Raw genomic sequence first — 139484 nt, 5'->3', positions numbered from 1 at the left:
CTTCCAGTGTTCTTCTTTCTTGGCGCCCATTTCCCCAGTGCTTGTCGACTCGAAACAGTGGTTTTGTTACTTCGTCTTCAACCTGTGGGCTTTGTGGTTGTCGGACGGTTGTAATAGTTGTTCAGCCTGTGCTGCGTGTGGGTTCAATTCGAACCTAATCCTTCTCGGAATGCTCAAATGACGGAGCACCAGTTGAACCTGGACGCTGTTGTCACTTTCCACCATGCAACGGCTCCGACCATTAAATCCCGGCAAAGTGAATTACATTTTACAGATAAATATTACTTCCATTGGGTTGGAGCTTTTGTTCAACTGGGAAATAGGCCACCTGGCGTAAAGCAAGCGTAGCATCATTTTTAATCCAATTATAAGCGTAGTTTTATATCAACACGTCAATGCAATCTGTTAATGGGAAGCTTGAAAACCGTCCTAATGCTGTGCAGAATATTTTTGCAGGCATTGTTTAACTGGTAGAGCAGTTGAATGAGAAACAATTTTATAACAGGAAATGTACACTGCAAATTGCATACATTTCGGCGCTACTTCGTTCTTGTAACATTCAAAAGATAGGCAGTGTGAAAATTTTAATTATTCCTTGATTCACAGGACAGTACGCCCAAAAGTATGCAATCCGCCCAACCACTCTATCGCTTTAACAACTTTGCTAAGTCGTTCATCTATTTATGGAAACTGAGTCCGATACAAACAGTTCCACTTAGCCGGAAATCCTTCGTGGGCTGTTTTGATTTTCTCAATTCAATTGAATAAAAATGTGTCGTTCTGGTAAATCAAACCCAGAACCTTTTGCCACCTCGGCTTCATACTTCTTCGAGTCATTGTTTGCGTGCAGCTGAGTGGAAATGGTAGAAACACAATAAAGAAATGGACTTCTGGCCCTTCCGCAGCTGCCTTCATAATCACACTTTCACAATGGCGATCATAAAAATCAAGCTTCCTTGTGGAAACTGTCCCAAGCTGTACCACCGTGACCGGCACTAGCAGAAGAAGATAGAGAGAGAGCGAGAAAGAAAAAAAACGTACTATTACTGATGATGAAGTCGTACCAGCCATCCGGCCACACAGCACCAGGCTGTGTGCGGTCAGTCACAGATGTGGGTTGGTTTGAACGATGATGGAAAATGTATTTCGATCGCTCGAGTGTGAACGACTACTAGTTTCCAAACCCAAGTCCCAGAGCCCGTAGTCCCAGCACCGTAGCCAACAAACAACAACGGAGCAAAACCATCGACTGTAAAACTACATTTTATTCCTCGCCCCTCCGGGTGCCTGGCCTACTCCTGCGTGAGGGTTTCTCCGTTGCCACAACCACTGCAAAAAGGGCTATTGCGTCGTGGCTTTGGTATGAAAATCGACAACATGCGCTCGATGCTTTGCATCGTTTCTCTTCCAATCTGGCCCATACGTCCATTTGCCTTTCGCTTCCCTGCCCCATGCGAAGGTCCAGCAAGTCGTAGCCCGTTTACCAATTGCCCCCAATGCATGGCGTCACCCGCTTCGGGTCCGTGGTACAATCTCATCGCTGTGACTCTAATCCTCTTTGTGCAATCATCTCCCTTTGGCCGGTGCCTGTCCCGTCCCATCTCAGCCGTCTTGCTGCGGGTGAGGTTCGTTGTCATCCATCTTTGCAGCATGCTGGTCCGGTATTTCTTTAGGCGGACTCTGTGTGTGGTACGACCGAACCGTCCGAAAATTATTTCGCACGAATACATCTTTAGTTGCAGTCGTGGGATAAATTTGATATCACAGTCACACAAAGGATGTACGACTGTGTAGGTACGTGTGTAGGCGTTGGGTAGGTGGTGTTGTTCACCCAACCTTTCCCGTTTCTTCACATTCTGTCGATGGATTGATAAGTTACCAGCCGTAATGTACCGTAAGTTGGAATTTTGGAACGTTACGTATATTGCCATTGTAACATTGGGGTACACACTAAACCTATAAAGTCCAACCAGTCCTAATACCCACCTTGAGTTTAAGTTTAAAATTAAACATATTGAGGTAACGTGTAATCACGTCATAACATCGAAAAGTATGCATTCCTGATACATTAGATCAGTAAAACAGCTTTCAAAAGCATACCTGTAGGCGCTGTGCATTAAAAGATGTTTGTTTCATACCTTTTCCATACCTTTAGGCACGTTGTATTAAAAAAGCAATTCAGAAATGATTTACTGAACAATGAAATCATTGTTGTACACCACATTTTTCTTTTCCCGTAACTTATCCATCCAACCACAAACTTTTTGAATGTGTTTGTACAATCCAAAAACCGCACACATCGAGCGCCATCTACCGGCAAACCAGAAGAAGTGAAACAAAAGAAGAAGAAAAAATGGCGGAGAGAAAAATATAGCGAAATCTATGCCCCGCATACTGACTGAGGAACCCTGCCGGCTCTGTTGAAGATAGCTGGCGTATCCTGGCCGGAGGATGCGCTTGGTGCACACCACTCTACCCACGCACCAAAAACCTTCCCCCCATCCACAATGCAAAAGCACATAAATACATCAACCGTCAGATTATTTTTTTCGCTCGTTGCTTCTTCACCATGCCCCCGTGCCTTGTCCTTCGCGTTGTTATCTTTCTCTTTCGTTAGTAGTACTTTCTCCACTGCGTTGCGTTGGTGCGAGCATTTGCAGCATCCCTGTCGGAAGGGCTAAATAACAGTTACCATGGAAACGCTCGGTAGCTCGCAAGTCGATTTTCCGTTTGTTCCAGCTGTAGCAGTAGCACGTTCTTCATCTTTTCCATGTTCTCTCTCTCTCTCTCTCTCTCTCTCTCTCTCTCTCTCTCTCTCTCTCTCTCTCTCTATCTCTCTCTCTCTCTCTCTATGTCTATCTCTCTTTCTCTCTCACACGCTCATTTATCTTACTACTTGCCATTTCTGTTCAGCACTAGATCTCACGTTTTGGTTGGTCCTGTTTGTGTCGTGGCGAGGGCTGCTTAATAATGCGCCGGTTGGCAGGGTTCGGTCGAACTTGCCATACTCGCGTTTGAAATACGCTCCCTGGTATGATGTCAAAATTAGCCCCCTTTTGTAATACCGTCCTCCGGCGTAAGGTATTCGGTACGTGTTTTCTCGTACTTTGTTTTGCCGTTGTTCTTGCTCTTGTTCAACCGGCTTATGATTACCTGTCTACCTTTAATGAGGTTTGCAGGGAGTTGTGTTTTTCCTTTCTTTTTTTTTTAATTCGTATCTCTTTCTGTTGCCGCTTCAAACCGTTCTACCGTGTGCTGATCCTTTTCAACATTTCTCCTCTCCTTGACCCCCCCCCCTCCTCTTCTTTCCTGGTCACATCCATCACGATATACACCTCCAAAGTTAGTCATTCGATTTGAATTTTCATTTCGCTTTTTTATTCTACATCTCTGCAGCTCTTTGTGTGCCAAAGCAAGGGGTAGAACAAAAACCAATCTTTTGTTAATTTATCTATGAACAGGACTGCTCATTTCACACAAAAAAACGTGCTCAAATCTTCTTCCGTGTTTCTCTCCCCCAATTTTAAAGCTCATCAATGACGCACTGATTGCGTTTATCGCACAATTTAATGCTGGCAAAACTTTTTCTTAATTATTGGCATCCTCCGACCGATGCGATAACTTGGATTTTTTGTCGTCCTGTTTGTACTTTTTCCACAAACCGTTAATTGCGCAGTTCGGTTAAAACCCCGTTCAGAACGTTTCCAGTTGGATTGACTCTAGCTTCCTGCACCCGAGAAAACTTTATAGCAGTGACGCAAAGTTTTAAAAGTGGTTATGCTTGGTTTAGCGTAATTTTAACAAGGCTTCTTGGAGTTCGTTCTACGCTTACGGTTTGAAAAGCGTTCTATATGCTAACGTGCAGTATTTTGTTGTTGTTGCAGTGGGAAAACACTCGATTTCTACTTACAAAAAAGTTCTTCCTTGTTGGCAGCCCAGAAACACACTTGCTTGCTTTCGGCTCGTTGTTACACATGAGCGTAATAAATATTTGCTACCTTGCCATCGTGCCCCGGGCTATGACGGGAATCATCTGCCCGGCAAGCCCAGAGCCGATGCATGTTTAATAATGTGAGATGATTGATTTCCTGTCGGCCCTCCCGAGACCAAGTGCGCTTCTGCCTTTAATCAATCCTGTGGTCATGCTTTCATCTTGATGCACAAACTGGCAAACGGACACTCTACAGTACGTCACGAATAGATTATACAGCAATGAGCAGAAGCCTATTTTTTATGATAAGATGTAAAATAACTTTGGGAGAAGATAGTATTTCAAAAAACTCTATCAACAAGCATGTAATCACAGCAAACCTACTCATGCAAAATATTTAAACCTAGATATGCTGCAAATATTTTAGAATATCTACATTTATCAAGCTTGGCCCACCTATCTTATAGATGAATTTTTCCTTTGCATTGGTCACTTGTAATTATAATCAAGTATAATATAGATCAGTAAATGGCTATTTCTACAATCAATGCTTATTACGCTTCGGATGATATGGATTACATTTTCGTCACGTTCTATAGCAACACCGTAACATGAATTGATGAGTTGAAAATGTTCAAACATTTGCTAATAGGCTAAAACGGTGAGCGGTTTAGAGGACTCCTGCAGCAGGCCATGACCGGCCAAGTACAAACATCAAATCTTTTTGCTTTATAACTCAAACTTTAAACTAAACACTGTGACGTGTGGATAATTTTATCCGCCACTGTACAAAGGGTGCAGCAAAAATTTACATTACCTATGCTCTTTCACCGGACCGAAAATTTGCCGAAAAAGTGACTATCAATATTATAACGGCATTAAATATGTATCCGTTTCGCAGTTTTCTCGCACTTGCAACCGTTGATCTCGTTCTTATTTTTCCCGAGAATGCTGATCGTTCGGTGCGTTCGACTAGCTATAGTTTCTCCATCGGTAAACCATTGCATATCACCGAGCGCGACCAGATGAGTAATTTCATGGTTGCGCGATTCATACCATTTCACCGTTCCCGGGGTCGGTTGTACCATGCTAATAACTCATTCAAAAACTCAATCAACCGTTCACGGGGAGCAGCTCCCGATCCCGAGCACGAATCGATCCATAGTAAAATGAGATCAGCAGTCTCTGCTAGCTTAATGTGTGTGTGTGGGTGATACCGAATATGCGGGAAGCAGGAACATTTTTTGTGGCAGACGGAAACAGATGGAGGCACCAACAACATTCATCCCTTGACCATGGTTCGCGGTTAAATACGGGATGGTTTGATATAAAATTTACACTGAACATAACAAAAAAAGTGTGCTGCCCAACAACTGGCCATAACCGTTGTCGGTGAGTGGGTTTTTGGTCGAGTGGTTTGGGTGAAAATCCTAACGTTGCATTTTCATACATCACATTCGTTGCATGCAGGGGCTATGGGAAAAGCCAAACACACCCTTAATACCGACCACCATCACCACGACCAGTGTAGCCCTTTTTGGGCATGAAATTCTAACGTTTGCTTCTTTTTTATCTTTTTGGTCATGATCATGATCTGGCACGATTGGAGCCACCCCGTCCACCATCGCTGGAAAGCCAACCACCCAGTCAACAACAAACCCACCACCGACAATAATTTTCATTCAGATATTGATCTGTAACTTCTCATCCTACCCTTACTTTGCATCCTTTAACCGAGAAGAGGAGAGAGCAAATGGAAAATAAAGCAGAAAGCATCGTACAGCATCCTTTTCTAGTTACAAACACATCCACTAACACACGCGCACAGCTCGAATAACACACGAGCAACTACAAAACACACCAACACTTTCAACCTGATTCTGCAATTTGAATGTATGCAATCCGCACCACACACTCCTACGCGCTCGTGCAGAGGGCAGTCGGTGGGTCGGTTCAGTACCAGACCATTTTATTGCTCCCGTCCCTACGTTGTTGGTCCTTTCCCGCTTGAGTTTTCCACTACCTCCTAACACTTCCTTGCCACAACACCTCCTTGCATGGTTTGCTGCGATGCAAGAGTGTGAAAGCAAGAAGAGACGCAACGGAAAGAGATAACCAGCGTTGAAAATGTTGCATTTCAGTTTCACATTACCTTTCTCTCTCTCACACACACTTTCAAAATTGATTTCCTCTCTCCTACACACGCACACATGTTGTTTGTCTTTTTCCATGTACGCTTCAGAGGGATGGAAAACGCACACAGCCACACATTCAGCAACAGTTCAGCGCCTGAAACGCAAAACGGAACCTCTTCCCAGCACAATGGCCGAGCCCGGCCATACTCAGGGTAGGGAAATTTTCGACTTTTCCCAAATTGTTCACCCAGGAAGAATGCGAAGGAATTTATGTGTCGTTTGTTTTCTATCTTTATTTGCACATTTCTCTTCTTTTTTAGCAGGTTTTTGCAGGGAATGAGTGTGTGACAGAGGAAGGCCAGTTTTATCCAGTTATGAAAGCGAAAAACTTTCACACTACAATGGGGCTACTTAGGGCCATTTGACTTTCTATTATTCTTCTCAAATTGTTTTACTCGCCGCCATGGAGTGCAAATACAAGTTTTTTTTATTTGAAGAAAAATGGATTGCGTTTATCACTCGTTCGACATTTGGATGAAATATCTTATCTGCGTTTGATGTTGGTACATTGGGAAAAGTGCATAATAAATCCTACACGGTGGGCAACTTATATCTTATTGAGCTTCATATTTCCGAAATCATTCGAGCGGGTGAATTGTAATGAAAAATGCATGCTCAGATTTAAATTTAATATGTTGCATGTTTGCAATAATTGTTTAACGTGATTTGCTAGTCTTACACCCTACAAAATTATATATACACCTTAACATGTGTTCATCGGCACCGAAGTTCGCCTAAATATAGGCAATTTAAAGATATTGTTTCATTTATTAAGTTTTGCACTGTATACGTTGCATGTCGTTTTACTATTATTTTACATGACTAAATGATTTGAGATTTGAGGAATTTAATACTGCTCGAACTTATCGAATAGTGCAAATCAATTGATTAGCAACCATACCATTCCAATACCAGTTCATTATCACTTAAATGTTGCTAATTTAATATCGCCTAACCAGTGCACTGCACAGTGAATACCATAAAACACTTAACCGCTTGCGCATATTAGAAGATTATGCTTCAATAACGATTAGAGGGCTTTATAAATCAATGTTAACTCAACTGGCCCATAGCAAACTTCTACTGGCATCTATTGCAAATTTCCACCCCTTGCCGGAAGCTATGAAATGAAATAATTTTCACTCAACGTTTTAAATGCCCTGCACTCCAACGTGCGTCGGGGGCGCTCTCGTCTCAAATCTGATGTACGTGATCTTTCGACACATGCCATTAGCAGTGTAGGGAGGCGTATGGAATCGATACAATCTGGTATTTCCGGCATCCGGTGGGTATTATGATGGAACATGGCACCGTTCGCCAGTGCTTCCAGGCTATGACGTGCATGATGATGCACCTTGATGACTTTTCCGAACCGATAAATGAACGATCCACGGTTGCAACATCCCTTTGCTATTCTTATGATTATTTATACAGCTTCTAACACTCGCTATCCCTCTTTCTCTCTATCTCTCTCTCTCTCTCTGTATCTCCCTTGCTCTATATCTATTTCTATATATCTATTCTCTTTTCCTCGCTTTCTCTAGCATGTTTCTATCGGTTCAAGTGTATATTTTATTGATTTATAATCATGAGCTCGAAACGTGAACCGCATAAGCGCTGTGTGCATATAAATGAGTAATGCGATCTCATGCATAACTGTACTGTGTTGATTTCTGTGAAACATAACCCTTGGAAGGTTTGTCCAGTTTGCGATGTACCGCTATCCTCAGAGCAAACTTACCAGGAAGTTTGTACGGTGTTCGTTGTAGAAATAATTTCACGAAGGATGTTCATTCTAAATGTGAACCAGCTTTCAAGAACAACTTCAGTAGTATTATCTACATCAATCCAGGGAGTTTCCTGAGCACTCCCGTTCCTATTTTTGTTATCTACTAGAATTGTGCACATATGGGTAGAGTTAAAAAAATAAACAAAACTACACTTCCAAAGAAAGAGTCATCAAGGGTTCACTTTCTATTCTAGCCAAGATATTATTTGCAGGAATATGTGATCCATTTTCCATCGAATATGGCCCGAAACCCTTCTAGGCGTATCTGTTCAGATCTATGTCCCCCTTACCAGGAGAGAGGAATGTATTAAGCATGTATCGTAACAGTCATTTGAATCAAACAGTCAAAGAAAGTTCAATATTCGCAGAAGCATTTTGGTTTGACTGACTTTTGGAAGGTAACATAAAAGAAAAGGTCAAATGCTTAGTATTGATGAAAAAACTGGCTTCAAAGGAACTATTGCCATTTTAATATACATGCTTAGTTCCATTTATTATCATTGAAGCGCTTTAAAGCACAATAAATATAAAATGTTATCATAATTTTAAATTGTTCCACTGGAAGTCTGGTTTTATCGTTATATACAACGATTAACAAACACTTTACGTATTTTTATGGTGTTTGGTTTTTAATGAACATTTGACATTATAATTACACTCTCATCGTTTCGCTTCTCTGCACTATTTTCGCATCACGATTGTTCGAAACTTTTCGCGGTAATAACGGTTATACATCAAACCGCGCGTTCTACCCACCCGTTCGGATGGTTTGATAAATTATTTAATGACTAACCACAACATCACGGTCCAATGAATGTGTTGCATAGCACAGCAAAGCATCAACAACAAAAATACCGAAACAACCCACACCAAATACCGTCAACCGAAACAAATGCCCAGCCAACCAACGTAAAGCGTGCATAAAATGCATGCAACCAAATCATCAACAGCACCTAACTGACCACCATCATGTACTATCGGTGCGAGAGCGGTACCAGCGCCACCATCAGAAGTCACCGTTTTGTGATCCTGGCCGCGATCACCCACACACACACACAAACTCCCCCTAGCAAATGGTAACATCAAACAAGAATTGGTAGCCAAAAGCAACAACAACGAAAACTCCCTTCAATGTTTCACCATCAATTGGTTAGAAATGTACGGCACACCCACCATCCACCATGGTCCCCCATGGGCAGGAACGTAGCCGTGAGGATAGCAACAGTGACAAACACCCACAAAAAACCCAATCTGTCCTTTCTCCCACTCTCTCTCTTTCTCCCTTCATCCATGTTGCCGAAGGGAATAATGGTGTAAGCATCGTAAATATTTTTCGTTGGTATCATCATAACTTTGCTCATCGAGTGTAATGAGATAGGTGTGGGTAGATAAAATGTGAAAACGGCTACGGAGAAATGTGCAGTTCCCAAAAACCAAAACAACAGCATCATCATCAAACCCCAAATCACCATCGCTGGGTGCAGAAAGAAGCAGCGGACGAAGAAATGTCCAACATATAAAAAAAACACTGCGTCGGAAAACTATATTTGTGCACTCCCCATCCCCCCTAAAAAAACCCATCAACGAGTACTGAAACATACGTACACACACACACACACAAACATTCGCGTAGATAGCACTGTGGAGCGGGTCCCAAGTACGCCATGGTATGGAAGCAATCTGTACTATTTTTCGATGGAGACGCCTGGTCTCTCACCCTCACTAGCACTTGCATGGAGACGCCTGGTAGCTCACTTCATGCCGGTGGCTGCGTACGTGAAATAGATGTAGTCCGTTGCTATTTTAGCCTTTATGAGCAATACATCCACACACACTCACACACACACACACATACATATACATATAAACCAAAACACCTACTCCTCACGCTGTCGATCGGTACATCGTTCGGCTAGGGCAGAAAGTTATTCTTGCTGCATCAGCTTGATGAAACGAAATTTATGAATGTTTTTCTTTACCTTCACCATTTACCGGCCTCGTATCGTCGGTATGCTCGGCCCGGGGAGCCCACAGCCTTACTGCTCCGTCGTTCGGATGCTTGAACGGTGCAGTCGAGTTTTGCTAAATGTCGTTTCCTCCCGTTTTTGCCAACACCGTGCACCAACCGCCGGGTTCTTCTGCTACCATGAACCAACAAAACGTTAACCGGTCGTTAGCGCATTGTCTAAATTCAGTGGAAAACTTTCCGAGAATGCTTCTATATGTTTTATGTATTCGACAAATAGCGTCGATGGTGAATACCTGAGAGTATTCGATTCGGGCACCAGTTCGGTAGCAGCCATTAGCGTTTGGTTGGGTTAGTTTTCGCTGGTACTCGAATGGGTAGGAGGGAAAGGGCGAAGGCAGGCTTTTGATGACAAATTTTGTTGAAACCGCCCTGTGAAAGGTACCACCCGTGCGAAGGTTTCCGTCGATCGTGCGAGGGCGGTATTTGGGTCAGACTTTTTTGTTTAGCAGTGCATGGTTTTGAAAGCGTTTGCTGCTGCCACTGCTGATGATGATGAAGTGCAAAAATACTTTGAAATGCCGTGTGGGGCATTCTCGCAATGCATATGATACACATTATCTAGAGGGAAATAAATCAAGACGAGTTTTAGGTGCACATTAAGCTAACTCTTCGAAGTGTAATCAACATTTTACAATCAATTTAGAACAGTTTTTCATAAGCAACAATCGTTCGTTGGTATAAGTGAATAATCGGAGAAAAAATCCATATGAGATTTCTCACATAGGTAAGCAAACCTATTTTCTTCTCACAAAAGGTTTGTTTCTCAAATTCAGTTATCATGCAGATAACAACAGACTCCTTTTAAATCAATGACCAAGCACGCTCCGCTACGCTTCGTCGGGCGTTACTCGTGCACCTTCATCATTGTGATGCGAATTGTCCTTCCTTCCTTCCGGTGGTGGATCACAGAAAATGGCATGATTCACCAAAACCCTCCCAAGCAACTCGTGCAAGTGCAAGGAACACCGTGTGCAACCAGCCGGTAATGTACATACCGAAATTTCTCACACAACAACACAACCATCCATGCATTCGCAACCGAATGGGTTTACCATTTTTTGACGGTCAGTGCCAAAAAAAAAAAGCCAACCATTTCGTCGAAAGCAACGCTTTGCATTGTTTTGCGCTACGGCATCGTTGCCGTGTTGAGCACAGGAAAAGTGGGATACCCCCATTCCGCTGGAGCTACTGCTAAGAAGTAGCAAATAGGAGCAACAGAGACAGATTGCTGAAGAAACTCGACAACGGCTAGCACGCGAACAATGACGACAGGTGGTGAAAAAGTTGAAAGATAAAATACATCCGGATGGATTTGCATTTCATTTTTCGAAGCTCAGCGAAAAAGCTTGGAAGCACACTTGGATTATTCATGATTCGCCGAATCGCACCACATCGCACGGCCGGATTGTGCTTTCAGTCGAATAATATATACAGCGCAACGGTTCCGTCCACAAACACTCACCGGAGAAAACGCATGGGAAGCGTGAAGTAACAGCAACAAAAAATTATATAAATCCCTTTTCCCCCACCGATCGTTTCACATCTTGCGGGTTCGGGTGGAGATTTTCCGTTTTACTCCGATTGGCAACAATTCTTTTTGCCACGAAATCATTCAAATGTTTCATTAAAGCTTTTGCAACTCTCAAACGGTCGGTATCGAAGAAAAACGAACATGATACGATGAACGATGGTTCTGTCAGGTTCGCACTTTTATTGGTTTTTCGCGAGAACAATCGCAAAAAAAAAACACACACACATAAAACAAAACTCGACGTGACGTGGTTTCGTAAATGGGATACGCTGTAAATTCAATGCCATCATAAACAAACGAGCAGCTCAGCGTACGTACCGGGCTGATCAGAGTCCGTGTGTTTGCAATGCTTCATACAAAATTGCTACATTTGTTTCAAAAGGCGCACTGGCAGCCTGTCAAACTGTGCAAAATGGAACGTTTGAAATGCCGGTTTATTAAAAAATGTTAAAAAGAACTGTATACCAACACAATGTTTCGGGATAGTAATGAGTTTTTATTAACTACCATATGAAAGTAAACTCATGTTAAATAATGTTGATAAATATCTTAACCGTACTCAACGCCGTATTTAATCAACGGCGTTTATCAACGGCGTATTTAATGCCAAGGAAAAAACAGTTTCCTTCAAAACTTCGCAAAAATACTGCGGCAAACGACATCACTGATTGCCTACCTTTAGGCGCTTATTTTATACTCCTTGTGGATGTCACTATCAAACGAGTCTATTTGTCAAACTGTCCTGTAATAATAACAAAACAATCGACTTTAAAACATTATGAAAGGCGCGGTCCGTTGCTGTGTTTGGTAACGGACAACGGAAAGAACGAGATAAAATCCCATCCGGACCTTTTCCCCGTAGCATGGATTGACCGTCCGGCACTGTAGTAAAATAACTTGATACTTGAAAGCTTATATCTTTCAAAATATACTTAATTTAAGCCGAAACATAAAACTAAAAACACAAAGTCAAAAAAGAAAACTGCTGGTGACGAGAAATAAATACAATTCTATATCTCATCAGTCGTTCGTTTCAAGGTCTGCTCGGTGCCCAATGGTGCCTACCCCATCTTGAGCTGTAGATTAATTTGGTGCCCCTTTCGGAGCGTTCCTTCAAAGTATTCGGCAACGATTCGCAGGGAAAACACTGTATTTCGGGTGTGAAAGAAGGGTGGAAAATATGGACCCTCTCAAAGTGGCCCAAAGATACGACGCCCAAACTAACACCGCGTGCGGGAAGAAACATTCGGCTAGAGAAAATGTTTTTTAAAAAAATAATCCACCCACACACAAAACCGAGCTGTGTTGCGAATACCCATCTGATATGGAACGGAGTAACAAGAAATGCTTAGAATTGTGAGAAATATGGCACGGGTGGGTCGTTTTACTGTTTCGTTTCAACATTTCTTAGATCGTTTATTTCCCAGCGTATTGCTTTCTTTGCTTCCTTCCCGTCAACCATTTTTTTATGTTGCTTCTTTTTGCCATTCGGCGCAAAAGTTCGGTGCACGTTTCGCAACGAACTTAGCAGCGAGCATCCCGCTCTTTGACCGAGCCCTTTTGCGACCGTGCCGTTTTGGGAGGGCGCACACGAATTGCAAAAGAAAAGCAATTTAACTTTTCTTCCTCTCCACCGGGCAACCGGAGTCGTGCTTGTTGAGTACGAGGGTGAACAGTTTCTGACGAAAACCAGCGGAAAAGCTAGAGAGAAAGAGAAAAAAGACAATCCTTGCACAGAACAGAACAAAAACCATTTTTAACCCAACCACTGGTGCTGCGTGGTGGTGATGTGGGTGTGGGCGCACCAAACGAAAGCTTCCATTTTTCCCATTATGTGTGTGCCTTTTTCTTTCTGCATCACCATTTTTCGAACCAAAGTCGTTGGCCAGACCTATCGGTGCATGTTTCAGCTTTTCGGATAGGGGTGCCCGTTTCTTTTTCGGGCATTTCTCTCCTATTTGCGAAAAAGGCGTTGTAGCTTTCCTTCCATTTGTATTTCAGTTTCAGTTTGCACTACACAACTCCCTGGGCAATCCGGGGCAACTCACACTCGTCGAGCTTATGGGTTTAATCTGTAGTCCCGGATGGAAGGATTTCTTTTCCTTCGCTTTGCAGAAGGATATTTTTAAGGAGCAACGCTGTGTGTGTGTGTGTGTGCCTTTTGCTCGTTTCTTTCTTTCTGAGCCCCAAGTATCCCGAGCTGGCAACTCGGAAATAGGAAACAGATGTTAAACGGTATGTTTTATGCTAGCGTTGAATTGAAGAATTTATTTTTGATAGAGTTTGATAGCAGCAAAGGCAGAGAATTGGTCTACGCGGGTAGAATGGTGTTTTATGATGCGGGGAAATTTATTAATTTTCCAACTCAAACGATGAGTAGAATGTAATTTCCAACGAGAATGGAATGAATGTGCAATTGAAACTAACTCAAAGATGAAGTGCTTTTATTGAGGAAATGATAGCGCAAGAATGTATTATACTGAACGATTGCTTAACACCTACGAGGTATGTTGCTTTACAACAAAAGCAATAGTGACGTAAGACCAAAACAGGATTTTTAAATTGATTTCAATTGTGCAACACTCTTCAAGTTGAGAAATAAAAACCTTTAAATAAAAAAAACAATTAATAAGTAAATTATTTAATGAACAATCCAACATAAACAATAAGGAAACAACAACTGAAGTGCTTAATAAAAAGCAATATAGAAAAAGGTATAATTTTATAATCATAAAAAAGTAGCTACTGTGCTATACTATTCGAAACTAAGTCGATTTGGATTATGCAGCAGAAATAAAACGATTTGATTAGTTTCCCTTTGTTTTTAAACTAAACTTAAACCCACACACGGAACGTGCCGGTAAGAGCTTTGCAAGCTCCATCCATCCATCCATAAAAGCTCCATTCATCAACTGGCGTTAAAACAATGGTAACACACAATGCAATCCATTAGAAAGGAGAGACATTTGAAGCCGAATGAACCCGAATATCTATCGGCAGAACTTGGGCACGCAATGTGTGGCCAAACCGTACCAGAGGAAAATGTTACTTGCAGCGTTGCAGCACGGCTTTTGAGAGGAAAATTTATCACTCACCAGGTCGTTCAACTATCGCTAGCTTGAACACAGTCCGTAATCGGACATAAGCTTCCACTCGGGGTAGAAGCAGTTATTTATTGTAAGACTAATGGTTTGATCTTTTCCTTTAAAGGTAAGAGTTATTATTTTCTATCTAGATGATGCATTTGTAATGTAAATCGGCACTGTGGTACACTCTTGCTGATGTTGACTGAAGCTGTATGTATTGCTTGTAATGTGACTTATTTCTTCACAAATTCACTGACATATTCGGTGTACTAAGTCCGGTCATTGCTAAAGAAACTGTAGTTGTTTTTTTGGACTTTGTACATTCTATCTGATAAAATTGGACCTTTCGTTTCTTGCGTCAACGTGGTTACAAGGAATATGTATTTATTTTTTCCTTTTGAACACCTGGTTAAATGGCACCGGGAAAATCGTCATTCGACTGTATTTACTTTCAAAACTAATTGAGAGCGATACACACATTTAAGTTTGAAAGAAACATATTCAGTCGTATTTGATGATGCCCTTGCACTTGGTGAGAATTAATGTTAATCGAAATCAATGAATTCCCAACAGTTGGCGCATTAGAAGTATAAGTATGAATTGAAGATGTGATAATATCAATTAATTATTCTGCTTCCTGGGCAGGAATAAGATTCTTCTTATTTTATATATTATTATTATTTTATAATATTAGTTTTACGAACATCTCACATGATTGTAATGGCTTACTCCATATGACGGAGTCCAGTGGTCTTCTTAGCAGAGTTCTGGAAATTTCTTAGCAAGAATTGCTAACTGTTTTCTTAAACAAAAAAGACCAGCAACCTGCACTTTGCAAGCAAACAAAATGAAACATTTTAAACCATCCAACTCACATACATAGCCTCGAGAAATATTCACCTGCAATCGAAAGAACCAATAAAACCAGACACAGAATGATCCATGCGATTACGAACTGCCCAGAAGGAAAAAATCGAACAAACAAACCAAAAATGCTGATTAAAATAAAATGCCTTGTAACGAATAAATCAACACCCCGAAGCATGATGCACAGCGGCCGAAAAAGTGCATTCATTCACGCTTCGGTTCTCTGCACGCGCGCACAAATGAATAATGGGATTCAGCCGTTTATCATTCCAAGCTGGACAGTGCTGGCAGCGTCCGAAACGCGTGGACCGGATCGGAAACGAAACAGCCCCGGCCCGGCGGGTGAAACAGTTGTCCGGCCGAAAAATGTTCGTGTACGCGTGAGCAGTTTACCAAATCCCACCGCCGAAAGGAATTACACGCACGCAAAGGAATAAATTTTCCGCTCCGATGACATGTTTCAATGCGCCCATCTTGTGGGGTTTTCCATTAACCGATCGAATGCAAACACGACCATCGCAGGACGAGCAGGTTGGGAATGACAAAAAAAAGGTCTGCATACACGCGCACATAAAAAAAACATAGCTTCATAAAATATGCTCCCATAGCAAAACGCACAAATCCGTTTGTTATTGTGCCAGGCTCTATGATTTAAATTGTGATGCTATCGGTAGGCAGTGACGGTGGATTAGATCCCTTTTCGGGGCATGTTAAAGAATGGTGCGGCCAGTGTACAGAAAAGATGGACCCAGCGAGTCCAGACCAAATCTAATTTTGTCTCATAAGCCACCACTGGAAGATGGCAGTGGCCACCCCCGGGGATGGAAAGCAAACATATCCGTCCCAGCAGCGCACAACACTGACGGACTAACTTGTGCACCCCATTCAATTGTGAAGGGGACCACCAAAATGGCGGAGGAGAGAACGAGCAAGACAGGTTTTGCGCTGTTTGTTGTCGCTTCCGATTTGCAACTGCTGGTTATGTGCCGGTTTCTGCTGACTTTGCGTACGAACAACCCGAAACGGGTTGCGGTAGTGTAGGAGCAGTGCTCGGCGGTAGTACTGACGCCATTACGCTGTGCACGCGCATGAATAAAATCGCAAATTCAACCCGAATGCAAATTTTGAAATAAATTTACAAAAATGTGTACCTTCCTGAAGGTTTTGGCCGTTCGGGATGACCGGAGGGAAACCCAAACCCAAGCGCAAAAGTATGCAGGAACAAACACCAAAAAACCATTCCCAAATTTACCCCACTGATGCTGATTTGTTTATCCTTTTAAACCACACTGAGCTAGGCACTGATCAAAAACCCTTTTTTCATGGCCACGAGCACTACAAATATTTAAATCAAGAACAATAAAGAAGCATAAATGACATGAGTTGCACCGGTCAATGCGTGATGGAACTAAATTTGAGGAGTTAACAAAAAAACAAAGCAAATAAAATACATAGGAATTGAAATGTTACTTGAATGTTTTATGCTGATTTTATAGCTTAAGGCCCAAGCTTACCTACACAGAGATGGGCAAATGTAATTGATCCATTAAATGTTATGATATTTGAATTTATTATGATTTATCTAACGGGGAACGGAATAAACTGACTTTATACGCCTGAAAGTATGCAATCTGATCAAATTTCAAGGAATTTAAAATCGAATCGAACCCTAAAAGACTGCGCCTAAACATATGCAATGTTGTGTTTTATAAACGATCTTTACCTAATCAGTTTGTAATACGTTTTCTCTTTTTATACAAAAATATATTTTTGTAGCAACGCTTGAAAAACTCTTTCGCATGTATCTACATCACTTCACTTTAAAGATTTTGCCATAGCCACCTTTAACAACGAGCCATGGCCAGAGTACCATCTCGGAAGGCAACTACCAACGGACATTCATTTCGGCAAAACCGGTTGTCCATTCACCATCAGCATCAATCCATGTTCCAACCGATGCTGAACATAACCGATGCAAAGTGACTGGACAGCCCAAGTGATTGGTCCAGTGCACGAAACAGGACCAGTCAACCGTAGCAGTTGTTACCAACGGGATACTTCCGGTGCAGTGTGCCGTTGTGCTTTCCGTCTGCCTACCACGAACCATGGATGTTTCTTGCCGCGTGTAGCATTATTGGGTTCGAAATTCCCGTGTTCCGGGATGCACCGCGACATCGGTTTTTCTGATTGTTGACAGATAGGCCGGACGGCAGTATCGTTGTGAAGAAGGAGATGGAAAAAACCCGTTCCAGTTCTCGCTTCTTGGTCATACAATTGCGACCGTCATTCAGATGGCATCGGGAAGAAATTTATGAGCTAGCCGAGGAATGCTAGAAACGGGTAAAAAGACGACACAACATAAACGGATGGAGGAAGAAACACCGAACTACGGATGCTGCGGATAGCACATCCACCAGGGGGGGACTTTTGGTGTGACTCCATCGTATGCTGTGTGTACCGCTTTTCCAAGCATTCTATTTTCCAACCGAACCAATTCCCTTTAGTCGGTTTTTGCGCTTGTTGGAATGTTTCCACATCCATTCTACGCGCAACGGAGAAATGAAGGAAAAACTATTTCTGAATCTGATTGTATGTAAATTTTTGCTTTCACAGAAAGACTCACGAAAGTTCCGGCACACTGGACAGGGTGTGTGTGCGCGCGTTCGGTGGCGGACCGAACCTCATCAAATGCACTTGGAATCGGTCGGATCGTTCATCCCATCCGTTCGGTTCGGTGGAAATCCTTTGCGCCTCTTGAGCGGTAGACGAACTTTATACCGCGTCTGCTCCGAAGAAGAAGGTGACTGATTTTGTGTCTGATTGCAGAAGCTCAAGTTTGATATTTCCATACGGATGAGCCGGTGACTGATTGTGCAAGCTGTCACAGCTGCCCGACGATGGGCGGAAGTATGAGAAGAAGAAAAAAAGCACACACCACACTTTCGATGGAAAAAGTTATGGAGTTCGTTCGCCACAGTGCATGATGTGTTGAAAATTGAGTTTTCATAGGATACTTCCACTATCGTAAATGTATCTTTTATGACAGTCGAATATAGACGGACGATTCTTATTTGGTTACCGATTGGAAAGTCAATCTTTCATAACAATTCAATTGGAACAGCTTGATTCCGAGTATAAATTAGGGATAAGTTGTTTAGATAACTTGCTTTTTTCCTCGTCTTTTCTGTCTTTATCATGGATTTCACAATAATATAGTGCTGCGGGAAACGACATATTTCGAGTTCAGAGTTCATAGGACTTAATCAAAGATTATGAACCAAAATCATTAAATGCGAACATATTTTTGACATTCTTTGTAGGATTCATAAGAAAAATAACATTTCATTGTCTACATTTAGGCGACGAAGATGTATTACACTATATTCATTTGAGCCTTTGACTATTTGTGCTAAATTTTAGCACTCGCTTCAAAAACTGGCACCCATTTATTTGGGAGACTTGAACTTATTTTAAATGTTGATAAATCATAATCATAATAATCTTCTTTAAAATCTTTTTTAAAAATAACAAAAGGTTCTATAAGCTTAACATAAATCAAGTAAAAAAGGGGAACTTCTTTGAACTAGTAACACAAATCAACTAACGCGCTCATCTTCTCACGCTACACTGCACGTCTGTACACAAGTACTGCTTATGCACAGCAATTCAAATAAAATAGCTTAATGCATAACTTAAGGCACCCTTAACGGAGGTAGTGTTGAAACAAAGCGGCAGAATATGCTCATATTTCTCATTTTCCTTCCTAATGCTTAATTTCAAGAACCATTAACAAAACCTTAAATAGAACGATGGAATGCATAAATGGAATCTTTGCCGATTCTCTAACTTTCACTAGATTCCGATATCTAATGTTATCAAAAATGCATTTCAAGTGATGCGATTCCTTTTTTATCCCTCCAAACAGCCTGCACATCGCCCTCATTAGTAGCGATGCTAAAGTACTTTGAACGCTTTTCCTCGATTCTCGATCCATAGCGGTTCCGAAACCAATGACGACATGCAATTAGATTTTAGCACAAGCAATTCCCACTGTCAGCCCGAAATCTATCTCGAAATCTGGTGCCTAAAATTACGATTACTTCCTTCCGTTCGCATTCCTCCAACAAAAACGACATCTCCTACCTGAGCTTTGCCGGTTTGCTTAATTCGATAATCAAACTTCCATTCATTTACGTCGAACGGTGGCATCCCAACCGTACCCAGTCGGAGTGGAGATTGTGGACGAGCTGGCTGGATCATGTGCGGGCGCTCGGTAGCGTCCCGGAACAAAGCACGCGCAACACGTCGCCTAATCGCATAAGCCTTTCGCCCTGCTCGCCCTCTCACATTCGATAATCCTTTCGGGCAAGAAATCAGAAACCTCCGAATCCACCAAACACACACAACGGCTTCCCGTAGAGCTTCCCAACTGGATGTGCATAATTTGGTAGCAAATGAGATGTAACGGGTGGCTCCACCCACGGTACCGCTGGTTTATGGTAATGGGTGCATAATTGGGCCCAGGCGTTCATCCAACCGTGCACGCTAACATTGGTATTTGATGGATGGAAATGAAACATTTCCAATTTCGGTCGCCGGATTCAAAAAAAGAGAGTGCTTTCCACGTGTGCAGATATGGGTGTACGCGAATTTAAAACACGAACACGAACAACCATTCTGTGTGAAATTCCAATTCTGTGAAATTTTCAAAATATTAGTACCAAAACAAATCTCGTCAACTTAAATCACAGTATGAAACAAAATTGAACAATCATAAAATGTTACGTTATTAAATCTTCTTTTGTCAATGCCTGAATAACATGTTTCAATAAATTACATTTGTTATATAAATTTCGTCTCTTTTAATACAAATTTTGGTGCATTTAAATAACATCAGAGGAAGTTGTGTGCGATATTTAAATACGGCGCCTATTTGTACAAAAGCGATAATAGTTTCGTCGCCTGGGAACTGGTACAGCAATAGCAGCGCCATCTGTTGCGCGATCACAACAACTATTTAAGCACAGTGGGTAATTTGCGTTAATGCTCTTCAAAATATTATACTTCCCTTTTTTCGACTATTTGTAGTTAGGTAAATTATTTCCTTTTAGTTGTTAAATGGTTTTGTTAAAGAAAATCAGCTTTTTATTTAAATATTAGGTTAGTAGGTTAAACTATGCTTTGAAAAGGTTAATATTTTTAATATACGGTTGCAAGTTATCGTATACCAGTGATGAATGATTGGGTTAGGTGCTTTAAAATGAAAATTCATATCAAAAATGAAATGGCTTATTATATTTTTATATTATACCATTTCGAAATTCAGCAGGGCCAACTTGTCCTGATAGAATAAGTGACTAACAGGTAGAATTCAAAAGAGCAAAAATACAAGACAAATTCTCTTCAAACCGCTGGGAACTTTGCGATACAATGAGTTCCCCTCAAGTGCCAACCAAGCTTATCAGGCTAATTAGAGTGACTATGGCTATCGCCAAATGCCAAATTAATGGAATATTGACTATAAAAACATATGTACTCACAATTTGTAAATGTGTCGTATAGGGTAAACATGTACGAAATCAATCATCGGACACCAAACGACCTGCAGAAAACTTCATCTGAGTTCGTGATGACCTTGTCCTTTCAATTGTTTTACTCTGATACATCCAGCACATGACTCAGTATGTCCTCGATCAGTTCGTTCGCCATTCGAGAAATTTCTTCTTCCTCCTCCAGTACCCCTTCACCCTCCACCAATCCTTCGTAGTCAAGGGCCGAGAAATCGCTTTCAGCCATCTCCTCTTCATCTTCTGGCAGTTCTTCAACCTCATTCTCCGAATATGCAGAATCTACGGCTGGTGGGTGCAATACGGCTCTGTCGATTATACCATCGAGCAACCCATTTACCACCCGCCTTTCCTCTGGCAAACACTCCTCTTCACCCTGTAACGGTTTCACTTTCCTTTCGCCGTCAGTCTTCCCTCCCGGTCCCTCGTCATCCTTCCGGTTGTAGATTAACTCGTGAACATTGGCCAACGCGGTTCGCTGTTTGAACTTAATGTTTTCTCTTGCGGCCCGACGGAAAAGATCGGGCAGAAGCATCTCGTCGGCGAGCGATCCTACGATGCTGCCGAGTATCTCACGGTTTCCTGCCAAGATTTCCTCACCAGTCACCGTTAGCAAACTGCCATCACTGCGGCGATCCGCTTCCTCGTCAAACTTGCGCGCCATATGGTGAATCTTTTCACGCATCTCGTCCACATTTTCCGCCTGCTCCAACAATGCGTTTTCTAAGTAAATCGCCATCTCATCACCACTGGCTTGCTGCTTGCGATCTCCATTCGGTGGTGGATTCTCGGTTTCGGACGACTCCCTCAGTTGACGTTCCCGTTCCGCCAGCAGATAGAATGCTTGCGTGTTACGCTCGTTTTGAAGGCGTGTCAGCTCCCGCTCGAGCGTACTCATCAAAGAACTCATCTGCGCGTGTGTACTATTCTCAATGAATTCGTCCAACAGCTGCTCGTTCTTCAGAATTTGCAGATAACGCTCCCGAACACTACCGCCAGTTCTTTCCGTGCCGGCCAGATGCTGACCGTCTAATGGGAAGAATTCCTCCACAACCGGCAAACGATGGGACGCTATCAGATCATCCATCAGGTCGTGCTCACTGGCGTAATCGCGGTGAATCATCTCTTGAGTCGCTCTACCCTTAATCAGCTTTTGCAACAGAACCGCTTGCTGGTACAGGTTGTCGTTTTCTTTCTCTGGTGTTGGGGCAATTGGTGAAACGACAAGGCTTTCCGTTGGAGATGAAACAACGATCAAACATTGCGGGATCGCACGCTCACTGTCCTTGCGATTGCGGAATTGCTAAAATAAGGTCAATTGTTAAATATTTATACATTTCCCATGTCCACTAGTGACGAATATAGCCGGATGTCCCAGAATTCACGTACCTTTAGCGATTCGTAAAGCTTACGCAAAAAGTTATCGGACCAGAAACCTTTCTGGAACTCACGGCATACCTCCTTCGGTTTCCATAGCTCAGGACGCTGGTCGCGTGGGTTTACAAACTTCTGGGGTACTGCTGTCTTCTTATCCAACTTGGCCAATCTATCAAGAGAAACGTGTAGTAATGTTCCGTTAAATGAATCTTTTACAAAGAGTCATTCATACGAATCTTTAGCGAGGAGTCAAATCAGAAGTTGACTCTTAAATATTCAGAATCATGAGCCTCCAAAAATCAATCTCAAAGATTCATGAACGTCCAAGAATCATGAATCGTCAACATTCAGGAATCCTCGTAGATTCAAGAATCTCTCGGGAAACCTGATTTGCTGGAGGATTAAAGAATCGATGAGAATTTATGAAACTTTGAGGATTCATTAATCTTTAGAATTGAGATTCAGACTCATTGATACGGTTCAAAAATTCGTTCAGATTCATGATATATTAAATTCTAATGTTATTTACAGTTGCCAGCAATACATACCCAACTTCAATAAGATTTGGATCATAATCGTACGACTGTTTCGAGTATTTCTTCCTCGATCCAGCCAACGCCTCCAGTGCCAGCGACTCCATTGCATCCTGTCCACGATGCTTCCCACCGTATCGTACACTCATCTCATAGCGCTTTCGCTCCAACTTACGCAAGTTCCGCTCGAAAGTTGCCTCCAATTTATGCATTGCCTGATTCCTAACCTGATTGATGCGCCGCTTGGTGTTCTCCATCTTGCCTTCCGTCGCCTGATGTGTGTCCCGTTCACGCTTCTCCATAATCTTGGCCACCAGCTGTAAACGCAGCATCTGGTACCGATCGATCTGACGCTCCCGGGCGACCCATTCTTCCCATTCGAATATCTGCAGTACCAGCTTTTGCTGGCGCCATTCGTCCACTGAGTCGCAGCTGCCCAAGGCATACTCCCAGGTTCGTTTTCGCCGTGCCCGTTCCACTATTTCCACCTCATTTACACCAGGGAAGCGCGTGTGTTGCAACATCTCGGCCACGTACACAATTTCCGCCGCGGGCATCGCGTTATCCTTGAGGACGGCCGTCGGCATCCAGGGCTGCGTCTGAGCGGACGATTCCCGGTACATCGTTTGGGAGGCCACCTCCCGGAAACGGGGCTGTTGTTGACCGTCCAGGCCCTCCTCATACTCATCGCACGCGCAGTACTCGTCTGTTCCTTCTGCCGGCCCGGACACATAATCCGGCGCGTACCGTACATTGCATCCCGTCTCACCCGCATTCGGGTGGCAGAAGAACTTTGCCCGTTCGGCACCGAGTACCTTCGACCTGTCCGGGTGTTGCTGGTAACCGTACGAACGGATCGGATTTACCTGCAGCTCCGGATAGTACGGTAGCGGATTGCGATGCATCACATAGTGGTTCCGCGTCAACCGTGGCAGCTCACTAAACATCGACTGGTACACGGGAAATATACCGATCGGGGCCGATTTGGCGAGCGCTGCATTATTCGCCCGGCAGACGTCCTTCCGGTCTGAGGCCACATACAGCGGATCGTAAATATGATCGAAGGCACGCGACGGTCCCACGTTGTGGCTGCGGTACGTCATCTCGTTCGGAATGCCGGTACACGTGCACTTGTTCCGCTACTAATTACTAAAAGAAATTAATAAATTCCACTGCAAGAAATGAACGATGGTCCGACCTTATTGTGGCGATGAATTCCGATGCACTGGAATACACCTTCAGACGGGATGGCTAAGGGTTGTTGTACTGCCTTTTTCCCGTTCCAAAACTTCATTCCAGTGCTTCATTTGATCGATAAATAAACAAACACCTTGGCCTTTGCATTACCATAGCAACACACGATATGGTTTGAAGGGTTTAAAACAGTTTTCTATTTAATGCGGCACAGTTGTGCGCAACACGTGGATTATGATGCAACAGGTGGTGATTATTCGAAGTAAATTAGTTTTCATAAGGAATAATAAAGCGAATTATTTTTAAAAGATTAGGGCAAACAACAAAATCAGTTTAATGTGTTACATGAAATTAATTACTTCTTCTATTTCTTTATCGGCACAACCTCAAGAGGTCTAGAGGCCTGCCATTTATGGCTTTTTTCGACTTTATTAACTCGTAGTTGGATAATCAGTCCCGTGCAAGGGACTCGTCTCGTGGCATATTATTTAATTTGATTCGTCCTACCTGGCATATGATTTAAGTTGAAAAATTTCCTCACACTGTAGAAAGACCGGTTGGTAGCCAGCACCCAAGCGCGTATCTGAACATCAATGTTATTGTCGGAACTTTGAACTAAGGAAAGTGAAATTTTGGACGACATCAAAGATGCCATCAACCTGGATTTTGTCTCGTTAATCTGTAACCTAAAAGTATTGAGAATTTAGGTCACGCCGTTGCTAAAATCTTTCTAAAACTGTAAGCAGAAAATTCTATTTAGACGAAATGAGACAGATGGAACCAAGTAATTTAATTCATATGAAAAATTTAATATTTTTTTTACATTAGTTTGGGCTTGGTAATGACCCTCAAATATCAACGTAAAAGACTTGTTATATGTACAACTCACAAAAAAGTGAATTTTCTTAGCACAACCAGCATTGGAGCAATTTGAAAGTAACAAGCAAGAGCTAAGAGCTTATGTACATTTAAATGATCAAGATTACTTATTAACACAATGATTCACATTGCAACTCCCAACCCCGTGCAATAATGCTGTAACCGTAACCCGTTATAAAACAATGCCAACACGCCAGCATTATTGCACGTGTTCCGTTGCGCTGGTTGGAATCGATCAATGACGTCAGTACGGGGTAAGCATCGTGCGTATAAAATACCCAACAATCGTTCTTCCCTGACGAGAACAAACCTCAACCATGGCCATCACAGTCGCTCTTCTTTGCACCAAGATACGCATTGTTTCATATACTGCATCAAGCTGCTGATTGCATGCTGAAAATCCCACCCAGATGCTTTTCCATCTCGTACAGCCCAGACCGACGTCCGATGATGAAACGCTCCATGCTTTATCGGGGAATCACTTTTTTGCTCTACTTTCGTGCGTTTGTGCGAAGTTGACTATCATCTTGCGCCGTTCAGTTGCTGTTCAGATACTGTGCGTGCAAGGAACCTTTCCCAAGTTTTCGCCGGTTGGCGTTCTAACACTACTACTATTATCCGCTACTACTCGCTGATGCCAGTACTCGCTACTACTAGTGCTACAAACAATATTGTAAATGTCACATATCATACGCAATCATCGTTACAATCAAACTAAGAGTGATGGAATTAACGAAATTGTGTAATCTCTCCCTGACCGCAACCGCACCGTACACTACACGAAAGCCAATGTTGATAATCGTTGCGTTAGAATCCGTATAAGAAAACATGTAGTATATAGCGCGTTAATTGCAATAAACAAAACCCTAAACAGTTCGTTATCACGGTCGTCTAGAATTGATTCGAAATGGGTGAGCCATTTTTTTTGCTGCCACGATGCGGTGCTCCAGTGCGACAGTTTCACTTTCCCACTGCACAGTCGTAACATTGCTGTGTCGCGGATCGGAAGTTGCGTAGAATACGGGTCTCGTGGAAGTGCAATGCTGATAATCGGTTGAATAGAATGTGCTGTGCTATTTCTTAACCGTGCAACCCTATAACCATTGTGTGAGATTACTGTTAGTGAGAAAGAAACAGAAAAAGCTATAAATAATCGGTGTGTTTGTGTGAAAGTGTGATCTTTACGCAAAATAATAGCGATCGTTCGATCAACGGTTGGATCGATTGTTGTCGATGAGTATGACAGAACCTACCCGTACCACCGCACCACTTACCCCGATCGATGAAACGCCAGCGGAGAACACAAGCAATAGCTTGATCCAGATGTCGTCTATCGATCAGCCGGAAGAACACGCCAACGATCACATCGAAATGCGTTCGATTAACAATCTCGAGGATGGTGCGAACAGTTTGACGGAGGTGGACGGTAGACGGAAGACACGCTCGAGCCAGACACAATCGTACGACATACACAAGGGAATCGCTGAAAGTGCCATGGACATTTCACTGCTGACCGCAAACGCTAACCAGCTGCGTTTGCTGATGACGTACAACGAGAAGTCACACACGTACGTTGCCTGCATAGCGTTGGTCATTACCTCGCTTGTGTTGCAGATTTTTGTGGCCAGCGGTGTTATCATTGTGAAGGTATGGACACCCCAGCCAGAGCCTGACGATTCCTTTGCTAAAACGTTCTGTGAATTCTCTCTTCCAGAGCTACCCATCATCCAAAAAGAACCATCGGATTTATCAGCTTAAAGTGTGCATCTCCATCTTGGTGTCGATCGTAACGGTGATAAACATCCTAGTGGCTTCGTTGGTTATCACCGATAAATAGTGTAGCTCAACGTCCAGCAACGCACCAAGCGTGGTTTGACCATTGTATATTACTTAACTAGAGGCACTAAGCCTAGTTTGCATCGTAACGCCATTGGTGCTATTTTGCTTTGTGTGCTTCATTTCCACCCTTAGCGTTAAGGCCACTTCCTTGCGATAATTAATAGTTCATTTGCACGCAGTGTATGGTTTTACGATTCCACCACAACACCAAACCTCAACATGCTTTGGTTGATTCATTCCACAACAAGCACCTCGTCCAGAAACAGCGATGACCAGCGCCACGGTATACAGAATGAAGCATAGCGATAACACTGCTAACCATCATCCTGAAGATGGTACTGCTCCGGTAGTACACGGCCCACCCAGAGCACCATCGGAAGAGTCAACGTACGATAGTGCGGAATCCGAATACTATCTTGCCCTCAGCTACAATGGGTATGACTTCTTCCGGTGCGTAGTAGAGATTGCGCTCAGTGTGTCCTTCCTGGCAGCGAACAGCAATCTACTCCGTCTGCTGATTAGCTTTAAGGAGACGGAATCGTTCATCGTGAGCGAGGTGCTGGTGACCGTTTCGATCGTACTGCAGATTCTGGTGGCCATTTCCATCGTAACGATTACGGTACGTACTGGATATAGCGTGATAAAGATAGCTTGTCGAAACGTTACTAACATTTGTTTACCTTTACCTCCAAACAGCAAGTGAATGACCCAAGTCGATACGCAAAGATGAAAGCATGTGCTGTGACGGGTGCGATTATCATTTCTCTCGTAAATCTGTTGATCCCGTTCATGATCAACGTAGAACACTCGCGGATTGATTTGGGCGAGATCTATCGAAGTTTCGCTGAACATCCAGGACAATAGTGTAGCTAAAAGCGATAGAAGGAAAACTTATTTTAATAAAGCTTCAAGCATAACATGTAAATTCTTTTTAATCTTACCTGTACGCTGTATGTGATACGTGTTCATGCTGATGTACCTATCCGAATGCCAGCACTTCCAACCGGAAACGATGTTAGGCTAAGTAACGCATGGTTAACCAGCAGTGCTAGAACATCATACCGACCGTGTGCAGTATCCCCAACCTTCACATTGGTACACAACGCAACAGCTGCACCTTCTGCACAGTTGCACTTGCCCTTGGCTTACCGCACTATAATAGCACTCTGCATGTTTGGTTCGGGTTTCAGACGTTCCTCGACCACCGGTTCGTTATCACGGTGCGTACGGCAATCGGGCCTCTTGCAGAACCGTTAATTAGTCCGCTAGCGATAAGTGTTTACCATGACCAGACCCGAACCGTCCAGCCGCAGCAGCCCCACGCGCGGTGAGCGTATAACGCGGTTCGATAAACCACACCATCACGTCGAACATGCCGGAAATCGGGGCGTGCGGATCTTCACCGGCAGTGAGAAACAGTCGAAAGTGTTCTGCAATCCGGTGATCTTCAATCAAGACGCTACCCGAATCCAACCGTACCAGGAGAACGATTGGGACAACAATGAAACGACACCGAACTATGTGGCCGATCGCATTGCAAACGGTTCGGATCGAAATAGAGACGGCGGTGGTTACGATGTGAGACGATCGGTGTTGGAAAATGCTCTTAACATTGCGTTTCTGGCGGCCAACTCGAATCAGCTACGTCTGCTCAGTACGTCCAACTCGGACCGGCAGCTAACGACCACCTATCTAGCCATCTTCGCCCTGCTGGTAGTGTCGCTGATACTTCAAATTCTCAACTGTGTCGCCATGCTGATGATGTCGGTTAGTAGTAATCTCGCATTCCACGGCACCAATCATCAATACCAATGCACATAAAACTAAACCATCCGTATCGTTATCCACTTGCAGACGTACACCAGTCAGCGTTGGCCACTGCTACGAACCCTGGCCTGCATTGTTGCCACCGTAATTGCGCTGTTAAATCTGGCCGTCGTAACCATGCTGAATGTTTTACTTGAAACGGACTAACATGAATTCGCACTTTCAGCGCACAAAATTCCATAATAATTGATCATATTTTGTTGTTTAAAATTTTGTTAATTAAATGATCTCTTTTTGAATGTTATGTTTGTTAATTTATTTAAATAAAGACTCGTTTGGACGTTGATATATCTTGCTTTGCTTTATCGCTTATGGTCAAATAAATGTTTTAACAAATTAAATCTGTTTCAATCAATTTGTGTACAATTATACAAACATTCGAAATGTGTAAGAAGTAATTCAATTGTATTAAGAAACATTATTGTACATTGTATACGAGGAAACGAGGTGTTCGAAAACATCTCTTTGAATAAGGTAATAAACATGATAATCAGCTGTATCACGATTTCGTCTCTTCAGATCTAATCAATGTCTATAATATTCGATCAAATCCACCTAATTTTGTCTGTCCAAGAAATTGATAATAATTATTATTGCTGTATTTCAAGAAGATAGACACAGAGGCCATACATATATACAAATATATATGTATATAAATTGACCTCACATATTTTAAAACCATCCTTTACCGGCCATTGTAACATATCCTAAGAACGATACACCTGATTAATTTTTATTGCGTAAGACTTCCGTGTTCGATCGATGCATACATTAATTGCGTGAATTGCATCTTCATTCTGTTCTGATACACTTCCGAACGATGCGGTTATCATAACACGAGTTCTGCCCTCGTGGAAGTGCAGTACGTTCCGAAACAGCGTACAGTAAGGATCGGAACGGATCAGCTTTGTTAAGTAAGGGTGTACAAAAAGGTTTGTTTTCTTTATGGAACTACACCCCAGCACAATTTTCCGGTTGATCAACGGTATTTAAATTTTGGCTTTCCTCTCCATCGCTCGCAGTTTTGAACAAGTTTTTGTGTCTCTTTCCCCAATCAGGTTACAGTCTCGGTACGATTCCATTTCTAATCCGTGCAATGAACATTCGTGACAAAGAGCAACCTATTGATTTCCCCGTTGTGTACCGACACAACGCAGCGTTAGCCAATGGAGCTGGTGAACAGTACCGGAACAACATTGCTCGTGCAAATCCATTGTTTGGACGAAGCAAAAGTGATCTTGATATAGCCAGTGGCAAATTTGAGCTCAATCCGGATGGAGTTGATTCCTCCACGAGCTCCAATACGGATGCTTCGTCATCTTTAATTGCTCGTTCTTCGCGAAGCTCGACGACAGCTGTTCCACCAACTCCACCGCCACTCCCACCGAAACCGATAGCCATCACCGGCATCTATCAGACGGACAGTGGCCGTCGTCAGTCTTCTATCACTCCTTCGTACGATATTTCAAAAAGTATCGCGGAAAGCGCAATGGACATTTCACTTTTAACGGCCAATGCCAACCAGCTGCGACTTCTCATTACCTACAACCAGGGTTCGAAGACGTACGTCGCGTGCATCACGTTCGTTATCATGTCGCTGGTACTACAAATGATGGTAGCTGTTACAATGATCGTTGTTTCGGTAAGTAAAAGTAATCCTTCACGCACGTTGCGACATTGAAGAATAATACATATTTCTACATCACTAGCTCACCAAACCACAACGAGACGATCCTAGGCGGCAACGGGTGAAGATCGTAACGTCGATCGGTGTAGCGATAATCACGATGATAAACATCCTTGTAGCATCGCTGGTAGTTGCCGAACAACCTCCCAATGCTATCATCGCTTCTTCCGGTAGCGTGGTGGGTCTACTTACCAATGTTAACATAACAGACACGGCACTTGGCGGAACGTAGAACTGCACTGCACGGCATGGCCTTCACGATGCAATTGAAAAACAAACGCTATGTAATTGCTATCTGTATTTCCGTACAATATTACTGAACATGTTGCTTTAAATAAAATAGTTTGCAGTACCTTAACTCCAACTACATATTCCTATCGTAAGAAGGACGAAAATACAATTCCTGCTCCTTACAAATCTGTTGTTTACCTGAACTGTGTTTTCAAAGCAACAATTCCGCGTAGAACTCTACAAATGTTCTCCGCTGCACGAGAAAAACAAGAAGCGTCAAACGAAACGTCAAACTTGACACTTTCAGCAGATACCAAAAAAGAACAAAACTGGAACCAACATTTCATAAACATTCAACACATTTCCTAATTTTTCACGAAATTAACTAAAAGGTAAGCAACACATTTACAATATTCAAAAACAGTGTAAAGTCTGTTAGCATTGTGTCATCGCGTGGCATCATGTATTACTGTGAACAACCAGCAAACTCAACCCTAAGCTTGGCATGATGTAATCCAACGTGAACTTCATGCGGTAAATACACGCAGGTCAACGTGCCCAAGAGCTAGCTTACGAAGTGTATAATTTGCGCAACTGGCTGCAAATGATAACTATATGCAACGTATCACAAAGCGTTCGAGATCACTAATTCCGGTCCGATCTGTTTCAGATTGCTTGGACAGTGTTAAGAGCACGGAACCGAATGTAAACAGGCGCAGAATTTTCCATTGACTCACTCTTGATAAAAGAGAACATAAACAAAAACATGGGTGGTGAACCAATAGTGCTAATCCTATCGACGGATGAATCTGTTAAGCCAGAAACTATTATCGAAAGGATCCGTAAGCTGCCGAACAGTGAGGATCAAATCAAACTCAGTAAGGATCCACCGGAATGTATCGGTTATGCGTATCAGATACACACCAAGTATTATGATACAAAGGTGATCCTGTATGCACATGGTTCTGTCGAGCTAACCACAGTGCCGAATGCAATACTGAAACGGACGGAAGGAATATTGATCTACTTCAACGCAAAGGATCGTTCTTTCCTCGAGCGCCTTCCGGTGTACAGCACCTTTGTCCAGCAGAAGGAGATTGAGTTCGGCATACTGCTGTGCTCTACGCTACAGGATAGCAATACCGACGGTATTACTTATAGCGAAGCTAAAAGCCAATGTACTGTACTGGATGTAATAGAGCTCGAACCGAATGCGGAAGATGCGGATGAAGAAGTAGCCGGTGTGGGCGAAGCAACGGGTGTGGATGAATTGATCCAAGCGATGCATAATTACATCTGGTCCAATGTAAATATTCACCGGGGGAACAGAAACACGGCTACTACCGATGACGAAAGTCCTCCTCCGCTTTCCCCGAATCCAGTTGACGACGTAATACCTCCGATAACGGAGGAAGAGGAAAGAATCATCGAAGCCGAACTGAACGGATTCGAACGACTGTTGACGGAAGTGATGAACTTCCAGCCAAACACCAGCAGCTGGACGCGTAACGAACGGCTAATGTATGCGGAAGAGCTGGCCGAAATGTTCGACAACCTGGTAGAGGAAGACGATACTATCGGGCACACTTAAGAGTATTTAATTTCATCCCTACTGAATTGTGCATTCCGCAATACCGGGAGCTTTTACGTTCTTTAAAGTATTGCCTAAGCTTTTCTGTGACATTTAGTTCTCCTTATTAAGATTCACTCATTGTATTCTCAATCGAATTCGAATGATTTTCGTTTAAATTATGATTTTCTTTAACCGATAACTATGTCTGTGTTACTATCAGGAATAAATAGTTGTGGGTCTGTTAAAACAGTATAACAACAATATTCATAGAGCTCTGAACAACATCCGGCGATTATAGAATAAAATCCGATCATTATCCCGTCTTTCAGCGCTACAAATCTCCTTCAAGATGTTATTCAAACACTTGCCCCGGTTTTTCAACACAACCGGCATTCGGTTCTATGCAACAGCCGAAAAGAGTGCCCTTGCTGCCTTACGCAAAAAGACCGGCTATACATTTGCCAACTGCAAGAAGGCACTCGAGCTACACAACAACGATCTGGCAAAGGCGGAACATTGGCTTAAAGAGCAGGCTCAAGCAATGGGCTGGTCGAAGGCGACAAAGCTCGAAGGACGCAACACGGCCCAAGGACTGATCGGAGTGTTGGTACAGCGGAACGTCGGTGCCATGGTCGAGGTAAACTGTGAGACCGATTTCGTCGCAAGAAATGCCAGCTTCCAGCGCTTCGTACAGATAGCGTCCGCTGCGTGCGTTCGTCATTTGGACCATGTTGAAGCGGATGCCAACCTTACCAAGGTGGGACTGAACAGTGAGGCGCTGAAGCAAATTGTACTGGAGGATGGCAAATCGTTGGGTGATCATCTCGCGCTGATGATCGGTACGGTGGGTGAAAATGCTTCGCTTAACCGGGCTATTTGTTATAAAGCTCCCGACAGCATACAACTTACGGGTAAGAGTGAATCTCTTCGTAATCGTAATGTAAATACTTATATCCGATTTTTCTTGTAACCTATTTTTAGGTTATGTCCATCCTGCACCTAGCGAGGAGATCCCACAAGATGTGCCACTGCTTGGAAAGTATGGAAGCTTGGTAGCATTTAAATCAGACCATTCCACGGTACAGGATGTCGATGGTTTTGACCTGAGCCCGGCCCAGGTCGCTAGAAAGGTGTGCCAGCATATTGTAGGAATGAAGCCGGAGCGTATCGGTGAACCGGGCAAGGATGAACCGGCAGCCGACAAAGACGATGAAACGTGTTTGATTCACCAAGAGTATCTGGTCGATCCGAGTTATACCGTCGGGGAAGTGCTCGAAGCCAATCGGCTGCATATTGTCGATTTCCAGCGCTTCGAATGTGGCGATAAGAGTAAGTCCGAAGAGCAAAACGTTCGCGCCGCTTCGAACTAATGTGCAAGGGACGTGTTACATCCGCCTAGTCGCTAATAAAATCAAATATGGAATTCCACGTTAACTTTACCATGTTGGCAATGGTGTGAAAGCCGTTTCACTTGTTTATGTCGATGACATAATTTGATTTCCTTAGTTGTGGGTTAGCAACCGACCTTGCAATATTGTAATGGAAATTTTCTCCTGCACTACGTTTTGTAAAACAGCGGCGATGTTAAAAAGGCAACAATTAACACTCATCATCATGCAAATCCTGACAAGCTAGCTAAATATCTGTCGTAACAAAAACCCTTCTACATGGCAATAGTTTTCTTGTCGAGTGAATCACGGTGAAACGATCATACATACATTCAACGGACTTCAAATGAAACATCAAAATTAACCCCTCGTTGTGTATGATGATAAAGACCCATACACACACTGAATGAGAGCAAAAAAATCCCACCCATTCGCGGATATTCGGATACGCAAATAGCACCGGAGCCATGGTCCGGTAAACACGCGTATGCCAATTTACAGACGGACTCCCCGCTCGTATAGAAGTGAAGCATAGAGGAAGACGAAACCGCCTAACGCATGCCATGATATACATATGGAATGTGATAAATGTATGCATGAAGGCGTATAGGGTGGAAAACTGCAGTTTTTTTTACGATAGTTCGGTGATAAAAACGAGCTATACTGATAGGCGAAGGAATCGCCAACTGGACACCCATCGAAGCGCGTAAATGTTTAAGGAGAAAAAAGAAATGATCATTGGTTTTTTTTCCTTAGCCCAGAGGGGTGGTTGAGTTAAAAAAAATCAGAACTAAATGCTCTCTTTTCTACTTCACTTACGAGCTTTCCGCGTAGGATTTGTTTTTTTACTTCTTCGTACCAATCCACGGTTTCTCGCGAACCCCAGTCCTCGCTAATCATATTATCATGCATTTCAGTTCCCAGTCAGGTGTCGACGATATCGCGCGTGTTTTGATCGCAGTTCGTGCAGCTCTCGAATTATTGTTTTTTTTTTACAAAGTTTTTAATTTTCTGGTTCCTATCTAGTGCAATAATCGTTAAAAGATCGTTTGATCGACAGGTAAAACTGCTTGTCACACGTTAATCGGTTATTGGATGATCGATCCAATTCGATTCGATCTTCTCCATGATCCATGTGATGTGCAAAGGACTATAGTTACGGGTGTCAATTAAATGGAACGATCGCTTGTTTGCCGAACAAATACTTTACACTGGAGGAAATAAATATAAAATCCTTTTCTGTTTTGACCGTTAATTTTTCGTATGTACTAAAGCGCTAGAAAGTGCACGGTTCGTGAAATTACGCAAGTTCATTATATTTATAAAACGTTTCTTATCACTTTTGCATGGAAACTAAGTGAAATAATAATATAAAAAAATGAACTCTTTTAAAGCAATCAGCATAAGAAGAATCGTTTCTAATTGATGTTAAAAAAGTCGGTCACTACTCAACTCTTCAATAACTACACAATATAGAAAATAAAACCAACATGATCGTCTATCTATTATTGATCGATAGGAGCATAACGGCTACAAAATTGAAATATTTAGTTTGTCTGTAATTATTACCGGCAGTGTATTGTTTGGAAACCACTTTTTTGGGATGCTTGTTAAGTGACAAATGAAAAGTGTTTGACAAAAATAATGTAACAGTATACTATTTGGTGTTTCTACTGCAATGTTGGTACAATAAACACACAACAAAATTAGACCAACATTAACCACGGCCAAGCCCGGGAAGTGTCGGATGTGAGTGCGCTTTTCCGAATCCACCACGGTCACCTACTATTGTTCCGTTGAGCTGTTGTCATCTAGCTGCACCGTCGCACCACGCCAGATCACGGCAAGCATGCCCGTGCCCACTCCCTTGCGGCCAAGCCCAGTTACTTTTGGGTACGGAAAATAAAGAACATTTCCCCATACGCTTACCTCCAACCCGGCAGTCTGCCCTCGGTGGCTTCCCTGGTGACGGATGGAATGCAAACCCAACAATAACTTCCCTTCCCAGGTGATGTTCTCCACCAACTTCACGGTTTAAGCGGGGCATTTACGTACTCCCGGTGTGGGTAAAGCGGCTAATTTGCCTTGAAGGTAACAACCCTCGCCACAAAGCACAAACACTCTTGCGCACCAATAGAACGGTTCCCGTGCTCGCGTCGCCAGTTACTGCTCGTGGCCAGTTTTCCATGCACCACGAACGCGTCGGATCGTGCGTGACAGTTTTCAGGCGATTAGTTGAAAGTGAAATTCGCTCCCCGACAGTCGACGACGTTGTGACGCTCGTGCTTGGGAAGCACAAGATTAGCTAAACACAAGCGCATCACGGTGTTGTGATTTCTACCATCGATTAACGATCGTTGTGCTGATTGGCAAAGCGGAATAGTGCTTTTATTTTTTGTGGCTCGATAAGTGATTAAGTTTTCGTCCGGAAACACAAATCTAGCAGCGGAATTTAGCGGAATCGCTAGCGAAAAAAAACAATCCGAAGGGAAATCGGTGTGATTATGTGGATGAAAGTGGATTATAATTCAGAGGGAATACAGTGAGTTAAAAGCAAAAAAAATCTTCTATGTACCGCGAACCAAAAATGATAAACAGCACTACATTTCAGGTAAGTCCAGATAGTAAATAACTATGTTTACTGTTCTACGCCACGATGATAAGCGATGATAGCGAACCATGAAAGATTTTATAATTTTTAGGTTGTCTACAAGTAAGTTTAAGTTGATGAAACTGTTCTGAAGTTGATGAACTGTTGTGAAAGGATTATCTAAAATTTCTGTTGTGGAAGATTACTATGCCATACGTTAAAAGAGTTAAACTTATGGCAAAAGTATTTACTCAGCATGACATTAAATGTTTATATTAACATACTGAACGTCCAGATGTACATGTAAAACTACTCAGTAGTTGTAAAATGTTTTGTATAGAAATTGTATAATCTGTGACATTTTGGACATATTTTTAATAACAATCATAACGCCTCGAAATAACACAGAAATCTACTCAATCGCTAACGTTTGCGGGTATTTTTTAAACATTTGCCCAAACAAAACAGGTGTTCTGCACCACAATATGTAAACCTGCTTATTGTGAATGTTTAACCCGGTTGAGAAAACGAACTTAGCGCACTACACGCAACCAGCACGAACAGGCCCGGGCTCAGTCAGCGCCAGCTGAACCATAAATTACCATTATTTAGACGCCTATTCATCACAAAACCCCACCAGCAGGCTGGTCCGCTATCGCGACTTTACTGCACAAACTTCCGGTGACATCGTTCTACTTCCACCCGTTACTTTCATTTCGCCAAACGGTGGAGCCACGGCAGAGAACAAACAAAAACCGGAATGCTCCACCACAGAGAATTCGTTGACCAAAAAAAAGTGAGAGAGCAAAAAACAAGAACGTAATCATCCCCCGAGCTCATTGTGCCCAGCGTGGGGAGGTTTTTTTTGAGTGGAAATAGCGATTGGTAGGTAAAACATTCACGTGTAACCGATGGATGGTGATGGGAACCAAATACTATTCCTCCCAGAACGCATTCAAAAGTCAACCGCCACGACGGGAACAGCCCATCATAATAGTGAACGGATGGGGTTCGTTTTTTGGGGCTTTGGGCGACAACGTGGGGCGGTTTCAAAATGATGAAAGAACGAACGGCCGTAACAAATGAATGATTCATATCCATCGTTGGGATTTACTGTTCATGGTGGTACATGAGTTATAATGTGCAGAACGCGGATGCTTAGGTGGTACATTGTTTTTAGAAGTACTCCAAAAGTGAATGAATTCAATAGAATGTTTATTAATATGTCTTTATCTATTGGACATACCATCGGAATAACGGAATGGTATGATCTATTGTTGATTAAATTTGATTCTGGTTCATGAATCTGAAAGAATCTTTGCACTGATTGATTAAAGCTGAATCTCTATTAAATCTATATCTCTACATCAAGCAAATTGATGTGCCATTGCTCTGATGATACATGAATCGTTTTTGGGTCGATTCATGATTAAGTTGACTCCTTACTTACGATTGATATGAATGACTCTTCTCAAAAGATGCATTAAGCACAACACGAGTATGATCGCTTCGAGTGATGTTATCCTTAAATTTTTCAAACTACTCCGGGAGAGCAGTCTGCCCAAGTTGTTGCCCAAGAAGACTCTATTTTAAGGTCTCATCTGATCGCTTCTTCAATTTAGCTTGAATGCCAAATATAATGCAATAATGCCAAACCTTGCGGAAAGGCACGATCATACCCTTCGCCCTTCTTGGCGTTTACCCCATAATCTCCTGACGATCATTAGCCGAAGAACGGGGGAAACTTCTTTAGCCATCGACGATCGTTGCGCAAACATGATCGAAGCTCATCTAACGCAGATGCTTTTCTCCCATGTCGATGAAGCATGTACCAAACACCCCGCACAGCAGGGCAAACAATCTCACGAAACCATTGGGTTTGTCGCAATGGAAGAAAAGCTTCACGAGTGACTACTCCCCTTCTATTACAATACGCTCAGGGTTCCTTCGCGCGCACATTGAAGGGTGCTTATGTTTATCGTTTGCAGTCACATACAACAACGTGCACTAAGGTATTCGTGCTTGTTGTGGGTACGGTTGTGCGCTCACCACCTCTCCCGGCCGGCCCATCGAAGGGGGAGGCGGTGAACCACGGAACGCTTGGGAAAATCTGCACCAACGAAAGTCAAACGAAACCGAAAGGTCAAAGCCGGTACGCTAAAACCATAATAAGAAGTTTTGGCTTGCAAACCGCGGACCGTACAGCGCACAAGCTGGGGCTTTGGGCGTGTGTGATATACCGAAAGGAACACCATCATCCCTAAATCGTGTATATTAAACGCATCACACTTCGTCCATAAAGGGTGATGAACCGTGAACCGCGCACGAACACGAGGTGTTGACAGGCGGAATGCCTAAATCGAATCGTGAACACATTCCTTTTTTCCCTTGTGACTAACGACCGGGCAACAAAAACCGGTGGAAATTCGTCTGAGAAGAAAACAGCCGCGCTTTGGTTTCACGTGTTTTTGAATTTTTGCCTTCTTGCAAGACAAAAGCGAAACAACAAAATAGATGGGATGATTACAAATTTCTAGCCTAACAACCAACCGGTGGCCTTTTTCCTTCTCGGAAACTACCATCAAAAACGTTTGCAACCCGGGGAGGGTTTGTCCTCTGTTTCCAGCGCTAGAAGCTGTCGAAGAACGTTCACACGATTCGTCATACGATAATTGGTGGTGGAAGTGGTGATGAACAGCGTCAATTCGTTGGTCGGCTAATGCTACCGTTTCGTGGTTTGGTCCCGTGAAACAAAAATATACCGACGAAAATTTTCTTGGAACACCGTGGTTAATGTTAATAATTAAATTCGAGCGCTATTATTTATGCTTTTTGAAAAGCTGGAGCAGCTGGTTAGGTGAGAAACCTGCAAATGATTTGAAAGTCCCTATTGAGTTTATACTTGGAGTATGTATGTATCTGTTAACATTTGAATTGATGTATAAATAATGGAAAAATACTGCTAATGCCTAATGCAACAAAAAAACGATAATATTTTTTAATTAAAATAACAGTTTATTGTAACTTTTCCCAGAGTTTCAGCGGATCCAAGTGGAATTCCTTCCATTGCAATTGCAACCCTCGGGGATTTATGGAACTTTTATTATTTATAAATCTTTGATGAGTCATAGAATGTTGAAGGTTTATGAATCTTTTAGGATTTACAAATCTTTGACCGATCATGAATATGAATATAACCTACGAATGAATCAATAATTGTGTCCAACCAAAACAAAAACACATTACAACACACACGGTGTGATCACGTTGTTATTAATAATCGATTTGTTCTCCTTTTAGGAAAAAAAATATTGTTGCAACATTGTTTCGGTTCAGCCTTTTCCTACAACAATCATTAAAAATACCCAGTTGTTTTTGCTTTCCACGTGCATAGAAACCATTTTCTATTCCATTTCAAGCGATCATCTGAAGAAAGTGCTAAAGTAAATGAGCTTTCACACTCAGCGGGTAAACTAAATTTGCCTCTCTTTTGTCGCATTCGCTACACATTGCCAATCGTAATTACTTTGAACTTATTCCATTGCTAGGTTTATAACCGCCCTAAACAAACAAAGAAATACACACACACATGGAGTATTCCCCCCCCAACCCCTTTAGGGGCCAGCAATAGGGGATGAATTATCTTATGGTTCTTTTTATTTTATTGTCCGTAAATATCCTGCTAGATAGGAAAGACAGGAGCAGTGGAAAATGGGAGGTAGAATAGGGGGGACCTTTATAAGGGTGACTCCGAGGTGTGTACAAACAATCGCAGGCAAAATTGCGGACAAAATTCAAAAGAAAAGTTCCACAGCGCCGCTAAACAAACGACACGCGCCGTTGACACGCATCGGCACGATGGGGATTGCCCCTCCACACATTGGTTCTTGCGGATGCCACGATCCAGGAAGCAGAAAATGCATACTGGAGTGAAACGTTTTCCTTCGTTCAACTTCCACTCGATGCGCCCGTGTCGTGTAATTTACCGGTTCAATGAACTGGTAAAACAGAATGATCGACTTTAGGTCGCTATTGTTGGTTGCTTGCTTTCGTGCGGCGCTTCTTGAGGGTGTTCTGAGGCGACGTTTTTCTCCCCGTCTGCAAGGGAGACTTTTCCTCGGTTTGCGGAGAAAACGAAAGATGGAAGAAACAGCTCTGCAATTGTTTGTGCGTGAGTGGAGCGTTTTGTGTTTCGCTTGTCGCGATTAAACTATCATTTCTTTTCTTTGCGATGCTCGAGCAAACCGATCGAACTTCCTCGTGAACACGTGATCACGAAGCGTAGAATGAAGAAATCACGATGGTAATAGCCCGCCTGGCAAAAAGAAACCCTCCGGATAGGCCAAACGCGACTTAACGTCACACCGAAAAGGTACCGGACCGAAACGATCAAATCGAATTATGTACGGTTCATTACTCAATCAATTTCGACAAACAGCATTGAATCGGAGGGTAGGATAGATTAAACCCACAACGTGCGAGAAAAGCCATCGGAAGGATGTGCCCCAAAAGAAAGGGCCCAGAAATGCACACCCGTAACACCTTCCCGGGTGTGCGGGAGCATATTTACGTCTACCAAGTAAAGGCGACTCTTTACATAAGAGGATTGTGTCATGTCGTGCAAAAGCGATCAAGCATAAGATTGATTTATTTTAAACTATCCTCACATTCTGGTAATAATTAACAAAGTTTTTAACTCGTTTAATCGTCTTTATGCTTTTAAAATATATCGCAAACTGATACCATTGTATTGAAACATATCCTGCTTGAAATGAATATGCCCTTGAACAAAGAGAAGAAACAACCTTTAGGTTGTATGAGCCATAATTGGACCTATGAAATAAAAGTAATTCAATCACGTACAGGGGATTTCAACCCAACGGCATGCAGGCAGAATAGTAGAGAAACCCCCATCATTATCATAATAAACCCTTATCATTACATTTGTCTCCCTTATCGGAGTACATCAAAGTAAAATTTCTGCCCAACGCTATAACTTACTGGCCTTTCCCCACAAACCACCCTCGGGGGGATGCCCCTTCGCTTCCGAGCGATGCGATATTTATGAATCTAAATACTCCCGGAGGGTTGAATACCAACGCTAATCCAACGCCGGACAAATCTGACGACCGAAAACGGATACGGCCAGTTTGTATGTCCGCTAGCAACGGAAATCTGCAACCGAATCGCCGATCTCTTTCATCATTTCCCCATCACACAAATTGGCCTAAAGCTGTGGCACCGAAGAACTTCCAGCGAACGCCATGGGATTAAACGCAAAAGACCGAGAAAGAAGGCTTAGCAGTGAGTAAAAGAGTTAGATAGATAGAGAGGGAGAAAGACAGAAAGAGAGAGAAACATCTAACAAATTTCTCGAACTCGAACCCGTTCTTCGGGGCCACAGCTCTATAACCGTAACACCATCATCAACTCCATCATACCGGTGGAACCGTGTTTCGGTGTTCATTCCGGTACCGTCGCTCGATGCGCAACGTTCGTCGCTTGCAGCAGCGCGCAAGTCTTTCGTTTTAGTTTCGCATTTGGTGCACGTTAGTTGTTGATTTTTGTTTTGTTTTTGGCTTTATTTTTTTTTCCTCGGGGAGGTTCTTTCCTTTGCAGTCGCTGCAATTAGACTAATCGGTTTGTGTCGTGCAGTTAGTGTGGCGTGTGGCCCGAATGGTGGAGAAAGATAAAGGAAAATTGTTTTCCGCACAGCATTGAAGCATTGTCGTTGTTAAGCAGTCCTGTTGTATGAAAAAGCCAAAGGAGAGCCGGTAGAGACGTGGAATGTTTCTAGTGATTTAGAGAATTGAAAAGAAAAACACACAGACACACACAGCGTTAGACCAATTCGCTGTGATTTGTGATAGTTTGACGATAATATTCTCCGACCAGTCCGCGGTGCTGTGGTGTGCTTTTGTGTGAAATCCCTGCGGAAACGAAGGTTCCATCTACATCCACGGACGACAATACGACAAAGGCAAACGTGCAGTCGGTGGAAACTCGTCAGCATTATCGTGATAATTATTCGTTTAGCAAGTGTGGTGTGCCTCTCGTGCAAAACGCTTTAGGTTAATTGGGTTGCGCTAGACCGTTTTTTATTAGTTTAAGCGTGAGAAACAAAGAGAAAAGCGTCTCCACCAGCGTCAAGATGCAGATACTGGATATTAATCAGAAAGATTTTGTACGTATTTCCTATTGCATTTATTTAACTTTCATTGAACATTTTGTTCACATATAGAAGAACAACATATAAAAACATTTAAACCAGTCTTTATATTCTTCTTCCTTAGTGGTACAACAACCTCAAGAGATCTAACAGCCTATAATTTTTAACTTTAGCTTTATTTATCCGTAACTGGATAGTCAGACTTTTATACGAGAGATTGCTCTATGTGGGATTTTACATCACTGGGTCACCCCAATGAACTTTAATAAAAATGTACTAAATTCTATTTTTATTGATTTGGAAAGCAAATTAAAACCATTATTACTCAAATAATTTTTATTATCTTTGATTATTAACACATTCATTGGTTCTAAATTTAACGCAAAAGTTATAAAATAATTAACTCCCAATTTGGTTCTACTTCTTGATTTATCCTTGAAATAGTTGTTTCTGGTACTAGTTCTATGTATGGGATGTAAGAACTAGTCTCTCCTATTTCCCATGTTCCTAATTCCCATGTTCATTAAATCCTTCCTAAATAACAACCGATTTTATTTGTATCTGTTACCTTTCATCTTTCCTTTTAATACAAAACAAAAAATATCGTTGTTCTCATTACGCATGTAAAACCAGATCATCAAATTATGTACAGAATTGATGGGCACGGAAACACGTCCACATCAAAATCATTTACCCCATCATTCACGTACGGTTTTCTTAAAGGGCATTTCCATTCAACACCAGTAAAACCCTTCGCTGCCACTGTTGCTGCAAGCCAAATCGGTGTAATGAGCCAAGTTACAGCATTTTTCTTTGCTCCCTTTCGTCCCTTTCTTGTTGCCGGCCCTTTTCCTTTTCCCTTTTCTTTCAAGGTGGACAAACCACCATACGGTGCGCAACACTTCCTTCTTTCTATTTTCTTGTGCCATCACGCCAATTCCGCACGTCCGCCTACAACGACGGAACGAACGGTCGGTCGGTTGGGCTGGAATAGGAAATCATAAAACTTTAATCCTAAAACCAAGAGCGGCTTACGCCGGTTCATGGGGGATTTTTATCGAAATACCACAAAGTACTCCCTGGTTTTTTTACGACAAGGTAACATTATTTATATGTGTTTGCTACGGAAACTTGTCCGGAGGCGCACTGATGGATGGATGGTCGCATTTGCAGTTTTACCGGCAAATTGTAGCTCACTTTTATGAATATCTATTGTACGAGCATGCTTCACCTTGGATCCAATTTCTTTGGCCAACAATGAAGGGAGAGAGAGTAATGGATTTTTTATTATTGTAATTTATTTTTTTGTACCCCGCCAAGGTCAAGGTACTTTTAGAAATGTTTTCTCGAAGTTCATTATTACTTATACACTTATATTCCAATGGAACGTCGTATCCATCGTAAAGTTTATTTAATAAGAATTTTTTTATATTAACCCTCATAAGCATTTTATGCTTATTTTTAAAACTATTGTTAATTTCATTGTTTTGTTTTTATACGCCTTAAAAACTCCTTTGGTAACCATCGAAATCATTTATAAGCTTTAGAACAAGCACAAAAAAGATTCATTCCTTCCACCTGATTTGCGTCAGTAAGAGTTGACAAAGAAAAAAACGACTATTTAACATTATGATGATCTATTGCTTTTTAACGTACTTCTTCGCGTACCATACCCAACCTAATGCCATTTTTTTTATTCCATTTCTCCATATTTCAATCGTGCTTCGTGTACAACAAATTCTTCGTCCACGGTTATCTTTAGCTCGGTCGTAGTTTGCAAACTAAATACGATTTTCATTACGGGGTAGAATGGCAACAAAAAAGGAGACATGAAGGAATTAAATATCTGGCAATTATCTGCCAAGTTGAAAGGGATCCACCAAGCTTGGCGCTATCAAGATTAGACTTTTTGTAGACGTTTTCTGCAATCACGCATAGTCAGTTTTGTATAATACTGATCGCGCAAAAAAAATGGGCCAAAAATGATCGATAAGATCGAGAGTGATCGAGAAAAATGGCACTTTTGTTTAAGAAAAAATAGAAAAAAATAGCAGAATGTAATTCCTAAACGTTTAAAGTACTTTCCTAAGTTCCCTTTACAAAACTCACATCAAGCTCCGTCGCATCGCCTCATTTTCCGTGAAGCAAATGTACTTTCTTCTAAACTATCTTCTCGGTAGAAATGCAACTGCAAGAAGAGCCCACCGCAGCCCATCGTTTAGCATTCGAAACGTAGAAAACTCACCGAATAAATTAAATTAAAAACACCCTGCGGTGGTTCGGGAAATGGTCGGCACGCGTAACTAGACGCATCCATTGGCGCATTTTCTCCTCTTCCGTTTTACGGCCAAATTAATTAATGCCCCCGAAGCGTCTATCTCTTCAGGCAAACGATTTGCTTGCTCTCGATTGCGCTAACTTCCACCGAAATTGAAAAAAAAACCGCCACAATAATTTTGAATAAAAGGTACGGCGCAGGAAAAACGGAAAAGTTACTTCCCTCCAATCAGTGGGCAATGTTGTAGCTGAAGATAGACGAGAGAAAGAGGAAAAAAACCAGACCACACCGGAAAAATATGTATATTTGCTATTCGTTTCGCTTCATCCCTGTTCCGATTTGGCGTGTATCTTGTAAAATCACCCGACAAATTGACGTTGATGATGGTTTACACAAACCGAACCATCGTATTTATGCACACGAGATATACACCCTGCCCGAGGTTTGTCGAATCGTTTCACATCTTACTTTCGTTGCGAGTTTCATAGTGAGCCGGTAGTTTTCCGGTCCGACGGGCTAGTCGATACGAAGGCAACAACAACGAAAAAAAACCCGTCCTTTACGATCGATCATAATTTAGCGCATGTTTTGCGCGTCTTTTCAACACCCTTGTGCGGTGGCAGCTGTTGCTGTTAAGTGCGTTCATTTTGCGAGGATTAGTCCGATGGAAATGCACACATGATGCATGAAATGAACGCATTACTGTGCGTCATTGCAATGCTTGCCCCGGTGCATGTGTGGATTAGTACACGCTGAGCTGCCAACGTGACAGGTTGCGATCGAATGCAAACTGGAACACATTGACAAGTAGGAAACTGATAGGGGAAAGTAAAAATATACGTATTAATCAAAAACATTGACGTGTGGAAGGACAGCGTGACAGAACAGGTGTGAAACATGTGGAATGTTTCAATAATCATGTATTGATCTTCCGGCACGGATTCAATATACCTTTTCCAATATTATTTTCCTTGTTTTACATTATAATCATTACATAACTAAATGTTAATAGACACATCGTCGCGTTTCAAAAAATTTGCATGGCCTATACAGGGTTGTTATTCAAATTACAATTATATTATTGTTTGCACGAATTTTGACCTTTATCTAAACTATAAATTTAGCTAATGAGCTTAATTTGTGTTTAGTTTTGATTTATAAGTTTGATTCTGTTTCTGTTTGTGCTTTGAATCTATTATCTTCAATATGTTAAACGCTTGAAACAGTAGATCCACGGAGTAGATCATACATCAGTTAATCACTTCAATCGAAAGTGGAAAACGGCTCGTCATGACGATTTCTCGAAGCGTAAAATTACACTTCTTTTATTGCTTGCCGCACGTTTTACCGTACCTCGATGAGAAATCGGCTGTAAAACAACGGAACAACACACTCGTCAACACCCACACCCCCGCTCTGCCAACAACAATCCGGAAGCCAGACAACTGGCTAGCGGACATGTTCGATGCAGATCGAGCGGCACGAGTACAGCAACCATTGCAGTGCACTTGCACCGCTGCACTTTTGTACGCGGCACTGGCATGCAAATGTACAGATCGCACCTCCGAACGGTCAATGATCGCACCCGGCATGCCCTGCTCGAATGGTTGCAACTTTTTTTTCTGTTCCCTCCTTACCCCACAATTTGCATAACCTCCCCTGCTCGCGCCAAGTTGGACATAAAGATAATGCGCTCCGTGTAACGGTTGACTGATGGAAAAGCAAACGTTAAAACTAAAACCCCCAGCACTCAACGTCACTATGCAAAGCGGTGGGATTTGAAACCGTCATTCGCATGAAGGAAACGTTAGAAAACATCAGGCACCCCTCCGTGTGCGTGTGCAATCGGATCGGTCACCGAATGGAAATGACAGCTTCCATCATTTTCCCTTCGGTAAACCACAAGCCCAGCGGGGCAAACCTTCGGTGAACGGTTTTCACAGTTACAAGGTCCCACCGCTGCGCCACACGCTCACCTCCCTCCCCGGCAACAGAACCGAAACGAATTGAATAAATGAGCATGGTACATGGCAGGCCCACATTTTTTTTGTTCTCCACTCCCTTGTTGAGTGCACGGCCCCAACAGTCAACATCAAATACCGTCTTGGCAGCAGGTGTAAATGCATCATAATTACCGCCGGCGAAGGTCATTAATACGCGTTTAAAAGGGGCCGGATAGGAAGACGAATCGTTAATGCGCTTGGCATGTACCAACAAAGAGTGAAAAACCCATCCATTAGAGGTGAAAGAAGGTTTGCTAAAAGATTGTGTGTATGAGACGCTAGTGTGCACGTTTAAATATAACTCTTTCTTAGCACTAATAGCAGCGTAACGTACCAATAGCAGGTGCTATCTAATTAAAACCGAAAACATAGGGTATCAGTTATCCCAAAACGGCCCAATCCACACGAGAAACAAAGCGCTTTTAATCGGACCGAATGAAAGTGACCAATTTACATAAAGTGGAATGGCCCTGTCCACTTGAATTGTACCCCCAGTTAAGGTCGGTTTTATGATAGAAAAGAGGTAAGCAATGAAAGGCTAAACCATCAATTATAAGGTGCTTTCTGCTTGCGATGAAAGACAAAGATGATTTATCCGTTTGAAATGGCCCATAAGATGCGGACCTATAAAGGAAAACAGTCTATTATTGGAACTGGGATTATTTATAAGCTGATTTTCATGCGATTCCATGCGATTACAATAAAGACACGTTGACTGGCATGTCACCCACTTTTTGGGTGACAGCAACATCAAAAGATGATCCGAGCCCGAAGAATTCTGTTTAACAAGGCTTCGTAGTTAACGAATCGATACGACGATCGTTTAAATTGGTGAAATCTTTCTACGCCATTATTTCTTAGGTTCGTCGCTCCCAAATGTATGCAAATTACTTCTTTGTTAATCGCTTTTAATTATGTACAGGATTTTAAAGAAGTAGTTTCGATATTTTGAAGACCCAGAGCAGCCAATAAATCTGGCAGTCGATTGGTGTCTTATTGTGCAACATTGTTTCCCAATATAAACTAATTTACTGAGCATACATTGTCATAACAATGGGTAGATCAATAGCCATTGGTGTGTTAACAAGACAAAGGAACCCTTGGGTGTAGGTTATGTCAAACAATACCATTCTATTATTTCAATCCCCATAACCAACAGTGGGAACGTTCTCTACTCCAATTCCTCAACCAACACACATTTTCAGTTCGGACATTACATCATCTGGAGTAGAGTGATCATATTCCGATCCTTCAAGCTAAAAGCAGATCAAACGGTAGGCGGAGTAGGAGGCCCCTTCTTACTGCGCTTTGTCTCATTTCAAGGGCCTCAAGGGCCCCCTCTCCCCTTCATCGTTTTTTTTAAATTAGAGGCCCCAACTATAATTCCGCCCTGGACCTTCAAGGGGATTGATCCTCCACTGCTTCCAGCACAATAGACTCGCCCAGCATGCAAGCGAATCTTAAACAATCCTTTAGTAGCACACGCAAATGTCTCAAAATGGTTTCCCATAATGCATTTCAAACTGAAGCATCCAAACGAGAGACACACCTTTGCTAAAGCCATCCATCAAAGTTATGTTCATCATTCAAATGGAATGATCATGCTGCCAGTGTTGGGCCACATCCCACCAACGGGAACAGCCACCGTAAACAATCACGGTATTTTTTTATTGTGTTCTGGTGTGGTATAGAATTTCAACCTTCCCCGATCGTACGTATTTTGCCCAAGAACAACGTCATCAACATCAACCGTTCTCTCCCCAGTCATTAACCTCAAATCATGGTACATTGGTTCGGGGTTTTAAGGCTTTTCCTTCTCTAAGTACTGCATGTATGTGGTTCAAATTGATGGATTTTCTCTGCGGTTCTGTTCTGTTCCGCCCGTGTCGATCAGCACATTGCGGTAATATTTGGTGTATCTCTACAAGCGGTTGCGACAACGATTCACCGAAAATCCACCCCAAGGCATTCTGATTTTCCTCTCCAGCGAGCCGTAACATCATCTGCTTCACGCGCATGGTGAACTGGCGTTGGGGCTTGTTGTAGAACTGAGGACTTTTTTTTCTAACGCCATGCTCCCAAAAACACCCAGCACTCGGTCCCATTCTAGCATGCACGAGTACCGCATATACGACGGAAATTATAGTAATTGTTGCATTGTTGTCAACTGGAAATGGTGTGACCTACCTATTTTTCGCTATATTCTAACGCTGTACAACATCTTCCCTTTACAGGATCAAAAGCGTCCGGTGTACGAGGACATCAAAATTGATACCGCATTTCGGAAGATAAGCCCGCGCTCGATCGGCTTCCACATATGGCGCATCCAGCACGATCATGTGGAAACGCTACCGAAGGAACAGTACGGCACATTTTACGATGAGTGTGCGTACGTTATCTATGCAGCTTCACTGACCGGAACCGGCTGCGATAAGAACACCATCGTTAGTACCCGTCAACTGTTGTTACTGTTTGCCAAACACACATGAAAACATGGCGTTCGTTTTGTGCTTCTTCTTCTCCATAGAGTCGCGAAATTAAAACAGCTGGTGCGGCCATAGAGCGCAACATACACTTCTGGCTCGGGACGAACATTAGCGCGGAGCGATCGAAATCGGCGGCGTACAAAATTATTGAGCTGGATCTCCATCTCGATCACAAAACGACACAATTTCGTGAGTCACAAGGACACGAAGGCATACGTTTTCTTTCCTACTTCAAGGACGATGGTATCGTGTAAGTGGAGAAAACAAACACTCAACCATGCTACAAAACAATAACGTGTCTAGAGTTGGATCGGTTTAGGTTTATGAATCTGAATAAATGGCTGAATTTAATGAATCACTCTGGATCTCTATTTTGAAGATTCATGACTCCTCACTGATGCATTAATCCTCATAAATTCATGAACCTTCAGAGAGTAATGAATAAGATCCAAGAATTCCAGAAGATTCATGAATCCGTAAAGATTCATGAATCTCTGAACATTCATAAATCCCTGATCATTCACAAATCCTGAAAGATTCATGTTAGTGACACAAAATCTAATATAATGACCGTTTGTTTTCAAGTGTACATTCCGGGACTGATGCATCGTCAACGCCAACCGAACCGCGGCTGTATCAAATCTCCGGTACAGCTCCAAAGCGTTGCATCCAGCAGAAAACGATCAGCTGGCAGTGTTTCAACAGTGGACAGGTGATGATCCTCCAAACGACAACGATCGTGTTCGTTTGGATCGGTCGATCAACCGGCTCGACAGAACGTATCTTTGGCATTCGGATGGGTGAACGGTTGAAGAAGCTGCACAACATTGCCGAGATCGCCATCGTCGACGATGGGTACGAACAGTCGATGAGTATCGCCCGGAAGGATGTTTGGAATGGGTACCTAAACCTAGCAAAGCGTTTCGTAAAGCCAATGCCACTCACACCGGCCGCGGGTGGTGATACGCTGCTGAAACTGTACCAATGCGACACCGTCAATGGAGTGTTCCGAGTGGAGCTGGTTAAAACGGGAACGCTAGAGCAGGCAGATCTGTACGGTCGGGACAGTATCTACATAGTGGACTACTTCCCGAGCGCGATCTGGATCTGGATAGGGCGCAGCTCGGCCAAACAAAACCGCGCCGAAGCGATGCGCCACGTTCGGGGTTATGTGATCAAGAAGGGCTACCCGGCAAGCACGCCCGTAGCACGCGTGATCGATGGTTTGGAACCGGCGGAATTTGTTAGCCTGTTTCCCACCTGGATCAGTGCCGATATCAACGGGAACACGGTGAAAGGCCTGTCGGAAAAGTTTGACGCACTTACATTGATACAGCGTCCCCGAATGGCGGCAAAGATTCAGCTGATGGATGACGGGTCCGGTGACATGACCGTGTACCAGATTGGGATCGATGAGGTGAAGGAGATTCCGCTCAAGTACGCCAAAACGTTCTACTCCGGTAATTGTTACGCGGTCCATTACGAGGTCGCATGCAGTACGGAGAATGCGAACGGTTCGCTCCCCAACTCCATTCGCAATGTGGTGTATCTGTGGTGTGGTTTGAACGCACCGCCCGAACATCGTTCCCTGGGCGAAGCGTTCTTGAACGAGCTGTGCGATCATTTGAAAAAGAACGTTGTACAGGTGCGCATTACCGAGGGCATGGAACCGCCCCACTTTTTGCAGATCTTCAAGGGTGCTCTTATAGTGCTGAATGCACAAGATCCAAGTCTCGAGCAAGGCGGAGGCGTGGTGAATCTGCGCAAATACCCGACCAGCTTCGTGCTAAAGGTGGTCGGCAATACGACGTACACCTGCAAAGCGGTACAGGTGTCCAGCAAAACGCTCTACTACCCGGAAGATTGCTACATCCTGAAGGCACCGGATAACGAGGTGTGGATCTGGTGCGGTCAGTACTCGACGGGCGATTCACGCGAAATGGCCAAATCGATCGCGTCCCAGCTGGGCGAGTATAATCTGGTCATGGAGGGCAATGAGACGGACGAGTTCTTCAACTCGGTCGGCGAGAAGTTCCTAAAGCAGTTGAAGAAAACGACAGCGGCTGGTAACATCATCATGCCGGCGGTCCAGATGAATGTGGCCCAAACGTGGGACCATTCGGTGATCGGGCTGTATCGGTGCCAGCTGCTGGAGGAAGGCAAGCCAACGCTGAGACAGATCTTTGGATTTACACAGCAAGATTTAAGGCCGGACAGTGTCTTCCTGCTCGATGCCGGTAACATCGTGTACGCGTGGGTTGGCGAACAAACGTTACCCGACGAGCGTGCCCAGAGCTGGGATTTGGCCAGGCAGTTGATCGCTTCACATCCGGTGCAGCGCGATACGGCCATGCCGATCGCGACGGTTCGCCAGGGCGAAGAACCGATCACGTTCGTTGGCTTCTTTGCCAGCTGGGACAAGAAGTATTACGAGGTGTGGGATAAGAAATCGATCGTGCGATCCTGTTTGAGGTTAAGTACACGTTTACTAATGAGGGCCTCTTTTCCATTTCCCAGACATGCGTGCTGTACGAAAATCTTCGCACAGCGATCGAATATCCTAATGGTGTCGGTGCAGGTGGACGGATTCCCGGTGCCCCGGTACCAGTGCCCCGCTCGTCCGTACGAAGCGACGATGGCAGCAGTGATGATTTCGATCGATACCAAAAGTACCCGCTGGATATGCTGCGCGGTGATCCGGCCAACTTACCGGCCAGTGTCAATCCGACGCGAAAGGAGATACATCTGACGCACGATGATTTCGTCACCGTGTTCAGCATGACGTACCACGAGTTCGAGGAACTGCCCAAATGGAAGCAGGTCGAACTGAAGAAGCAAAAGAAACTGTTTTAGGGTGTTAGCACGTTAGCAGCAGTATTCCGGCTTAGGAAAAATCCACTTACAAAGGTCTTGCGCGCTCTAGTGCATTTTATTTATCCTGTGTCGTTATGTTTACCTTTTTTTCTTTATCTGAAATTTTTAATCATGGCTAAATAAACGTTTACGTTACACGTTTTCTAAAAAATAATGTAAATTGCAACTGTTATTAACTGCAACCGTGTACATACATCTAAACATTGAAAGAAATAGTCGTAACTTTCGCTTTTGCACTTAAGAATATCACGATTTTTTCGTGATATCCAATACCATTCAACCACTGAGTCGAAGCTGAAGCATACAGTAATTCAAAATCGAAAGGAAACATGTTAAACATTTAATACGTAAAAATCATTATTAGTAGTAATTTTTACAAAATATTAATTTTTGTTTTAACTTCTTTTTATTTTGATATAAAAAAGTGTATATACTTTTATTACCGTATCCGATGGAAGTTTGCCTCACATTGCTTTTCTTGTCAGAGCATTTCCCTTGTTGGATAAGTCTAGATAATTTTGGCTATTTGCTTATAAAGTTTGTCTTACGCTATCCGCCGACCTCTGCACTTGCCATGCACCCCTCGTCAATAGTTGATGTGTTTCACAACGTAAATGCAAAAGAACCAAGCGATGCTCGAATAGAACTTTTTCAATAAAATTATTAAAATAGCTCGTTCGCACTACAATACATGTATAGATATTGATAGGGTAAAAGTACGGAAAATGATTACCGAAAAATATTGCATGGAATATTTGGTTTTTATGCTATATGATACCGTTGATACACTTAGGCTGACTAATTTGCTCGAATCGAATCAATTTCCTCTATACGTAAAAAAAACATTCGCACAGATTCCTTATAACACTATCTTATCGTACGATATACGATGGAAGATATGGAGGAGAAAGAAAATGTATTACAAATTGAAAGCAAACCGCGTGGGTACTGGTCGAAATTTCTAGCCTGATAAATTTAGTTTTGTTTTGTGCCACAAGAACTTTGGTTTAATTATATAGTAACGCATTTGCACACCGCTTAACTGTCGAAGCAAAAGTCATAGTTTTCCGGCTCCGCCGGAATCGCTGGCGGATCCTTCGAAATGTCCACTCCTTCCGTATCCAACAGCCGGAGCTTTATTTCCATCGAAAGCAACGTTTCAAAGTCTTCTTCCTGCTGCTTGCTCGTCATCGGCTGTCCGAGCAGTGCGTTGATACCGTCCGTCCAGTAGTTGAACGTGGCCTCATCCGGGGCGATAAAGTCCAGCGTCGGTTGCTCACTACTCTCCGGCACGAGTGAAAATCCGAGTGGTGTCGACGCTTTCTTAGAGCGCATCTCCTTCATGTGGGGACACTCCTTCCCCACCAACATCTGGCGGATGTCGATTACGGGCAGCTTGTTCGAGAGCTCCTCCAGCGTTGGGACCGTTTTCTCATCACAATCTCCATAGTGGATGACTTTGTGGTTGGGCGAAAGCCGCACGTACCAATACTTATCCCGTTCGCGCTTGCCGCCAGAGTATTTGCAAAAGCGTGTTCCCACGATGAGATATCCCAAGCGCTGCTCCTTAATTAGTGCCCGTATCTCTGGCGTAATTTTCTTCTTCAAGCTCACGATTGCCGACGCGGTCGATTCGCACTCCTCGCGTGAAGTACGCTCCTGCTGTCGCAGTGTTGTGATGGTGTTGTACGTGAAGGTATGGATCTTCGCCTTGAAGTCTTCCAGACTGGCCGGACGCCCGACGATGCTGCGTACGATCTGTTCCCGTACTACCGAGAACACCTTCACGAAATCTTCCGTCGTGGCACGCATGTCTTTCCACGTCTTGTTCAGCACTACGATGCAGATGCAGAAAAACTCCTCGAACGGGTGATCATGCGTGAAAAACATAGGATAAAACTCTTGCCCCTGCTCGGAAGGAGATTCACCGATACGGAAAATATCACACAGCATCTTCACCAACTCAATGCTGGTGCGCCCGAACGGACACTCGTGCTCGTCCGCCCGGCAACTGTTTTCGTGCACCACCTTTGTGTAGCTTTGCGTGTAGTTACGAGCGAAATAGATCATACAGTCTAGAGCCAGCGTTCCGGGAGGTGTTTCAAAAAAGTCCTGCGCCGGATTGATGTCACACTTAAAGCCGAGCTTTTTGTAGTGGCTCGAGTAGGACGAACCATGCTGACGTCGTGCGGTCACATCCGGCATTGGATCAACACCGTCCGCCTCGAATGCTATACGTCGTAGTTCCTTTATTTTCTCCTGCGCGTCCTGGTCCTGTACGTCCATTGCGGTTTTCATGCGTTGCTCCAACAATCCCAGCGTGAGCGTTTGCAGCACATACAGCTGGTGTGCCATTTCAGCACCCATTGACGGTGTTATGACGCTATTGATAACGCTTCGATACTGTTTTGAGCCGAGTGTTGCCGCCAACAAACGTCGCTTCGTGTCATCCGCCTTGATGAACAGCGCATTCAGCAGTGCGATTGCATTCTGCTGCACCTGCGTCCGGGATGCGTCACGCAACAGCTTCAGCAACGTTTCAAGCGTTATTTCCTTCTCCACCAGCGCATACTTGTTGCTGCTCTGCACAATATTCTCGAGGATGGAAAGAGCCGATTGAATGATTTCCGGCTTCGACGGCCCATTTATGAACGCCACATTGCGCATAATGAACGATGGTTCGAGAATGTCCCAAGAGATAGTACCGTGCTCCATCAGCTGTACGAAGGAGCAGAGCGCTAAATCTAGGATACGTTCTTCACAATCAGTGTCCTCAATCAGCGCAATGATTAGACGCAACCCTTGCTCCTTGATGAACTCCAGCGCAAACGTGTTATCCGCACTCAGCACCTGCAGCTCCTTCAGTTCCGACACCTTCTCATCATCGGTGCCGCTTCGCAACTTCTCCAAAATATCGTTGGTCGTTTTCGAAGGAGAAAAACGCAACTTGAGAACCGTCCCATTTTTCACCTCGTTCCGGTTCTTTTCCGTCACGTAGTTGATGCCATCGAACTGAAGGGCGTAACTTTCCGCATCCGGTATGCCCCACGAGCTGCAAAGGTTTTGAATAATCGCACTGAGCGGTTGCCGCTGGTCGAACTCGATCAGTTGCGGGAACATCTGTGGCGTATTGTCCACGTACTCGACCGCAATCTTCACGATGTGACTATCCTTAATAGCTGGCATTTTGCTGTGTTTCGGCAACATCTACGCTACTGCTGGCACACCCCTTTCCTTACTGGCACACTGTACCTGAGAGGGTGTGCTGGCCCCCGTTACAAGTGGGTCGGTAAAAGCTAAACGAAACGGATAGACGAGTTATTCAATTGTGATACCACTTTCATCGACTTGTTACAACGGAAACCAAAGGTTACCAAATGCAGAGGAAAACCTTCGGGAGCAAGAGCCTTGATGCCAATACTTTATCTGCGGAGCAAAACTAACATGAATTCGTTTTCTTTGGTGTCACTTTTTGAAGCCAAAAGCCTTTGCTAATCACAACAGTTCACTTTGGGTCACCAGCACACCATTTCATTTGACATCGCAAACCAGTTATATTTGAGTTCAAATAGCTATATTTGATTGGTCTGGCAGGTTGTATGGTTCATCATTTAGACATTTTTTTATAGAATTTGTATAATTATATTGATACAGAAAACTCTTACCCCATTAGTTTGTAAATAAATAGCTCGAATTAGGCCAAAACTAAATTCTAAGCAAATCCGCACACTGGGCTTGAACGAGTTTACCGGACAACACTTTCCCTCATTTCCGACACTTCTGACGGCTGTCAATGCTGTTAGAAGGACGCGAATAAAAAAAGAACTCATCTTTTGTGTGCGGCATTGAATTTCAATTGTTATTACAATAAAAAGACAAATTGTTGCTAGTTTGTCCTACTTTTTCGATACAAGTGATATTCGGATAGTTCCCGCAGCGTTCAAAATAACAGTATAGCTGGTAATATTTCCTGGCGTTCGTCGAAACTTTTCACTGTTCCAACTCTTCACTATGGCCGCCGGTGTTGCTTTTGTACCCCCTGCAAAAATCAACAACGTTTGGCTTCACTCGTGTGTTTGACGCCGTTATAAACCGTGCTATTTTCTTTCAGCAATGCGCCGTAAAGCAAGCGGCGGTGTAAGTACACCGGAAAAATCGACACCACGCCGTTCCACCCGTGGTCGCGTCCGACGCTCACCGTCGAAATCCCCCGAACCGGAACCAGACACCGACGACCGAGAGTACGGTGCTAGTGCCAGTACGCAGGATGAGGAGAAAAACAGCAGCTCGGAGGAGGAAACTACTAGTCGCAAAACAGGTGCGAGAGGTCGCGGAGGTCGCGGCAGAAGTGCTTCTTCACGCCGTAAGACGGAAGAAGCGACACCGTCCCGCACTCGGCGTAATAGTCGCCGTGAGAAAGAAGTGCAAGAAGAATTGCCTCCCGAACCAGTGCAAGCAGAAGAAAACGGAGCAGAAAATAAAATAGAACAAGTCGTCGACCAACCGGATGCGGTCGACACTGTTACGACCGAAGAGGTGATGGATCCTATTCCGGAAGAGACTGTTGAAGAGCTACAATCTTCAGACACGGTCGAACCGAATGTGGTGCAAGACGAACAAGATGGATGCGAGAGCACAGCTTCTGTACGTCACGATGAGCGAGAGCACGAGGAAAGGAATGAAAGTCCCCTTGCAAAGGCAGAAGATTCGGAACCAGAGGCGAAGGCATCAGAAGCAACCGTAGAAAAGGTAAGTCATACAAATGGTGATGAAGAGGAGAAGGAAGAAGAAGAGACAGATGAAGGCAACGGCAGGTCAAGAGTAAATGAACCGGAAGATGCTCGCGATGATAGCAAAACGGTCGTTAACAATCGTTCTCGAACAAGGCAAGAAAGCGATTCCAACGAAAGTGGACCAGAAGAAGAGCGAAGGGATGAAGATGAGGATCCGAGAGCAGCAAAACGAAATGAAAGGGAAGCAGCAGAACAAGAACGCGTTGTAACTCCGGAAGAATCGATGGACGCGGACGCTGTCACATCTGGTACGGAGGAGGAAGCAAAAGTTACTGATCGTTCCGATAAATCACGACACCGTGGTGATCAGCATGCTGCTGAGACGGATCGCTCAAGGAAAGCTTCAGTCACGGTATCAGACTCTCCTGAGAGTAATGTGACGCATGTTGCTCCTCCTAGCAAAGAGGAACCGAAGGAGGAGGAAGAATTGGAAGCGGGCGAAATAAAGGACACCGATCAGAATATGTCGGAATCGAACGCCAAGGAGGAAATCAACGTAAAGGAAGCACCTCGTATCCGACCCCTCCAACGTAAGCGTCGTTGGTTAACGTCGAAGAATACCGATAGCAAACCGGCAGTCATTACCATTTCAACGGATTCGTTAAAGAATATTATTTCCGACGTGAAACCAGTTCCGTTGTCAGATGTAAAGCTGGAATCCTCATCGGAACCAGAAGGTGCAGACGAAGCAGCAAGTGCCGAAGAAAACGACAAAGATCGTGTGAGACGCAAGCTTCGTGAATCGAATGAATCGTTCACACAGTTGCAACAGCAACCATTACCACAACGACAACGCTTATCGAAGTCGGCAGAAAAAGAAAATATTGCTATCGAAGGAACCGAAGCTGATACTAATGGTGATGCTTCGGTGGTGTTAGCTGGTAAACAAAAGGTAACTACAGAAAAGATCGCTCTGTCCCGCAAGATCAGTATCGTAAGCGACGACGGAAGTACGGTCGGTACTACGGCACCGGTCGTTCGACCGCCAAGTCCCGCAAAGCATCTTACGAGCAATATATTGTATATTACGAACCTGGTGCGACCTTTCACTGTGCTGCAACTAAAGGGGTTACTTGCAAGGACGGGCAAGATAGTAGAGAACGGGTTCTGGATTGATAAGATCAAATCGAAGTGCTATGTTAAATACGAAACGGAAGAGTAAGTAGCGCTTTTGTTGTGAAAATGTGTTCGACGAAATTAGATACATATATCTCATGATTTTTATTTACAAAACAGTGAAGCAACGGAAACACGTCACGCTCTTCACGGTATCCGTTGGCCGACTTCGAATCCAAAGTGTTTGGTAGTGGATTTTGGTAGTGAAGAAGCGATGGATAAAGCTATCCTTTCGACTCTCGAAGATGGTGCCCTTCGTGCTACCATGGAAGGTGCAAAGGAGGGAAAAGAATTCGGTTGGTCACGTGATGCATCTAAGAAAGAGGAGGTATGAATCTTATCTTTGCTCAAACGTGCGTCAAAGGTACAGTGTGAATAATACGATTTCGGTCCGTTATGTTCCACAGACTGTACGTCGCGTCCGTGAATGGGATCTTGGCAAGAAGGATGCTTTTGATCAGGAACGAGACGGTAGGGGAGGACGTGATCGAGAGCGTGAAGGCGTTGGATTGACAGATAAAGACAAGGGAGCAGATCGGACGGGGCGTGATCGGGAACGTGGACGCGAAATGGAGGAAGGGCAACGTGATGGACGAGGCAATCGGCCCGATGGTGCTCCTGGTGACCGAAGTTTAGAACGAAAGCGTTCTGCTGAACGTGAATTTGGTCGAGAAAGAAGACGCAGTACTAGTGTATCACCAGGTAAGGATAAATAGAATTCGAGACGGTGATCGTTTTTGTACAGTATTTTTAGTTGATGAAATATTTCATGGTCTCCTAAGACACGAACCATATAATATCAATTTATTTCTCAACAAATTCGCAAAAGAAGTACAATATTCGTCATCTGGTTTGCAATTTCCACGTTTTCCCTCTTTTGCAGCGAGAAAATTCAAGAAGAAGGAAAATGAACCTCCAATAAGGCTGCTAGATGATTTGTTCAGAAAAACGAAAACGACACCATGCATATATTGGTTACCGCTCACCACGGAACAGGTAAGATTTGTGCTGTGTAAAAATTAGAATTATGAATTATACTTATTTATTGTATTGCACTCGGATGCAGATTGCCGTAAAGGAAGAGCAACGGCGTAAAAACATGGCTGAACATCAACGCCGTGTCGAGGAACAGCGCAAGCAGGAGGAAGAGCGTGAACGTGAACGGAAGCGCGAACGGGAACGTCGTGACCGGGAACGTGAGCGAGAGCGCGAACGGGACCGCGAGCGTGATCGCGAACGTGATCGCGACCGCGATCGCCGTCGGTCACGCTCCCGCGAACGCAGCCGTGACGATGGTGGCCGACGCAGGCACAGATAAGAACATTTTTAACAAATTTAGCTTCATTTTTCAAAAATCATTTACCCTACCGGCTTTGAGCATAAAACCCAGCGGAGGAGAAGAGGAAGAACATGGGAAAGACACAGCTTGGGAGAGTTTTAAATGTTGTATAGCAAATTTCTAGGAGTAATCATATGCCTAGGAATGGCCTTAATTCGAAAGGCTTCGAAACAGATCCAAAAACATTGATCGATGTATGAATCCATTAATTGATGCACATTAAGGAAGGCATATTTGGATAGTGACTAGAATAAGCACATGAATATTATGCTTTCTGCATCCTATATGCGCGCGCTTGTCACTGTACGTGTGTGTCATAATCACTTTCCTATGGGTATTTTCTCCCATTAGGACAATATGTTTGATAGTCAGCTAGCAAAAAAGGAATTCGAATATTTCTATGCATAGATGATCTCTTTCCTCTGTACCTTAAAATACTATTTCACGTACAGGTTCGTTTTTACGAAACAAGATAGCCTATTACCGTCGATCACTTGCTTGTTCGCAATCGTTCATGTATCGATTTACATGTTTGTCAATGTTTTCGTATGCATTGATACTTAATCGAAATCGTACTATCCATTTTATTAGTCATAATACATCAGTTGGTAATACTGTGCACGATTTCTTACAAATGGAAACTATTCATTTGATAGTGTTACATTCAACATCCACCTGTACGTCGGCATGTTCTTTCGTATATCTTCTCCTCCCTTTTACTTGAACTCGTTATATGATAAGAACAGTCTCTAGATGATAGCAATGATTGAACTCTGGATTTTTTCGTATTTTCATCCATCGCTTGGGAAGTTATTCGCTTCGCCACGCGATTATGACAACTATACTCTAACAAAACAAAACAACACAAGACATTGGAAAAGGGGTATTTAAGATAGGTCCTAACCGTGGCAGGATGATCCGATTGACTATTGAATCATCCGGTACGCGATGATGGTTGATTGCAAATGCTCCACAATATTTTAGAGATATAGACACCTCCGCCACAGCCAGGTTTCGTAAACGCTTACGAAGGAGCAGGGTCAATCAGCCAATATCCCTTCATCGATAATACACCGTTCATGCAACATCCCGTGCAGCTATAGTTCGGTGCTGTCTCCAGTTTCGTCACTAGCGTAAGGATCAAGGTGGTAAGTCACGGTTAAACCCATACCATTCGACACTGTACTGATTATGTTTGCATGTTGTACTTTCGCTATCAGAGACGTCGGAATGCTAAATAGACAACCGTTAGGCTATTGCTTTGCTGCTCGGTCGTACTGCTGAGACATCTGTTCGAATTGAGGATACATGACTGAGGGAGTTCACCGTGCAGTATGGGCATCCAAGTGGAGTACCCCAAAAAATAAAAGAAAACAATATGCTGAATAAGTATATGTTTACCATTTTTCGTCCTGACGGGTTCAACTGCTGCGGAAACATGCACACACACCACATTGAGCTCTAGTTTGGGTTGTAAGACTACGAGAGTGAATCTAAAGAAATTCACTCCCCTAACCAAACTGTTTAGCTGCAAAACAGCATTACACTGTCTACTGTTGCTGTCTAGGGCTACCGCCATGGTAAGATTATCCATCGGTCCTTGCCGCGTAACTACCAACAAACCAAGCGAAAGCTCCCAACTCTATCTTAGATCGGTAACAGCATGCACCAACCCGCAATTGTGTAAGTGTGTCAAAGCATCCCGATGTGGTACATGTGTCCTTTCGGAAAAAAAGAATTTAACAACTATGAAATGTAAAATAGCATGAAATATACCTTTTACTTGTCAAGAAATTTTATTTCTTCTATTGCGCACAAAGAAAGAATCATTCTAAAGTAAAGAGGAAATTCCATACAGATCTGTAAGATGCTCTCTCCGAATAACGGATATCCTCGCTGTAGGATTAAATCTTCTGACAAATGTGTTCATTTGGAATTCCGATCATGTTCGCTATCTACTTTACGTAATAAGTTCGTGTAACTTCAACTCGCACATGCTTTGCCAACTATAAGACACGTTTGTTGAGTTAGGTCGTTTAACATGTTTTACCGTTCTTTGTCTGCTTTTAAGTTCATGGTTAAAAAATACATTTGGTTCTATTTCCCTACAGTAGTATTGTCGATCAAACTGATCATCAGATTCTGAGTTTACACACCTTTCCATAATATTGTGCAACATCACTGATTGGATAGTCTTGTTAGCTCTTAGGTCAATGGCAGTAGTTACACTTTGGATGGCACTTGATTCCATTTATACCGCACCGACAGCCACCAGTCGTGTCACCTTTCCCGGCCGGTCCCCAGCGATGACCGCGCGTTACCCAGCAGATCTCCGTTTTGCACATGGAACACTTGAGCCAATCGCAGCCCCACTTCTTCATCACTATCACCTGCAGTGGAATGATTTGCAAGAGCAGCATTGGTTACAGAATGTACTATTTCTTTTTGTGCAAACGGAGACCTCAAAACTTACCTGACAGGTGGGACAGTTAAGCGCTTCACCCTTTTCGATCATCTCCTGCAGCATTGCTTTGGTGCGTCGCGCGTCTATGTTAGTATCACAGTCACTGTTCATGCGGTCCTGGTACTGCTTACAATCGAGCCCGTCATGTATAACCTGTGTAATGATGCAATTGTTACACTGTTCATATGCATCCTGACCTACTGAGTCACACTAAGCAAAAGACCTACCCGACAGGTAAGACAGTTAACGATCCTACAGACGGGACATTTGAACTGATTTACATTATCCTCGTAGATGCACCAACCGCGACAGTTCGGCGTTCGACAGTGAAACGTGTTGTCGATAGTGCTTTCCGCCTGCTGGATCGATTTGGCAAGATGTGCCTCGTACAGTTCTTTGCTGACAAGAGCTTTAATTTCGCGTTGCTGCAAATACCAAATTGGAATTTTTTGTAGTAAAGCATGACATCCAAATAATCACTCATCCGCCGCCACCTTTTGCCACCTACCTGTATAACACTTTCACAGCTGTAGACGGCGTCACTGTACGGGCAGCGTATCGCCGCATCCTCACTGTACTGGATCGTGCTGATCAGACACTGTTTGCAGAACGAATGCAGACAATCCCGCAGCACGATGCCTTCGTACGGTTGAAACGCACCGAAACAGATCGGACACTCGAACGGTTCAATGTTCGCTATCAGATCCGCATTATCGAGGTTGACTAGCTCCGTGTAGTGATTGGGCGTTACCTCCGTCCCGTCTTCAGGCAGCGCGAGCCCATTACGACCGAACCGTACTGCTGGTGCTTTGTCTCCGGAGGAACCTTTCAACAGTACCGCCCGCACGATCGGACTAGCCGTCGTTATAATGGGCCGCTCCGGTTTAACCATACCACTCGAGTTGGGATTGAAGTTGTCCACGCCACGGTATTGACTGCGAGTAATGTTGGGACTCCGGTGCGTTGCCAACGCTGTCATCACGATACGGTTCTGTTCCGGCACTTGAATGTGTTCCGGTCGTATGAGATCACTGGTACGTGGCTTTGGAACTGGAGGAGACGCTGACTGTGGCGCCATTGCCGGATGCTTGCCCACCGTTACAGCCGCACTCGTAGTGTTCGCTTTGGTTTCTTCGTGCAAAATGTTAAATATGTCAGAGGATTTCCGATTCGAAGAGATCCGGTTCAGATCGTTGCGTGTCTCTAATGGAGGATTTCTGAGCTGGACGTGCATTGTCGGTTCTTTCGTCTTTCGTCCCGGAGCGAGCGGCGGTTGCTGATCTAAGAAGTGCGTCAAATCTTCAGGAGTGATAGTGATCTGTTCGGGCGGAGAGGGAGCTTTATGACGGACGGGCCGTGCCTCGGAACATGCCGCACATCCGGGTCGGTCGAGTGGGTTAATTAATGTGCACATAGGACAGGCCCATCCAGCATCACTATTGGAGGTAGTACATTCCTTCACAATAGGTTCGCTGTTGGGTTTGATAACCGATCCTCTGGGTGCAGCCGTAGGTAATGCTGTTGCACCTGTGTAAGAAATGAAAGTCAGGACAATGTTAGCTACTCTACAGGCACATCAGACGTCACCCAAGGATGCTCTTACCAAGAACGGTTTCATCGTTCTGTGTATCGGAATGCTCACCATCCGATTCGGAAGACACGGACAGAACCTTTATCTCGGCACTGCTGAAGCTTTGCTGCAGTAATAAAGGTGGCTTGTGATCTCTAGTCGGAACAGGTGGTTGCACTATGTAGACGAACAGTGTACGATCGCTCGTTTGTATACCGTAATCGTAGAGCGTCCTAGCGTCTTCTTCAAGCGGCTGATCATCACAACGCCAGCGTTGCACTGCCACCGGAATCTGGTACTCGTTGCATAGCTTTGCTTTCAGCTGGGCTAGTGTTGCAAACCCAGCCAACGTCATCCGGATTGGTCCCTTGTGTGACACCTTATCATCGATGTACACATTCAAACTACAAAGAAAGAGCACACAATAACCTCAATTTAGTGATATCTCTTGCTCCAATCCCACATTACAACCATCTACCTTATATCAGTCAAACTTCCAGACGTTGTGGAAGTTGGTCGTGTAGGGCTTTGCCTCGTCACCGACAGGGATACTTTCATCTTGGCCAGATCCATTGCCAATTCGGCCGCCCGATCATGGGATCCCTCACCGATCGCTTGTTCCAGATTGCGCAGCAGCTTATTTAACGCTAACGTGCCAGTGCGACTAATATTATTCGGCGAGTAGAGTAAGGTGTTCCGGAAGCGATCAACACCCTGCTGCGAACGTAACTGGACGGATAATTGTTTCAACTTCTCATCGTGTTGCTGCTGTTTTTCCATCAAGGACTTTCTGTGGCGATCTTGCAGCCGGGGCGAGAGTGGAACACCGGAAGGTCTGGGAATGGAACTCGTCTCGCTACTTTGAGCATGGCGCTGTCCACCACTAGCTGCACGGGCAAACTGTTGCTCATCCATCGGTTCGTAGTGGATACCCTGTACGTCGTTGGTGAGTACTAGCGTGGATCCGGTGGCAGGTGGTTGTTGATTCATCTCAACCACCGTCTCCGGAATCGTGCCTCGCAAACTATCCTGATTGATAATTTTACCCTCTATCGGTGGTGGCAACTTCACATCCGAGACATCACTCGTACGCCTCGGGAAGGATGTCTTCCTGATAGCCCCAGTGTTGGGTGAAGATGTAGGTGTTAACTCCGTAGTCGGTGTAAAACTTATCACAACCTGTTCCTTTTTCGTGACATCCTCGGATATAGGGAGAGGGACCGGAGATTTCCGAGCAAGTAGAGGACTTCCCATTTTTCTCGGCGGAACAGGACTGAGACTCTTGGTGCTGATGGGAATTCCCGAGGTAAGCCCATTTTTTCGTTGTACCAAGGGAGAATCCCGCTTAAGGCTATTGTTGTTACCACTGTTACTGGGTGGCTTTTGTATCACGGGGTACTTCTCCGCCAGGGCCTTTGCGTTCATCGCACGGATCATCTCTCGCAGGCGTTCCTTTTCTTTTTCGAGAGCTTCCTGATCTTGCTGTTCTTTGGTTTTTGGCACAATGACTTCCTTCACCACCAGTACCGGTTCGTGGTTGGGTTCAGGTTCCACCATTGCCCCGAAGCGTGCGATGCGTGCATTACGTATTTCTTCAATATTAACTCGATCTTTCGGCGAGTATGGTTTATTTAACACTCCGTACACCGCATCTTCCTTGTCCGTCATAGGTTCTGGTGAAGCAAGCGGAGCGACGTTGCCAACAGCGTGGCTTTCTTTAAGCTTTTGATCGTCAAACTTATTGGTGTTCTCGTTACCAGCGGCGGCACCATTATGGTAGCTCTCGGGAATGGCATTAAAGTTGCGATACAACGCACTGGTGCCGCCATCATGATGTGGGGCACGATTCAGTAGACTTTTAACGCCCATCTTCGGTGAGGCGAGTGGTTTCGTTTGACCATAGCTAGGCTTTCGCTGCACCATTGAGGCCCGATCGTCACCGTTTCCACTTACCAATAGCGTACCGTTAGTGACCGGTGCTGGTTTTGGCATAACGTATTTCAGCACTCGCTCCGGTTTCTTGTCCATATCATCGCCGCCATTTTGAACCATACCGGATGGCGTCTGATTCGCTGTCAGCTGCAGTCGTTTAGCGTCGGGAATAGGACGCTTCAATGGATGGTTCGGTCTGAGCGGGGGTTCCTCGAGAATGCTGAGCTTGCTGTCGTAAGGTTTAATGCGCTCACACGCCTCACAAATGATGCGCCAGTTCGGATTCTCCAGCGTACAGTACGGACAGGTCCACAAGCCCAGCAAATTCTTGTCGCTTCCCGTTTTCGCTAGCCCGTTTGTGGCCACCGACTGACCATGGATGTCTGGACCATTCGTAGTCGGCGGATGCGTTGTGAGAGGTTTCTCACTAACCGGTGCGTTAATGGGAACTGCTTGACTCGTCGAGGAACTTTTTGAAGACACCGTGGAAGTATCCACGCCGAAATAATCTCTTCTCGCGACGAACGTACTGCTCACGGTTACCTTCCCTGCCACCGGCACGCTCGTCGCTTCAAACTTTGATATCAATTCTTTGGCTGATTTCTGCTTATCACTCGATTGTTGGCCTTCCAGGGACTGGGTCCTGGAGTCGGTTCCATTGCACCGATACTCGTTGTGCACGATTTCAGCCGCCTCCCGATCTAGCTCACTGATGCTAGGAATTCCGATAGCCGATCGTCGCTTTTCCGCATCCCGTTCGCGCCTCTTCGTATCGTCCGACTTTTCCGTAATTTTTGCAAACAGGTTAAACTTTCCAACGCCGCCGGTAAGGGAAGATGATGGGCTGCTGGTGGAGTTTGCAGCTGCGTCTGGGTGTAACATTGAGTTCCTACAATATCCCACCTCGGGCAGATCGTCAGCGGCCTCTTTCGCGTGCTTCACGCTGCCTGTTTTCCGTTTGTCGATCGTTTTCAATATAATGTCCCGCTTAAAGGGTAGCGAGCTTTCCTGCTGCCGGATGCCCGATATTGGCCGTTTGTACCATGGGCGCGGGGAGATTGGCGATGTTGGTGGTTGGAGCTGTGCCGGAGCCGTCTGTCCACTGCTTGATTTAGCACTGGCAATAGCTTCCGCGTACAGATAGTCATGGATTGGGGACCGGGTTCCATTCGCCCGGTTAAACTGTTCCTCCATCTTCATCACATCGCAAGGATCGTCCACGTTGGTATGTGTTGTTGGTATATCCGGTGCTTTCGGTGCAGATTGTACCTTGCGGATGTTATCGATCAGCTGTTGCTTTTGCTCCTCCGTCAATCCACCGGGCGGTGCACGTTCTTCCGCAATATTGGGCAGCGGCGAAAGTGGTCTAATGAACGGTAGCGGCATAATGATGGCGGACGGTTCCGGTACGGTGGTTGGCTCTTTTGCCAGCAGCGACAGTGGTCGACCTTCAATGATCGCTTTGATCTCTCGATCCTCCAGAAGGCTCGTGCTGGAAGATGCTTCGTTAAGGGTGGATGTCGTTGGAGATACTGGTGGGGCCGGTGCAGGCCGTTTCTTGCGCGATAGTGTCGATCCGGGTGAGAGTGTCCGGTAGTTGGGCGTACAGGAGCGGGTGAGTGTGCTCGTTGTCGAGGATGCCGTATCGGATCGATCGAGTGAGAGTGGTGGCGGCGGTGGAGCACGTCTTTTACCTTTCACGTGCAGATACGCCCCAGCACGCCGATCTTTCGAGCTGTCACTCACCGTTCGTCGATGTCGTCGAGCGGAAGGATCGCCGATCTTATAATATTCTCCAACGGAAGAGAATTCTTGAAGATCAACTCCGTTCTCTAGGGTGGAGGATGTGCTGGACTTAGTTGCACTCGTCGCCGGTAAACTAAGGTCCGTGTATACCGTACGCTGGTTGTCTCGCGTTAGAGTTGCGTCCCGCTGATCTCTAACCGGACTATCCCGGAGGCTTGCAAACAGTCGATACTTTTTGCGCAACGTTAGCTCGTATTTACGATCGAGCTCTCGGGCACGGTCTCGCTCGGAGCACCGCCGCTTGTAACTATCTGTGTACGGGCCCGGTTGTATCGTGCGACGAATCTCGGAATTACCTTTCGCGAGTACCGCTTCGTAGCAGTTCGGTGGCACAAAGGCGAACCCGTTGGTAGCTGTGCTGAGAATACTGTCACAGCTCGAACTCTTCGAAAGATTGTTACAATCAATCACCGGTCCGGGGCTCGGCGATGAACTGTGCGTACCATTGCTTGCCGACTGACTAACACTATCCCCCGCCGTAGTGGTTGAGTTCTTGCTGCTCGTACTGTCTACGGTGCGGCGGCTCACAATCGTACCACTTCCGGGCGCTGTATCCGCGGTTGTTGAGGAACTCCGTCCTATACTACCACCAGCATTAGTCTGTTGCACTGTAGACCGCTGGGTACGTTGTTGGCGTGGCTGAGCACTTCTGTCATGCAGTTCCGGCGTAACCGCTGAACCGCTGGCGCTGCGTGCGAGCGCACGTGACTCATCCCGACGGAACCAGCGGAAGAATGACTGAAAGCCGCCACCACCCGTAGACGATGTGGTCGAAGCAGCACTGCTAATGCCGTTGGCTCCGTTGTTACTACCCGCCGCTGCCGAACCGCGGGAGTCAGGAACATTTTTGGACTAAAAATAACAAAACGAATGTGCACGTGAAATTAGAGAAGAGGAAGTCGCATAAAGTGGCGTGGTAGAGCGATTCTGTAGGGGCAGAAGATACTGCACAGAGGTTACATTATGGAACGTGTGTTATAGGAATCTGAAGGAAGCAAATGGGATACAAATAGAAAATCTCCAGGGTACAAATTTCCCGCTTGCATCCAGTGAGTGTAAATTGAAAAGATTCGTTGTAATGTTGTTGTAATAATTCGACCTACCTGCACCGACGACTTCTTCGACTTGGCCCGTCCAGCTTCTGCCTTACTGCTGCTGCTGCTGCACCCGACGTACGCGTTCACAAGCACTTTGGCACCACCATCGGATTGGCGGTTCATATTACACGCGAATCCGTCGTTCTCTCGGGTTCCCCTTCGACGAATCAAAGAGGTGCATTATTCTATTAAACCACACACCGGCAGCCACTTGAGACAGGGTGCCCGGGATGCGCTGGGTGGTGCGTGTGTGTACGATCTGGCTGATATGGGGGTACTGTGTGATATGCGCGGTCGATTACGTCAATTTGGGTTGCTGCTTCGGGAGCATCAATCAGCCGCTCGAGTGTCCCTTAGTCCCGTGGAGTTCTGCCATGAAAAGAATATAAAAACTGCCATCAATTTATGAGCTCCTTTGTGACAAAAGAAGGCTAAAGAAGCAAAAACGCGGTATGATGTATACACTACGCGAAATAAAAATAGCAATACTATGCTTTTATGGGAATATATTTTAAATTACTAGTTACATTGTTCATTTCACGGTTGAGAATCGTCGTAGATCGTCAAGGTTAAGCTTCTTTTCGTCCAAAAAAAAGCACATTTACCATTCGTCCGCCCAAGAAAAAAGATTTCCGCAAAAATGGAAGCGATGTACTTGACATCCGATTCCGACCGATTTCTCAGTAAATACTGCATCTTTTTATATTTTCTTCAAAGGTGCGTTATCAAAACCAATTGCTTCCAAGCAATGCCAATTTTCGAAAAACAAACTCTTTTCACTATCAGTTGGAGTTAGTTTCGATTGACTCAACGCCATATCGAACATCTGTATCTGTGTACTATAGTATAAATTAGTAGTATAAATTATACTAAAAAGTAGTAAAAAAAAGTTGAATAGTACTTACATTCAGAACATTTTTTCTGGTAATTTAAAATATATTCCCAAAAAAGGGGGTGTTATTTTTATTTCGCACAGTGTATGTTTGGACTAATAACTTAACCTTCGTAAACCCCAGTGGAATCATCTGCATGACCTCGCGTTCGTTCGCTCTGCTGTGTTGAAATGGCGACATGTGCTATATTTGCATCTAATTTTGCGAATCGCTTCTGTCTTATGAGTAATATTTGTACCACTTACAAAGCGATCAAAATGTACAAAAAATGGAAGCTGCAACAAAACGATCCTCATCTGTCTCAACAGGGTTCGATGTACTACAAGCAAAGCGTTTTGCAGGGATTGATTTATGACCCGACGGTTTCCAGCATCAAGAAACCCGGTTATCCCAGACCAGATCGGTATGTGGCATAACAGTTTCATATCCTGAATTATCCTCATCATCATCATGCACGTCAGCACATGCAAGAATCCGGGATGTATAGCGTAAAAATGATGGTGCATACCTAAAGCGTCGTAAACGCATAGTGCGTAGCACACATGGCCGGTAACTCCTCATATATCTACTGCCAGAGCACCGGTAAGAAGACGAAGATGCAAAGACATTGCATTTGCGGGTGTACGCACGGCCATCATGATCATGGGAAAACTCTGCCGTGCAATGAGTTGTAGCAAAGGGGACACGAAAAAACCCCACCCCGACGAACAGAAGGCGGTTTCGTATAACATCACCGGTAGATCGGCTGACAAGAGAGACAAACGACGGTGTCGACGCGCAAAAGAGGGCGACAATGTTTAATTATAAATTTCTAAATGCAGGGATTTTAGCTTATGCTGCGAGTTAACTTTTTCCATTTAATCTCTCCCTGCGCCTTTCAATTTGCTGAGAAATGCCGGTTTTGTTAAGGCGCTTGTTTTGGTTTGCTCGACGAAGGAAGACAAACAACAAAACAGCACAAAATGCATTTCCTTTTCGCTTCGAGCGAACATCCGTCATATGGTAGTGAGGCGCATGTGGACCGAGATTTTAAATGCATCATTTATGAAAATTAATTTAGATATCTTTCATTCTCTTTATAACGTAATAAATTCACAGTTTAACGATTTTACAACTAATAAATGGTTCCAATTTGTGAGTACACAATTGAATGTGTGTCGGAGGGACGGTACGTGTAGATCACCCAAGTTTAAGAAGACCGTCCCATTTATTTATTCAATGATTTGCCCAAATCTTCGTGGTTTGGCCGTGTACCGAAACACGGCTCAATCGTTTGCCAGATAAACAAACAAAGTTGGACTACCACAATCCATTAAACTGATCGCCATTTTCCACAAACACGCGCAAACTTGATGAGTTCTTCTGCTGCTCCCCACCTGTGAAGGCCACGAATCTTTCAATCACGCTTAGCCGATGATGATTCGATGTCCTTCAAGTAAACCAAACTATTCGTGCATTACAGGAAATTTACGGCTTTAGCATCCAGTGGTTGGCAAATTCTCCAGCGAAATAAAAAAAATTATGCGGAAGAGGGGTTGCAATCAACAAACGATTTTACTTTACCCTAAAAATTGGTTAGCTTCACAAATGTAACGGCTTATAATGTGAAAGACGTTGCAACTCCATCAATAGCCCAGCTATGCGATGAGACTTTCGGGATTTGATAGCTATCAGACCATTCAGATAAGGTAAATCGAAAACTGTGTAGAACTTTCAAGGCTCTTCACTGGAAGTTACAAGAACCAACTACTAAAATGGTAGTTTGACAACCGATGAATCGGGGGTTGAGGGTGCATGCTCTTTCATGAGTCTGAATCAGATTTACCTCCCACTAGTTCTTTGATTTTGCCCCTTTTTTAAATGTAGTAAATAAGACCATAAGGTCGTATTAAAATTTAATAATTTTATCCTGGTTTATTGGATATTGGTTTATTGGTTAACCCTCCTGCAATGATCACCGCGATCATGCTCTAGAGCTACTCTCAAAAACCCATCGTTATTTGCTAAACCCTGGGTTAGCTCATTGCGCACATGTAAACAGTGATCTAGTCGTGATCTTTACCCCAACACTCGACACACCAAACCGCAATGCGGTACAACCGAGGTTTTGGAATTACCGACGTGCAAATGGATAGATTACAACTGTGTCTGGTGTAGGTTTCAACCCTGCACAAATTATGCATTCCTCGGGTAGTAACCAAGGTCCGATGAGAATTGGTGCTATTATTCTAAAATAGTTCGATTGGAATTTCTCAATTGGTCTAGTGATGGCACACAGTTTGTTGCGTTGCACGTATTTTCAGCTGACTCTTACGAGCGAAGGGATGGTGCAATTTCGACATACTTCAATGTGCCGGATGTAGACGGAAGATATAAATAATATTTCTCCCAACCAGATAAATGTATGCAGTTGTGAAAGAGAAACATTGCAATCATCTGATGATTTAGGATAATATTTCCTTTAACGAATAACTATCTAGGGCCATTGGTTCCTAACTCCAACATTTGTAACCTTGCGGCACATGAATCTTGTTGGACCTGGTTTTTCACCTTATGGATCGTGCAACTCATCCCGATACCGTACGTAACATGAGGTTCCTTTCGACTGTCGCATACCGAAATTAGCTGGCAAACATACAAGGAATGCACGTGAGAATGAAACGAAAACTCATCAAATCGTGCGAGCAAAACCCAGCGTTTGAAGGGGGACCCACCTCCATGGGGCTACTACACTTTATTGTATCTGCACCTTGTTAGTTAGCCCGCCTGTCCAGGGGGGACACTGCACGTGGTCGTTCGAGGGCAATTAAAATCACATCATTAAACCGTGAGTTGGATCGTCTGGATGCATTAGAACGGCATGTGAGACGTGGCAAATGAAAAGTGAACGCCATAAAACTGAAACGCATCGTGTTCGTTCCTGGATGTTCCGGGTAGGCAAGGCGTACTGCGCGTTGACAGTTTCACATTCATTTCCCGGTATCTGGCATGGGAGATTTTTTTTTTCGGAGATGTTCGAATGTGTGATGGGCATCAGGTTTTACGATAGTTGTATCTAAAAGTAGTAAATAACAGCACAAGAGTGCGTTGGGTGTGTCGAGTTTCCTCGTATACGACATTTTGTTATAACCTGTTACAATTAGGCGACAAGAAGAGAAGAAAAACTTTAATAGATACTTAATATGTTGTTGTAAAAGCAAACTACTTGCGCCAAGGAATTTATCATCGATACATGGACATGGATCCTGTCCAGTAGAGTTGGGTCACAACGAACTGGAGCGACCTGGAACGGCAGGATGAGCGAACTACCTGTCGAATGTTGGATCATTTAGTGACCGAACTGGAACTATAACAACAGAATAGCTTCTTCCTTACTGAAAAAGGATTCTGTAGTCTCCTATATTAGCTGTATAGAGTATATTAAACAGTTTCTATAGAGTATCTATAGTGGACTGATCACGTCATGGGAATGACACAGTAGCTCCATAATGAGTTGACTTTATGGTCAACGAATAGGCAATACTACAGATATTACAAACTATTCCCCTCAAACACCACATTGTGTCCAAGGGCCAACAAATCTCAAGCACAGCGTTACCGATACTTGAGACGTTCCTACGCAAATCCACAGTCTTATGCAGTTCATCCACATCCTCCCATGCTAGAAAGAGGTTAATAGCCATCCAAGAGTAAACATCCACACTGCTCCCCGGCAACTTTCTTCGGCCCGAACTTGCTAAACACAGACGCAGAGCTCCACCATACGCACCCGACAGATTCTTCCCGGTTTTGCAAACGCAATCGACTTTGATTTACACGCGTCTCGTGGGATTTCAGACGACGCATCGAGCAATTACTCAAACCCCAAGCGTGACGGGCTACCGTTTCCGTTCAATATATTAATATAATTTGATGTCATGACGCTCGGGTCGACAGGCAGGGCTTGCAGACATGCAGGTCCAGGGAATTGGAAAACCGTACCGAACGCACTGCGCTGCCAGCGAGGAAGAGGAAGGGATAAGGGGGATTTGCAGATGAAAGGCGACGTGGAATTTGCAGCAAAACATGCATCACCAACAAGCCGTTGCATCCGGTGTGTTGCGCGTTTGTTGGAGAAAAGGAACGTCCCAACGTGCCGGCTCACGGTGAGCGGAGATAAATGACGCTTAAATTACCATGCGGAACACTGGAATCCGATGGCGGAAGCCGGGAAAGTCGATCAGCAGCGAGCGCATTTGTGGTTTTTGGTGTTAGGTTCGCCTGTCCGATCGCTCTGTGCACACCAGACGAGCATGGTGCATTTAAAAATAATTTTGCCTATCCACGAAGGCGCCTGCCATTGCGGATGAATTAGCCAAGCCAATGCGGTGGCAAATCGGTTGAATTCGCATGGTTAGGTGTATGTACAACAACAAGTACGCAAAAAATCTGACTTTGAAAACAACCATTCACAGTCTCTGGCAGCAACAGTGACTAAGATGCTATTTATCACTTCCACCCAAACACACAACCGGTTGCCGGTTAAACGTTGGACGTGAAAATGGATGATTCAAAAGCGATCGTGACCGTGTTGCGAATAGTTCATGGTACCCGCGGTAGCGAGCTTGCCTTTGATATTTGAGCCTCCCTTGCCTTGTTGTTGTTCGTTGTTCGAGAAGAGCAATTCAAACGCTGCGCCTATCGTTTGATACGTCACAATTAATAAACACTCACTTGCCAAAGGAACAGTTTCTTGCCGTCTCGCACACCAAACCAACGACAAAGAGTCGCGCAAGGAAAAGTGTATATTACGCAGAGAAGAAATAAAAACTGTCACTTCCAACACGGCACGATGACGGTTCTGCCCACACGCAGGGATCCTCGAGACGGAAGCACTTATCCGACACGGCGCGAACGATGATGAGATTAAATATTAAATCCGTCCGTTTATTGCACTGCTGTGTTGTTTCCCACAACTGACCGGGAACCGTCGCACGTCACTCGCGAAACAGAGTTTTCGTTTACTTTGTCATCGTGAAGATCTGGCGTTGTCGATGGCGGACCTCGTTTTCCTTCGCCCGGTGTGATGCGAGTTGGGAAGAAAATTTACGCCACTTTTGACGCACATAGTGGCGTTTTTCACTCACTTGCACAACCAACACGGACGAAAATACGAGCTATCCGGAGCTCTGGTCAGCGATATGATGTCCCGGGATTGAAGAACGCCACCTTGACGGTTTACTATGGGGGAAAGTGTATTCACCTTGGATTTTTAGTACAACGACCACTAGCACACACTGGCATGATGTTGTTTTAAGCGCGAGTATGTTGGACACTTTCTATTAATTACACTACGTGCATTACGTTTAGTACAAATGTCCGATCGTGGAGAGGATCGTCGAAAGTTTCATGGAACAAACACACACCCAGTATCAGCCAGAAGAGACACGCCGGTTTTTTTTTTGTTCTCGGACCAGACCAGGATCGTTCCGGTAGTGTGGTCGAATCGCGACTGCCGGCTACAGCACAGCGCGTAAGTGTGTCCCTAAAACCGCCAGCCGCAAGCCGACGTGTGTTTGCGAGGAAAAATTATAAATACTACAACCGAACCGAAAACCGACGAAACGTTCGGTGCCCCGGTTCTAGCACGAACAGACAAATGCAAACGTGGAGCAAGCAAATAAAAAATTGGCCACTAACAGGGTAAGCTATAGCGGGGACGGGGTAAGCTACGCATACTCTTCTATATACTTCGCGGTGAATGGGACGCCATGGTAAACCCGAAACGTGGTCCATCAACGTGGGGCCGGTTTGGGGTGTCGTTGAGTTTGCAAATTTTGTGCATAGTTTCTTCCCAGTAATAGTATCGTTTGAGTTTATGTTTATGGTTTTTTTGTTGTTGTTGGGCTGAAAATGTAAGCAAAAAAACGCAACAGCGATCGTATGAGCCGGTCGTGAAAGATCGCTTTGAAAGAACGATTCAGGGTGTGGTATTAGTGATGAGAATTTCATTCCGAACCTACCAGGTTCGTGCCGTTCCTTTTGGGAAACGATCGAACCTTTTTTTTCTATCGGCACAACAACCTCAAGAAGTTGTACAAAGATCATGGTTCAGTTCCATTCAAAAAAAAATATCTTTCCCATCACTAGTGTGGATGGGTTTTCTACAATTAGCATGGGTTGGGGTTTTTATTTCCTGAGACGGATTTGAGTTATGAAAATCCACAATCCATCGTCAGCGGAATTGAATCCACTGGTTGGTTTGGAGCTGGGAGTCACTTTGGAAGGTCAGCAGTAAGTGCTAGAAATGGCAGAATGTGTATCTCCATCGCTGCACAAATGTGGTGTGACCTCATAGAACGCCATCGATCAAATATTCAACACTTGATGACTCACTGGTGAACTAATCAGCACGACATCCAGATTCCATGTTCAAACTTTGGAAGAATTTTTCTGTGTCTGCCCAAGAGAGAACCGTAGTCTTTTATCACGTTGAGTGATGTGCACAAAGTCTGCCTATAAATCGAAGCTCTTTATGTTGCAGAACGAACGAAGCTCCAAAGTTCATTAATAACATCTTTAGTAAGCAATAAAATCAATCACACGAGGAGAAGGGAACGTCCCTGGATGCAGTCTATCCGTTCCGCCCGACTGCACAGTGCATCGTCCATTTCGCAAATTGGTCACCATTAATAACAATAAAGGTAATGATTTCATAACTTTCGTGCAGTCACGAAGCCACGAGGTCCACCTAGTCGACTGTAACGTCTTCATGTCGGACATCACCAGGCACCAGCGTGGACCTAGTGTAGGAGTTAAATGATTGGCCATCTTGGAAGACCGAGCGGAAAGATGCGCGAGCTGTTTGGTTATGTGTCTTCCGTCACTCCATTCTATTTCTCGACGATCGTTAGTTTCACCATTTCGCCACTGTAAGAATGTTGTAAGCAGCTTAAGTTTTCCGCCGAGAAAATGTAGTAACCCCGCTCACAGACGTCCCCCTGTGCAGACGTCCATCAGCGGGTTGACGCGGCGATGGCAACTTCGCGCTGATGATTTGTTTTCTGTCGTTCGTTGCCAAAAAATGAACAGCTTTAGAAGAACCCTAAATTCCGGTTGGATGGAGAAATTTTGTTGAGACAAAAATAGGAATCCCGCAACATGCTTCGTGAAGGATTCTCTCTTTGACCGTCGGATATAGATTAAGCTTAGATAAAACGATACACAAATTGGAATCACTTGTTGAGGTCAGTAATTCGGGAAGAATCAATGAAGATCACTGATCTTCCATCTCTGCTTCAATCTATCTAAAAGAATAGCGAACCATTCTGAACCTTGTGCCATGACGGTGACATATGGTCAATTAACGATACGACATGGCGATCAAAATAGCAACAACTGAAAAAAAAAACTGTGCAAGAGAAACCGTATATCCCATATGGCACCGGGGGTGTAGACCATCACACCGTTCTGTTTAATGTGTGTTTTCGTTTCTTCCCAAGGCAACAGCACAATAAAGCCACAAGTGAGCGTCGATCGTAAAAGACCATGCGTCGCCATTGCCAAACCGGTTCGACATTTGCGGGAAATCCCAGTGTGTGTTTTAATGGTGGTTTCGTATTTTCGTAATGCGTGAATGATTAACCATGCTCAATTAATCTGTTCTGACAGAAGAATGCCCAAACCGAAACCGATCGAAAGGAAAAATGTCACCATACCCGTATGGGTTTGGTTGAACCAACTCCACCCAACGTCACCACAATTGCTATTGGAAATAAATGGGAAATTCATGCGGACGATCGAATAGTGGAAAATTTAAAAATAAACAACACTAACCCCCCAGAAAAAAACGAGAATGCGAAAAACATAGGAAAGGGAAAAAGGTCGGATTGGGGCTAATGGAATGTGGAATGTTAATATCCAAAAGACCACATGCGAAGGGGCCCATTCTAGTTTTGTGCCTTTGCCCAACAGATCAACAGGGGATGAATGGGACCACTTCAGTGTACCACCAGCAAAAACATCACCAGATAGGTTGCAAATGGTGATCGAGACACGCGGTGCACGTGTGTATGCGTACGCGACATTAATTGTCCGTAACCGATACACAAGAGATTCAATCGTGATGTGCAGCTCCCATTGCAACTACTCAATTGCACACGTCGTTCATGTATTACGCACTTCGCGCCGTTGTTGATCGGTGTCAAATGGCGGAGACACGAGTTCGAATCTAATAAAAAAGGGACGTCCGTAGAAGATACACACATTTTCCTTCCTGTTGACAGGGCGAAAGTAGCCAATCCGATGGGTTTTGGGTGAACAGACCGTGGGTCACGTTGCACACCGCACTACGAAAAATTTAGGCAGGGTGAATTTTCCGTTACATTAGGCACTTCGTTGCCCCATTTCCATCTCTTCGTCGTATCGTCTAAACTCTCGTATCGTCGTATGTCCAGACCGTTGCGGGTGGTCGCCAAATTGTAAACAGTTCGTTAAAGCGGTACACGATGTGCGAAAAAATAGTCCCGTGGGCAAAGAATATAAATTTAGCGATCGAGAGACAAAACCTTTCAACGCCCAGACGCGCCAGTGCACCTCTTATCGACGGCAAGGATCATTGCGGCTTCCGAAAAAATCACCTTCCAGAATTGAACTATCACCTACCATCCGATCTTTCGAACGAACCTGGGACACCACGCACACACACACACACACACTCGAATGATACCGCGTAATAATGCGCTCGTCAGCGAAACGACGCGATCCTACACCGTTGGATGCTGCAGAAAAACTAACAGCGAGCGCGTCAATGATTGCCGGTGTTTGAGACGGTTTAGCGCGCGGAAGTGTGTGTGCGTGCGTGGTGTTTCACAAAGGCAAGCGCCACCATCGCTGAAAGTGTGGATGTACGAACGCAATCGTGGTTTCGATCGGCGGTTTTCTTTTTTTTTTTTTGATTTCCACGTCCCGCTTTTCCGTGTTCCAGCCTCCGCGCGATCGTGTGCCGCATTGCAATAGAAGAGGTCTAGTTGAGTTAATTGTGATCTGGGAAGGGAGTGTATACCGAGGTATTATTCTTTGTGCGGTGTGGAATTGGGTATTGGCAAAAGTATGGATTGTAAAAAAAACATGTTTGATATGACATTGCACATTAAAAGTGCTTAATAATGCAAAACAAACGGCACTGTCGTGTTCGATAGAGAAAATACGTTGAGCAAAACATGATTTTGTATTTAAAAACATTTGAAACATCATGGATTCAGACGAATAACAACAAGCATACATATTGTTTGATACATTCTAATTTAGATTTAATGCTGCGCTTTTACAGCGCTAATGTAGCGCCTCTGCAACATAAATGCTGCGGTTTCGCAGCATTGCAACTGATGCAACTGTAATACAGCGCTAATAAAGCGCTCCTGCAGCACTAATCCAGCTCTATTGCAGTGCTTATGCAGAGTTAATACAGTACTCCCGATGCGCTAATATAGCATGCTTGCAGTGCTAATCCAGCGCTAATGCAGCGCTCTTACAGAAAAAATAATAGTAGAATATTGGGCGTAGCGCTGAATTGACCGATTGTTACATGATTTATGATGAGAAAAAAATAACGATAAATTAAAACACTTTCCTCTAGAAAAAGAAATCCGTATAATCCACTTGATACGGCATATTCACTGTTGCTAATTCTACAGTAATCCAAGTAATCCAATGATCCTGAATTGAACGATTGTTACATGATTTATGATGAGAAAAAAATTAACGATAAATTAAAACACTTTCCTCTAGAAAAAGAAATCCGTGTAATCCACTTGATACGGCATATTCACTGTTGCTAATTCTACAGTAATCCAATGATCCAAGTGCCCATCACTATACAACCATAACCAGCTGCTGACCATCTGCACAGAACCCACAACAATTACACTCATTTACAATTTTCATTCGAATCCAAAAGAATTTCTTTACTACAAATTATTATTTCGCCTTCACTTTCCACTACGATTTACCACATTTAGATGCTATTATACCCGTAACGAAGCGCATTATTTTCACAGTTTACAGCACAGTACGCATCGTTTCAACGCAGCCCTTAGCAGTCGTCAACCGTGGGATATAAACGTTCTGACATCAAATACAAATAAACCTTCAACACAGTTCCTTGGCAAATGGAACTTTATTCCACACTGATCGTAAACGAGTTTCAATCGACAAGTGTAACTGATATAGCACAAGAGAAACTTATATTTTTCATTTTTTAAACATATATGTACTTAATTTTATACTTATAATAGGAACGAAATGTGTATTGGAACGCATGAAATTCATGAATTATGCTGTACAATTGTTTGTTCATTATAAACCGTTCGTTTCGGAAATCGTTCAATTCTCTCGAACGGTCCGAAATAAGCTTTTCCTGCTGGTTGCCCAGCCGTAGCAATTGGTAACCTGCCTGACATACACTTTGCGAAGAACTTGCCAGCGAGAAAATTCGTGTGCGATCAAACAACAGTGAAAGCTAATCATTAGATCACGAGTGTTTCGAAATCGTTTCAATTAGCAAAATTTGTGTGTGTGCTTATAGGAAAATCGCGTCTCCCAAACAACCGAAAACCCCCCATAACCCGACGTCGATCGATTCGATCGAAAACAACCGAATAGTGCGTTTAGCAACAAGCGCGCGTCCCTCGACCAGCGTTGTCTCTTCCGACCCGTCCCCGGTGACCCAGTAAAGAAGCGAAAATGATGGAAAAATACAAGTCCTCTTTAGGCAGTTATTTGTAGCCTGGTGTGTGCGGTTGCAGAAAGGTTACAATTGTCCTCATCTTGTTGTGAGCGCACTCGAGTAGAAGAAAACTGAACCGAAAGTGTAGAAGCGCTACGGCAAATGGTGCGTATTTTAAGTTCAATTACATTAAGAAACTAGCGAATACAGCGTCAGCGACAAGTTAGCAAGTGAAAACATAAAGAAAATCTGTCCTGTGTGCATGTGTGTCTCCGTGTGTGCATTGTGTAGTTGCGAGTGCGTAAAGTTTCGTTTCGTGGGACTGTGATTTACGTGAGCCGGAGTAGTCCGCTTGCTTTCGAAGCGGATCGAAAAAAATGCGTTAAAGTTTGTTCAGAGCTAGTGAAACGTATGTTGCTGTGTGTCACACGACACCAAATATCCTGTCCCCCGTTTGGGAGCGTAAGTGAGTACGTGATTTATCAACCGACTCTGGAGGGCAGCAGCAACCTTGATTCTATCAAGTGCTGAAGGTCAAAACAAGGATTTCATCCTTGAAAGGGCTTCAAAAAGCAAGTTAGTGTGTGTGTTCTGTGTACAAAAGTAAAGGCGTCTTCAGCGGATTGTGTGGAATTGATAATTTGACCGTAAACAAAGAGAGGTTCAACGGATACGGAGAAAAACTTCCGACCCTTCCAAGAAGAAGAAGCCCTCTTGTGTACAAACGAAACGGGTCGAAACCGTTTCTACAATATAAGTGTGCGTGAAACGTGTGCGTCATCAACGTTCCCACCAACACACAGACGCAGCTTGACGCAGTGCTGTTTAGAAGTGTGTTGTCCTTTTAGGTCTCCATCTGCCCTTCGACACTATTTTGGTGTGCGGAAGGTATCTTTACGTTCGAAGCGGACTCTCCCTGAACTCTCGTACGTTCTGTTGCAAGAAAGCAATTAAGCATCAAGCTTTTCCTAGGTGTACCACACACCACCGTCCTGCAAAACTTTTGAGATACACTGCTTGCCCCCACAATAGCCGGCAAGGGCAAGACACGCTTTCTCCGTGCTTAAATGTGCCCGCAACCGGTTGCTTTCGTCGTCGTCGCCGTCGCCCCCGTCACCAGCAACAGCAACCATAACAGTAGCCGTATTCATCGCCACCACCACCAGCATCAGCAGCAGGTCGCCAGCACGAAACTGTTCAAGAAGAAGCTCTGCGTTCACCCGACCACCATGTTCAGAATCGCCGTCAAGATCAACCACGGCCTGATAAGATCGCCCAAGATGGTCAAATACTCAGCCGCCCCGTGCCGGAGTTGTTACGCAGTGAGCCCGCTGCCGCTGGTGCACCTGTACTAAGAAGGGGTGGACATTCTGACCCTTTTTCTAGCGCTGTCCAATTTGGTCAGATTTTAAGGAAAAAGCCGTAGCTTTTAAGCAACCATAAATAAGGCATCGTTTAATAATTGGTTTGGTGAAACTACAACAACAACGAGTAAAGCAAACAACAGAAGCCAGTGCACGCTTATTTAGCAACGCTTAGCAGAGTGAAAAACAAAGCGAGAACAAAACATCATTCTCTCTTAGCATCGAAGTGTGCTGTGGATTAATCACAAGCAACAAATATCGAAGGAAATATTGTTCAACAACAACAGAAGAAAACAGCATTCAAGCAACCTGCGTATACACGGGAGGAAGACGACGAACAAGTCTGATCATCTTCTTTTTTAGCACTTATTAAAACCCCTTATTCGGACAAGATGAAGCTGCTCGAAAGTACACGGTTCGAGGCGGTCAACAACAAGCTGCACATCCAGACCGGGGACAGCACGATATATGGCCGTATTGAGTCATACTCGTGCAAGATGGCTGGAAACGATAAGGCACTGTATAAACGATTCACCTCGGAACAGTCGCCGACCGATCTGCAGGCCCTATCGCCACCACAAACGCTGCAGGACATGTCGCCGCAAATCCTTCGCAGCAGCCTGTCGGGCGATGAGGGTGTCACGCTGTGCGATACTATTTCACGCAAGACACTCTTCTATCTGATTGCAACGCTCAACGCAGCGTTCGAGCCGGATTATGACTTCAGCGAGGCTAGGGTAAGCGAATGATGGACAGAAGAGCAATGCGCCTTTCTTAGGATAAAAATTGCCTTCACGGTATCGTTAATGCGCAATTACGAATTTCCACCACATAGAAAATATCACCAGTCTGACAGAACCTTAAACGTATGGGATGGAAATTTCTCTTTAACCTCTCTCTTGGTCGATGAATAAGAAACATGTTTTTAGTTTTGCATCTCCCTGGCAAAAGGATAAACTCACATTTGACCTTGAGCGTAGGTCGGAAAAGTCTTCATATATCAGCACAATATGTCATATAGAGATAATGACAAGGAAAAGGGAGCACAGAGACTTTCGGCTTGTTTTCAGCTGCGTACACAATATTATCATACACAAACTCGCGCAACGGCCAGAACCTCTCTGAGGGAGGAAATCTTCTCAACCACCTTTTGTCGAGATGTTTTGTATTGGTAAACATTTTGGTTGGTGCCGCTTTCGGGCGGGAAAACGTTTGCCACGGTATCCTTGATGGTGGGATGGAAAATCGTGTACTGCATTGATGATGCTGCCTGATGGTCATGCTGCTATATTTATAGTGTATTTTTCGTACGAGAAGAGCGGAATACACCGTATCGTGTATTTGCGTCATATTATTTGCTAGGTCGATATAATTTTGTTTTGGTAGTTTTACTTGACCGAATGCTTTCTTTGCGACGCTTGTAAAAGATTTTTTTGCAAAGAAAAATCAATGATATTTTTAGTCTAATTTTAATGTTTCTCCCAAGAGAGTTTCAACATTTTTACTTATTTCCATTGCAAATGCCTAATAAGAGACATATTTTGCCGCCGCTTTTATGTTTACCTTTATGAAGCACACCACAAACTGGTTATTGACCCTATTGGCTATTGCTACGACTTGAACGATACCTTAAAACGGGAAGTGACGAAGTTACAGACCACGTACATACCTTATGCTACAATTGGTCATCGCAATGGACAACATTTACTACGATCAAGTTACCGAAGATTCTACAACGCCAAGCGTTAATGCGCTGATGTAATCAACCACGACGACCATTAGTGGTTTGTTCACTTTCCACCACAGCACAGTGTGTCAAAAGAGAGCTTGTTGTTAATGGGATGAACCGGATTCGGCTGCGAAAAGAAGAATATATGAATACGTTCGTTTTTGCGGTGCTAGGAAGCAGTATGTATGCGAAACCATCGCTTATCTCGAAGGAATTCCTTTATCTTACATCTTACACAGTTCCTTAACAAAAATCCATAGTTAATATAAGAGTTTTTCACAGCTGAGAAGTAACAGTGACATGGTTCAGTAAAGAAAAAAAAAACTCATTCAACGAACAAAATCTTGGCAAAATCAGAACATTTGAGCTGTTGGAACATTCTTTACTTTTTAGTGTCAAAGTTGAAGTCATTGAGGAAATATTTGAGAAATAACTTTTTACAGAAATGAAATGTTCAGAAACTGTTTAGATCAATGTCACCAGATAATTAATGTCTTTTGACGTTGGCCGCAAGTTCAGGTTTGGCAAATTAAAACAAAACATTGAAGAGCAATTACCAGAGTACAAATCGAAGCATTTGATTGCATCCACTCGAAGAAGATTTAGCAGTTATTAATGTAAAAGAAGAATATTTTTGCGACAAAAGATAGAATAAGTGAGTGAATGAAATGAATTTTAAAGCAACGAAAACAATTAATTTTTTTCAGGTTCATGCTTGTTATCGGCATTTTTATTGAACATTGTTTAGCCGTGGAACGTATTATATAAAGTCTCATACAAATTGTTGGTCTTAAAAATACTTCAAGCCTCGTGCATAATATTCCAAATACGATAAAAATTCTAATACTTTACCAGTTGTTAGTAAAACAACTGGAAAACTCAGTAATTTGAGGTCAAAATTAGACCAACGTCGATTAAGTTTTTTATGTTTCAAATAGTACAACGAAAATAAGTATTATCCATTTGGGTGTGTTTATTCACTGTGATCGTACATCTAGTTTGAATGAAAAGCAAGACACAGAGTAGCAATGAAACGAAGATCTATTAATTCCTTCTATCCACATACACTTTTACGTACATTGAGCGTTTGAAATCTTGTGTTGCGTGTGCAATTGTTTTCCCATGGAAAATGTTGTTGCACAGCTTCTCAACTTTGCATAAATTTCTCACTTCCCCCATGCGTTGTCTTGCCTCGCCGTGAGATCTTTTCGTTCGATCCCTTTCAAATCCCATCGTTGATCGCCGCCCCATATACATGCATCATGCTAAATAATCTTTTCTTCGCATACTTTCAGAGTCATGAATTCAGCAAGGAACCATCGCTGCAATGGGTGCTGAACTCTATCGAGGGCAATCTGGGTCCAGTGGCTGGCGAACAGTACAGCAAGATCCGTCACGCCCTCTGGACGACGATCGAGGACGAGATTTCGCTGAAGGACTGCGACATTTACAGCTACAATCCGGATCTGAACTCGGACCCGTTTGGTGAACCGGGCTGCCTCTGGTCGTTCAACTACTTTTTCTACAACAAAAAGCTGAAGCGCATCGTTTTCTTCACTTGCCGTGCGATCAAGTAAGTTTTCTCTCGTCATGCGCGCCTTTTTTCAACGCGGTTTTGTTGATATTTTTATTAAATAGCTTCTTGCTTTAGTCTATTTTGATTTCAACGCTTGCAAACACACGCTAAAGAGTTCATTTGGTCCGGTTGAAAGATTTTGTTGTTTTTGCGGATGGATATGGTCTAGTAATGCAAGGTGGAAATACCGCGAAAACTCATACCCTCTCTCATTTTGACTTTGTTGTGGTCTTTTGAACAGTTTGGTCCATGCGATACGATTGGATGAAAATAGTTAAACGCGAGTGTAATTTTTCGCCGGTATATTTTTGTCAATGTAGTTCACGGTATGTTATTGTCTTTTTGCAATGTAATTAGCTAAAACTGAACGAAGGGAAACTCTGCTAGAAACATTATTTGCCATCGAATGAATTTTTAATCCTAAAATAACAACGCAGTTTCACTCACAGCTGGCATAAAATTATGGTTTCAAAACAAAACAAATAACCATGAAAAAATATTTCATAAGGAAGAAAGGTATGTATCGAACGGTTTACGTTGAAGCCACCGACCCGAGGACGGCGGTGGCAATAGCGCCGAAGTGCTTTCGTTACGTGCAAAAAGAAGATGATTTGCGCAAAAATAATACCATTTGAGCTTGTTATTAGATGACGCTTAGGCGAGGAACGTGTAATAGCAGCGATTAGTCTGACAAGCGGTATGCAATTTTTGTGTTTTTATCTTTTGACCCGTGAAAAGCAACAATTTCTTGCCTTAAATGTTAAACGCGCGTGTTCGTTTGCTTCGGGCGTAGGTTTGCGAAGCGTTTGTTATTTATAGACAGCATTGATTTAACAAAATTCTTCCCAGCCGCGCTCTCTTGGCGCAGCCAATTTTAGAAGGTCTAGGTGGCTTCTTCTACGTGGTATGGGATGATGGGAATAGTAACTAACGTTGATGATTGACATCATTTATTGAAAACTGAGCTTTAATTCATGTAGTTTACAATAAAAACATTAAACGTAGCCTGCGAACCGTGCAATAGGATTCGTTTCTCCTAGAGCGTAATGGTAACCGAGCAAACAACATCAAAGCAATCTTGCTACACTGAAAGCTATCTGCGAATCGAAGAAGGTTAACCAAGCCTAGCGAAAAGTTCATTCTCCTCTTTCTAGTACAAGATCGCTTTTCGACCAGTGATTCAACAGGCCGAATGCACGCATCAAAATACGCTTTACGTTGTTTCCTTTATATATGCAATGAGTTCTAATAAAATACGCTAGGTTTATACCTGGTTTCCTTTGTATAAGTTAAACTTTCTCACGTTTGTTTACACGCGTTCGACGATGACGGCCGAAGTTCATGCGTTTAAACAAACAAAACGTGCCTAAATAAGTCCACAAACACTGTCCCCAGCGGGAGGCGCTGGATTGCCAATGTAAGCAGAAATTTGTCTTTTGCGATCGATTTTCTGTGCGTTGTACTATAGCTTGCTATAAATAAATGCACAACCATAGAGGCGTGTATATACAAAGGCATTAGAGACTATTCTATACAGCCAGCCTTGCGTTTTAGCGGCACAAGTGACATTTTCACTCGATTACCATCTCCGCATAAGTATATTTCCCAGTAAAAACTGTTTCTTCAATCAGCAATTTTTAATTTACTCCTCTCCCTGTCTTTTTCTCTTCTTTTCAGTTCGGTTTATGTGGATTCTGGATTTTCGAGCGATTTCGCTATGGAGGACGAAGAATGTTACTAAAACATAAAATTCTTCAAAAGCACGGACAATTGATTGGAACATCAATTGGATGGCGGATAATTTGCAGGCCATCTACAAAATTTTTCGTTTCTTCCGTAGGTCTTTAGTTATAACAATTTCTACATCATTTGATAATTTTTCATGTATTCGCGACATTCGTCTGACGTTTTGTGTTTTTTTATTTTGGATTTTCAACCAAATCAGACTTTGCAGAATGTTTTGTGTTTTCAATTTAAAGGTTAGAATTTCTTGTCAATATACAAGAGCAGACAAGCATAAATAGTGCACACAAACTAGTCTGCCATGCTAGGATCGACAATTTATTTGTTATAGTGGTAGATTCGATTTTTTGATTACATTCAATTTTCTTGATATCATCTTTTCATCAAACTTTACAATTTTTTTTTAACCGTTTTAACTTCATAGTTGAACGATGAGTGTATTTGTGTGCGTGTTTCTTTTTTTGTTCTTCTTTAAACATACTACGATCGATCTTAAGTTAACATTTTGTTTGTTGTTTGTCAGAGCAAGATTGGAAACCACAACTGTATGAACAATATTTCTTCTCGATATATACAATGTAACGCTGGTGAAGTACGCCGAAATATGCAAAGTGCAGAGCACCGTGCTATTGCTGAACGCATCATGCTAAGTAAAACATAAATGGCAAAAAGTAATAATAACACAGTTTAATGCAGGAATGAAACAAACCAACCAAGAACAAGACACGGCACCGTTACGTGAGGGCAGGTGAGAGCTGCGGCGTGAGAACTCGCGTAACGGTGAGTGCGCGATGCTGGCAACGTGTAGCCAACTGGAGCAGCTGGAAGAGCTCATAAATAGATTAGTATAGGAGTATATAGGCGTTGGTAATAGCGATGTAATGTGTTTGTGGCTATCATAACCCGGGCCAGTTTATGTGAACGTCGAAAGGAAAAGAGAACGATGGAAATGGAAGGGTGAACCGGCTATGGAAGTTGACCGTCGATTTACATGGTGTGAGAATGTTGAGCTTTTCACAAGCCAAGCACAAGCAGATGAGGAGCAGCAAATAAAAAGAAGCAGAACACCTTCCATATAGCAAGGTAACAACACGCCGTGACACGGCAGCAAATTAGTAGATTTATTTAATATAAGCATACGGAGTAATCCTCCATCAAAGCGGTGTGACTCTTCCGGTTCACTACTAGAGCCGATAGGTAACGTTAGCATAGAGCTCTTCCGCGAGACCTCCAGCCATTGTGCGTCACGCGTGACAATCATGGGACTGTAGTCTCCCAGTTGGTGAAATTGCCCCTGTTTCCTGTTTGCGAACGATGCGAACGGATTTTCACCACTGAACCCTGGAGGCACTGGTGAACCGAGCAAAAAGGGGGAAGGAAAATCCGTACCATACGTACCATCTTACAAGCCTCGTCCGCAAACAGTTGACAGTGACCAGGTACACTGAGAGGGATAGGGCGGTTCCCGGCGCTACAACGACGGGGCGGGAAAATTAAACATAACAAAATGTCCGGCTTTTGCTTACCGCTACATCCTACCATCCCATCATGCATTCCATCCGCATGGCCACGATTGTGTGTAGGGTGGGTAAGAAGTGATCTAGAGATTGCCGGAATTTTAATGGAGGAATGATTTTTACCACCTTTAGAACACCGCCGACAATGTTAAGGTGTTTTATCATTCTGAGCGTAGCGTAGTTCATTCCCGTCCACCATCGACGGTCCTGTTGTCCGATGGTGGGACCGCACGTGAGAACTATTTCACTGACTGTACCAATTTTGTGATATTAGTAACGTAAGTTTTATCAGTTCGCCCTCGGCCGGCTTCTACATTCTTTAACAGCTCCTTCATTGAACTTTTTTTCTCTTTTTTATACTGTTCCATTGCAAGTTAGAAGTTTTGACAAATTTGAATAGCAGCATTCAATTCTCGTACGCAAATGTTTGATATTTCTTTATGGTTTGTGAGGGATGGGCGGCCCAGTGGCATGATGATAGCGGCGTCGGTTTTCATCCGAACGGAGCGAACCAAAATCCCATCCGTTCCAATCCTAGACTAGGCCAGACCTCTTGAGGTTATTGTGCTGATAAAGAAGAAGATGTGAAGGAACATCTCTGGAACTCAGTTTTTCTGCTGCACCGAAAACGCGCACGCCTAGAAAGTAGCACACCATGAACTGTGTGTTATTGTCCTTTATCTTATCTATCTAATCACAAGCAAAGGTAGAAACAAAGATCAAAAATAAAAAAAAACGTCTTCGTGATCATCATTACAAGCTGAAGTACAAACTACACGAAATGTGATAAGTAGCTTTTAGACCACGGGGGGACATAAAATCAACCAGCCAGCGGACGTATGAACCACGCACGGACGATAACACACATGGAGGTGTATGCAAAAACAAAAGAGTTAAAAAAAAGCAATGTTGCATGGTAGATATCTCGCGTCACTTTAACACAAGCGCATAATTTGATCTCGTTTAAGTGAAGTGAACCTACCAAAGCAAAACGCTAAGCAAAGGATCACGGGAAAATCAGAGGACGGGAGTGCACATGCGTGTTTGAGCGTTTGAACGAACATTTATCAAGAACGAGAGCAGAGCTCCCAAAAGAGTGGCTCAATTTCGGGGCTGATATAAACATCAGCGTATCGTGAACTTTTACACTTGTCGCTTGTTATCGTTCGCGTTACATACATGCTGTGATAAGAATCATTATCACTGTTGCATCTTCAAGCTTTGGTTAATGTAATCTTGCCCGGGAAGATGGGAATGGTTTGCAGGACCGGTACAGGTTTAAAGTGGAATGTCAGGCTCAGGAGGTACATTTGTCTTAATCCTCATTAATGCGAGCTACAGAAACCTGTTCAAAGCGGTAGTTTTCAATATTTTGTTTTCCTAATCACTTCGTGATCTATACTACAATGAAAGCTCCAATTTTTTTCTTCACAACTAGAGGATAGTTTGTATGAGATCGACTTGTGGAAGTAGATAAACTCTAATAATAAATGTTTTGCATTTCCCTTTTTTAATAGAAGAAGAGCTGTTACATTGGGCAGGATCCGAGATGGCGAATATAAAATTTAAACTACAAATATATATACATATATACACACACACGCAAACAAGTAAAGATTCACTTAAAATAATTTAAATCACGTTTGCGTAGAGAGCGGTGCAACGAACAAGCTAATGTTGTTGCGCATAATCTACTTTTTGCCCTTGCAAACAATCTCCCTGTTTCAAGTTCAATATCTTTGTTAAGGGTAATTGCTATTACTTGTGCACTGTTCAAAGGTGATGATGGATTCGAGAAGACGCGGTCACGAAGTATGTGGATTTACAACACAACTGTGTGGAACTGCATCCTCAATAGATGCTAAAGAGAGGCGAGAACCGTATCATAAATAGGTAGAAGCGACAAAAGAGTATCGCAAGCGTGCACTACTTTATCATTATTTTAAATGTATTCTCTTTAGACAATGAAAGATTGAAGATAACAGCGTAATGGTTAAGGAAAATAAAATATGAAAACAAAAAAAAGATTAAAACTGTAAAAAAGAATATTGCTAGTTCGGAAATAGAACTGTTATTAGAAGAGCAAAAGTAGTTACGAAAGAAAACATTAACGCTTCTATAAAGAGTTATGGGTATTTTTCTTTAGGTCTAAACTCTCTTTTTAGCTACCGAACACCAGTGATGCTTGGCTCTTTACTAGAATGCACGCTAGGAATTTTGCAGCAGATCTGCTCAAGGCTGCGATATACGAAGTGGTGATACAGCAAAGCTGAGCTAAGGCTACAGATTTTCAGGTGAGTATGGCAAAGGAACCGGACTATTTACAGTTGCATATTTTTCAGTGGCGCAACAATTCTTTCATGTTACGAAGCTCATTCGAGAGGAAAATGATCCGAAGGATTTTCGGTCCCGTATGCGTGGATAGACATTGGAGGAGCTCTTGGAGCTGTTCGAGGAACTCATTATCGCACAGCGAATTAGACTCATTAAAAGGGCAAGAACTAAACAATGTGTAGACTACAGTAGGCAAGTTAATATTTATACAGTTAACACTAATGAGCCTGAAAGGAAAAGAATGAGCGAAAAGTTGAAGAAAATAAGGAACACTGTACGGCAAGAACAATAAGATGAAGAACACAGCGGAAATGAGTGAAAGTCTAAAAAACCTTGTCAAAACATAAAACAAATACTGAGGTATAATGTTAGTCCTAGTTCAGTCACTTGTTGAGGAAGAATCCTTCTCAGAATATGTACGATGTAGAGATCCTCGCTGGAAGACTGTTGGGAAATTTGACCACTAACTATGCAACTATGTCGGATGATAAAGAATAACGAGCTGGAAGTTGTTTTTAACGCAGTCTATCTTGTGATAACACATTATAGACGATCAAATAAAATTCACCATCCTATACCATCTCCTTTGCTGGTTACAAATTAAAACTACGGACCAATTTTACATGTCAGCGTTTATTGATTTTTTTTTCTCTGGTTTGGCCATTAGTTGTTTTCCGATCTCGATCGATTACCAACGTAGATTTCACTACACACTCGTTTTTTTTATTTTGCACTATGGAAAGCGGCTCTTCCATCTGCTGCTACTATAGTAAGAGAACATCATAAATAGTTGTGTAGCTGCTTCTACATTTATATCACCACCTGCTACAGGACACACACAGTAGGGTTGAAGGGGTTGTCATCCTATTTTCCAGGTTCCGCCAAGAGCTGCCCCTGGTATGGTTGCTTTGTAAGCGTTTTGTGTGTGAGTGTCTGTTTTTAGATGAACGTTACTATTTTAGTTAGGACATTATCCCCCAACAAAAAAAATTCTCCAACAACTTCCTGCGCTTGCCCTGCCAGCACTCTCCGTGTGGTTAGATTTGTATTAATGCGGGTGAACTGTTTTGTTCGTTTTGTTTCTTCTCAGTTTGTCAGGTATCCAAAGGGGAGTAGCAATAAGAAAAAATGGATCTAGTAAGGAGTGATTAGTGTGTAATTATATAGCGCATATGTATAATTAGATACTACTATCGCCATCGGTATAAGGGGGAAAGATGGAGTACTATGTACGAGAGTGTACCAACCAGCTGTTGCATTTTTGTTGTACTTGTTTGTTCGTAGATGCTATTTGTTTCGCCCTTCTTCTTCATCCACGATATCATAAGCGCATAAGAGTTGACCCTTCGTTCGATTGCCCCTCGTTTATTTTAGCTCCACAAATCTTGCTCGCACATCGCACTCCACTGCGCACAAACAGGTGTCTACTAGGTACTAGAAAGTAACTGCATCGCTTGAAACATCTTCTCCTCTAAACAAGACACTTTTCTTCACAACACCAGCTTCTCTGTTTCCGGTCGTATTTGGATTTGAAAACCACGAGAAACCAAATCGTTGGCTAAATTGTTGTTGCCGTTTTTAGGCTGTAGAGATATAAGATGCAGCGTAGAAGAAGGGAAGTTTAGTGTGTGTGTGTGTTTTTTTTTCTTCTAACATTATTAAGTGGTTTGTGGCTGTTTCTTTTGTCCTTCCAATATGCTACTTGTCAGGTATCGAAGGTGTTTTCATTACAACATGAAACACGAACATTGAAGAAACAAACTCCTCTTTACGGCAATCACACCACTACGGTACGATTGTTTTCCCACAATTTATATAATGTATGCATTTTTAAATACTTGCAACCGCTAATGCTCATTCTACGCTTGATTTACTTTCCACAAACCGGTGACACTTGTTTGTTCACATTTAACTGCTGCTACTGTGTTTGTGAAACTCGGTTCATAAACATCCAAAGCTTCCTGCTGTTACCATTTTCCTTTAGTAAATTGGTTACTTTTGCCTTCGCTTCAAAGGACAACCCAACACTACTGTACTACCATCGTGCAACACGACTACTTTAGTAACGCCACAAACGCATTCCCGCATTATTAACGATTTCAAGAAACAATTAAGCAGCGCCTCAAATGGTATGGCAAACTTTGCAACATTAATCTACAGTTTTGCTCTTCTATATTTGTTTTTGTTCGAGATAAAAACACTACAAAACACACAACCCATTCAAGTGTTTGCAGGGAAGCGAAAGCTGGAATACGTACATGGTGGTGGCAAAGAATTTAAATCCAGTTAGCAACGGGTGTTAGGCAAAACTAGTCCAATGTTTAGGAAATTGGTCGAAAAAACTATAGGAGGGAAATTTCTTCCCCTTCATTTATATCAATAGTTCGATGTCTTTATAATTGTGCTTCTTCTAGTGGAATACTAGGATGACATAACAGACAGACCTGCAAAGGTTTAACTCTTGATTGAACTGTGCTTGTGGGTAGTAACTATTCAACTAGGGGTATTTCAAATCACAGATAGCCCACGCAGACCAAAACCAATCAAATAAAAAAATAACTTTAGATGAGCTGAAGAATCGTTTCCATTTTAGACATTGCAATGGATCATCAACCAGGCACACGTCTCCATTGTATCAATGTTTGCTAATGGTTGTTTATCAAGCACGAGTAACATAATGTAAGCAACTCCATCCATCGTTCTCCTTATATTTTGCTGATTTACTTCAAATGCTGCCGCCTTCTAAATCATGCTAAACTATTGCCGACATAGTTGTACTTGAATATTTTAAGTGTTCCGACATGTTTAAGGCTCCTACAGCTCAAGGATTACATCGCCATTCAAAGCGTCAAATTTTAAGCATCCAAAACACATGCAGGTAAATGTTATAAGCTGTTAAACAAATATTATGTCCTGTTTTGTGGCAAATGTGTAACGCCACTAATAAAATTGAAAGGCTCTTCCTAGGCGTCCGTTTTTTTCTCGCTGCTCACGAGCAAGAAGCATGTTCGGTCGCTTACCCCCGGGTACACAATGTAAATCTCCAAGACAGTCCAGCTGTCATGCGCATAATCCTTACGCTTAGAGTTAGTGTTCAGCTTAACATGATGTTTAAACTGCTAAGAATCTACCATTACACAGTTGTTCATACTACTGCCAACTATCCGTAACCATGAATGAATGCTTCTTGGACTCACAGTTAATTCCTTTTTTCTGCTTGATCTCTTATTTAAATTCCATCATTTTTCTTTCGTTTTATTTTATGCCAAAAATCCGTAACCACACCTACGTTCAGTAGCGACCCTTTAAACACCATAGGAAAACAGATAACCACGGAACATAATTTCGTTAGTTGCTCATACCACATGTTGCTCTCCAAATGACCTATTAAATCTCTATTATTGCAAATATTTTCACAGACTTCTTTCCGGTTTTGGATGCAGACGATGTTGCATCTTCGTCCTAGGTTTGTGTGTGTGTTTAGTTGTTCTCCGTCGCATTTACGTTCAGCTCTATTTGTCATCGTTTTTTTATTCTTTAAATTAAATCGCGGAATCATATAACGCTAAACTGTATCCCGGCCATTTTGCTTTTCTGCATAGTAGAGATAGGTTTGTCCCAGTTTGTCTAGTTCTTCTTCGATTCTTCTTCTGAAGTATAGAGTTTGCTCTGAAGCCGTTCATAACATCGTTCGATTGCCAATTTTTGTTTTGTTTTCCTACATGTATAATGTATAAATATATATATATATATATATAATATAGTATACATATATTATTTCATTTCTTCCTTTTTTATATAAGTATAGATGTATAAGTGTATTCTTTTTAGATTCTTGCTTTGTTTTCATCTAATCGGGGTATTTTTGTTTTGCTTTTCCGCTGCGTTTAGTTTTACGCACTTTGTTCTATTTTCTAAATATTGAAGAACTTTTAACCAGGCCTTTCTCACTAGCGTATATCGGCTTAACTCTAAAGCATATTCACCCTTTCTTCAACCGTTACTAGCAGAAAAAGTAGTACATTTTAGATAAGTTGATGGAAATATGTAACATTTTGCAAGTGTGTGTATGTTTCCAGTTAGTGCATTTTCAACAAAACAAAAATAACTCCAATAACAACGAATCCCTCGGCGGTGTTAACTCACTTCCTTTTCCTTTTCTCTTTTTTACTTTCATCTCCATCCCATAGAGGTTTTGGTCCAAAATTTTTGGCTCAACGGTACTTGCATTTGTTCTACCTTTGATGTACAACATTGATAAAATGTGTATTTGAGCCTGTGCATGTTTTGTGAAATTCCACTGGACATTAAGTGAGCCATTGACACCGTTTTCAACATTGACTGTGTGCACCTGTCAACACCACCGATTCAATCAGGGATTGCAACAACGTGTTTGGATTTTTGTTTTGTTATAAAATGTTTGACCATTGACACAGAACTGGACCCAAATTGCCATTTATCGGTACATCATGACGTCGGTGCTTTGGTACATGCACATATAAGCATCGCACAGCAATCGCTTGGCATGCTCAGGTAACATTTTATCGTTGACTGCCTCCTCGTTTAACGCCCGTGAACCTTCCTCTGTTAGCCAACGGGGTAGATCCGGTACCGGAACCATTTTTGGAATATTGTAGCCATTTTGCTCACCTGTTCGAGGGAAAGAAAACCAAGGTTAAAAAAATAGAGGAAAGTCGAACCACGATAAGGATCCACCATATCATTACCATTACGATCAGCCATGGAATCGAAGAAACACCAGGGAGCATCCTGACCGGAGGCAGCCTTCACGAACGCTACGTAATGGGACGTTTCAATGCAAACAACCGCGAAGAGCTCCATGTACAATCGAGGCACTTCGCAGTGTGGAGCCATCGGGATGAAATCTTGCGGCACCGACAATGGTACCGGTTTATGGTTCAACCGCTTGCTATGGTGATGAACGCTGTCGATGCAGCTCTTGCAGATTGCCGTACCCTCCAAACCTTCGCATTGCATTTTGCCGAAACACTCGCGACATTCGTATTCCGCTAGTTTTCCGCATACCCAGCACTGACGAGGAGCTGTAAATCAATAGGAGAAGCAATAGAGAATCCCTATTTGGCATGGGCTTTAACTGGAGCAATTACACTTACAATCCTCTATGATGTCCGTCACGTCGAGTACCTGAGAAGGAAGGATACGGGGATACATCTTGAAGTTTTTCCCGAACCGAGGCATCTGGATGATCAAACAGGACGGTACTTCTTTCAGCTTTATGTTGGACGCTAAAAAACTCTGCTCGAACAGTTGCTGTACCGAGGGCAAGTTTAAACGTTCGTCCTTTTCCACAAATAACTGATAGTAGAACGTGTCTAGACCGGAACTTAGCTATAATACCGAGATATGCATTACTAACCAGAAGCTGCCTCATTTCCTTTCTATTTACGTGCTCTTTACCTTCAAAAACGGATCAGCACGAAGGATCTGCGCGAGCAAACTGTTAAGAAACTCTTCCGGATCTTTCTCTTCACTCATCAGCCCCGTAACGGAGCTTAGTCGATCGAGCAGCTGGCGCAGCTTAAGTACTCGATCTGCCCGCACGAAGTGATTCTTCCGCAGTGGATTAACTATCTCTTCCAAGAGAACTCTTTGCACCTCTTCGTATTGTGGATTGTCCTGGAATGAAAACGAAGACAACAATTAGAACCAACGCTTTTGAAAATCAATCTATGGACATACGCACCTCTGGCTCTTTAGGCCGAAATAGCAACGAATCGAATACACTGGTGAAGGTAAACATCGCAAAGAGGGTTGCATCTAGATAGCAGGAATTATGGTGTCCCTGTATACCCTTAAACTTGCCACAAATTTCTTCCAGTTCCTCCAGTTTTAGAATTTCTGTAAAAAATGAGTCGGACGTCAAGGTGACCCGCTGTTGCGAAGCTATATTGTTGTCAACACACTTACTCAATGGTGGCATCCTTCCCTTCACGACAGGGCAATCGACCTTCCCAAACATGGTGGTGTCGGTTTTACTGCCCGCGGACGACAATTGAGTTGTTCGCGAGGTGCACGGTGACATAGGCGGTATGTCCTGGAACCTCCGGTCCCGGCTACACTGACTCGTATGCACAAATATTGCACGATTGGCAGGACATTTGAATAACCTACGGAAGAAGACAGGTTAGAAACATGTACGTTGTACTGACCGCAACAGAAATGTATGTCCCTTTATGCAAGTTCGCTGATTTTCAAAGTCGTTCCGCATTGCGGGTGCACTATTTGCATTACAAATTACCTCACACCGTTGTGCGTTCCGTTGGTTGTTTCAAGCGTAGGATCGATTGGTTCATCTTCCAGCTCGACACCGACCATCACCTTACGATGGTTACTACCACTGCCCGCTGTTGGCAGTGGTCCAATCCAGCGTATAACACCGTACAGCAGCGGATCCGTCGTTGCCGTCGTTGAGCCGGGTGTCTCGAACGCGTCGAGCGTAACCTCCACCATCGAACCGACGCCAAGCGACGGATCGTTCGGAAGCTCTTGCAGTGGTGATACGGCTGGTGGTCCACCGTTGTCCGATTCTGGCGATATGGAACCGATGCGAGGAAGTAGACCGTTGGTCGTGATCGTCCCGTTGTTATCATTGCCATTCGATACTACGGCCGGTCCGATACCGTTCGATGTGATGTAGCCTCCGGTCATAACACCGTCGTTCTGTTCTGTGTGAGGAAATGCAACATCAGTAATGCTATGTAACACTTTGCAAAGCAGCGACCAAACGAACAACACTATCAACCAGAGTGGGTTAATACGTCCGGTAGTGACGACTATTTTTTGCGCGCTCATCGAAACGTTTGTAAAATTGACATCTGAAAGCTCTTAAAACAAAAATCACCAAATGTGATTGATGTCAGTCAACGAACACTAGATTGGTTAGTCAATGTTAGTGGCCTATCACATAAAAAACCTGGTTAGTAAATGTCATTTCAGTAGAAAACTTGGAATTACAGTGTAGCGTCGGCTATCCGTGCTCATCGAAACTCGACGGTTATCGGATAATACAGATAATAAGCACATATATGACAAAAATTGATGTAGAGGTATTATGACAAAAATTGGTGTAGAGGTATAGGGGTGTTTTTAGATGAATAATTAATTTTTTTCTGTGTGATTTATTGTTGCAAAATAAATTTTACTTGTTTTTTAGAATTTGCGCTCTTTTTTTTCTTATAAAGTTTCGTCTTTCAATCTTCTGCCATCGATATTGCCCCGAGTATGTCAAATTTCCTTTGGTACTGAAAATTCCGAGTTGCACGGATAATCAGACGCTCGGTTATATCATACCTCGGTAATCGGATAATCGGTGCTACACTGTTTTTAAAATTTTTACTTTAGATCAGCAAAAACTACTGAGAAGCTAAAGAAGGAAGGCTAACCATTGAAGGATTTTACAGGTCAGAATTACACGTCGCCGTAGCACCTCTACATCCTACATTTTTATTAAGGACGCTGATATCTGAAGAATTTTGAGAAATGAAATAATAAAAATTCGAGGATCTTCTTCGGTGCTTTTGTGTTGGGTTCAACACATTAAGGGTTCCACAAAACTGGGTTTAACTAATCTGCCTAGGTGCAGACGCACACAAGAAGCATTCTTTCTAAAAAATCCGCCATCAAACTGTAGCCAAAATGGGTGAAACTTGAAGTTGAAGAAGTTAGGGATTGACATTAAAATTCTGACTTGTAACTCCCGTATAAAGCATTCCGCACACTCGCCGTAACACAACATATGTACACCACAAACCTTCCTCCGCGTCGCTTGTCACTCGTCGATCCGTTTCCGGCTCATCTTCCCAATCGAAATGTTCCAACACGGTCAGTGGAATGCCATCGAACGAATCCTTATCGTACGTGTCTGGTAACATTTTTGTAACTTTCCCGCTACTGGACTCAAATTACCAAACGATTAACTACAATATCTTTACTTTTCCACTCCGCGGAGGGCTTCCTTCAAGCAGTACGGCGCAAAAACGGTGCCGTATGACACAACAAAGGCAGCGATCAAGTGATCGTTACAATTCGCTTCACATTACGTCGCTCAGCAGCATGATTGTGGCAATCACAAGTATACTACACCGAGCTGCTATTTGCCTTGGCAGAGATGAGCGCATTTGGTGGAGCTATTTTAGAGTGAAGGATTGCACGCTGTGGAACGGTTCAACGGGATGCATGATGTCAAAGGAATTGTACACATGTACACGACACAAACAATGGGTTCCAATAATGTCTCGTTTCTTTGTCTACTATTAAGCACTATATTAGGCAATAGCTAATCACGCGGCACTAAGAATTCTTTCTAAATGCCACCAATTCACGAACGAATCGTTTTCTTAGCCAAGTTTAGCCACATAAACAGACATTAACCGAACAAAACATAATATGGTGAACGCATTAAACACAATAAAGAACACGTGAACCTGCAGTCGGTTGCATGATTTAACGTCTGAGGACACCCGTGAGCGTTGAATCGAAAGAAGCTGACAACACCGAACGTGACGGTTTCGACGAGGAAATTCTATATGCCTGCACTTGATCAAATCGGAACGCAAACCGTTCGCACGCTGGCCAGGATAAGGATAATTCTGGTGGTATCTTACGCGAATCTTTAACCGAACTGCGACAGACGGCGGCTGCTGTTGCGATTACCGAAATTATAAGTGGAACAACGCAACGGATCGACAAGGCAACCAAACGAACGGTAGCAGTACCAGCAACAACAACAGGGACGGTGCGGTATGATGATGAGTTCTATTTTTAAGAAGACATCGTGCCGGCGATATTCTTCTGCTGAAGCGCGTTCTGTTTACGGTTGTGAAAACGGATTACCCTTCCCCAGTTTGTTTCCAACAGTGGTTTGGGGGAGAAATTTTCGCCCGAGACCGGTAAAGTATGTAAGTGCAGCTATGTTTGTGAGTAATACGCTTTGACAGGGTGTAGACGATACATTCGACGATCGACTGGGAAAGTAATGTACAGATTTGAAAATTCGAGTACTTTTTATCGTTGAACTTTCATGGGAGTCTTACCTACAAGAAATCAGAGAGTTAATTGCCACAGGAACTCTCGAAGAATTTCAGAAGTAGAAAATACTATAACAATCCTCAATTCTACCAAACTGAACTTGAACGACTCTGGGCCATTTTAAAATAGAGTAGAACGTCGATTATCTGGGTAACTGCTGACCGACAGGGAATCACACCCAGGGAAGAACTGTCAGATTCATCAAATCGCATATGGACTTATCCAGCCTTAGAACTTATGGCTCCCAACTAGGGTAGTTTCAACCAATGCTGCCTGTGGATTGAACAGTTTGGAACCTCTGTTCTACTGTATTCAAAAATGTGTCCATTTTTCGACATTTTAATAATAGAACTATGAAATTACTAAACCTGTCTAATAACCAATTCCCACTCGAATTTACAATCTACTGGAATAATGAACAAGTTTTATTGCGTAATAATAATACTTACTCGTCATTGTTGCTACATCCACCGTGGCGGGTTTAATATCGCCCGTCCGAACCTTTCGTGAACCAGATGCAAGCGTTTCAACAGGTTTCGGGCTCCCGATGTGTGCAAGAGGATTAAGCGATTTATTCCGTTCATAACGGGCGGCTGCGGTAGACCCATTGTGACTATGATAGCTGTGATTGCTGTTGGCCGTACTATTGCTACTAGTACTCCCGCTGGTGTTGTATCCCGTCCCCGTTGCCAAACCATTCCCGTATGCCAACGCAGTCGTCGGTGGAGTTTGCGTCTTCTTATCGCTGCTGTTCCCTGAAAGTATCGCGGCCACTTCACCAGCTTCTGCTGGCCAGCTGCCGCTGCCCAACAGATCCATCAGCTCTACCTCGCGATTATCGGTTGGGCTGAGAACTGGCGGTGGATCGACCACGATCACGTCACTCGCGCTCTTGATCGCTTCATCGATCTCGTTCGAATCGATTACCACCACATCACGATCGGGTAAGCTCAGTATGGTGCTCTGCTTGCTAACAGAATGATATCCACCCCCGCCAGCACTATTTACGGACGAGTTGGATCCGGACGAACGGGCCACCTTTCCCGACCTCGTCTTGGAATGCTTTAGCGTGCTACTGTTCGAGCTATTCTGCGAGCTACGCCCTGAGCTACGGCACGCTTCGTCCGTGAGATGGTGATGGTGGTGATGCTGATGCTGCTGACTATGCTCGACAAATCGGTGATACTCATCCCCGTAGCTATCCATTGGATGGCTGTTTACGTACCGACCAGAGCTTCCCGTACTGCTGCTGCTATCTTGCTTCGACAGATTCGGGCTGGAAATGGATGCAGCAATTTTCTTATGGTGCATTGCCTTTGTACCGGCCGGGTCCATCTGCAGACAGCTGAAACTATCGTACAGTGTACCGATGTCGGTAGACTTTCGGTTCGATCCACCCGTACCGTTGCTCGTTAGATCCGGCGTATACGATCGTGCGTACGGTGGGTATTCACCGTTGATGACCTTCCCACTGCGGATCGCTCCACCTTTACCCGACGAGTCGTCTGTGGAATGTTTGCTGCTGCTGCCCGTCCTTCGCGACAAGCGATTGTTAAGATCTCTTGCACCGCACACTAAACTGTCCAGCAGGTTGCGCTTATGATGATGCTGCTTGCCGGCAGCTTCGTGTTCCGGAAATTTGATCCAATTCGCTGCTACAATTAATGCTAACCGTGGCTCACAGTTCATGTAGTCGGACACAAAATCGATGTCATCTTTTTGAGGCGATTCACCATTTTCTAAATTCTGTGCTCAGCCGGAAATGGCCAGCCAAAAGAAATAATAGACAAAGATAAATTAAAATCATATTATGAAGATAGATAGAAGATAAATTTAATGTTCAATTAAAAATTAATTACACACAAGTGTGTATGTTTAAATTTCAGATTAAAAACTTCCATATTCACACACTTTAGCAAATACAACTGGTCCAACGTCAAATCAAGCCAATTCCATGCCAATTCAAACCAATCAACATTGCTAAAGTAATATTAAAAGAATATTAACAAATTAATACTACGGTGCTAATGCTATTTACAAGAAAACAAACGATATTTAGTAAAACGATAATATTACAGGGCTTCACAGGTCGGAATCAATTACTCATGTTACAACTCTTTAATTAAGTTTTTCACTACTTTACGTATGTGTACTTATTAGTACTAGCTAATAAGTTCATCTAAAGATAACTTTTACCTTAATCGCTATTACATTTGTAATAGAGGTTAAATTCTCGAACTTGACAAATGGAATTTTATGAACATGTAGGAATAATATATTGATTCTTTATTAGTGACTTACGAAACCCTATAATAAAGAAAAAAAAGCATAATAGGATAAAAGCGTTCAAATGAAATATTAATCTACCAAAAGGGTTTGCTAATTTCACGCAGTTATCTCGGATGTCTGTGTTACCTGTTATGCCGATGGTAAATAGTTGGGATGTGGATTGGTTTGTAAGGGGTGATACGGTTTTGTACTAAATTTTTACAATTTCCTTTCTCTTGCACTTGCTGTTGTAGCGCTTTCTAACACAATTTTGCCATATCGTATTTTTGGAGTTTGTTTGCAACGGGAGTACATCCTTCAAATTTTGCGGTGCAATATAGAAACATGGTAGTGTGCGTCTGTGTGGTTGTGTATGTGTGTGTATTCAATGTGTGTAAGTGGGTAGAAAATGCGAGCGATACGATTTGGTGGAGGTGGGTTAGTAAATTAGGTAGTGGTGTGTGTTTATAAACCGTGTATCATTAAACAATAAACATAAACATGAATGGAAGGAGAAACGCTTTACCAGTAGCTCGAGTCCAAAGTAGTAACCGGGTCCGATTTTCGGCACCGGTCCCACGTAACGTATAATGCAATCGTAAGTCACGTGCCGATTTTTGGCCAGCCACGAAACCATCACAATGTCGCCGGTGCGGAGCTGTTTCACCGAACCGAACACTTTCGGTCGTTTCGCGAACTCGCACCGTTCTTGTGGATCCAGTATTGCTATGATGTACGGCCATATATCGGAGGGGATCCGTTGCAGGTTTGCCGCCTGGCATTGAAATATTCGATTCTCGTACGTGTTAGTCTGTACATTGTTCACTGTGCCCGGTGTTCCGGTGCCACGGCTGTTCGCTGTTGTCGTCATGCCGTAAAAATCTTTAATCTTGATCAGCGCAATCTTGCTCGACGGTTGTTCGACGATCTGCAGTGTCATACCGGGTTCGATATCGATCCTATCATCGATCGCCAGGGGATCGGCCGGTGCTGCGGCAATTGGCGTACCGGTTGCGGTCGCATCACTGCCCGACATAAGGCTGCTACTGCTACTTCCACTTCCACCGCCTCCCGCATTTATGCCGCCCAACGAAAGCGGAACGTTTACCACCTTCGCACGGAACCGTTCTGTGCTGATGGCGTATATGTTTCCACCTGACGACATTTCGCGTCGTTACCTTCTCGCACGCGCAAACAATCCGTACCGTTGTATCACAGACGATTAGTGGCGATCGATAAGATCATTCGCTTTTTGGCAAGGAAAATTCGCGCGTAACGGTGTATATTTTTGCCGGGAATGTTAGATTTCACATACGCGCATTTAAACCCGTTTCCGATGCCTTTTGGTATTGCAAATACTGACTGTAGTGCCTCATCGCTACAATTGACATTAAATTATAGCTGCTCGTGTTCCATCGCCAAGCCACACTATTGCTGACCACAGTAACGACATCAATTAAATTATCTTCGCAAAGAAAAACACCAGGATATACAGCTGGTTGGATGAGAAGTGTATAACAACCTAAAAATAATGATAAACTCAAATTAAGTAAAAGATGAATATGTCAACAACAAAAAGGAAACCAAATGCAGAACGTTTAGGAGAGGCAATTCAAATCAATAAGTAATGAGACCGTAATGAGTTATCTTCTTTTCAAGCGAGAAACGATGCATCAGGGGGGCAATACCCACATGCCAGATGTTAACGATTCAATGAATAACTTTTCGCGGCAAAATGGATCCCACCATTAATGAAAATCGGAAAATATCCCAGGGATAATCTTTCATGTATCCTTGCGATTAGCTGTGGAATTTCTAAGTAGCCTTGCTAAATCTGATCTGCCAACCCTGCAATTGGTCACGTTGTAGCAGCAATGTGTTGAGGGCATTACCAAAGGAGCAGTTGGCACAGCTTAAACTACTCATGTTACCTTTCCTTTTACCACTATTTCTATCCGTTGTAAACAGCATTACAGCAATTAATTAGATCATGACTTAAGCCCTGCGTTACGTTTCACTGTGTCTGGTAAAGCCGTTAATTATTGGTTAATTTTTAAACAACTACCAATGAAACTATTTGAAACTAAACAAATGTGTCCTAATAACAATCCATAAAACACGGGTAGATAACTAAACTGAGCAGTACAAAATTAACCAACGCGTTGCCCTTTTTTTCTCGCTCGCACGGTACTTTGCTCGCTTTGGATAAGATTACCCTGGCTTTGTTTGGTAAGTTCTTGTCACTGGTTTCCGAGATTTTACACGCTAGTCGTTTACGTTATCGTGTACTCGCATCTCGCGCACACTGCCTGCGCCCTCCGTTTGGAGGGGTTTTTTTGCCTCCATACACAAGATGACTCACGCAAAACAAGACGACTCAACTGGACCATCCCAGAGCAGGGAGTGGAAAAAGGTAGACAACGGGGGAAGGGCCAGAGAACTTGACACAGATGTGTGACAATGCGCGTGTATTGCAACATCAACGGATTGAATAAACGCGCCGCGGTCATGAAGGTCATTTGGACCTTGTCGACGAGAGTCGTTTTCCGCATCGATAAATGGGAAAAATATCGAAATTTGTTCTGAGAAAATTAACGTTCAGCTTTAGCATGAGATGTGCACAATCAGAAACAAATTATTGCATTAGCACCCCGTTATACACTGCAAACCAAGAACCTTGCACCGAGAATACAGAAAAAATTACATTAGAAATGACTAAACAACAACAAAAAACAAGGAGCTCAACACAAAACTCTAGCACGTGCAATCAAAACACGACACCCGTATACACATACTGCCTCTCATTCCACGGCAGCTGAGCTTTTGGAAATGGAGTTGAAAGTGTGACCACTAGAAACAAGCTAACTTCGATACTTAACATGCAACAAAGCAACACTATTTGCCGTAGTTTTACTGCCGACTTTCACCAGTTTGCGATGTATAATGCGCATCCAATCTTTGCTCCTTTTCGAAATCTTTTTACTTGGTGGATGACACACTCTAATGCTTTATATGAGCTATAAATAAGGAATCGATACGTGTTGTCTTCTACCATTATTTTGGCACCTTTCCCTTATTGTGCGCCCTGCAGTACGACGATTATCGAGCAGACTACCTCGTACGTTATTGCAGGTCCATTTCTTCTACCGACCGAACTTCTCCAGCTAAAAAAAAAACAAAACAAACATAGCTAACTAGTATCGATCGTCATCGAGGGTAAGGGTAAATGTGGCATGCAATAAAGAGAGAATCAAGTTGGACAAATATACATCACCAAACAATACTACAAATTTAGGACATTTCTAATTCGTGGAGGAAAACATTTGTCGTGTGCGCGTGTGGTGGGTATTACGGCAGCCACCGGAACTCGCGGTTCACGGGGCTAGTATTGCTGCATGACTCATGAAGATTGTAAATACAACACAGGAAGTACACCTGGTGCCTAGCACTGGGGTACTTTCGCGCAGGAATGCATTCCATTGTTATAGCTTGTGTTTGCAAGGGTTTGCACCTCTAACTAATCGATGCACACCTTCTCTTCCACCGTGTTGTGTTGAACTGTTTATCCATTCATTTCGTTCGTTTCACTACTTAATTCACGGTTGAAAGTTGCACGTAACTTCGTTTAAGGTGTGCAGAAGCTCTCTGCCTAATTGATTTTGCTGTACGCGTAGCCCCACTCACAGTGCTGCACACGGAGGTGGATTGGACTGTACCGCAGGATTTTAACCTCGAACCACTAGCACAGCCCGAACGTACCGATGTTACTTTCGTTTTCTGCTAAACATACCCGTCCGGCACAACTACGGATACCGCGTTGCACTATTTTCCCTGCAGATTGTTATTGGTTTGTGGCAAAGAAAACATCATCACAACTTTTGCTCTCTCTCGATGCGCTGTGTCGTTGCTGTTGCGCGTAATGACAACCGAATGACATTTACCGTTTCGCTGCGCTCTGGCTGAGGTTGTTTTTCATTTGCCCGTACGCTTTCTGTGTCACACGCGTACAGTGAAGGTGCTGATGCTGGTCTGCTAACGCAGTGATGTTTTTTGCTTAAGCTTCATTGTTCATTACAGTTGAGGAAGATAACAGTTAACTTTGCAATGTAAAATATCACTATTTTTAGGTTAAACACTTCACAAGGCCAAAAATACCAAACTTTTGCGCTACGCGATGATTCCGTTCGCAGAAAGAGCCGTTTGTTATTCTTCGAACTGTCAAAAGGAGTTCCACAGTGTGCGTGTGTTGTTGTTTCAAAACAATAAACATACCGCTGTGAAACAGAAGTCCCTTTTTGTGCAGCTTGAAATATTTCAATATTTAGATTGATTTTATATTGTTCAAACAAAACGACTTGGTAGTACATACCGTACATAAAGAATATTGTTAATCGAAGTTCAACATATTATCAAGAAACTAATAAGTATGCTCCTGGAGGAAACTTCTTCATCCCTCAATTCCAGATCCTCCCGAAAAGTGTGATTCGTTGGACGTTGTAGATTCAAAATTGCTCAATGATACCGATCCAGTCACTGGTAGTCGTTGGTAGGCATTGTTGTCCTGGACTGTGAACAGTTCTACGCAGCGTCCTTTACTAAGTAAGAAATTTATCTGAAGAACATTGGAATCGCTATCGCTATACAAATTTTAGTTGAAGGCGACGCATAACGTTTTCATGGTAACATAATTTCCCACACCCTTGGAGCATTTTTGATTTCACATCTCTTCTTTAAACTTCTTTCTTTCGCTATGCCTTCCATGAACCCATCGCTAACAGCTTATTTTCCTATGTATACTATGGTTTTACCAAATGGAAGTTACACGTATCGACGTTCACAAATACACAATTTGAGAATTTGAGAAAGGAAGACCCGAAATGATAGAAATAAAATAAATATATACTAATTTGGTTTACTAGGAATATACTATATTAGTTTACGGGGTATACTATATTAGTATGCGGGGATATACTATATTAGTTTACTGTAAACTATTTTAGAATACCGTATGCTATTTCCGTATACGAGGAATACTATTTTAGTATACGATGTTTACTATTTTAATATAAGTGGTATACTATTTTCGTATGCGGGGCATACTATTTTAGTATACTTTATACTATTTTAGCGTACTTAGTATACTATTTTAGTATACGGGGTATACTAGTTTGCTCTATTGCTCTATTGTATAGGCTCTTTTTATATAAGGCAAATTTTATCAAACCAGACAACCAAGAGTCTGGAGACGCAGAATTTTGTGGAGCATAGTCGCAATGGCCAAGATGCCATTACATGGTAATAGGCAAAATACGTAATATTGCCATAAACTTCAGGAAAACATCTTTTGAATTAAAGGCTCGGTTAAATCATAGTCAACAATCGTCAGTTCAAATCATACCAGCCAAGAGAACTGGCTGCCACCATCTTCTTGAACATTGTACTTCACCGGGTATTTCGGGTTTGTAATTACAGAATTATTGCCGTCAATGTATGGAGTTTTTACGAGACGTGAAGATTTTTGTAGGGTAATTTTTTTTTTTGCAGTTCGCCTGTGCTTAAATATTCCATTATACAAGCTGAGAACAACATCAAGAGATCTTGGCCTGTTAATTCTGGGCTTTTTTAACTTTATTTACCCGTAACTGATAAAATGGCACCGTATGAAATCTAAACATGTATGTGCCTGTTAATGGAAAAGTATGACTCATATATACTGTATCGGTAGAAAAAGTCAGAAAAACTCATGTGTAACCAGTGGTACCTGAATGGGAATACCTACTTGACCTTAGACTTATGGAATCAGTTGCGGGTTTTCCCATTGTGAAAGACGTCGACTTTCGACCAAATTATGTGCAGTGCGTACGAAAAGCATGATAGGAGATAAGGGTATATTCTGACGCAAGATTCTTAAGAACTGCTTAAGTGTAATTTAGTAATAGTAATAGTACTCATGTTAAAATGATATGTCGCATATGAGCATCACAGTCCAGGTGGGAGCTAAATGCAAACAGGACGTGTCATATATTTTTACGATACATTTCATTCGTGATAACTGGCCAAGGTCCGGGATTAATGAACTACAATGGCCAAATATCTAAAACACGATGCAAGATGTCCTGATCAGACAAACGGCCAACAAATCTCAGACTAAGAGACGAAGCCGCTAAGGCTCAATGTCTGTAAAAACCTAAAATAACAACAATAGCTCTATGTGACTTGGAATATGCTTTGCCGAATAGTTTTTTTTTTATAAGAGCCAAGCCAAGGCATCTCGGGCGATGTGAAATATGACAAATTATTCAACTAAATAAAATAAAATTAACAACGTCCACCAATTGGGAAGAAACCCTCTTTTTAAACATCTTTGAGTTTACGTACACAACGACCCTGTAACCGGGCAGATTAGCTAGCAAGGTATCAAAGTATACAAAATTTAGACTTACCCACGTTGAAGGTATGATTCAACCCGCAATGATTTAAATGGTGAACTTTTTTCTAAATACTTTCACCCAAAAACTAGTAAGAATAATCTAAAAAACAAAATGCACCAAAAATTTTCTTTTTATTTCGCACTCCTCTGCACGCTGTATAATTTCTTTTTAACCAATCTAAGTTAAATCTTTTTAACAAACTGCCCACAACTATTGATCTATTGTGCATACATGATGCACGAGCTACATACTTACATTGCTTATCACCTTCCTTACTAGCTAAGACATAGCTTCGATTCTATTACATTACCTAATGCATCGTATAATAGCAAACCCGCTATGGCTTACTTTCGCTGCATTGCTATCTGTATTACAAATTCTTCAATTTTAACCGAATAATAGGGGATCGATATCCGGGGTGCAAATGACCTTCCGAACGTTACGGATATGAGCATGAGTTAAACGATCCCTTTCTAGCGTTGATTTTACTAACTTATGGAAGATTTGAACAAGCGTATCCCGCAATAGTCAAACGTGTGTTGCAGCTAACTGTTAACGAAACGCTTACCAACTAATTAACTATCTCCTATCAGAGTAAAGAGTAAGAACAGTAATGAGTAGTACAGTTAGCTACATATATCATGAAAAGTACAATGTTCCTGATTAAATAACCGAGTTTGCCCCTTGCCTCTAGTAAGGTGCAACTGTGCTGTCGGGTGAGAAAAATAAGAGCTCTGGATCATAAGGCCACACACACGCTTGTTTCATCTAACCTTAGTCCGTCCCCAGTGGGTTTCTATTTATCAAATATCTAACTCTTGCGCCTGCTATTCTCTATGTCAAATGCTGCAAGTCTTTTGCTGAATTTCATTACTTATTATCGTTGTATCATTAGTCCGGCTGACTGGAGAAAAAAACACATCCGAAATGCGGTAGTAAGTCTTGTATGTAGGAAACGGAAGACATAAGCTTCGGCGCAATGAGAGGGGGGTTTGATGTTCCTTCTATTTCAGTCTTTAGCGAAAATATTGGTTAAATATATCTTGGAGGCATGACACATATATCGTCCAGATATGCGTACGCCACGTTTTGCCTTTTGGTATGTTGCAGTAATAGATTGCCTCTGCTCACATGTAAACAATCTCACGTAAACAATCTCTAGTTTCACTTATCGCCTCACTAGCGTCGCTGATACGGAATCGATCTACATTAACTATTCCTCCGTTCGCAAAACAACACCGGGAAACAAGAATGCTTGCGTATCGGACGCCACATTGTGGCCATTAAAAGCACATTCGACAACACATCAAACCGTTTCGTCTCAGCTAGTTCCCCCTCCTGTTCAGATACCAGCTGGAGTATCGTAACATCGTTATTACAAATAAGATCTATGAATATTATAGTACTGCATAATGTTTAAAGTGGCCAATGTTTGCAGAGTTGGAAATTTACTTAAAATCAACATTGTTAGAACATAGAAGGCGTTTTAAGAAGATAGAGTCGGTGTTTACGGTCGTACAACATTAATCTAACCAAATACTATGATTTTACAGATCGTTTTGAACGAACGGTTATTTAATCATTCTTATTCATCGTCCTAAACAGTCTTGTACAGAGTACAAGAAATGAGGAGAAGAATTGCACCCAATTTCCACATTTGTACAATGTACAACAAACACCCAAAACGCAGAAAGTAAAGAAATGGAAAAAAAGACCTGTGCCCGGAGCTTGCGTCTGATACAGAAGTCAGTTCAGAACCCTATCTGCCAGGAAAGGGGTAGAGAGAAAACCGTTGTTATCGACAAACAGAGCCGCTGCGATAACGACACAGAATGAATGTGTAGCACAAAACGGCAAACATAAAAATCCAACCGCACACATTGGGTTGGGCCACAATCTGCAAACAAATCATGGACAAGCCTTGTTTACAACCCCGTCTTTACTGCCCATCGTGTCCACAAAGACACGCACGCAACAGGTACAAATAGTCTTAGTTACATTCTTGCCAGCACCCTATAGTTACTGATTTCGGGACGAAACGCCCCATTAAACGCTTATCGTAATAAATATGTTTTCAGGGTCAACTTTGAAATCTTTACAATTGCCGTATTGTGCATGCCTCTCTGTTTTCGCACTTTTTTCACACTCGTGGGTTCAGTTGTAGTGGTTAACGAGCGGTTGACAGATCGACCGATTTGGTGGCTGGTAGATGCCTTTATGTATGCCGTCACCACCACCTGCCGGATCACCATCGTTCCCTATCGGGCTACCCACCTCCGATGGGGACAACTGTTGCACTTGGTTCTGCTGCTGCTGTTGCTGCTGCTTTTGCCGGTATTTGGTGGAATATTTGTAGAAATCGGACATCTCAAACGGTTTCGTCACTTCCTTGTAGGGCATAATCTTTCCCTGCTGCACAACGGTCATGTTTTTCGGTGATTCCATCTGTATGTCGGATGGTGGCGCGGCTGCTGTTCCCTGTACCTTACCGGATGAAGGAGTTGGTGAGGATGGACCAGAAAGTCCGTTTTCTTCTAAACCACCAATGACCGGTAACGCCTGCACAACGGAGGTAAGCGTGTGGGAGGATGCTTGCGACAGTGTGGGTGAAATGACCAGATCCGGATGGCGGGAGGAGAGCGTGCTGGAGAGATGTCCCGCATGGGGATAATAGCCGGAATCGGCCTGATGCTGAGCACTCGTTGCACGATGATGACCGAGGGAGGGCGAATGATGGGCGGAAATGGGTGGCAAGAGATCCAGATGCTGTGGTTGGGCCGGCGTCGAGGGTGGATGCTCTAAACGATTCTGCAGTTGCTGCGAATGATGATAATGGTGTTGGTTCGGTGGTGGCAATGGAGGAGGTGGTGGATGTTGATGTCGCGACTGATAGGGTGGCATAATTAGAGGTTCTGGTTGCGATTGATACGAATAGGTATTGTAATGATCTCCGGCCGTTCCAGCTGTGTGAATTCCACCACCTATCGAAGCCATCGGTGACCGAGGCGACACGGATTCCTGTTGCTTTGAAGCGGTGTGAAATTGTTGTTGCTGTTGCACCTGTTGCTGTTTCATCCTTTGCCGTTGTTGTTCCAGCAGCTGTTGCTGACGTTGCTGATAGTATAGCATCTGTTGTGGCGAAAGTAGCAAAGGCGAGCATGGCCCACCGTATCCAGAAACGTTCGTGTTAATGTGCAATGGAGCGGTGGAAGAATTGCTGCTCATCGGTGGGATATACGGAGGCGACTGTGGTACCATTCCCCCATGCGATGAACCCATCAACTGTCCGTTACCGATTGACGATGGTGACATTTGACCTTGGCCGGACAGTGAAGGTGGAACCGGAGGCAGTGCCTTATGTTTTACCACTGGACTGTCAAGTGATGTTTCGCGCCATACTTTCTCGCGCTTTTTATGCTCGCTCGACCCGGACGTGACCGAGATGGCATCCGGCTGCACAGACATCATGTCGTTGTCATCCAGCGATGACGATTTCCCGATGTACTCCTGGAAGTTACCCAGGGAGGAAGATTTCACAGCCGGTGTAACTGCACCGAACTGGCCGGAGGATTTGGGGCCACCTCCGCTCAGCTTGGTGCTCGTACGCGACAGCTTCATGCTGCCGCCACCACCGGTACTTTGTTGTTTACGGTCAAGACTCGAAAACTGACGACTATCGACGGAACACCATATTTTTTCACCATTCTCTAACGTCATCCAATATCCCCCAAGACCGGCCGGGACAGATGACGCGGCTGTATCGTGCGTCGTATACTCATAACCGGTAGCTCCACCTGTAGATGTTGCGCTTTGTCCCGCAGCAGCCATCGTATTGGGGCAATAGTTCTGATCATTTATAATGTGACCGTAAGAAGCGGATATTGCTTGCGGTGAGCGAGGATTGTTGTTAACACCTGCGCCACCACCTTGCAGCCTTGAGATCACTTTCGCATCGTAAACGAATGCTTGGCCGGTTCCGTTTCCACCTGGCGATACGCCAACCAACGTAGGGGAGAGAATGTATCCAGGAGTGGTAGTGGTGCTGGCGCCACCAGGAGCCGGCGGACTATAACTCATCCCCATTTGTTGCTGTATCAGTCTGTTCATTCTCGCCGGTCCCGGACCGATCTGATGATGATGATGGTGATGCGGATGTAGATGATGATGGCCGTGGGTGGACGGTACTGCTTGCTGCATGTTGCTGCCTCCACTCGCAATACTACCGCTTCCGCTGAGCGGCGACATTTTAAGGCTTTGTTCCGTCGTGCCGGAACCAGCCGAGGCGGAATCGTAATTTGTCGCTATACCCGGAAAGCTATCCGTTCGGGCACGGTGTCGTAGCATGCTGAGTTGGGATATCATTGCCGCCGAGGCGGCTGAGGTCATGCTCTGCGAACCAGACGGTATAATACCGCTGTGAATCGAGTACGGCGATATCTGTTGACTCTGGTGCTGTTGCTGGTGCTGCTGTTGTTGCGAAAGGTGATAATGACTGCCTGGTATTTGTACCTGCAGCATTTGTTGGTGATGCTGATGTTGCTGCATCATATGATGCCCCGTAATGCTACCGGACGCATTGGAAGAGGTATTGGATTTGACCGAATTTCGCCGTTCGGAAAGGTGCATCAACATGCTGCTGCTATTGCTGTTCGATCGGAACCGATTCACCTGAGCCGTTTTGTGCAGATCAATATCATCCCGTGAGGTGGGCCGATGATCATTGGCTTGCTGCGCCTGCTGGTCCTTCAGTTGTTGTTGTTGCTGCTGCTCTTTCTGCTGTTGACGTTTCTTCAGTACGCTTAAGTTCTGGTTGATCGCTAGCAGCTTCTGCTGAGCCATTTCGTAATTTTGTTTATGCGTTCGGCGAACGGATTTGGGTTGCCCGGTATCATTTGCCAGCCGCAGCGATGCTTCGGATATTTGCTGCTGTATTTGTTTCTCAAGCAGTAGCTTGTTAATGTCATCTTCTTTGTTGTTTAGAAGATTTTCCGGTAGCTTAAAGCTGGTACCGATTTTGCGTCGCAACGTTGGCGCAGTTCCGTTGCCCGTTCCAGCACCGCCGTTACCCGTTCCGGACGTTCCATTAACCCCATCCGACGAACTGGACGGACCGATGCCGCAGCTAAAATCACTCGGATACATCCCAATGAGTTGCGCTTCTTCGCGCTTTATTTGCTGCAGTTGGCTATATTTTTCATTGAGGCGCTTTTCTAACTCTTGCTTGCGAAGTTTCAGCTGTTCGTACTTCAGACTAGCAGGGCTCTTGTCTTTTCCCGCAACAGGTGTACCGTTGTTACCGCTCATTGTATCCTTGCTCGGTTGCTGTTGGGGACTTGCCGGTAACAGCCCACCTGTGGCATGCTTTGGATCCATAACCACCGTTCCCATGGTTACGGTGCCGTTTGCTTTCGATGTTGTACCGGAGGGCGATTCGTGAGTCTGATGATGATGGTGATGGTGGGTTTGATTCCCGAAAAAGGGCTGCTGCTTTACCCTCGCATCACCCATCGTATTTAATAACAGACTCACGAGCGCGTTTACAGGCTTTATCACCGATTAGTCCCCTCGGACGTAATTCGATGATAACCGCTGCAAACCGTGCCAATAATATGTCTACGATCGTATTTTCTGCCCCTTCTATACAATACTTCACTGAAGAGGGCTCTCTGCTACACGCTTGTCGCTATTGCAATCTCCACTATCAGACGAGCTGTTTCTATTCGTTCGTTTGTTGCTTCGAAGACGATCGTGAATCATTCATTTGCGCATTCAATCCATCATCCAACGCGAGCGACCCTCATCAAACCGAGCGCATCGGTCGCGTGAAGGAAGCTTGCGGCAACTGCACTCGTCGTTGTTGAATCATACATGCTTCATACGAACATTCCCACCATTTCGGAGCAACTCGGCGGTGCCAACAGTCGATAAGGCACGCCACCATGCACGGAACGGTTCATTTTTCACAACAAGAGCTTCACACGTAGAATGCCCTAAAATACAAAATTTAAAACACATTATCAATTAGGCTAGCGTGCAGAATCGCGCAAAAAGCGATCTTCTGTTGGTTTCAAATGATATACCGTAATTTCGCGATCTTCCGTAGCCTGCTGTGCTGCGAACCGTTGCATTTCGTTGTTTCGCTATTCTTGTGTGTGGCTCTGGCTCTTATGCTCCTGTCTCTTTGAGGTGGGTTTTAGGGGGATCGAAAATTTCTCCCCGTTTGGTATGACTCAAAAAGGGGCGCGTTTTCTTCTTTTGCTGCGAATCCTTGCCGTTTGTGCGGCTTTGCTATGCACAAAAAAGGGAGAGTGGACCGTATGTTTCCGTTGCACTGGGGCGCCTTTGGAGACCCGCCCGAAATGAAAACGCGAACTTAAAAAACGCCCTGCTGGCGACGCACACCCGTTTGTTGGCTATTATGTACGGAAATTTATTTGCATTCGCAAGTTTCCCGTTCCGCTTCGCTTTCTTCACCACGTTATTACAACGTTTATGATCCGTCCCACTCGCGCTACACCGATCGACACCCTGCCCCGTGGGTCCTGCCAGTTCCACAAGCGAGGTCAGCACTTTAACTGCTCTGCTTTGACGTGCTGTGACGATGGGCCAGCCAGCGAAGAAGCCACTTTGTTAAAAGCGCACGAACAAAACCAAAACTTACGGCGACGTAAAAAGACACCACAACGAAAAGCACTTCACTTTCTGCGAGCCACTGCACGGCAGTTAAAATGGGTCCAAACAAATTAAACTAAAACGCAACGCAACTAAAGTAAATAATAATAAAATGAAAATTAGGACGACGGAACAAATCTGCTCCGAAACACAATCAACGCGCTGTGGAATTTTTGTGCATAATTAAGTGAGTGTATGTGAGTGCGTGTGCGTGTTATGCTTCACGCACAGTGGAGCACAGTGGTTAAGCACGTTGGACCACCGGTCCTGACTTGCAAATGACATTTCGAGCATACAATACCGCAAAGCTAGAGCTGTACAATTTCAAATTGTACCGTTTCGGCACAATCAAACCTGTATTGTTTTCTGCCTTATTTTTTACTATGCACGTTTATTTAGATTTTTATCGAAATTAATATTCTCTATTATTATCAATAAGTACTCCTTTTCTTCCTTATCTATGAATATTTTGTACTTTTTCGATTCGTTCACATAAAGCGGAGGCGAATCTGCAAAGGTGGATACAGTGAATTCAATTTTTACAATAATCAGCATCATTTCATCCCCTCATGATTATTTTGAATGCAATGAGCAGAACTCCACGAAAAGAAAATACAATTTGTCATCTTGTGTTACAGTTCTGCGAAGTTTATTGGACCATTGCCTAATAATTTCCGGATGAAAACAACGGTTCCAAAGTTCAGTCCTTCCACTGCCAAAGTCTACGAATGGTCTTCCGCGTAAACAACGAAGGGTCGTCGACATGGCTCTGAAGGGAATAAAGGTTATCGAGTTCGTTGGCTTGGCCCCGGGACCGTTTTGCGGTATGCTGCTAGCCGACTTTGGTGCTACCGTCACGCGGATTGATATGGTAACATCTTTGAGAAGTAATAGAATCGTCTTTCATTAACATGGTTGTAATGCTCTCTGTTTGATGGTCTAGAATCCTCGAAACTCACTCGATGTACTGCAGGGTGGTAAACGATCGCTCGCCTTAAACCTGAAACAACCGAAAGCAATTGATATGGTCCGCTCCTTGTGCCGTGGATCAGATGTACTGATAGAACCATTTCGACCGGGTGTGATGGAAAAGTTTGGTCTAGGTCCCAGCGTACTTCTGCAGGATAATCCTCGACTTATTTACGCGAGATTGACAGGTTTTGGACAAACCGGAACACATGCAATTCGTGCTGGTCACGATCTTAACTATATTGCGCTCTCCGGGGTACTTTCGATGCTGGGACGCAAAACGAACAAACCGACAGCACCGATCAATTTAGTGGCCGACTTTGCAGGCGGTGGGTTGATGTGTGCCTTTGGCATTCTTGCCGCTATCGTCGAAAGATATCGTTCCGGGAAGGGCCAGATTATTGATCACGCGATGGTAGAAGGTGCTGCATATGTCGGAAGCTGGTTGTTCCGATCCCAAAGCCTACCAGTGTGGGGTAAAGCGCGTGGCGAGAATATCCTGGATGGTGGGGCCCATTTTTACGATACGTATGAAACGAAGGATGGGAAATTTCTATCCGTTGGTGCTATCGAAAACAAGTTCTACCGTTTGCTACTGGACGGGTTAGGACTGGATGCGGACTTGCCACAGTTTGAAGATGAAGAAAAGCGACGAGAACTATTCGAAGACACGTTCAAGATGAAAACGCGTGATGAATGGATGGAAATATTCAACGGAAAGGATGCCTGTGTCTTTCCGGTATTAACGCCAGACGAGGCAGAATCGTACCATCACAACCGTGAACGTGGCGTGTTTGTAGATTATCGACGAACTGAGGATAATGTGCTGGTTCCTACACCAGCACCAAAACTAAGCCGTACGCCAGCCCATTCCGGCGCGACAGCGAAGGAAAGAAGTGAGCTAGAAATGGCGGAGGAAATACTGAAGGAAATCGGTATGGAGCGCAAAGAACTTGTTCAGTTGTACGAGGAAGGTATTATACTGCTTTCCAACAGACCAAAGATGTGATACCGTGCATTGGTCATAAGAAACACTTTTTGTAACTGTGCTTGGTTACGGGATTTTTATCTAATTCATAATAAATATTTAAGTCGGATGACACGTATTTCACTAATTTACCTGCAATCATCAATATTCGCAAATGTAATTCGTTGCAAACAAGCAGAGGTCAAATCATTGAGATCAGCATAAAGGGTCAGTGATTTGCTTTTCAGCATCTCCTCGAAACTCGCTCGATGTACTGCAGGGTGGTAAACGATCCCTCGCCTTAAACCTGAAACAACCGAAAGCAATTGATATGGTCCGCTACTTGTGCCGTGGATCAGATGTACTGATAGAACCATTCCGACCGGGTGTGATGGAAAAGTTTGGTCTAGGTCCCAGCGTACTTCTGCAGGGTAATCCTCGACTTATTTACGCGAGATTGACAGGTTTTGGACAACCCGGAACACATGCAATTCGTGTTGGTCACGATCTTAACTATGTTGCGCTTTCCGAGGTACTTTCGATGCTGGGACGCAAAACGAACAAACCGACAGAACCGATCAATTTAGTGGTCGACTTTGTAGGCGGTGGGTTGATGTGTACCTTTGGCATTCTTGCCGCTATCGTCGAAAGATATCGTTCCGGGAAGGGCCAGATTATCGATCGCCTCAAACCTGAAACAACCGAAAGCAATTGATATGGTCCGCTCCTTGTGCCGTGGATCAGATGTACTGATAGAACCATTTCGACCGGGAGTGATGGAAAAGTTTGGTCTAGGTCCCAGCGTACTTCTGCAGGATAATCCTCGACTTATTTACGCGAGATTGACAGGTTTTGGACAAACCGGAACACATGCAATTCGTGCTGGTCACGATCTTAACTATATTGCGCTCTCCGGGGTACTTTCGATGCTGGGACGCAAAACGAACAAACCGACAGCACCGATCAATTTAGTGGCCGACTTTGTAGGCGGTGGGTTGATTTGTGCCTTTGGCATTCTTGCCGCTATCGTCGAAAGATATCGTTCCGGGAAGGGCCAGATTATCGATCGCCTCAAACCTGAAACAACCGAAAGCAATTGATATGGTCCGCTCCTTGTGCCGTGGATCAGATGTACTGATAGAACCATTTCGACCGGGAGTGATGGAAAAGTTTGGTCTAGGTCCCAGCGTACTTCTGCAGGATAATCCTCGACTTATTTACGCGAGATTGACAGGTTTTGGACAAACCGGAACACATGCAATTCGTGCTGGTCACGATCTTAACTATATTGCGCTCTCCGGGGTACTTTCGATGCTGGGACGCAAAACGAACAAACCGACAGCACCGATCAATTTAGTGGCCGACTTTGTAGGCGGTGGGTTGATTTGTGCCTTTGGCATTCTTGCCGCTATCGTCGAAAGATATCGTTCCGGAAAGGGCCAGATTATCGATCGCCTTAAACCTGAAACAACCGAAAGCAATTGATATGGTCCGCTCCTTGTGCCGTGGATCAGATGTACTGATAGAACCATTCCGACCGGGTGTGATGGAAAAGTTTGGTCTTGGTCCCAGCGTACTTCTGCAGGGTAATCCTCGACTTATTTACGCGAGATTGGGACAAACCGACAAAGATGTGATACCGTGCATTGGTCATAAGAAACACTTTTTGTAGCTGTGCTTGGTTACGGGACTTTTATCTAATTCATAATAAATATTTAAGTCGCATGACACGTTTTTCAATAATTTATATTCGCAAATGTAATTCGTTGCAAACAAGCAGAGGCCAAATCGTTGAGATCAGCATAAAGGGTCAGTGATTTGCTTTTCAGCATCTCCGCAAGCAGTTCACGTATGGTAATTAGATCATACATCGCGTGGTTTCTTCCAAGCACATAATTATCAATCTGCTTTACTCGTTTACCATCCTTAAGGCTCCTCAAACGTTTATCACAGACATGTTGAATGATGGCCAAAAAATCGGCATAATCCATACCGAAGCTAGCCTTCAGCATCACCTGACAGTGTTCGTCAAAGTTGTCCATATCGTGACAATCATCAATCTCACGCCGAACGTCTGCTAGCGCCTCGCGAAGATTGCTCCATATCGTCGTCACGTTGCACCCATTAAACCAATTATGATTAACGGATATGGCATCCTCAACGTTCGTCACCTGATGGTACCATCCGGACGGTACGAATATGGCTTCACCCGGTTGCTGCAGAACAGAGAAAAACGTCACACCGGCAGCTTGGAGGCTTTGTTCCGTGACGCTGAATGGTAGACTTCGGACACTATTGAGCAGCTTTTGTTCCTCGCCGGGTGGCAACAGATACCACTGCTTCTGGCCAAATATGTTTACAGACCAGCTATACGATCCAAAGACATCCGCATGGAACGCAGTCCAAGTGCCTTTCGGTCCAATGTAAACGAAGCGATAGTCATCGGAATCAGTTTCGACGAGATACTCGTTTAACCAATCGGACACAAAGAGGGCTGGTGTGCGGTAGAAGCTATACTCCGGGCATTCGCTTCGAAGGTGCCAATCTTTGAGGTAGTATCGATTGCGTTGAACTTCTGGCATCGACTGATTGTCGCCGTTCGTGTCATAGTACTCCCAAGATCGCAAGAAATCAAACAGCGCTAGCTCAATTTTCTCGTGCGAATTATAATGCTGCTTTCCACAGTCAGCGATCGGTACAGGAATATTCGGCAAAATCTCCTTCAAATACGCTGTGTCGATTTTCGATGGAACCACGGACCGGTCAACCCAGCGCCGGAAGCATTCCCAATCGGTTGCTATTCCTTCAACAACAACAGCACGGTTCGGTTGCATAAAGTCTCGAAAAAACTGATCATAAGAAATATTTTTCAGTATTACGCGATCAATTTTTTCATGGCAGATATTTGAAATTGCGGTATCAGTTGTAGGGGCAGTAATTTCGATTTCTTCCATCCAATTATGTTTAGGAACTTAGCCCGCGGGAATTATTTACACCGGAAAAACAATGCGCGCGTACTCCAGCAAAATAAACACACCTCGCACACCGGGCTTCGATATCCGTCACCACGAATGACAGCTTGCGAGAAATTCCCTTGTAAATTTAGCTTTTTCTTATTTCTATAATTGTAGCTGTTTACGCTACGTGCGTCGTAAATTTATCCATAAATTTAAGGAATTCCAATACTTCAGAACTATCCAACAAATGCAGCTCGTAAAAAGTAATAACGCTAGCTACAACTTGCTTTTCGAAACTGCCATCACTGTTGAACGATCACTGACATCCCACGCGAACAAAAACAACACAAAACATACCAGACCACCAGCAAAGCCACAAACAGTTCACTTTCGCATACATCACATCAGTTCGTAAAATATATCAGCTACTATCCGTTCAGGTGCATTGCAAGATGCTGGCAAGATTTCTTGCCCATTCTGCCATCGATTCGTCGTTAAGAATAATTTTGCACCTTGTGTTTTCGTGAAAGTAATCCCCTAAAAGTCATCTTCATACGACGTCACCTAGTACGATGGAGGAGCAACAAGATCATTCCGATACTCCAGTGAAGGAGGAATTCCAGTGCCAAATCGATGGATGCAAGCAAAGCTTTACCACCGAGCAGCACTGCAATGTGCACACGAAAAAGATCGACTTGAGCCTAAACTTGGAGATGCCGCAGAAGGGTCCGGGGGTCATCTTCGCCGACCAAACACCCACCCCGACGCGTTTGATTGGTAAATGTGAAGAGGTTGGTTTGTTTGAGGACCTGCAGAAGGTGAATCCGTTTGATGAGACGTTTCGCCGAGCAGTCGAATCGGGTGCGAGCAGTGGTTCTTCGCTGTCCGGTGAGCAGACCCCGTTGGCCACCCCTCACACGACGGTCTCGCTCTGTCGAGCTGCTGATGGGGAAACACTGCATACACCTCACATATTCCCCAGTGGTGTCGATCGATCGTCACTTGATCCCGTTGGTAACGAGTATCTCGCTGCAAAGCAACGGCAAAAGAATAAAGCAATCGGTACGTCTTTGCGAACTAAACAACAGCACCTAGAACAAGCGATGACTTCTAACAAAAGCTCCAAAAAGACAACCACCAAGCGTAAAACGCCTTCCGTGGTGGATATACTACCGAAGCCGTCCGTACAACACATATCGCACACAAGCGCATCGATTCCAGTCATCATCATTCCGTCCGGCCCTTCGGATACAAAGCTACCTGCGGAAGGAACAGTTCATGTGAAGGAGAAGCTAAAGGAACACTTAGCAAAAGTGCGGGAGACGTCGCAAGGACCGAAGGAGAGCTCATCGGCTAAGAAACGAGCAAAGCACGTGAAGGATAAGGCGGAAACGCCCATTAAACCCGCGAAACCGGCTGATCTCACTAAACCCATGGACGAGAAAGTCGATTTAAAGCACGAACGATGGAAGGAGGCCGCTAAACGTTATCGGTAGGTCAAATAATTCCGTATACCTTCGAACGCAACGACATTAATATATCCCTTTTTTCCTATGCAGCTTACGCGTGAAGAAAAGCCAGGATCAGCAACTTCAGCGCAACCACCTGCTGGAAGAGGAAAACATTCGACTGCGTACACAGCTCGCCGAAATGCAGCACGCTCACCGCAACTGTAGCGTAACGCGTAGTAACGGTTCCTTAAAGGTTGCCCTGGTGCAGGGTACATTGCAAAGCTCTGCGAACGCCTCCGTTATGCAGCAGGGTACGAGTACCGCACTGCTCAACACAATCGAACAGCAACAACAGCAGCCGGCTCCACTGTCCGTCCCACAGCAACGATTAATTACATCACACATAATCGATAGTAACACGTTTAACCGTATGCCAATAATCATTTTGATGGGATCGACGGCCACACAACCGGCTGCGCCCGCCGTTGTGAGTGGTGGTTCAGGTAGTAGTGCCTTACAGGATGGGAACGGGGAAACATAAGAGTATGTTTTTTTTTGTTTTTAAATTCATTTTATTATTAGGGGTCTTAGGTTTTCCTTGGTTAAAACCTGCCACAAAAAGGCATTTTTTATTTAAGTTATCATAATTGAACATAAGTAATGGCGATGCCGGTATACTGACCATACAAATAATGTTTTTCATAAATAGAATTAAAAATAGTCAGTATGAATCAAATTATGTTTCCTCTTGTTTCACCTAAACGCTAAGTATTGCTAGAGAGCAAAGTTTAGAAGATATCTATATAGATAAAAGCCGTACAAGTAAAGTAGACATTAAATTTCTTAGTTTATGTCAAAACCGATTAATTAGGATCAAATTTTAAGGCACAATGAGGTTATTATTTGTTTATCTTCAATTTTGAAAAATCTTTAACCCTTTTCAAAATTCGATCATACTAATCAACCTGATTAACAACATATATTAGTTTATATCAAAGGACTTTGAAAGTCCTAGTCATAAAGACATTTTAGGCCGTCAACTAGTGGATGCAAACGATCACGTAAAGCGATAGAATAGTGCCTGATTAGAAAGTACCCGATGCTTATTCCACACCCACCCATCTATCGCCTATGGTAATGGGACTTGCCCTCTAATAGTTTAATACGTAACACGTAGTGTTGCTTTGGGGAAAGATGGGAATAGTTATTCAACACATTTGTTCCTTTGTTCAACATTGCAAACATTGTAATTGTTAGTACGCGTTATATTGCTTAATAAACCTGCTCAGCAAACCTACAACGAGAAGTAGTCAGCTAAACGGTTCAAGTATGAACTCCCTGCTCGGTAAAGATCGGGAGAGAAATCATGTGCGTAACGCATGCGCCGTTCATGTGGCCTATGTTTGATCACACGCGTGTAAAGAATCACGGTAAGAGAAGGTGGTTTAGTTATGAATCTGCTGCTCGGTAGTAAGGACGTTTCTCTGCGAGTTAAATAGTTTGATGTTAAGCTGTGTGGATAATTAACGAACAGTATTGTAAAACAAGCGCAAGGCCGAATATGACATGAGGAATTAGGAAAACACGTTTTAAAAGAAGTCGCACATTACTTGCTTTCCGTGCAGCTGTTCGAGATTGTTTTATTTGAAGCTGGTTTTTGTCGTGTCCGGGATTTGCACCATTCGTGAGGTGAGTGAATATGAGTCTATTTACGGGTCGAAAGCACGTAAATAGTGCGTTCATTATGCGATCGAGATCCTGCGTATGGCAAAATACGGATTGGCTCAACGGGCAGGAATGTTTCGTATCGATTTGCAGCACACCAATCGTTTTTCCGTCCATCAACAATGGAATGGACTCGGGAAGATAGATAACCGTATGTTACATTTTCCCACTCTCCGTTGGATCTTCAATCCAAACGTGTAAGATGTAAACACTGTCCTGTTGCTTAGCCATCTCCAGTGCCTTCCCGCAAGCTTGTTTTGACCTTTAGCTGCTTACCAACGCTGGTCAATTCCAATGTTTCCTTGATCCGACGAACGCAAACAAAATCATTGCACAGCGTAAACGCCACGGCGCGTCTTTCTCGGTCCGGAAGGTTTTTGCCAGCCCATGCTTTACGCGGCCTACAACAAATCCGATAAACACAGTGATCGAGTTTAATGATGTGTTTATATTCGCGATCACGTTATTCCAGCAATTTAATTCCCGGCAGCCGGAACGGTGGAAGCAAATTGAATGGCCAATCCCGCGTGTGCAGTGTTGCGAGGTGTGTAATGTTCCGAAACACCTTCACGCGGATCAAAGACGGAACAGAATGGGATGAAATTTGCGTGGTCACGCTTTCCTGCGAGCGCCAGTAGTGATCCTGGCATTGGGTGTTTTCGGGGTGAGAAATGATGGGAAAACACCATTTTTTCTTTCCGAAACAAACCGAAAGAAAACCTTGAACTAATTCTTTTCATTTTTCTGCGTTTCGTGTCGTAAACGCCGCGCCAAAGTGTCACATAACAAGAGTTATGAGGTTGGTTGCAGAAGTATACGGATCATTGGTAACGGAGTAGGGTAGGGAAACGGATTGGGCAGTGTAGAATGGATGAGATGTGGACACTAGAGCTGTTTACCCTGCGGTTGTCGTTACCATTCCAGTTCCGCGGGTCAGTCTGTGAAAACCGATGTGTAGTTGAAAGACTTGAAAGAGATCCCCGACCGGTTAAAAGTAGCCCTTAGAAAGAATGTATTTAACCAGCTCACACCTTTGAGGCAAGAGATATGCGTACCAAAAAAAAACATCTCTCTTCAAATCGGCATCCGCCGCAGTGTGGTTGGTCAGCGGCCGCACATGAGTAGTAGCATGGCTAGGTAGAACAGCATGGATGCGACCGATGTTACTGTTTCGTTTACATTCCGTTCCGTCGAAGTATTATTTATAGGTACCTGATGGCGGGCCAACAGCATCGGCAAAGGCACTGATTGATGCGATCCAAATGGCCCGGAAAGATGGAACGGACCTACGGCAAAACGTCACGTACCGGCGTTCGGGCAAGATCGTGCCTTTACGAGGTATGAAATTAGCTGTGAACACTTTGGCACCATTCGAGTGGGTTATGGGCGTTAAAATTTCACTCCCTTTTTTGGTGGAGAGTTTTTGATTAAGCAATGTTTTGGAGCGAAATTTGTGCTGGCATGGGCGGGTTGCTGGTTTGTCATCAAGCTTTTCGTTCTATAGAAGATTCGATATTGTTTTCTCAGTAGAGTTTGTTTTAGTATACGAAAATGCAGCGGACATTGATATTATATCAATGATATAGTACAAGTTTCCTACTTGTAGCGGACTACGACTCTCATGTCTTGTTAGAAATATTTAAGAAGTAAGAATATTAGAGGCGGAGCGGCCCGGTGGCATGATGGTAGCGGAGCCGGTCTTCACACGAACGGACCGGACCAAATCCCATCCGGACCAATCCCCCGTAGCAAGGACTGACTATCCGGCTACATGGTAAAATAAGTCGATACGGCCAGGCCGTTCTAACGAAACAAAAAAAATCTTAGAGGCCTGTAATTGCTTGTTCTAGGTTGTCGTATAAAGCTAAAGTTCCACTCTATTTTGAGATATGCTTAATTAACCCAGCTAGCAGTCAGACTAGTCGGTTACAGCTTCCAAAAAGCTTTAGATCTGTTTATTTCTTATAGATAGAATGACAACATTATCAGATGATGTCTACGATAGCTTTGAATAGGGTTTGATGACTTGTCTGCGTATAACAAGATCTGGATTGACTTACAGAAGAAGGTCCCCTAATGTTTCTCCTCTGAGTCGCAGGGGGCCTACAATATCTCTAGCGCTATGATGGAGAGTTGACAAGCTAGCCCATCTCCAAAAAAGCTCATTGAGTCGTACAGTTTTTTCCTAGTTATGATGTCGTATGCGGCCTTGAAGTCGATGAAGAGATAGAAAGAGGTGTTGCTCCGCTATCTTCTGCAAGATCTGCTGCATGGTGAAGATCTGAACAGTAATTGGTTTTCGATTTCGGATTACCTTTGAGGTTTTCTAACTATCGTTAGTGCGCATGGGATCTTGTAGTATAAAGGAGAATATCTTGTGGTGCCGATTTCAACATCTTAACCCCTGGCCTGTCGCTAGACCATATTCACCCTAGAATTACTTTTCTCGTTTCAGGATCTCTCCTTTAATCATAATAACCATGACTGTGGAACGTATCGATACCTTCTACGACCTGGACTGCATCTATAGCACGATTGAGCGGATGCTGCTGCTCATCCGGCAACTGTCAGGTGTGTCCCGGCTGGGCGAAAATGGTCGCTCACTCTCCTTCGAGCTCCAGTGGATCAACGAGATCGACGAGCGCAAGTATCAGATCGAGGAACTGCGTAGCTCGGTACAGTACCTTTTCGCCCAGTTCCGCAAGATCTATCTCGTCAACAAGGATCTGTACGCGCAACTTAACAAGCGCGGTGGCCGTGTGTTCGAGCTGGACAAACAGATCGAAGCGCAGGGTGACAGCAAGTGTTTGTACTTTCTGACGGATGCGATGAAGTACGAACCGGCCCTGCTCGCCATGCAGCGTGTGCTCGATCGTACGATGCGTGAAATACGCATCTTCCGGAACCAGCGCAACCAGCACAAGCTGGAACTCTGCATCGGGCACATACGGTGTGAGAACTATGACAAGGTGTACGACGAGTACTGTTCGTTTGAGAATGGGCTCCAGCAGCTGCCACACATCATCGAAGCAGTGTTCGAGCGGGACATGAAGAATCTGCTCAAGGTTCTGCTATTTCTTACCGGCTATCGGAAGCTAAACAAGGCAAACTCTGCTGAAACGTTTGTGACCGGGTGCGAGTATTTGCTGCAGCAGATAAAGCAATCTAGTGAATTGTTCGAACATCCACTCAGCCTGCTCCTGTACGGGTTTGTGGTCGATGCTCTGCAGGAACCCCCAGAGCTGTCAGTGGCGTCGAGGATGAAAGATGTTTTCCGGGAGCGGTTGGAATCGGTCCGATCACAGTTAATCGATTGCATCCAGCGTACAGTGAGACTCATACAGGCCAAACCACAAGCGGCAGCATCGTTAGCCAAACTGTTTCATCATATTGCTGAGGAGATCCTAATCGAACTGCTCAAGCGAGCGTACGAAGGCGACGTGCGGAATCTGCAGAGCATTCTACAGTTCGTGGCACACTTGTCGTGCATCGATCATGACATCATCAGCTACCGTGTGCTGTACGCACAGATGGAACATTACGATCATCTGTTTCAGCCAGAGATATTTCTGCTTGCCTACCGCATCAAACAGACCATGCTGGAGTCGGGCTTTCCGACTGCGAGTCTGCGTGGAGATTTGGAACGTCTAAAGGTTAGCCTTCCTCCGATCGTGGTGACGATCCTGTGGAACACGGTCACCATATCTCGCCACGAATCTCGCATCTTGCTAAAATTCAGCGCTATTGGGAAGGATGTTGGATTTTCGCGCTACATTGCCGACAAAAATCGTGTCGAGTTTGAGCCGCTGGAGGAGGGCAACTGTTTTCGAATTCGGGCGTGCGCCATCAACGGATTCCTCGGCGAAAGTGGCACCGGACTACCAATCATTGCGTCAAAATCCGAATGCCTTTCAAATACAAAGTTTCGCTGGAAGCTAATTCCGGTGGTGGGTTGTGAGTTCTTTCGCGTGCAGAATTACGCCAGCGGAGCACTGCTACACTCGCAGATACCGTGCGCGGAGTCAGAATACGATTTCTACAACAGCCAGGAGGTTCTGCAGCTAACAGGCAGCGATCGTTCGCTGACCGCACAAAACAGTTACTGGAAGCTTGTGGAATATTCTCGACGATCACGCACTGGAAGCGGAGGTTCGGGTGAAGGGGAGTGTCGCATACTGTGAGCGAGGGACGTGTGAACCGACGGGAGTCCATTTGTTTGACCATAAGCCGGCTAATGAAACGCGCGGTCGCCTGGGCTAAGTGCTAACGATCGCCGCTAACGAAACCAGATGCAGCTGAGCAAATAGAGTACGCTCCGGCGATCCGGTGCGGACGTTCCATTTGCAGGATGCGATTGTTATTTTTGCTCCATCTCAGCTACCACACCCACCAACGTGCGGCTATAACGCAATGTGTGTGCCCACATCCGGCCCACATCCCTTCTGTTCGATCGGAATTACTCCAACCGGTAGTGTATAAGGACCATAAATAACCCGTCCCATTGATGAGTGTGTATGTGCGGTGCGGAACGGGCCGTTTGTTTTGATTGTACTACCCTAATCGAGGCCGGGCGTGAATGAATCAGAACAAACGCATTACGGTGGGTGGACTGGTAGGGCTTGAAGGCGCCCGCCTCCGTTCGGGTCAGCTTAACTTAATATTTTTACACGTGGCACAACGTCCGAGACATCGATGATGACGATACCCTTGGACCAGTTTTTTTTCAATATGCTGTTTATTCGCTTAAACCCACGATTGGGACAGCCCCTTACCGGGACCGTGATATTCAAATACGTAGTGCTATATTTTAAGAATGACGAAATGAATGTGAATCCCAAACATCGCCAAGTGTGCTGGGGGAAGTTGAAGAATTTTTGGTAGGCAAGCGGTTGGTTATCTACGAAACATTGTTTACATTTCGTGCTTCTGCTTTTGATCTGGTTTGAAATTTGAACGGCCGAAAACAATGACGATGCGCCAGGATTGTCCATTACTCATCGCTATCGTGGAGACTGTGTGGCATGCAGTGCCGTTATTATTATAAGATACGTAATACACCATAGCAAAGCGGAACGAGTAAATAAATGCTTTAAGATACTAGAATAATTGCTGATTAGATTTAGTTAATTGTTAAACCATAAGAAGAAGTTAATAAAAATACGATTTTAACGAAAACCACCAGGCGTCTCCATAAAAAAGCGTTTATGGGAAATTAAAAGAACACAGGTTATAATTTTAAATATATTATATTATTTGTTACAGGAGGTGGGTGCAAATTTATGTAGGAATGAATATTTTGGCTTAACAAATCCAATATCGATCCCAAATTGTAAAATTTAACCAAAACCTGACTGTGCGTAGTAAAATGCACGCTAGCGTAAACTAGAGGGCGCTAGTATAAGCAACTTTTCATCCTAACAGGAAGCTTTCTACGCGCTTTCATGGTATTTTTAGCATCTTCTCTTTTCGTCCTCGGCTTAATCTTTCCCCTCTTCTTCGAACCTTCGAAGATACCAGTTTTAACTAACGAATAATCGTAACGTAAACAAATGCAACGTTTATACTATAATTGGCGGACCGGATTTACGTGCACCGTTGTTCGATTAAAACTGATTTACGATCACTTACTTTCGATCTTGCTTGTTGAATGTGCGCTGGAAAATGGACGAAGTGTAGAACCGGGAAATTAGGGTAGGCGAAAATATGTTGTTTTCAATTCGTTTACGGGTTTACCTCTTGCGGGATGAGATTTTAGAGCAGACTGATTTATTGGCCTAGCATCAACAATTGCAACCCGTCAATCACTGCCGCCAAAGAAGGTACAGTTTGGAATATAATTGATGGATTTTAGCGAAAGATATTTACACACATAAACATAAACATAAAAAGTAGAATCAGTACGCAATTTAACTTGGAATAATTTTTCAAGATATGATCAAGGGACATATTTTACAATAATATAGCAAATATTTAAATTGTATGCATAACTGTGTGATTTACAGTGTCGTTTTTTCAGCTCATGAAATACACACGCACACATCTACACCGATACAGGACCATTGGCCATTGGGGTATTCCAGCTGTCATCTAACAACAACAAACCTACATATTATAACTCGTTTGTTTTCATTCTCTCGCAATTGTTCGCTCTTCTTCCAGACAATTTCTCTCTGGAATTTCTCCTCTCTACTCGTTAATTATAAATTCTTCACCCTAGAACAATATAAATTTGTTCCATTTTCAAATAATTGTCAAAGAAATTTCAAATTATTTAAAATTATATTTCGTTTTAATCGCCATTTGAATAATCCGTTCGATGACCCTGTTATAAAAACACCATGGGCACATAAATAATTTTCGCAACATCTTGCTAATGTTGATCTGTGATTGGGAGAAAGAGAGGATGTGTGTATACACTACCAACGCACAGCTAACCTGTACGAGGACGGCCGTTGACGACCGAGAAAATGCGGCCTGCTGAGCAACATGCGACGATGGTCAACAACCATGCAGACTACCATGGCCATTGAGTAGTCAGATAAATTTGCATCCTCGTGCGACAAAACGTTTCGGGGAGCGAGAGAGAGAGCACGAAAATGCTCAGAGCGAGCGAATATTGACCAACGACGACGTACGACGCGTTCGTCGACACGGTTCTTCACTTTCCTTTAACAGAAAGAACACCACTCAGCAAGGGCCAGTTGTGTGCCATCAGTGGGAACGACTTAAGCAGATTGAGAATAGCAGGACAGTGCCCATTTGTGCAAAGGGGTGCTTTATCCTATTAAAGTGTATACAATGTAAGCGAATAACTTAGATTGGTGGTATTTAGTGCGACTTTTCAACTCTTAAAAAGACAAATGCCAAAGCTTACCCGTTCAATGGTAGTAGTGACCGCTCGAAAAGTGCTCTTCAGACTGTTTTCCGCGATGCCCGATCGGACGAAATGATATATATTTTTAGCTACACATCTTCAATATAGTGAAAAAGAAAAAGTGAAGTAGAACTCTATTTAGACTGCCGCGTCCGTTAATGGCAATCTCCGGTTTTAGCTACCATTATCTATTATATGTTGTTCGGCTTGTTCCGTGCTGTTAACTTTTTCTTCCGCGGGCTAGCAAAAATATGATAATTTTTCATCCCATCTTCACGCTTTTACTACCAACCCCTTTTGCGCAAGCAGTCCGGATGCGGATTTTGACAGTTGACAGTTTGATAATTCACAACCCGTAGGCAACGTAGGGTGGACGACGACGATAATGGTGGGCCTGCCAAAACGGCAACCGGTGACAGCAGTCGCTTTGGCAGTCACGAAAGCTTGCCCGTGGTGCCGTGAAAATTCCGTGCCGTTCGGAAAACTGTCAATGTCGCATTGCGGATGAGCGTCGCGCTGCTGCGAGTCGGTTGTTACGAGCCCCGGTCCGTGGTTCCGTAGCAGTGGTGCTGCTTAAGTTGGGTTTTCTAGTGTAAATCTCCTTTCTTTGTAGTTCGGTTCTAGTAGGGTTAAAAGCTTTGTTAAAAAGTGTATCTTTGGGTAAGTGATTATAAGCAGATAGTGCACTGTAAATAAGCTGAAACATTGTGTAAACCGGAGATCACCACACTACCCTAATTGGCCGTTTTCGGTCGCATCTATTTAGCATTCTACAGCAGCTTTCTGTAGCTCGCCATTTACATAAGTGTACTATTTTTGCCGTATCGATTACAGAGGCCCGAAAAAATGAAACAAGTGAAATCTGCATTAGCATAAGCCATCTATAAGTGTGTATGAGTGTCTGTGTATTCGGTGCCCAAATCTAGTAGGCCATAAAAAATCGTGTAAAAGTGTAGAGTGAAACGGTAGAAGAGAGCAAAGAAAAAATCAATTATCTGCAGCATAAAGAAGTGGCATTTGGAGCGGCTGGGAGGGGCAAAAGGAAGAAAAACAAAAGTTGGCACCAGCTGCACCGCAAACCCAGCAGTGTGGGCCGCCTGAAATCAATATCTGGTCCATCAGGGGACAGCACCAGTGACAGTGGACTGTGTCGAGACCTATCGGCGATAGTCATCTAAGGTGGCTCGGCTTAATGGTATCGGTGTTCAATACAATGGTACGACTAAGTTAGGGTTGCTGTCGACCTAGCCCGGAACTCAATGTCGCCATCAGTAGTAGCAAAAGAAGCAGCAGCAGCAGCAGTAGCAGCAGCAGCAGCAGCAGCAGAAGTAGTATTACTAGCGTCAACAGTATCGTGTCCTCGACGCCACCAACGTAACCACGGAAGAACGGAATCTTCGTAACCTTTTCTTGTGCGCTTCCTACATTTCTAGCGCACTTCCCCTATCTGCTCTCCTGTTTTTTCTCTTAATACTCGACCAAAAAACGCACACTACAAACGCGGGTGAGAAATATCCCCAACACGCACACACACACACAAACACACACGTACACATATTATCCTTCTCTCGCTACGGAGTGTGCTCTCTGCGGTTTGCCGCACACTGTTGCATTTCAACCGCGCCAAACAATACACCACTAACGGTCACCCGTTAAGTTTCCATCATATGGTACGAGCTTCTGCTCCAGGAACCGGCACAAAGGGTTCCATTTCGTCTGCGCTGCGAAAGGATTAAACGACCGGAGTGCTGCACGAACGGAGAACGTTGTTATTAGGATAGGCGAATTTTTAATTGCACCCAACGCATAGAAATGGATCGAAAGCAGTGGGTTATAATTCCTTTAGGTAGGTCGTACATCCAAACTTACATTAATGAACTCGCACAACACTGCTGACACGAACACACCACAAATCGTGCATACACATACATTCGCATCTCGCAACAATTCATAGCCGCAAACGGAAATTGTCAGCACGTGGCTGAGTCTGATGGAGACGCCTGGTACATCAAGTGGCATTGGAAAGTTATCATTTATTTGGTGGTCTTTTTTTACATAATGGAATGGTGGAAGTATTATTTTTGTAAACCAAAACGTAAGGGGAACTTTTTTGATATTTTTTATCTATTATATGTGTTCACCGGTTAGACCACACCTGGCTAACCAGGTGATAAATTGTGTTAATTTATTTTTATCGTTAAAGTAATTATTTACTTTTAATTAATAATAAACATATAAATTACAGAGTTTGGCGATAAAAATAATTCACAAAATTATAAAAAATTTAAAACAAATGACGTGCAGACTAGGCATTATGTTGCGTAAACAGCCTGGCAGAATTGGCATTCCCTAAATTGTGCACGTGATTCCATATCCAGTGCGTGCGATACCGTAAAGTACTTGGTGTTCAATCTCACCGTTAAATGCTTAAAAATCTTAAACCTCCTTACGTTTTGATCAAAGATTATCACATTCGCACACTAAACATGTTCGGTTGGTCGCGTACGAGTAAATCTCTTCTCGTTTTTTTGCTCCGATTTCTTTTCCAACGTTAAGTGGTTCTGATTTCGTCCGTTTACTTATGTTCCGCGGACAATTGTTTTCCATGTAAGTTATCGGTTTCGTATCGGTTTGTTTCCCCCTTCACCCCATATAGCTGTTTGCAATGTGTTTTGCTTGATTTTGTCTGTTGGTTTGTCATGTAACTGTCCCTTGATATGTTGTTGTTTATCTTCGACCGTTAGAACGTTACGTTAGTTATTTCATTTTGTGTTATTTGCTTTCGTTTCGTATGTCTCTATCATTGCACAAGTGTATGGAAAACGCCTTGTTATGTGACCTATCTTGTTTTTGTCAAATTCTAACGCTCTAATGGTTGTTGCTACGTTTGCATGCATCAATCATCGCCCAATACCGAACCATTCCGGGGTTGTTTTTTTTTTGTTTCAACACATCATTCACACGCAAACTTTTTTCAACAAATCTTATGCAACACATTCTCACAAAATGCTCACCAAACCAGTGACTGGCTGATCGGAGCTCCTTCTACCCTGCCTTCCAACCACTAACAGCTGAATGTATCTTCTTTTTTTCCTTTTTCATTCTAACAACAAACGCATGCCCTCTTCAAACCCATAAAATCGTACGAAAAATAAAATAAAACCAACAAATCCTCACACATAACTCGCCAACAAAACCTTCGCATCCGGTGTCCATCTGGAAAATACATCCTGCTTTTGAACAACGCGCCATCAATGGTTTAAAAATCTCACGCCATCGTACAACTCCAATGTCATAATGTTGCCACTTGGAAAAACTCGAAAATACAAAACAAAACAGCACTGGTAGGAGTATTTTGGTTTTGGATCCCACAGGTTTCCGCAGAGTGTCAAAGTAAGCACAAAAAGGCTACCGAATGTAGCATTCAAAGTTTAACTAGTTCATCACATTTAATGTGTATTATGGCGTGTATTATAAAAGAATTAGTAAAGTTTCGTTCGTTTTCGTTTTTGTGTTTTATCCTCTATCATTATTTCACTACAACCTACTGTAACCATTCCTTTCAATTTCTCGATCCCGTTTGGAGAATAGCGAGATAATAAATATCTTACGCGTTGTGAGATAGTGTTGCAATTTTCCGCGTAATACTTATGAATTTCCATTAATCAATAACGACGTCCCCCTTTGGCATTGGTTTTCTTGTGATGGATGTTTTTCCACGCTTCGACTTGCAACACACAACACACAGCAGGGTTGATTGTTTTCGAGAACGTCTCACTGTCTGTTTGTTGCATTATTTCATCCACTCTTATGATGGATTCGATACCACCCACCGTTACGGCCTCTGTCATGTCGAATTTCCGTTCCCTCAATCAACCCCTAAACCATCAGAGCAGCATCCTTATATCGGTGGTAATTCAATTTTCATCACCATCTCTCTCCTTCGTCGTGTTCGAACCGATCGTAGTTTTCGATCTGCTCACTCCGTCACATCGGTCGGCACACTCGTTAATCGTTTATTTATCGCATTGAATTTTGTTTATGAAACCGACCGTCTTGCCGCTTCTTCTTCTTGTCCATCTTTCCGTATATTTTCACCACGACTCTGAATCGTTTACACCATTGAAGCGCCTTCTTTGCTTTGCCAAGACTCATTGTTTACAATCAATCTTGTTGCGGCCCAAAATCGGAACGATTTTCCGTACCGCGGCTAGTATCTACGGAGAAAATTAAAACAAATACCACTTTCGATGGATCGATGGATGCAATGAATGGAAATGGAATTAATCTGGCCCCCGGGTTACGATTCGGAAGTGATCATCACACTGGAAAGCCGTTGAGCACTTATAGAGAGAGTTGTAATATGAAACACATGGAATGATATCGTGTTTGATTGAAATTGCTTCTCAGCGCGATGCATTGAAAGTGGCTGTTTTGAAGTGGCTTAAGAGTCGATCTTCAAGTGGTTGCAGGTTCAATAGGTGTTGGCTACAATACAGTGCAGGACACAAAAAATATTGTATCTCATTTTAGGTTAGTAAAATGTTATTCAAATTAATCGAATAATTGTCTATTATTATCGAATAATTAAATTAATAATTATTATCTACAAAAATAGCATACAATAATATGCTAAATCTTTTCTACTTTAAGACCAAAGATTCGATTTTGTTATTTGACTGTGGTGCTTTCAATACTTTAGACAACCTTTTAAATTGCAGTTCATTTTAAAATGGATTATTAAGTGAATGTATCAATAAAAATTTAAACAAACTAACTATAAGACAGTAACAATCAGTTATGTTGTTATTTTTCCAATTTTGAGGCATGAACTAACTTTAATTTCAAAATTCGCAAATCTGCTTATTCTCGTCTTTCTGGTATTGTGTATCACGAAATTATACACCCATTTGTTGTGTATTATTACTATCTTTTACTAAGCTTTTAATTTATCAGTAGCACCCAGTCAAAGTTTGATAACTATAATAGTTTTAAAACCAACGTGATGTGTTTTTAAAATACGACTAAAAGCGGACAAACCGAAGCACAGATCGACTACATTTTTTAAAAAATTCAACGATCGTTTTGGTCATCAGCATAGTCATCTACAGCATAGGATCGCAAGCACAATACATATGTGAACGATTGTGAGTGGTTAGGGATTTATGAGGTTTTTGGTACCGAGCGGCGTGGTACCGGAAATGTGTCCAGTCCAAAGTATAAATATAAACACAGCTGGTGGATTTTAACTTCTGCATAATAACGTCACAATTGCTAGAAAAAAAAACTATTATTGACTTCTCAACGAAAGCCGTCTTACGGCAACGCATGTGATTTATTCCTGGATCTTTTCCTTCAATTGTAGTGACTTGAGTGAGAGTCCAAGCTACTGACACGTATTCTATAATTAGATGCACGATACAACGAGACAGACAACGGCACAACGAGTTTCAACGCAGCGAATCGTACAACATTCTGCTGAATCTTAAAATGAATGCAAAGTTCCCAACTAGAACGACACACATTTATTATTATGATAGTTTATTAAACCAGGTTTTGATTGTTTCTTGAAGCGACCATGTGATATGTTGCTAGCACGAATAGCATTTTTGACAACTTTACATCGTGCAACTTGCATTGCTTTACAAGACGTGATTTTTTTGTGCCCAGCACTGTAAGCTGACGATGTGACGGAATTATAAACGAGCTGGATTGTTATTTGCAAATAACTGTTGCATCGACTACCAAACATCTTTCCTTGTTATGCTTGCAAAGACTTGAACTTATAGCCCCGTTAATAATTTCTACCATTTAACAATTGCTGTTGCATCAGCTCGTAGTAGAACGTTTGTGCACTTCGTTCCACAGCCAACTAAAATTGAAATATCCTCGCTCCTTCATCCTTCCGATACCTTTTGTCGTCTCCATATTCCAATTGTTATTGTGTTGTTTAACTATTTGTATGTTACAGAGTATGTTTTTTTATTTAACTAAAAGAAATTCCAAATGTATCCTCTTTGGCAAAAATTGTAAATGACTACCTTTACTAATATTCCTGTACATCTTCATCGACCAACTTAAAGCACGTTCCATCTACTGCTACGAGTGTGATAGCTGGACGGATGCGCGATGCAAGGATCCCTTCAATTATACCGCCCTGCCCCGTGATCAGCCACCGCTGATGACCTGTAACGGATGCTGCGTCAAAATGGTGCGCCATTCGAGAACACGTAAGTAGACGCCTAGCTTTCAACAACAGGAAAACATTGCTTGAAATTAGTTTGAAAAACGTATTTCCCAACAAATTATGAATTATGATCTTTCGTACGTATTATTTTCTTCGACCTTTACGTTACCTGTACCAATTTCGTACCGTGACAGTTGTTACACAATGGATAAAATATGTTATTATTTTTTATTATTCGATCTTTATCCTGTTTTAATAATTAAATTAATTTTCATAGTATATTTTGAAAAAAAACCTCTATCTCATTTCCTTCGACGTATTCATCGTTGTCCGCTTGTGTAATTTCAGTATATCATGATCATGATAATGTAAAATAGAGTAGCATTAAGTATAGAAAATACATGCATACCAAATACAAAATAATTCCTTGAATCAACTTGATAATAACACATCATCAAAACCAAACATAGGTATTAATGCAAATATTTCTCTTTTTTCTCTTTCCCCCAATTTCTTTTTCTTCTCTTTTTTATTGTTTTGCCGTATTGTAATACTTACTAACGTTCTTTTACATTTTCTCTCACATTCGCTTTAAACTTTCAATCGTTTTTTTTGTCTTTTAATTTTGTTATATTCAAATAATTATCATTCGTTTACATATTTCTTTTCATACTCTGTATTATCGCTTTATTTTATTTCTGTATATTTCATAAAATGTATTTCTATATTATCTACTATTATCTACCGATGAATGGCTTATACACTATACACGTTGTCTCTTTTACTTGAATTTAATTCGCTAACGCCAAATGCCACCGCGCGCAAAATGCAACTCCCCCACCATATTGTTTCATCGAATGCAACGATAAAACACGCACATGCATATATTCCGATGATGCGAATCACACACAACTGATAAACGGAACCACAAAATTATTTAAAAAACTAACCATTCATCGGCCAAAAACACACACAATCGCGCCGTCGATCGTAACGTCCACCGATGTTCGGATCGTCTGGAACTGTACTTAACTAACAACCAACACTAACGCACACTACAAAACACACCATTGTGCCTCGTGCCTTCACGGGTACACATGGTGTCTGTTTTTGTTACATTCTTCGCCATGGATCGTTGGTGTATGATCAACGGAATGGTGTCCACGTGTGACGATTGGCATTGACCGTCATAATGGAACAAAAACAAACAAACGGCACACATCCCGTGCTCTGGCGTGCGTTCCTCAAATATTGCCGAACGCACATACACACACATACACGCAAACATACACACACACACACCCACACATACATAAACACTCGTTTATGCACCTAATGCTCGTACAGCGTACGAAGTCGTGAGGCGGATGTGTACGTCACAGTTGCAGATCAATCTGTTCATGGTAGATCATGTGTGTATGATGGAAAGTTCTGGCAATGGCCATATGTGTTTCTGTGAGGAAGATATGTGTAACTCCAGTCCCTCCAGCTTGCTCACCGCAAACCATCACCGGCACACCGTGCACACGTGCATCGGTAGCGTGCTAGCCGTGTACTTGCTACAGCTCCTCCAGCGGGTCTTTCGGTAAAGCGTGTTGGGTCGGTTCCGGTAGAACAGCACACGGTTCCCCAACCGACAGCTTCTGTCACCTGTCCATTGCCTCTCCTCTGTTTGTTTTCCCGTTCCTCCTTTTCCATGTCCCGATTTTCCCATCTTCTCTGTTCCCAAAGCACCGAACCCTTGCGGACTTGTGCAGACAGCTGTTATACCCGGCGCAAAACAATGAAAGACTCGCGAACTCGTTCGTATTATTATCCCGCTTTAAGCGCACCACGCTCGCCTCTTTCTTATATGTTCCTGTCGTATATCAGTTCGATCTCCGGTTCACCTCGTCCGTAATGTAATGCCACTATTCGTTACCGTCACGAGTATCTACCGTGTACCGCCACCACACCTGGCTAATGTGAAAAGGGTGACTTATCACTCCACTCCTTCACGGAGGGAGGTGTCCTTCAACATGGCGCCCTGTACAGCCCTCACTGTTTGCACAAGGGATGTCGATATCTCTTATGACTACAGGACACCCCAAAAACCCCTACGCACCATTCCAAATTCCCAACCAACCAAGAAGGAATACTTCCACTTCACTCCACCCAAAATAAACTCGAGGATGTGTGAAGAATCCTTTGCCCACAACCGAACGGATGGATCACATTCTTTCGACATAGCCCTCGGCACACGGTACTCAATACGTAGAACGCCATCTTGTGGAAGCCATCTTCCCATTTCACTATCACCTTTCCCTTCACACTGCGTTCCAAACACACACAACAAAAAAAGAAACCATTCCACTCCATCGCTACTATAGTCCGGTTTATTTTTGTTCTCTCTTTCCTTCAATCCATGTGGAAAACAAACACAAAACTTTTTATTTTTACGCGATTTTATTTTCCCCACAACAACAAAAGCTGCACCGAATCGATCGTTGGATAGAGAACGTTGTAGTTTAATTTCGAAGTGTTATTTTCTTTCTTTCTTCAGGTATAGATCTTGTGAGTTTTACCACACCAATTTTGCTCCTATTTGCAATCTGATACTCTGATTTCACGTTATATATTCTTAATTTAAATTTATTCCATTTTGGTTTGTTTGTAGTAGTTAGTGATAGCGTTTTGTTTTTTTTTTGTTAGTCTCATCTCTAGTCTATTTATCTATTTATTCGAAATACTTTTACTTCCTACAATCGGTTGCTGGGTATCGTACGATTCGCATTGTTTTAAATGATATTTACTTAACCTGAAAAGCTTTAACCATTTCCATGCTCATTAGATACGCCTGTAGGTAATGCGGGCAGTTGAACATTTGCTATCGCCTAGAGCAAAGTAGTTTTGCATCCTACTTTCAAGATATTGTATCGAACCATGACCATCATCCACCTCCAAAACAAAGGAAAATTTAATTACGCTCAGACGGATCGGATACATTTACAAACGCATCGTTCCAACGAAATCAAAAAATCATGTATCTCTGTGGGAGGTTCATATTTGCAAAACGCTCCGCCAGACATGTCAACACACGCATTCGGAAATGTTCGAACACATTTCTGAACCAGTAGCAATAGATAGGAACAAAAGAACCTTAAAGCAGGAAGAACACAATTCACGTTGGAAATTCGCTCTGCAGCATTCTCCCGCCTAGTATACCCACGCAATTGAAATGCGGTCTCCAAGAAAATTGCCTCGATATGAAGCTGGTATCGAGCTCCAATAGGAATGGTTGTCCACCAGCTCGTAGTGTGGAGATAAAGAAACAGATTCCCTGCATGATGCATTCTAAACTGGTGCAAAAATGGCTATTATGTCAAGCCTTTGGCTGTGCCGAATCGTTGCAATTCCGTTCTTTTTTTTCACTTCGTTCTACGTTTGATTTCGACTCTTTTTGAAACTATTTTTCTGTATAAAGTTATACATCTTCCCCCCGCTCTGATTGACGATGAATCTCCTGTAAATAACGTATATACTTATAACCCAAGTAAATCGTCCACTTGCTGCTAGTGACGTTCGGTTTTTTTATAGTGGCTGGTTTTGTCATGTTTTTTTTTGTTTTGGTTTTTCTTCAAATCACATACCCAAATAACAATTAAATAGTTTTAACTATTTTTAAAGCCCTATTTTGAATCATATTCTGATAAGTAGAAGCATGATAGGAATAGAGAAAGAGTTTCTACTAAAACACACTAAGTCACTAATCTTTTCACTGTTCATTACTCATTTGGTTATCGTTTTTTTCTCATTCTCACACTGTAACTCTGGTTTTTCTCTTTCTCTCTCTCTCTAACAATTTATCGAGTTTTATACTAAAGCCTAGATATGTACTATAACTTTATCTCGTGTTTCGTTTTCTAGTTTCACTTTCACTAGTTTGACGGTTGACAAAGTTTGTTCGTTTTTAACTACGTTTACTGCAGTTTATCTTTTATTGTCTTGTTTTTTCGTTTTTGTTTTTGTAATTG

The 139484-nt window shown here is 43.4% G+C and overlaps 19 protein-coding genes across 22 annotated transcripts; 13 read left to right on the top strand and 6 right to left on the bottom strand.

Annotated features, from left to right (window-relative positions):
- Nucleotides 1–21080: 21080 nt before the first annotated feature.
- Nucleotides 21081–24008, bottom strand: LOC128304904 (cilia- and flagella-associated protein 91-like). Its single transcript, XM_053042149.1, has 3 exons — nucleotides 22921–24008; nucleotides 22385–22541; nucleotides 21081–22298 (listed from the first exon to the last, which is right to left on the bottom strand). Exons 1-3 carry the CDS (start codon nucleotides 24006–24008, stop codon nucleotides 21081–21083), a joined length of 2463 nt encoding a protein of 820 aa, XP_052898109.1.
- Nucleotides 24009–25533: 1525 nt separating this feature from the next.
- LOC128302529 (ninjurin-B-like) lies at nucleotides 25534–26831 on the top strand. Its single transcript, XM_053039369.1, has 2 exons — nucleotides 25534–26625; nucleotides 26693–26831. The coding sequence occupies exons 1-2, from the start codon at nucleotides 26212–26214 to the stop codon at nucleotides 26813–26815; spliced, it is 537 nt and encodes a 178-aa protein (XP_052895329.1). The 5' UTR covers nucleotides 25534–26211; the 3' UTR covers nucleotides 26816–26831.
- Nucleotides 26832–26846: 15 nt separating this feature from the next.
- On the top strand, nucleotides 26847–27757 carry LOC128302530 (uncharacterized). The gene is made up of 2 exons (XM_053039371.1): nucleotides 26847–27436; nucleotides 27514–27757. Exons 1-2 carry the CDS (start codon nucleotides 27086–27088, stop codon nucleotides 27679–27681), a joined length of 519 nt encoding a protein of 172 aa, XP_052895331.1. The 5' UTR covers nucleotides 26847–27085; the 3' UTR covers nucleotides 27682–27757.
- A 344-nt stretch (nucleotides 27758–28101) lies between these two features.
- On the top strand, nucleotides 28102–28791 carry LOC128305761 (uncharacterized). Its single transcript, XM_053043357.1, has 2 exons — nucleotides 28102–28584; nucleotides 28672–28791. Exons 1-2 carry the CDS (start codon nucleotides 28102–28104, stop codon nucleotides 28789–28791), a joined length of 603 nt encoding a protein of 200 aa, XP_052899317.1.
- A 798-nt stretch (nucleotides 28792–29589) lies between these two features.
- On the top strand, nucleotides 29590–30563 carry LOC128304486 (uncharacterized). Its single transcript, XM_053041679.1, has 3 exons — nucleotides 29590–29629; nucleotides 29703–30286; nucleotides 30354–30563. Exons 1-3 carry the CDS (start codon nucleotides 29590–29592, stop codon nucleotides 30561–30563), a joined length of 834 nt encoding a protein of 277 aa, XP_052897639.1.
- A 314-nt stretch (nucleotides 30564–30877) lies between these two features.
- Nucleotides 30878–33557, top strand: LOC128302169 (elongation factor Ts, mitochondrial). Its single transcript, XM_053038921.1, has 3 exons — nucleotides 30878–30954; nucleotides 32465–33046; nucleotides 33117–33557. Exons 2-3 carry the CDS (start codon nucleotides 32485–32487, stop codon nucleotides 33503–33505), a joined length of 951 nt encoding a protein of 316 aa, XP_052894881.1. The 5' UTR covers nucleotides 30878–30954; nucleotides 32465–32484; the 3' UTR covers nucleotides 33506–33557.
- On the top strand, nucleotides 30971–32450 carry LOC128302170 (uncharacterized). Its single transcript, XM_053038922.1, has 2 exons — nucleotides 30971–31096; nucleotides 31233–32450. Exon 2 carries the CDS (start codon nucleotides 31329–31331, stop codon nucleotides 32151–32153), a length of 825 nt encoding a protein of 274 aa, XP_052894882.1. The 5' UTR covers nucleotides 30971–31096; nucleotides 31233–31328; the 3' UTR covers nucleotides 32154–32450.
- An 8707-nt stretch (nucleotides 33558–42264) lies between the features above and the next one.
- Nucleotides 42265–51932, top strand: LOC128304530 (villin-like protein quail). Its single transcript, XM_053041723.1, has 5 exons — nucleotides 42265–42297; nucleotides 48798–49007; nucleotides 49091–49299; nucleotides 49635–51483; nucleotides 51567–51932. Exons 1-5 carry the CDS (start codon nucleotides 42265–42267, stop codon nucleotides 51900–51902), a joined length of 2637 nt encoding a protein of 878 aa, XP_052897683.1. The 3' UTR covers nucleotides 51903–51932.
- Nucleotides 51933–52353: 421 nt separating this feature from the next.
- On the bottom strand, nucleotides 52354–55248 carry LOC128302155 (engulfment and cell motility protein 1). Its single transcript, XM_053038905.1, has one exon. It carries the CDS (start codon nucleotides 55128–55130, stop codon nucleotides 52962–52964), a length of 2169 nt encoding a protein of 722 aa, XP_052894865.1. The 5' UTR covers nucleotides 55131–55248; the 3' UTR covers nucleotides 52354–52961.
- A 486-nt stretch (nucleotides 55249–55734) lies between these two features.
- Nucleotides 55735–59792, top strand: LOC128305087 (apoptotic chromatin condensation inducer in the nucleus). The gene is made up of 6 exons (XM_053042380.1): nucleotides 55735–55883; nucleotides 56035–57874; nucleotides 57953–58160; nucleotides 58240–58534; nucleotides 58716–58828; nucleotides 58899–59792. The coding sequence occupies exons 2-6, from the start codon at nucleotides 56037–56039 to the stop codon at nucleotides 59148–59150; spliced, it is 2706 nt and encodes a 901-aa protein (XP_052898340.1). The 5' UTR covers nucleotides 55735–55883; nucleotides 56035–56036; the 3' UTR covers nucleotides 59151–59792.
- A 1152-nt stretch (nucleotides 59793–60944) lies between these two features.
- Nucleotides 60945–73856, bottom strand: LOC128305086 (uncharacterized). Of its 4 annotated transcripts, none has more exons than XM_053042379.1 (8): nucleotides 73647–73856; nucleotides 68047–68432; nucleotides 63684–67795; nucleotides 63278–63609; nucleotides 62144–63162; nucleotides 61863–62060; nucleotides 61645–61788; nucleotides 60945–61561 (listed from the first exon to the last, which is right to left on the bottom strand). In XM_053042379.1, the coding sequence occupies exons 2-8, from the start codon at nucleotides 68161–68163 to the stop codon at nucleotides 61382–61384; spliced, it is 6102 nt and encodes a 2033-aa protein (XP_052898339.1). In that variant the 5' UTR covers nucleotides 68164–68432; nucleotides 73647–73856; the 3' UTR covers nucleotides 60945–61381. The 4 variants fall into 4 exon arrangements, with proteins under 4 accessions (XP_052898339.1, XP_052898336.1, XP_052898337.1 ...); XM_053042376.1 differs by having other exon boundaries at nucleotides 63239–63609; nucleotides 73647–73855; XM_053042377.1 differs by having other exon boundaries at nucleotides 63239–63609; nucleotides 68047–68409; nucleotides 73647–73855.
- Nucleotides 73857–79389: 5533 nt separating this feature from the next.
- LOC128301624 (repressor of RNA polymerase III transcription MAF1 homolog) lies at nucleotides 79390–86490 on the top strand. Its single transcript, XM_053038199.1, has 3 exons — nucleotides 79390–81739; nucleotides 84027–84304; nucleotides 85985–86490. Exons 1-3 carry the CDS (start codon nucleotides 81395–81397, stop codon nucleotides 86046–86048), a joined length of 687 nt encoding a protein of 228 aa, XP_052894159.1. The 5' UTR covers nucleotides 79390–81394; the 3' UTR covers nucleotides 86049–86490.
- A 3986-nt stretch (nucleotides 86491–90476) lies between these two features.
- Nucleotides 90477–105175, bottom strand: LOC128300632 (ubiquitin carboxyl-terminal hydrolase CYLD). Its single transcript, XM_053036757.1, has 10 exons — nucleotides 105029–105175; nucleotides 101765–102760; nucleotides 99420–100716; nucleotides 96182–96608; nucleotides 95851–96050; nucleotides 95627–95781; nucleotides 95341–95559; nucleotides 95037–95271; nucleotides 94629–94964; nucleotides 90477–94551 (listed from the first exon to the last, which is right to left on the bottom strand). The coding sequence occupies exons 2-10, from the start codon at nucleotides 102401–102403 to the stop codon at nucleotides 94358–94360; spliced, it is 3702 nt and encodes a 1233-aa protein (XP_052892717.1). The 5' UTR covers nucleotides 102404–102760; nucleotides 105029–105175; the 3' UTR covers nucleotides 90477–94357.
- A 2613-nt stretch (nucleotides 105176–107788) lies between these two features.
- LOC128303824 (FERM domain-containing protein 4A-like) lies at nucleotides 107789–113295 on the bottom strand. The gene has a single exon (XM_053040900.1). The coding sequence runs from the start codon at nucleotides 113175–113177 to the stop codon at nucleotides 109824–109826; it is 3354 nt and encodes a 1117-aa protein (XP_052896860.1). The 5' UTR covers nucleotides 113178–113295; the 3' UTR covers nucleotides 107789–109823.
- Nucleotides 113296–114937: 1642 nt separating this feature from the next.
- LOC128302544 (alpha-methylacyl-CoA racemase) lies at nucleotides 114938–116388 on the top strand. Its single transcript, XM_053039392.1, has 2 exons — nucleotides 114938–115212; nucleotides 115285–116388. Exons 1-2 carry the CDS (start codon nucleotides 115105–115107, stop codon nucleotides 116317–116319), a joined length of 1143 nt encoding a protein of 380 aa, XP_052895352.1. The 5' UTR covers nucleotides 114938–115104; the 3' UTR covers nucleotides 116320–116388.
- Nucleotides 116389–117960: 1572 nt separating this feature from the next.
- Nucleotides 117961–119254, bottom strand: LOC128304154 (2-oxoglutarate and iron-dependent oxygenase JMJD4 homolog). The gene has a single exon (XM_053041304.1). It carries the CDS (start codon nucleotides 119229–119231, stop codon nucleotides 118014–118016), a length of 1218 nt encoding a protein of 405 aa, XP_052897264.1. The 5' UTR covers nucleotides 119232–119254; the 3' UTR covers nucleotides 117961–118013.
- A 399-nt stretch (nucleotides 119255–119653) lies between these two features.
- LOC128303565 (cyclic AMP-dependent transcription factor ATF-7) lies at nucleotides 119654–121943 on the top strand. Its single transcript, XM_053040555.1, has 2 exons — nucleotides 119654–120726; nucleotides 120794–121943. Exons 1-2 carry the CDS (start codon nucleotides 119807–119809, stop codon nucleotides 121224–121226), a joined length of 1353 nt encoding a protein of 450 aa, XP_052896515.1. The 5' UTR covers nucleotides 119654–119806; the 3' UTR covers nucleotides 121227–121943.
- A 2947-nt stretch (nucleotides 121944–124890) lies between these two features.
- Nucleotides 124891–126597, top strand: LOC128305031 (uncharacterized). The gene has a single exon (XM_053042308.1). The coding sequence runs from the start codon at nucleotides 124891–124893 to the stop codon at nucleotides 126589–126591; it is 1701 nt and encodes a 566-aa protein (XP_052898268.1). The 3' UTR covers nucleotides 126592–126597.
- Nucleotides 126598–131096: 4499 nt separating this feature from the next.
- On the top strand, nucleotides 131097–137060 carry LOC128304539 (protein quiver). The gene is made up of 4 exons (XM_053041733.1): nucleotides 131097–131130; nucleotides 132624–132677; nucleotides 135368–135514; nucleotides 136819–137060. Exons 1-4 carry the CDS (start codon nucleotides 131097–131099, stop codon nucleotides 137058–137060), a joined length of 477 nt encoding a protein of 158 aa, XP_052897693.1.
- The last annotated feature ends 2424 nt before the right edge of the window (nucleotides 137061–139484 follow it).

Source organism: Anopheles moucheti, chromosome 3, assembly GCF_943734755.1.
Source record: "Anopheles moucheti chromosome 3, idAnoMoucSN_F20_07, whole genome shotgun sequence".
In the NCBI taxonomy this organism is placed as follows: Eukaryota; Metazoa; Arthropoda; class Insecta; order Diptera; family Culicidae; genus Anopheles; species Anopheles moucheti.
Note: the sequence above shows the minus strand (reverse complement) of the source record. Positions and strands in the feature narration are given on the sequence as shown.

What these genes read in the sequence shown, in the direction of transcription:
- LOC128301624 (XM_053038199.1), top strand. Translation starts at nt 81,395, where the DNA reads ATGAAGCTGCTCGAAAGTACACGGTTCGAGGCGGTCAACAACAAGCTG. An exon ending in ATGACTTCAGCGAGGCTAGG is followed by an intron (nt 81,740 to 84,026) that starts GTAAGCGAATGA and finishes GCATACTTTCAG; the next exon opens with AGTCATGAATTCAGCAAGGA. An exon ending in TTCACTTGCCGTGCGATCAA is followed by an intron (nt 84,305 to 85,984) that starts GTAAGTTTTCTC and finishes TCTTCTTTTCAG; the next exon opens with TTCGGTTTATGTGGATTCTG.
- LOC128302544 (XM_053039392.1), top strand. Translation starts at nt 115,105, where the DNA reads ATGGCTCTGAAGGGAATAAAGGTTATCGAGTTCGTTGGCTTGGCCCCG. An exon ending in CCGTCACGCGGATTGATATG is followed by an intron (nt 115,213 to 115,284) that starts GTAACATCTTTG and finishes TTGATGGTCTAG; the next exon opens with AATCCTCGAAACTCACTCGA.
- LOC128304539 (XM_053041733.1), top strand. Translation starts at nt 131,097, where the DNA reads ATGGATCGAAAGCAGTGGGTTATAATTCCTTTAG. An exon ending in GTGGGTTATAATTCCTTTAG is followed by an intron (nt 131,131 to 132,623) that starts GTAGGTCGTACA and finishes AAAACAAAACAG; the next exon opens with CACTGGTAGGAGTATTTTGG. An exon ending in GGTTTCCGCAGAGTGTCAAA is followed by an intron (nt 132,678 to 135,367) that starts GTAAGCACAAAA and finishes ACCAACTTAAAG; the next exon opens with CACGTTCCATCTACTGCTAC.
- LOC128302155 (XM_053038905.1), bottom strand. Translation starts at nt 55,130, where the DNA reads ATGTTGCCGAAACACAGCAAAATGCCAGCTATTAAGGATAGTCACATC.
- LOC128304154 (XM_053041304.1), bottom strand. Translation starts at nt 119,231, where the DNA reads ATGGAAGAAATCGAAATTACTGCCCCTACAACTGATACCGCAATTTCA.
- LOC128304904 (XM_053042149.1), bottom strand. Translation starts at nt 24,008, where the DNA reads ATGACGTACCGCAGCCACAACGTGGGACCGTCGCGTGCCTTCGATCAT. An exon ending in CCAAATCTTATTGAAGTTGG is followed by an intron (nt 22,542 to 22,920) that starts GTATGTATTGCT and finishes TTCTCTTGATAG; the next exon opens with ATTGGCCAAGTTGGATAAGA. An exon ending in AGCTTTACGAATCGCTAAAG is followed by an intron (nt 22,299 to 22,384) that starts GTACGTGAATTC and finishes ACCTTATTTTAG; the next exon opens with CAATTCCGCAATCGCAAGGA.
- LOC128302529 (XM_053039369.1), top strand. Translation starts at nt 26,212, where the DNA reads ATGAGTATGACAGAACCTACCCGTACCACCGCACCACTTACCCCGATC. An exon ending in GCGGTGTTATCATTGTGAAG is followed by an intron (nt 26,626 to 26,692) that starts GTATGGACACCC and finishes TCTCTCTTCCAG; the next exon opens with AGCTACCCATCATCCAAAAA.
- LOC128304530 (XM_053041723.1), top strand. Translation starts at nt 42,265, where the DNA reads ATGCAGATACTGGATATTAATCAGAAAGATTTT. An exon ending in ATATTAATCAGAAAGATTTT is followed by an intron (nt 42,298 to 48,797) that starts GTACGTATTTCC and finishes TTCCCTTTACAG; the next exon opens with GATCAAAAGCGTCCGGTGTA. An exon ending in TTCAAGGACGATGGTATCGT is followed by an intron (nt 49,300 to 49,634) that starts GTAAGTGGAGAA and finishes TTTGTTTTCAAG; the next exon opens with TGTACATTCCGGGACTGATG.
- LOC128302170 (XM_053038922.1), top strand. Translation starts at nt 31,329, where the DNA reads ATGGGTGGTGAACCAATAGTGCTAATCCTATCGACGGATGAATCTGTT.
- LOC128305031 (XM_053042308.1), top strand. Translation starts at nt 124,891, where the DNA reads ATGACTGTGGAACGTATCGATACCTTCTACGACCTGGACTGCATCTAT.
- LOC128305086 (XM_053042376.1), bottom strand. Translation starts at nt 68,163, where the DNA reads ATGAACCGCCAATCCGATGGTGGTGCCAAAGTGCTTGTGAACGCGTAC. An exon ending in GGAAGTTTGACTGATATAAG is followed by an intron (nt 63,610 to 63,683) that starts GTAGATGGTTGT and finishes CTTTCTTTGTAG; the next exon opens with TTTGAATGTGTACATCGATG. An exon ending in GAACGATGAAACCGTTCTTG is followed by an intron (nt 63,163 to 63,238) that starts GTAAGAGCATCC and finishes TTTCTTACACAG; the next exon opens with GTGCAACAGCATTACCTACG.
- LOC128305087 (XM_053042380.1), top strand. Translation starts at nt 56,037, where the DNA reads ATGCGCCGTAAAGCAAGCGGCGGTGTAAGTACACCGGAAAAATCGACA. An exon ending in GTTAAATACGAAACGGAAGA is followed by an intron (nt 57,875 to 57,952) that starts GTAAGTAGCGCT and finishes TTTACAAAACAG; the next exon opens with TGAAGCAACGGAAACACGTC. An exon ending in ATGCATCTAAGAAAGAGGAG is followed by an intron (nt 58,161 to 58,239) that starts GTATGAATCTTA and finishes TATGTTCCACAG; the next exon opens with ACTGTACGTCGCGTCCGTGA.
- LOC128303824 (XM_053040900.1), bottom strand. Translation starts at nt 113,177, where the DNA reads ATGGGTGATGCGAGGGTAAAGCAGCAGCCCTTTTTCGGGAATCAAACC.
- LOC128300632 (XM_053036757.1), bottom strand. Translation starts at nt 102,403, where the DNA reads ATGTCGTCAGGTGGAAACATATACGCCATCAGCACAGAACGGTTCCGT. An exon ending in GTGCTGATCCGTTTTTGAAG is followed by an intron (nt 95,272 to 95,340) that starts GTAAAGAGCACG and finishes TCGGTATTATAG; the next exon opens with CTAAGTTCCGGTCTAGACAC. An exon ending in GACGGACATCATAGAGGATT is followed by an intron (nt 94,965 to 95,036) that starts GTAAGTGTAATT and finishes ATTGATTTACAG; the next exon opens with CTCCTCGTCAGTGCTGGGTA.
- LOC128303565 (XM_053040555.1), top strand. Translation starts at nt 119,807, where the DNA reads ATGGAGGAGCAACAAGATCATTCCGATACTCCAGTGAAGGAGGAATTC. An exon ending in GAGGCCGCTAAACGTTATCG is followed by an intron (nt 120,727 to 120,793) that starts GTAGGTCAAATA and finishes TTTCCTATGCAG; the next exon opens with CTTACGCGTGAAGAAAAGCC.
- LOC128302169 (XM_053038921.1), top strand. Translation starts at nt 32,485, where the DNA reads ATGTTATTCAAACACTTGCCCCGGTTTTTCAACACAACCGGCATTCGG. An exon ending in CGACAGCATACAACTTACGG is followed by an intron (nt 33,047 to 33,116) that starts GTAAGAGTGAAT and finishes ACCTATTTTTAG; the next exon opens with GTTATGTCCATCCTGCACCT.
- LOC128304486 (XM_053041679.1), top strand. Translation starts at nt 29,590, where the DNA reads ATGGAACTACACCCCAGCACAATTTTCCGGTTGATCAACG. An exon ending in AATTTTCCGGTTGATCAACG is followed by an intron (nt 29,630 to 29,702) that starts GTATTTAAATTT and finishes TTCCCCAATCAG; the next exon opens with GTTACAGTCTCGGTACGATT. An exon ending in TTACAATGATCGTTGTTTCG is followed by an intron (nt 30,287 to 30,353) that starts GTAAGTAAAAGT and finishes CTACATCACTAG; the next exon opens with CTCACCAAACCACAACGAGA.
- LOC128302530 (XM_053039371.1), top strand. Translation starts at nt 27,086, where the DNA reads ATGACCAGCGCCACGGTATACAGAATGAAGCATAGCGATAACACTGCT. An exon ending in TTTCCATCGTAACGATTACG is followed by an intron (nt 27,437 to 27,513) that starts GTACGTACTGGA and finishes ACCTCCAAACAG; the next exon opens with CAAGTGAATGACCCAAGTCG.
- LOC128305761 (XM_053043357.1), top strand. Translation starts at nt 28,102, where the DNA reads ATGACCAGACCCGAACCGTCCAGCCGCAGCAGCCCCACGCGCGGTGAG. An exon ending in TCGCCATGCTGATGATGTCG is followed by an intron (nt 28,585 to 28,671) that starts GTTAGTAGTAAT and finishes ATCCACTTGCAG; the next exon opens with ACGTACACCAGTCAGCGTTG.